Source organism: Carcharhinus amblyrhynchos, chromosome 8 (genome assembly GCF_965287045.1).
Source record: "Carcharhinus amblyrhynchos chromosome 8, sCarAmb.v2.hapA, whole genome shotgun sequence".
In the NCBI taxonomy this organism is placed as follows: domain Eukaryota; kingdom Metazoa; phylum Chordata; class Chondrichthyes; order Carcharhiniformes; family Carcharhinidae; genus Carcharhinus; species Carcharhinus amblyrhynchos.
In genome coordinates this window covers 88,430,778-88,534,771 of record NC_137331.1, presented here as the reverse complement: position 1 = coordinate 88,534,771, position 103,994 = coordinate 88,430,778, and the positions used below count along the sequence as shown (strand labels likewise).

General features: G+C 41.7%; 2 protein-coding genes across 5 annotated transcripts; one reads left to right on the top strand and one right to left on the bottom strand.

Annotated features, from left to right (window-relative positions):
* Positions 1-1,528: 1,528 nt before the first annotated feature.
* On the bottom strand, positions 1,529-92,699 carry LOC145346747 (putative C-mannosyltransferase DPY19L4). Of its 4 annotated transcripts, none has more exons than XM_080194431.1 (19): positions 92,655-92,699; positions 84,782-85,021; positions 79,915-80,036; positions 67,672-67,762; positions 67,021-67,142; positions 65,112-65,257; positions 59,355-59,478; positions 47,179-47,313; positions 45,479-45,610; positions 43,037-43,138; positions 34,272-34,345; positions 30,557-30,715; positions 24,360-24,479; positions 21,993-22,113; positions 21,840-21,896; positions 18,871-18,953; positions 15,118-15,250; positions 14,247-14,405; positions 1,529-10,398 (listed from the first exon to the last, which is right to left on the bottom strand). In XM_080194431.1, exons 2-19 carry the CDS (start codon positions 85,014-85,016, stop codon positions 10,225-10,227), a joined length of 2,289 nt encoding a protein of 762 aa, XP_080050557.1. In that variant the 5' UTR covers positions 85,017-85,021; positions 92,655-92,699; the 3' UTR covers positions 1,529-10,224. The 4 variants fall into 4 exon arrangements, with proteins under 4 accessions (XP_080050557.1, XP_080050556.1, XP_080050558.1 ...); XM_080194430.1 differs by lacking the exon at positions 92,655-92,699 and adding an exon at positions 92,458-92,539; XM_080194432.1 differs by lacking the exon at positions 92,655-92,699 and adding an exon at positions 91,976-92,050.
* Positions 92,700-100,973: 8,274 nt separating this feature from the next.
* Positions 100,974-102,695, top strand: gbp (glycogen synthase kinase binding protein). The gene has a single exon (XM_080194965.1). It carries the CDS (start codon positions 101,324-101,326, stop codon positions 101,828-101,830), a length of 507 nt encoding a protein of 168 aa, XP_080051091.1. The 5' UTR covers positions 100,974-101,323; the 3' UTR covers positions 101,831-102,695.
* The last annotated feature ends 1,299 nt before the right edge of the window (positions 102,696-103,994 follow it).

Sequence of the window (103,994 nt, the reverse complement as noted above, 5' to 3'; positions counted from 1 at the left end):
TGGTTGAAGCAGATACAATAGCAACGTTGAAGAAGCACCTTGACAGACACATGAATGGGCAAGGAATAGCTGGATATGGACCACTTAGAGGCAAAAGGTCTCTAGTTTAGAAAGGCGTCATGTGAAAGCACAGGCCATATCCCTCTCTTTACAACAATCTGAGGTCCCTGTCTGCTTCAAGACAACGATCATCCTCCCAGTACCAAAGAAAAGCCAAGTAGCATGCCTTAATGACGATTGTCCGGTGATTCTTACATCCAGCATTATGAAGTGCTTCAAAAGGTTAGTCATGGCACAAATCAATTCCAGCCTCCCAGATTGCCTGGATCCATTACAATACGCCTATTGCCGCAATAGGCTCATGATAGATGCCATTTCCCTGGGCCTACCTTCAACCCTGGAACACCAAGATAACAACGATACCTATGTCAGACTCCTATTTATTGACTACAGCTCAGCCTTCAATACCATTATTCCTATGAAACTAATCTCCAAACTTCATGGCCTGGGCCTCTGCGGCTGGATCCTGAACTTCCCTAACCCCCTGATCACAATCAGTAAGGATAGGCAACAACACCTTCTCCACAATCATCCTCAACACTGGTGCCCCACAAGGCTGTGTCCTCAGTCTTCTACTATGCTCCTTATACATCTACGACTGTGTGGTCAAATTCCTCTCCAACTCGATTTTCAAGTTTGCTGATGACACCACCATAGTGGTCAGATCTCAAACAATAACGAGACAGAGTAGAGGAATGTGATGGAGAATCTGGTGCGACGACAATAATCTCTCCCTCAATGTCAACAAAATGAATGAGATTATCATCAACTTCAGGAAGCGTAGTGGAGGACAAGCCCCTGTCTACATCAATGGGATGAAGTAGAAATGGTTGAGAGCTTCAAGTTTTTAGGTGTCCAGATCACCAATAACCTGTCCTGGTCTCCCATGCCGACACTATAGTTAAGAAAGCCCACCAACACCTCTACAGAAGACTAAGGGAATTTGGTATGGAGATGGGAACACAGATGCTTTGGAAATGTAATGAAGAGCCTGCAGCCATTGTGACTTCAGTACATTGATGTTCTTAAATTTATCTGTACAAAAACAAATGCCTTTACTTCTTTCATCTTTTACTTTTTTATAAAGTTACAAATCTTGCCCTTAAGACAGTTTGCTATGGAATGCATGTGTGCACATAAATTCTTATACAGCTAGGCATGAAGTAACACCAACTAAGCCTGCATGAAGATTCAATATATTACTTTAGATCACAGGAATGACAAATCTTATATCCAGCAATATGTTTAGTTATGGTTTTAATTATCAACTTGTTAGATTATCTGCTGAACTATCTCAAAAGATTACATCCATGACATCTTGCCAAATTTAACATGTTTTATCAGATTCTTTCAATCATAAATTTTATTAGCAATATCTTGAGAAAAATTGCATTACTTGGGAGAATCTTACAATTTCATTTTTTCCAGAAATCACAAATAAATCTCAATACAAAGTTAATTTGCTGTAACTTTTATTTGCAACAGCACTTGTGTGAAGATTATATCCAACATTTCCAAAGCAAAACACCATTTAAAATAAAACTACAGAAACATACATATGGATAATGAACCATCACATTAGGGTTATTCAGCAATACATAGTAACTTGAATTATATTTTGTGGTTAAAAAGTACCAAGTCCTGTGGGGTGCTGACAGAATATAATCCTAAAGGTCTCTGGAGTTGATGATACAAGAACTGCAAGGAGAGCCTTTATCACTAATATGAGTTTGATATTTACCCACTACTTAATTTTAGAAAATAAATCTTTTAATTTTCTCCCCTTTACCCTTCATCTCCTGAATACATCAACTCTCACTGGAGTCCTGTTCCTGGGTCATGACTGTTTGCTACAATATCGAAGCAATTATTTGATATGAAAGATCTAGTGAATGAGCACTGAGAGATTATTTAAGCATGAGGATCACCATGGCTGAATCCTCACCTTGTTCTGATCTATACATTTTCAACACAGATCAATGGACAGCAGTCAAGAGCAAGAACCTTGGAAGTTCCTTTCCAATACAGGTTTGCTGGAACTAATGGAGTACGCACTCCAAGTACTCAACATTAAATATATATTCCTTATATGTGATAAAGAATATTAAACCAGGAGTGGTGACCAACTGAGCTATCTTGAGGGTGAAGAACCTTCTTTCTTATTTTTAGCACCGTAATTTCATTCACTCAACATTTTAATGGTAATGTTTCAACAAGCTCTGTGCAAATTGAGAGAGGGTTAGCAAGAGAAAACACATTCAATGAAGTACCAAGATTAAAATTTCCCTTTGGTATTTTAATAATACAAAATGTGCAATAGTACAAGTTAGAGAAATACAGCAAATCACAAAATAAAAGATTTTTTCCCACTATAAAAACATAGCTGACACTCTGAATAGTATTCATTGAGTAGCTCCTCTCTCGGAGCTACTGAAGCTTTGCAACAGAAGATTACAACAATTCATGCTTGATCATTCCACTGGACATTTTGGAGTATTTCAACAGAAGTGAGTAGCAATGCTAAAAATAAAAATTTATTAAGCGAAGAAAAGTAGAACTTGGTATCTATCTGATGTGTGTGAACTTACGCAATTGCTGAAATGTTCTTTGTTATCTGAAGATATCACAAAGCACAAAAAATAAAATGGTGCAAATGCCACAGTTTGTCATATCTCCATTTGTGCAGAAGATAAGCAAATAAAGGGAGAAGAAAATGTCAAAATAATGTGGAAACGGCATTTTTAAAAACACAAAATACTGAACTACAACAGAAACAAGTTAACTTCTGGAGGTTGTGCTTTAGTTAAGTATGGTCTGACTTATGCACTATGCAATGTTTAATTAAACAATGACAGAATAGAAAAATGACTGATCCAAATGTAAAAAACATTAAAAGGAAAGACTGGAAAACCTGCAGTTCTACAGTTTTGAAAGAAAAAAGTGATAATGAGGTCTTCAGGTTCGAAAAGCAATAAGGATGATAATTCTAAATTAATAATACAAATTGAGATAATGAAAATGAGAGTTCATAAACTGAACATTGTGAAAATCTGAAATGAATATTAGTAAGAATTTAAGGAGTGCAATCTTTGGGATAATGTGACAGATCAGAAGTTGAGGGAACAGGGTGGGGAGAATGAAGATTAAGAGCATTTAAAATGTGGGTGGATGATATTGTGGAAAAAAATGTAAAGTACCGAAGAATAATAGGCTAAGTAGCTATTCCTTGTTCTTGGTTTTCCCTTTTGTTTTAAAAAAAGCCATTCTCTTCACACAGACATTTTTCAATGAGCATTTAGAGATGACATGGTTATGAACTCTCAATTTATTCCATTTCCTCATAAAGGTGAATTTTCTGGTATGTCCCCTTCAATCCCAAAAATAATCCAACTGGCCCACACCACATCAAACATTACATTAGTGGCAAGATATATAGCAGATGCACCTAAAGTTGGCAATGGAATCACCACTGTACCTATCATTTCAGTATTGGTACTGAGGTTATTCAAAGTACTCAGGGTACTGTCTTTGAAAGATGCACATCAAGCTCATGTAAGTCTTTATCTTTCATCCAGACAGTACTGTAAATGCATCTTGCTGTCATAGCTTATAGTTATGCACGGCTTATGGCTAATAGCACTTCTAAACATGGGAAATAGGTTTTCAATCTAACAACAGACACTGCATTATACTGTATGGTTTTAAACAGTGGGTGTCCAGATTTTATAAAGTTTAAAATTTGACTATTTATTCCTTCAAACTGAGTGCAAACATTTTATTTGAATGTCTAAGTTTCTGAGATATACACGACCCAAATGTATTAAAGCAGAGCAACTAATTTCAAAAATATTCCTTCAACATGTGAGATTAACAGGAATGAGGAAACAGTCATAGCATTTGATAGCTCATTTGAACAATTGTCTGCAAATATCTTTTACGATTTCACAGGGTAGCAGATGGACTTTCATTCATATGTGTCCGATGCTTCAATTACAAAGATTCATAATTATTTTTCTTAAATATGACAACTATTAGACAGGGTGCTGACTTTTGGGAATGTTTATATAGAGAAAAATAAAAATATGAATAAATAGGTATAACAAATGGATAGAGAAACTAGTGAAAATGCTTCAATAGTCAATTAGTTTTTACAGATAGTGGTCCCACTGAGATTCAGGTATAATGAATAAGTGGGTCAGATTGGCATTGATAGTATAAAGTAAGATAGGTGATCTCTTAATTTCATATAGGTTTCATTGTATATCAACATCTTGCTACCAAAATCATGCTACTTGTGTCGGAATTATTGCTCTGAAAGAATTCTAAACTCTTCAGACAATTCAGCAGTTGCAGGGACACAATGTTAGGTATCTGTATGCAGCAGAAAGGGTAGAATTCTAGTGACATATAATATTTGAACGCAACTAATGCCCAGGTCACTAGACATGACAGAAGACTATCAAATGAAACAATAAAAGCACTGATGGTGGTCATGAAAATATAACAGGCTACATCATTCCATGGAAGGTTCAAAGTTCCAGACTAACAGAAAGAATATAACACTGGGGAGGAAAAGAATATAATACTGAGAGGAAAAAGAAAGCAATGGTGCTATATAACATTTATAAAGTACTAAAAGGAAACAGAAGTTTCATGCTGGGGTCTATACTTCGAGTCAAAATGATTGTAACCCTAGCAATGTACTTCAATTAGAATGGGATTTTATCTACAATAAATCCTAAAACTACAATCCTACAGGAACCATGTACCTATTGCAAGGCATAACATCTAAAAGAGAGTTAGCAATATATAACTAATGCATATAGTCATGAAGCACACAAATCATCCCAATGCCTGTTTTGTTCTTTTCAACCACTCCCATCCAAATCCAACACTTGCTGAGCTGGATTATGCTGTTTCATTTTCCCTAAATATGGACCAGCACAAGACAGGCAAACTTCTAGGAACCGATGCTTCCCATCCTGGGGAATTGTAGAAAATAAGTGAGGAAATTGCAGATACAGGAGTTATAATTTTACAAGGATCACAAAACTGCAAAAGTCACTTCATTAATTAAAGAAGGGAGAAACCAGACAACTAGAGATCCATCATTTTAACATCACTTGTGTGGAATTTACTGAAATCTATCAAAGACAGGGTGACTGAGTAGTTGGATAAGGGAAGGCTGATCCAAGGGAGTGAGTATGGATTTATGAAGGATATGCCAAATCTGATTAATCCAGCTGCATATTTTGAGGAGGCACTGGCATGGTGGGCAAGGGGACATCTACAGATATTGCCTACATGGACTTCTTGAAATCTTTTGTAAAGAGCCCCAAAAGAGATTATTGGTAAATATGAAAATGCATGGAATTGGAAGTAACCTTTGACACATGTCAGTAACTGAATGGTGAGTAGGACACAAAGGGTGAGAGTAAGGAGAGTATTCTCTGACTGGTCTGAAATGACTAGTAATTTTGTCACAGGGATCTGCATTTTTCCAGATCACATTCTCCAAGGAGGCAGAAACATTCTTGTGGATCTTCAATTAAAGCAAATTTAAAAATTTGAAAACCTGCAAACTAATGTTATCAAGAAGGCAACTGATCCTTGGCTGCCAGGCTCCTGGTCCAAGCAATAAATACACACTGAAAAATGGAGTGTCTCAGGGACAACAATGGACAGGCAAGAAGAATACACTATCTCAATGTTGAACACCAATCATGGGCAAAACATGAGCTACTTGTAAAAGAACTCTCTGACAGGAATATGGACATGATCACATTGCGAGAAGCCCACCTCGCAAACATGCCACCTGTTGGGCCCACATTCTAGGTTGCCAACTCACTGTAAGCAGGGATAATAAGACAAACCCACCCAAAACAAGGAAAGCTTCACCGAAGATAAAATCAGATTATTCCCTACTCCATCCAAATAGCTAAGCTGAGCATCACAAATGTCTATAAGCCACCAAATGGCCTGTGAGCTAACACATCCAGCACATCCAACCATCCACATTGACAACTTCAACTTCCAACATCAGAAGTGGGGATACCTCAACAATACTATAGGAGAAAAAGTGTCACACAAAGCCCCTTCCGTGCATAACAGAAAGCTTGTGCACAATGTAAAGCAGCCTGGTATATCCATTCTGCTCAGTGGAAGAACGATCACTCATCTGATTTTGATTCATGACCCATGAAGGGCAAAGGCTGAATGCCAATGTGCTCAAGACAAGTGCTGCCCATCTTTTCCTATGCCCAACATTGCTGCAAGGTTTGGGTAATCAGCCTTCAACTATTAACCATTGACTAAGCCAAACCCAAGCTGGAACCTGTGGAAGGGCAACACGGATGCCTACGGCAGATACTTAAAAACCAGTGTTAACTGGATCCCACCCACTCAACCCCCTTATCCCATCCACCCACAAAACAAAAACCCCTTCACTTGACTTCTCAAATTGGCAGCCACTAAATTTGTTCAGTAGGGCCTTCAGAAAAACTTCCAGCCCCTACTGGAATTCGTAAAGTGAATGATTCCTGAAAGAATGCAGGAAAAGTGAAGACCCCAATTGAGGAACACCATTCCTCCAGTCCCTTCCTGAAGGATGCTTCATAAGTGGGCAGGAAACAGTGTAAAAGGCTGACTTTGTGCAAGCCAAATGGAAATTCCTATGCCACCTAGGAGCTCCTAAACAGCTCCCACATCAGTGACCCTGAACCAACACTAATGCTGTTGCTTCACAATTCCTAGTAAACTTAAAGTTACTGACCAGCAGGGAAGATAAGTGAGCAGTAAAAACAGCCCTGATGCAATCTCTCAAGAGTGCCCCAGAGCAGACAGACTTTTCAACTCTTTACACAAAAGAGAAAGTGGACAATGCTGAATTGGAGTTTTTTTTTTAAACACCTGTTTCTTGCCGTTTTACACATAAGCGGAAGTGAAGAACACTCTGATGGCAAACAAGTCAGACAAAGCAGCAAGAGTTGATGGGATTTACCCAGAATTCCTGAAAAACAGGAAAAGAATACGGCTCTTCACATTTGCTGACGGCTTGGCCAAGGCTTTCCAGGCTAAAGAACTTTGTGACATTGAGGAAACATTCGCTAAAGCTCTTTGGTCCCTAGAAACTTACTTCAGAAAATGTAGACTTTGACTAAACATTGTCATGACTGTCATTTCAGTCTGAATGAGTGAGAGGCCAGGAAAAAAACCTCAAGGGCAATAAATATTGTCCCAGCCAGCAACACCCACATTTCATAGAAAATAAAACATATTGGGAGTCTTAGTTTTTCATCATAGAAATTAATGTATTAGATGAAGGAGTTATATATCTAAAGTTTGCACATAACGCTAAGCTGGAGGTACAGCTGTATAGATGGGAGTAGGAAGTTACAAAGACTAAAAGAGTGGGCTAAACTGCAGTGAAGTATGAGGTTATTCAGTAATGAAAGGTAATTTGGGATATTTTCAAAGTTGAGAGAGTCTTAGAGCTATGGAGAAACAAATAGATTGAACTATTCACATACACAAATCATTCATAGATAGTGCACAGATAAAAAACCTCAAAAAGGTTAATGGAATGTTATTTTGTCTTAAAGAGATACAAAGGTAAGGAAGTGATGCTTCAGTTGTGCAGAGATTTGGGCAGACTCCATTTGGAGAACTGCATTCAGTTTTGGGCATTGCACCTCAGAAAAGATAAACTGGTCTTGGAGAGGGTACACTGGAGATTCAGCAGAATTATACCAGAGATTAAAAAGGGTTAAATTGTGAAGCAAGGTTGCGTAAAGTACGTTTGGATTTCATTGAATTTAAAAGGTTGAACAGGTGATCTGATTGAGATACTTAAGCATTAAAGATGTACAAAGGCAGATTTCCTCTGGTATGAGAATCCAGAACAAGTGGACATAATCTCTAATTTGCTCACTATTTAGGAGCAAAATCATGAAACACTCTCTGCATTCTCTCCCACCACCACCACCAAAAGATGGTGTGAATATCAGAACTCCATTTTCAAAATACTATGGATGTTGGGTCAAGCCAAATTTTCAGGATGATTGATAAGTAAGTGGGTCAAACGAAACCATGATCTATTTGTAATTGAATGGCACAACAGGCTTGAGGGGACAATTAGCCTACCCCACCGCAGAAACTATCCCCTTCACCTTACTACTTTTTCAATGTATCAGGATTAACTTTCTCACTTTCAACAGTCAATTCCCTCTTAAATGCCTCATCACTATATTCATTTATTTTAATCCACACCATGTAGAATGCTCTCTGACAAACACGCCAATTGAAATAAAAATGTATTTTACAATCTAACAAATGTAATACAACTTGTAAAAGACATTTTCTAAACTCTTCAATACCCAGGCATCTTTTTACAAAGCATTTTAAGTGGATTCTGTGCTTTCATTTCCCTACTATTTCCCACACCTAACGAGACACCAATTTGCAGTTCTCGAATATCATTTAGAAAAGCACAAAATCAGAAGGATAACCTCAGTTTCTTTTCCAGCTCATTAAAGGTGAGGAATGCTGTGCTTAGGATTGGAACACTTTCTACTTGAGACAGTTGGTGATAGCATCAAGTATTCGCGGGCAAGGCATAGAACCGCCAAACGGAGTCGATATATTGGACTCAAAATATTAATTCAGCTTTTCTCTCTCCACTGATGCTGTCAGACCTGCTGAGTATCTCTAACATTTTATTTTTTATATATTGCAGAGTAAAGCCATCCCTACTCTTCCACCTGTGAAAGATTACTCCCTGCTGCCCCAGTGTGACTCGCCTCCTCTGTTCTCCACACTCAGCATCTTGTGGCTTTTCTGGGTAAGATTAGATTTGTGTTGCAGGCCATGCACACATGGAACTGGATTTTGAGACTGTATTCAAATTCATTTATAGAGGTCATTTCAGCCACTAAGCAGAGGTCTAGATTGCAAAATAGATTCTCAAGTTAAGTGCTTCACATATAACAAACAGCTCTTTCCACTTGAAATTTTTGTTTTAAAAAAAGATGAATTTGGTGTTTTCTTTCTCTATTTTCCTCTTTTTTTTTTTTATTCTCAATAAAGGTGCTAAAATGGAAAAGCCAAATCACGTGCTTCCCACCTTTGGGACTATGGTGGTATCCTTCCTAATACCAGTCTGAGAAATATGCCCTAAAAAAGGACATTATTGAGCAGCAAAATACATCACCAGCGTTGCCTCGATAATCTGGAGGTGCCTCCTTCCAGTTCCTCCTCATTTTTCCCCTCGTATGATGTTTTGGAAAGTGGCTCATGGTACCAGAAGCGAGAGGCTCAAAGTATAGTTCTTCCAAGACAAAACAAGTAAAAGAACAATCTTCTTCCTTGTTAAATCACTCCTTCTTGCAACTCAAAATTAAAAATATGTGGTGCCTAATAATTAGATACAAAATGCACTTCATTCGTAATGTACAAGATGAAAGAACAGATAATTTACTGTACACGTGCACTGCATGGATGCTAAACAAGGCTGTTCTAAAAGATGTTCCACTTTCAATGTACCAAACTAGCAATTTAATAAAACAGCATTAACTTGGTCATTTGCAATAACAATTTTTAGTAAGGCCTCAAAGATTCAATGCAAAGGAGCTGTTTTTCAGGTGTCTGAAACCAAAAACAGTGAATGAAGTACATTACCCACTTCTGTAACACTTCATAAAAAAAAGTTTACAGCTGACATAAAAGTTGCTAAACTTTGGGCAGAGCTTAGGCATGTAGACTAAGTGCACACAATGACCACGCATGCTTAAGCTCTGCCTAGAGTGCTGTGGTTTTTTTTGAAGACCATGTATAGCTTAGTAGGTCTGTTCTGTATCCAAAGAAGTAAATACAATACTGTTCTCTAGCTGAATTAATAGATACGGATCCACTTATTTCAATCTGATGCGAGATTTTGTTTTAGACCTCCATTCTGAACAACATGAGGGTGATTCCAAAAAGCAAGATTTTCCCTCTTTTCACTCCAGACTAATTTGTAAAAAATAACTTAAAAAAAACAATGTTATTTATATGTTTTTCAAAGTTCCATTTTAAAAGTCCATCTGTAAAATGCGACATTACTTAAACACAAAAATTAAATATATGCAACACTAATGAGGATGACGACTGGGAAGGTTTCAATCTTCACTAGTATTGAAATGATATCAGTGTATTGACTCTGTACACACGATAGGACCTATTCCAGTAAACACGAGTGAAGTAGTTGACATATGGAGAATAGTCCAGCTTAATCTCATGGCAAAATCGTCCATACAGGGAAAATGCATAGTTTGCATCGCTGTCTCCTTCACCATAAAGTATCTGGTAAAGGAAAAGAAAAATAAATAAAATTGCAGTTGCCAACACAGAGTGAGTATTCACATCAAAAACAGTCAGAAACAGCGGCCTTCACATGCTAAAGCATAGGGATTTATTCAAGAGTTTCACTTTCAAATTATTTATAGTACAGGAAAATTAAGCTCATTTAAGTTTGCACTTATGTTTTTGTGCATGAGCCAAGAATAACACCAATCCTCTACTCACTTCCCTTATCATTTAGATACACAAGAAGGACAATTTCATTTATTTCCCTTAAAGAGTGCTATGAAATCTATTCTGGCAATTTGTGGCAGAGTTTCACACTCTAATCAGCCTCTGTGTAAATATTTTGCTTCTAACCCCTTTGGTTTGCAATTATCATAACTTTCTGCCCTTTCGTTGCTCTCTGAACTACTACAGGAAACAATCCATCATTACTTATCTTATTGTCACTCCATCATTTTGAAGGACACTTTTCAGGATAACATTTATCCTCAACAAAAGCAAAAATTGCCAATTTTCAAATTTTTTTCATAACTGTAACCTATCATCCCAGATAATAGTTCTGTGAATACATGTATGTGTTTCACTATTCCTTCTAATTCCCAAATGTACACAATAATCTAAATGAAGTCCAACTAAGTTCTTGTACAAATTCAACATTACCTCCTTGCTTATTCAATGGCCAGAAATTTCTAACCTTAATCCCTGCTGGAATGGTGGGACTATTTTTGGGTTGGGAACTTGACAGACTGACTTGGGTGCCTAGCCATTTCTCTTTCTCAAAGCAATCTAATTTTCATCCTACAACGTTTCTTTGCCATCTTTCGATCAACCACAATGTGTATTACTCATCAATTTAGCATCACCAGAAAATGTTGACATTGATCATTCAATTCTTTCCACTGCGTCTAACCATTTACGCACTAGTAGTGACGGAGACCACTGTGCAATGCCGCTCATCGCATTCTTCCAGTGCAAGAATTTTCCCATATCTTTCCCTTTCTGCCCTCCAACTAACTGCTGCCTTTAGACAAAATTCTCTGATATATAGAGAAGAACTACTTTTGCAACTGCTGATTAAACTCACTTCAAAATGATTAGCTCCAGATGCACAATTCTCTTCATGTGATAAAAGGCTTACATTATGGGCAGGATTCTCATTCACCCCGCCAATATTGCCAGCGAGAATGGAGAATTTGGCACTCAGCCAAAACTCCATTCACTGCAGCAGCATCAGGAAAGCATTCCAGCATATATTTATCAGAAATACTGCACAAAAATGCAATGCTACTTTGATAGCAGGATTGGTGATTTACTTTCTCTTCCAGTTCTAAAAAAGGACATATATTCAATGCTAAAAAGGACATAAGTTTAATTTTTAAACTGGTATTTAAAACACAGTACCTTAAAAATAGCAAATAAATTAAAATATTAACAAAGCATTAGCATTTATTTCTAGTAGTACAGGATTTAAAAACAGAGAAATTACGTCAAACTTGTACAGGTTCTGCTCAGGTTTAGACTATTGTGTAGGAGTCCTAGCCTCTGTACCATAAAAAGGACAGAGAAATTCTGGAGAAAGTTCAGAAAACATTTACAATGATGATACCAGAACTGATAGATTACAGCTATGAAGCAATATTGAACAGCGTGGGGTTCTTGTAAAAGTAGAAGACTCAGAGGTGAAGAGAATGTTTCCATTTGTGGGGGGATCCTCAACTAGGGGGCATTAAAATGAGACGAATACTAATAAACCAATAGGGAAATAAGGAGAAAAGTCTTTACTCAGAGAATGGTTAGAATGTGGAATGTGCTACCATTAAAAAATGTTCAAGACAAATGGTTTAGATGCTTTCAGCAGGAAACAGACAACTACAGGGTGAAAAGGGATAGAAAGGTCTGCTGATAAGCTGAGATAAGGCAGATGGAATGGGAGGAGGCTGACTGAGCATTAAAACACATAGACTAGTTTGCCAAGTGGCCTGTTTCTGCACTGTATATTCTATGTACACATTAATAATGCAGATACATAAAAGACATGTGAATGAAGTGCCTCAAGGCAACATAGAAAAGCTTTTAATATCCATTATATAATTACAGAATTATAGTATTTGCTTAACCTACAAAAGTCTATGAAAATCTTTGATGTGATGTGATCTGCCATGTGAACTGTGAACTGTCACTTAATTTTTTTAACCACGATATTGGTGTAAAAACCCATCTGGTTCACTAATGAGCTTTAGGGGAAGGAAGTTACTGCTCTTACTCAGTCTGGATTTTGTGAATCCAGATCCATAGCAATGTGGTTGACTCTTATCTATCCTCTGAAATGGTTTGGTAATCTGCACAGTTAAGGGTAATTGAGGATGTGCAATAAATGCTGGCCTTGCCAGAGATGCCCATATGCCATAAATTAATAAATTTTAAAAAGCTATAGAATGTTGTAAAACAAGAAGTATATCTTGTGGGATATATCCTTAGGCAGTGGAAGTTGAAATCAGAACTGAAACTATTTTCCACCATTGAAAGTAAAAAGTGCTGGAAATATTTCAGATTTCCAGCCTCTTAAACCTGCTCCGCCACTCAATGAGATCATGGCTAACCTGATTGTGACTTCAATCCCAGATTCCCGCATATCCCCAATAACCTTTCACCCCCTTGTTAATCAAGAACCTATCTAGCTCTGCCTTAAAAATATCCAAATATTCTGCTTCCACTGTCTTTTGAGGAACAGACTCCAGAAACTCACAACTTTTGAGTTTTTGACTCTTTGTCAGAACTGTAAGGAGTGAGAATGTGTTAGAACTCTATGAAATCGCAACAAAAAGTAGCAACTTTAAAATCAAAAGACTGATGGCCTAGGCTTGGGGTTGGGGTGTTTGCATTGAGGTAATAAACTATACAAATCACTTCTCCAGGTAAAGAGAAATCTAAAAGACATTTACCACACAAAATGTATCATCTAATATGTCTAAAGCCAAATGAGGGAAACTTGGGCTGAAACTTCCTCCCAATTACTGAGGTAAATTTTGATAAAAATATTAATTCCTACAATATAACCACAGGACTTAGCGTTGGGCAGATGGAAACTGAGCAGAAAATAGAAGCCAAGAATGTCTCAGAAAACATAAGAACATAAGAAATAGGAGCAGGAGTAGGCCATCCAGCCCTTCGAGCCTGCCCCGCCATTCAATAAGATCATGGCTGATCTGTCGTGGCTCAGTTCCACATTCCTGCCCTCTCCCCATAACCCTTAATCCCCTCGCTTATCAAAAACCCATCAACCCGCGTCTTAAAAATATTTAGCGAGGCAGCCTCCACCACCTCAACGGGCAGAGAATTCCAGAGATTCACCACCCTTTGAGTGAAGAGGTTCCTCCTCAACTCCGTTCTAAACCGCCCCCCCTTTATCTTGAGGCTGTGCCCCCTAGTCCTACTGTCCTTTCTGAGCGGGAAGAGTCTCTCCACCTCTATCCTATCCATCCCATTCATCATCTTATATGTCTCAATGAGATCTCCCCTCATTCTTCTAAACTCTAACGAGTACAAGCCTAGTTTATTCAGCCTCTCATAGCTCAACCCCCTCAACTCCAGTATCAGCCTAGTAAACCTCCTCTGCACTCCTTCCAGGGCCAAAATATCCTTGTGTAAGTACGGCGACCAAAACTGCACACAGTACTCCAGCTGCCCTATACAGCCGCAGCAAGACCTCCCTACTTTTATATTCAAAGGGAACAATTAGGGGCTTTTCATTACCATATTATGCTTCATCATAACCAAATACCATTTCACTCTTCCTGCCAAACAAATGCACGAATACTGGAAAATAGATCTTTAATGAAACTTACATGGCCGTTTGCAGCATCCAGCAAGTCCTTTACACGGCAGCCTTTCACTGGTCCCATGTCATTACAAATTCCTTCTTCAATTATGAAATAATCAGTTTTATACGACATGAGAATCATATAAATATCTTCAGCAGATCTTCTAGAATACACCTGGTAGATCTAGTGACAAAACAATAGAACTCTGAAACCAAATCAGCAAAGTGGCATCAAAAGCCCCAAACCATGGATGTGCCACTCTAATGAAATGTTCCTGCTTTAACCCGTCGCACTAAAAATTAATGTATTTAAATTTAAACTTGTAGTAACATTAACCTCGAGAACAAAAACATAATCTTTTTGCCTTCTATGGAGACAGTGCTAATTCATGAGAGAAGAGGACTCCAAAGGCATTAGCCCCTCAGTATTTTAGTCAAATGGTCATTCTTCATGGATGAACATAGAAAGAGTGCAGGGATAAAGTGGAAATGTGTGAGCATCATAGTGGGTCAGTATCATCATCTAATAACCAGCTATCCAGCCAGACACTGTTCAACACGATTCAGTAGAACGTAATAATCAGGAGCAGTCAGTGGCCTACCCTCCACTTCCTGGACTATGGTGCAAAGACCAATCATAAGAGCCCTACATCTGGATCCCTGTTAAGGGGATAACTGAGCATGCAATCAAACTTCCTCTCCCCCCTCCCCCTATCAGTACCACAATGAATGTCGCATCTTTCAATTGAATCATTGGGTGGGTCCATACAGAGACAAGCATCTAAAATGCACAACTGATTCAGTTGCGTTTCAATGCCAAACTAATACAATGCCTCACCAGTATAACTAGTATATAACACAGAATGATTTTTGTCAAGCCAATAAGAGGTACTTACCTCCTCTGTCCGTTTTCGTAGGTCCCTATCTGAATAGAGTGGATGGGTGGTCACTGTTCGGCCAGTACAGAGTTTCACAGTTCCCATAAGTTGCATACTTCCAGCAAACACAGCAGCAGCTGGGGTTTGTCTTCTAAGCGACAAGAGCAATAAAAATTAAAATAGCTTTTTTCAAACAACTTGCAAACTTTAAAGTACAGAAATGACAAATGTGAAGGTAAAGGCACCAATAATCTGGCTCACTGATATACAAAAGGAGGTTTACACAAAACTGTAAGCTTCTGAAATGAGACAGACGTTTTTGGAGAGTAGAAAAACCTCATATCTTTAGGCAGAGAATGAGCGAACAAATTTGCATCGAGAAAGCTCCTTATCACTTCAGTCAGGGCATCCTCAAGCACTTCACACACAATGAAGTGCAAAGTCACAAAGCACTCAATCCCTTGCCCATTTTCTGAAGCAGGAAAATTATACATGTGGCATATGTGAAGGAGGGAGAGACGGCACTGCATTCATTTCCAAAAATGGTAAGATGTGTCTTTTATTGGTATAAAGATCAAAATTATAGAGTCATAAGGGGCGATTCTCCCACTCCAATCCGCTAAGTTTTTGGTGGATCAGAACAGGAGATACGCACGTGCACCGATTCGCGGGATTCGCACGTGCGTTCCCTATGCATGCTTGTCTCCCACTGCCGGAGAGCAGGCGCGGTTGGGACCACACTGGAAACTGGCAGAAAGACCAGGTAAGTCATTTTAATCTATTTTTAATGTAATTTGAATATGATTATCAGGCCCAGGGCTGAATTCTCCAGGCCTGATAGCATCTCCCACTCTGCCAGTACAATTTAATTCCACTTGCAGGGAACTAGTGGGAAATTCCACTAGAGCGAAGGGGGCAAATTGGGGCCCCACAGGGGGTCAGGCAGCGGGGGAGTGTGGTGGTGCTCTGGGGGCATGGGCACCCTGCCTGTGCCCCCAGTACTGCCCAAGGAGTAAAGTGCTCATGTCCAGGGGGCACCTTGGCACTGCTCACCGGGAAATCTGTAGGGTAGGGTCCCGCTGCTACTCTGCATTGGGGTCGATCGGAACAGGAAGGAGACCAGCTATCAGGGCACTGGATCAGGGATGGCGACCAAGGGATGTGGACTGGGCGGGGGGGGGGGTGGTCATCGAGACTGGCCCTTTGCTGGCCAGCAAATTGCGAGCTGACAGTTTGGGGTCACTGCTCATGCTCAGAGTTCCCAAACTGTCAGAGTCTGGTGTGAATAGGCCCCACCCGCCAAGTTTTTAATAATATTCATGATTGTGACCTCTGCATTGCACAGAGTGTTGGAGGTTCGAGTCTGAACTCCCACTGAAAAAACAATCGTGAATTACACCATTTTTCCCACCAATTCAGCACTTAGAATTTATTTGGGAGAATCGCTTCCATGGCGTTTTACAGCACAGAAAGAGGCCCATCAGCCCACTGTGTCTGAATTGGCCACCAAACACCAATCTATTCTTATTCCATTTTCCAGCACTTTGTCCATAGCCTTGTATTCTATGTAGGCACCAATCCCACTACCTCTCCAAGTTCTTTAAATTTTAAGTTTAAGTTTATTTATTGGTGTCACAAATAAGTTTACATTAACACTGCAATGAAGTTATTGTGAAATTCCCCTAGTTTGGGTACAGTGTGGGAAAATTTAGCATAGCCAATGCATCTAACCAGCACATCTTTCAGACTGTGGAAGGAAACCGGAGCACCCGGAGGAGAATGTGCAGGCTCCACACAGTGACCCAAATTAAACCTGAGTTCCTGGTGCTGTGAGGTTGCAGTGCTAACCATTGTGCCACCCGAGCGAGCACTCTACCATTTGAGCTAATTCCCTCAGCTTGAAAATAAATGTTAGTTAAAAAGCTGAATCTACTGACAGATCCCAATTTTTTTTTAATAAGTATTATGGCAAAGGACATGCTCCTTAAAAGAGGCTTTAAATACCAGCACCAGGAAAGACGGTAGCAGAGTGGTAACTTCACTCACAATCCAGAGGACAGCATGGCAGTTAATAGAATTTAAATTCAACTAATAAAGTCTGGAATTGAAAGCCAGTCTCAGTAATTGTGACCATGAAACTATTTTTTTTTTGTTTTAAAAACCCACTTGGTTCAGTTGTGTCTTTTAGGGAAGGAAACACTACATTTGGCCTATATGTGATTCCACATCCATAATGTGGTTGACACTTAACTGACCTCTGAAATGGCCTAGAAAGCCACTCAGTTTAAAGGATCATTAGGGAAGGGAATAAATGCTAGCCTTTGCAGTAACACCTACATCCCATCAAATAATTTTTAAAAATCCCTTACTACATGAGAAAAATGGGTCTGTGCTTGACAATCGCACTATAAAAGCAGAAAAACCAAAGTAAAGAATAAGTATTTGAAATCAAATCAGAAACATGATAGAAAAAAATCCTGAGGTTTATAAATAGCTTTCAATAGTGCCTGCAAATTACTTTAGCTATCTCCATCACCAGACAAAAGAAAATAGTCATATTGTGAACAAGAAAAACTACAGTGAATGGAGTTGAATACTGTTTTAATGGGCTGCACTTGACCTGTCCAGCTGTTACTGGCTTTAGCGTATGAACATGCAATTATTTTGCCTCTTAGATACAGTTTGAGGTGAGGTAATGTATTTGGAAGGTTCACGGATGTGTAGCTTCCGTAACAAAGTAGAATGTCAGGCAGCAAATTAAAATGCTATTATGCATGAAGCTGGAGTATTCAACTAAAGTTGTCTGGCTCAGCTGTATGCAGAGTAGGATCTGCTGAAGAGGTTCAATTGTGCAGATTGATGAAACAGCTTCTAGCATGACACGTGCCACAGTGTACAGATAGATAATCTGGTTTCTGTCTCAACCAACTGTTGTCGCTTTATCCAACCATGTTCAGCTTTCCATCTATATTTGATAACAAATGGGAGGTTATGATCTGCCTTGAGAGAATTAGGTTAAAATTGAGAGTCCCCAGTTACATTCAAAAGCTGGTAATTAAATGCACATTAGTAGTAAAGCTAGATCAAAATAGCATTTCGATTGAGTTGAATTGACTGCATTTGGTTCACATGCAATGTAAATATTTATATGCACATATATTTTATATATATATATCTCATACTGCAGTGGTAAAATACTATTGCATTACAAAAATTATTCCTTATAAGTGTGGTTGGGAGATTTCTTTCTCCCTCAAGATGAGGGGCATTAACATTGTAAAATGAAGCACTTTCCTTGCTTTCCATTTAAACACTTGATAGGCCATCCAACTCCCTCTCTCCTACAGCTGTACACATCTTTCTCACTGTCATTTTCTTTGTCCTGCTCCTGTTTAAACATTGTCTCTCTCTATCTTTTTTCTGCTTTAATTAGAGTGTTCCCCTTCTGCTACCAGAATAATTAATACCTCCAGCCTCACTTCACCGCTGCCACCACCACTACCCCCCCCCACAGAAAGTACCATTGGGCTGCTCTCTGTGTTGATGTTGGCTGAATTGTCTTGGGATCATCTGACGCTGTGCATCAAGTTGCCTAGCTGGCACCGAAGCTTGCCTGTGGGATCCTGTAGATGAGACCTCAGGCTAAATTCCCAGTGAGCGTCACGTCTTCATTATCAGCTGCACCAACCCATTTTCATTGATGATGAAACCAATTTCCCAGCTACTGCTTACATAAATACATGGACACACACGCACAAAGGTACAACTTACTTGATCCAGCTCATCAGCTCTACAGTATCAGAATCATAAAATTCCTGAAGTTCAGAGAGTTCGGCCATTACATCTGGAAAGAACTGATGTGCAAGTACTTTAAGTCAAATACATCATGATCAGCAAAACTAACACAAACAAGTAAAATATCTCATTATAAATAATTTTGCCTTGTCCCTTCTTCCTGGATGCAGTGACATCCCATAATACAGTCACAAGCTACCCTTCAGCACCTCACTGAAGTGGCCATTTTTCAAGTATAATCCAGTTTATTGGTAATTCAACTATGGAAGGCATTACAGTTGAGCAGCAGGACATTTTGAGATTGGGCTGGAGGTACATTTGAGGGACAGGTCAGAGATGCCTCTTTGTAATCAACTTGATTGCTGCTGACTTAGGAATATTCAGTCAGAAATGATAAACATTTTCATTTAATTTTCCGCATTCTTCCTGACAGTTTCCCAGCCTCTCTTAGTTTCAACTAACTTCAATATGATTCTCTTTGTTCTAGGCAAATGAGACCTTCCCCATCACTGATCCCTAGAGCACACTGTAAGCCTATCATATTAATCTCAGAAACAATCAATTAATTCTTGCTCTTTGCTTTGAGCCTCAGCCCATCACTTTATCTGTGTTGCTTTGATACCATGTTCATTAATTTATAAGAATTCTCTTATGCAGCACCTTATCAAACACTTCTGAATATCCAGATACAAAAAAAACATTCACCACATTCCCATTAGATAGATCCCCTATGATTTCCTCAAAATAAATCAATTAGGTTTGTCAAGCATGACCTGCTTTTTGCAAACTGATGATCAGCCCGTGCTTTGCAATATATGCACTCATTTCTTCCAAACTTATGGGCCTTAGAAACGTTCTTGTAACCAAGACTATTTAGTGGCCCAAAGTTTCCTGGCTAATCTAGTTCCCCTTTATTAAACAGGATAACATAGAACACCTTTCAGTCTTTTCATGTTACATGAGTACATTTGAATATATTTGAAAATAATGGTGAGTGCCTCTGTTAGCTTTTCCCTAATCTGCTTATGAAATCTAGGCGTGTACCATCTAAACCTTGCGATTTCTGTTTTACTTTTAGGCTCATTACCACTATTAAAACTTATTTTAAAAAATAGATTTCTTTTCAATGTTTATCTTTGGGTGTTGTTCTTCTACAGCTTCTTCAGACAGTCACTCTAAAAACATGTGCAGAATATCTTGTTCATGATTCATAAGCTTAGAATATAACTTTTAGGTTGTAAATTGAATGTTAAGCGTATGCTAAATGAAAAAGCCTGGTTGAGAATCTGATACACAGCCTAATGTAAAGGCAAATCAAACAAGCCTAAGTTTAATTAACTTGTGTTTATCTTATAAGGGCAACGTTGATCGTGAAAAAATATTTAAACAACAACTGGGCCTCTTAGCCTGGAGAGAGGGAAAATATATCCTAAGATATAAATTATTCAAATGGGTTGCAAGATCAAAGAGTAATGTTGAGGGTAAAACATAGTTGGTTTGTATTTCTGTTTTGGATCATCCCAAAGTCTGCCACATTGTCATATAAGCTAGAGGGGTTAGAAGGTTTCTTTGTTTAATTTATCTGTGTATTTGCTGACAAAAGTAGCAGTTCAATTTGAGAACAGACAGAGGCAGCTGCTGACTTGATTTTTGGTTGGCTGCAAATCACTGAGACGGGAAAGCAAACAAAATTGAATGCTAGCCCAGCCTGCACCTTAAGCAGAGAAAATGCTAACTTAATCATTCACTGTGCAAAATGGCGGCTTGAGCTCAGTTTGAAGTTTGTAAGGGGGAAAGATTTGTGTGGTTTGGAGTTAGAGGAATAAATCTACAGCAGTCATAATAGATCCTTGTGGCAGGAAGCAGTCAGCAGAGATAACCATGAAGGCTGAGAGGAGGCAGTTTTATATCTGCTGGCAGCTAGGACAAGGATCTGAGGAATCCTCAGGTATGTGATCCTTAAGTAAAAATGGGAAAGTTGCTTAGCCAAAAGCTAATGGAAGGATTGTCATAAACCTTGTACATTGGAGAAATCTGGAATACTGAGGAGAATTGCAGTAAATTCTAGAGGGCTGTGGCATACTTTGGGTTGGTCCCTAAGGAGGCGAGTGACCCTTCAAGATTGTTGTAATGTATGAGTGAACTCTTGACGGTGAAGTAGGAAATTGAACTGAGTTCATAACATAAGTGATAAAGTTATTAGTGCTTGTTTTGCTTAATTCTTTATATATGCAATAAAATTTGTTTTTGGCTAAAAATGTGAAATCTTGTTATGTGGCTCTGTCAACTAATTACTGGGTATTCAGATTTCTATTTCAATTTCAACAGTTTCTAACATGATCATAATAAACATAATCCAAATACTTAAACATTTCCACATTCCTTGCACACTAGATATCTTTCGTCTTTTAGTCCCACTCCTTTGACAATTCTTTTACCTAATTCATGCTTACAAAAACTCTGGCTTTTCCTCTGTATGTTGACAGCCCTCTTTCATTCTCCTTGGTCTTCCTAATCTCCGAATTACTTCCTTTCTATATCTTTTATATTTCTTACTGTTCTGAAACCATAGACCATTGGGTTTATTCATGACCTTCAATGATCCTACTTTAAAGCAAGCAAGAAGTAGTCATATTTAGGTGAATTAAGGCAGATTATACCATCAGTATTGCTGTAAAAAAGAGACATCCTGTGAAAGGTGAAAAGCTTTGACTGCATATCTTTTTCTAGCAACATTCAAGTCCTGAGCTACCATGTAAACTATATCATCAGCTTGGCCAGAAAGAGAAAATGGTCATCAGCTGCCCAGAAATGTCTTTCTCACATTTTCCCACTGTCTGAACTGCCCAACCACTTTTCATAAATGATTTCAAAACACATCTGATTAATGAAGATGTTTGTTAATATATCACAACACTGAAAAAGAAATTTGCAAAAGTACTCACATCCTTCCACATGCTAAACCCTATTATTGTTGGAACTGCAGTACTCAACATAAGTGCCTAAATTAAAAAGAAATACAACGAATATTATTCCTGTAGAAAAAAAAATTAAAAATCTTATGGTCTTCAAGATCTAAAGGAATATATTGAATTCACCAGTAGCACTGGAGGCACTGCTCTTAGTCGCAACCACTTAAATACAGTCATCCAGATCTCAGGAGAGCAAACACCAAAGGCAGTGAACATACAGGCATAAGGAGTCCATAAATACTTCAGGCTGTGAAGACAATGTATGATAAGAGTTATTGCAAGTAATCATTTAAGTTTTTGTAATAAGCATCACAAATAGAAATTACACAGGTTAATTTTGGCTGGGAATTTCCACTAATGTCAACAAAAGCTGTGTAATTACACATAGGAAGTTCAACAGCACCACCACCTGGGCACTGACTGAAATAACTTTCCACACACCTGACAAAGGAACAGCGTTTCCTAAAGCTTGTGGGTTTACTATCAAATAAACCTGTTGGACTTTAACCTGGTGTTGTGAGACTTCTTACTGAAATAATTCCAGCATAGAAGGGTAAATAATGGCAAAACTCTAACAGCATTAGATACATATATCTCTGCCCTAACTCCCCCCCTCACTTTTAGTGAGTTAATTAAAAAAAATTAAAAACCTCTTAGAAAGTTTTTGGAATAAGTAAAAGTTGTTTCTACACTGATTGACTTTAGAATTATGGGACCTTAATTTTGTGGTATATGGAAAGGACAGCAGAATTTTGTGTGTGCAAGTAATCCTACCATAAATTGTACCACCTAACCTCTCAGACAGCACCATCTCTTATAAAGTGATGACTCTTCAGGACAATCATTGTTCAGTGTCAGTTTACGAAGATCCCAGCTTCAATCCATGGCAGTGCTAAGTTAATGTATAGCAGATCTACAGATCCAGGGTAGAAGTGGGAGTGCTACAACTGGCTGTTAGTGGTCTGGGCAAAGAGAGAAAGACCGTTATCCAGGGATACTGGAAAGTATCCATGTCAGGGGGACTGAAGTAACTCCATTTTTACATATGTCACAAAATTAAGGTCCTGTAATTTTAAAGTCAGTGTGGAAACAACTTTTATTCCTTTTAAAAACTTTCTAATAGGTTTCACAAAAAAGTGAAAATTAATTAATTCCCTCACCTTACTCGTCACTCAGTATCGAACTGAGACAGGAGGAAAAAGCTGCTGAATTATATTAACATGTGCAGCCCTCATTAGCTGTGATTCTTTTTATAAAACGGCATGGTGAGGCCAGCGATGGATTACTAGAATTCTTCCATCCGTTTCATAACACCGTGGAGATTGCCAGAACTTGTTATTATTGCCAAGCATCACCCTACAAGGTGCCCACAGGATCTCCATTGGAAACTAGAAGCAGGAGTAGGCCTTTCGGCCCTCTAAGCCTGCTCTGCCATTCATTTTAATCCTGGCTGATCATCGAATTCAGTATCCCGATCCCCCCTTCTCCCCCATATCCCTTGATCCCTTTAGCTCCTACTGCTATATCTAATTTCTTCTTGAAATCAGACAACGTTTTGGCCTCAATTATATTCTGTGATAGTGAATTCCACACATTCACTATCCTCTGGATGAAGAAATTTCTCCCCACCTCAGTTTTAAAAGATTTACCCCTTATGCTCAAACTATGAACCCAAGTTCTGAACTCCCCTACCATTGGGAATATTCTTTCTGAATCTACTCTGTCAAATCTTGTTAGAATTTTATAAGTTTCTATGAGATCCCCTCTCACTCTTCTAAACTCCAGTGAATACAATCCTTACGGACTTAGTCTCTCCTCGTATGACAGACCTGCCATCCTCGGAATCAACCTGGTAAACCCTTGCTGTACTCCCTCTGTACAGCAAGGACATCCTTCCTCTGTTGAGAACACCAAAACTGCACACAATACTCCAGGTGTGGCCTGTAGATTTGCAGGAAAACATCCCTATCCCTATTCTCAAATCCTCTCACTATGAAGGCCAACATTCCATTTGCTATCTTTACTACCTGCTGTAACTGTGCGCTCACTTTCAGCGACTGATGCACGAGGACACCGAGGTCTTGCTGAGTATCCACCCCTCTCAATTTACACCCATTCAAGTAAGAATATTTTCCTATTTTTGCTACCAAAGTGTATAACCTCACGTTTATCCACATTATACTGCATCTGCTATGCATACACTCAGCCTGTCCTAATCACGCTGAATCATCTCTGCATCCTCCTCACAGCTCACCCTCCCACCCAACTTTGTATCATCTGTAAATCTGAAGATAATACATTCAGTTCCCTTTTCTAAATCATTAATATGTAACATCAACAGTTGGGGTCCTAGCACAGATTCCTGTGGAACCCCTCTAGTCACTGACTGCCAATCAGAAAAAGACCCGTTTTGGCCAACTCTTTGCTTCCTATCTGCTAACCAGCTTTCTATCTATATCAAGACACCACCTGCAATCCAATTGACACACTTACCCTTGGAACATCAGTGCCAATGAACCAAACAGCACTATGTGGAACATGTGGTAAACCACCTCTGGCCTCTCACCAATCACCATATTCTCCAGCGAGCCATCACTTTTTTGAGGCACATCACTAAAGCAAAACAAACAGACTCAGAAGACAAATTACCGCAGTGAAATCTACACAACTTCAATAAAAAGGAATGAAAAATCATTTTAGGGCATTGAGGATAGATACAATGAAACAAATTTGTAACATTGGATAATAAGGCCCTCGTTGACTTATTTTAGATGTAGTAGAGAATTCTTCACCTGCTTTCCTGAAAGTGCAATGTCTATACCACAGGAGAGAAACACAAATGCAACTTTCACATTGTAGACACAGGCTACAATATAGGATCTGGCTATATATTCTTGAAGTTTAAAAATAAATTTAAACAAATTAGAATACAACGTTAAATTCCACTCATCTTTTGACATCATTCAATATCTAACAATACCCTACAGGTACTCACTGAAATTTTGATTAATTGTGATAGAGATAAGCTTTTTGTCATATTAGAGGTCACACACACACACACACACACACACACACACACACACACACACACACACACACACACACACACACACACACACACACGTGCATGCATACAAGCCAGCCCAAGATATTTTTACCTCCATTCCTGACCCACAAATTCACTCCCATGGAGCTAATGGATTATCTTAAAAACCCAACTAGTTTATTCCTGTCCTCGAGGGAAAGAAAACCTGTCATCCTTAACTAACAGGACCTAGAACTGACTCCATTCCAACACCAATATGGTTGACTCTTATATGCCCTCTGAGGTGGCCACGGAAATCATTTAGTTAAATTAAACGGACCAGAAAGAATAACAAGAACAGCACTGCGATGGTTGTGGCTCATGTGGCAGCACTCTCAGAAGTTTAAGTTTTACTACAGGAGGAGCACAACAATTACTCGACATTCCAGTGCAGCACCAAGGGACAGCTGCACTGCTGGAGGTGCTGTCTTTCACATGCGATACTAAATTGAACCCCTTAACTGGACACAAAAGGTCCCATGGTGCTGTTTTGATGAAGAGCATAGGAGCTATCCCTGGTGTCTTGGCCACTAGTTATCCCCCTACCAACATCCCAAAACAAAAAATCATCACATTTCTGGTTGATGGAGTTCATTGTGTGCAATTACTGAAGGCACTGGATACAGCAAACCATCCAGGCATTAGTACTGATGCCAGCTGTACTTCTAGCCAAGCTACTCCAGTACAACTACAACACTGCCATCTACCTGACCAAGTGGAAAATTACCCACGTACATCCTCTCTACATAAAGTAGGACAAATCTAATGCGTCGAATTACCGAGTCACCAGACTACTCCTGATCATCAGCAAAGTGACGGAGTCTTGTCGACAGTGCTATCAAGCAGTATTTAGTAATAACCTGCATGCCAATGCTCAGTTTGGGTTTCACCAAGGCCACTGACCTCATTATGATTTTAGTCCAAACATGGACAATAGAGCTGAACTCAAGAAGTGAGGTGGAAGTGATTGCCCTTGGTTTCAAGGCAGCATTCGACCAAGTGTGGCATCAAGGAAACTAAGCAAAATTGGGGGAAAACTCTCCAGTGGGTGGAGCCAAACTTAGCACATAGGAAGGTGTTGGATTGTTGGAGTCCAATTATCTTATTCTCAGGACATCACTGGTGGAGTTCCTCAGTGTAGTAATGTCCTAGGTCCAATCATCTTCATCAATAACCTTCCCTCCATTAAAAGGTCAAAAGTGGATATGTTCATTGACGATTGCACAGTATTAAATACCATTTGCAACTCCTCAAAAGCTGAACTGTTCATGCCCATATGCAGCAAGACCCAAACAACATTCAGGCTTTGGCTGATAGGTGGCAAGTAAAATTTGTGTTGCCACAAGTGTCAAGCAATGATCATCTCCAATAAAGAGAGCGTCTAACTATCTCCCTAATGACATTCAATGGCATTACCATCACGGGCACCCCACTATCAACATCTCAAGGGTTACTACTGACCAGAAACTTAACTTAATAACTATAAAAATACTGTGACTACAAGAATAGATTGGAGGTTGGGAATTTTGCAACAAGTTACTCACCTCCTGACTCCCAAAGCCTGCCTACGAGGTACAAGTCAGGAATGTTTATCTATTTATTATTATTAGTCACAAGTAAGGTTTACATTAACACTGCAACGAAGATACTGCGATATTCCCACTCTCCAATCACCTCGGTGAGTGTGGTCCAACGACACTCAAAACGTGTTTGTCAACAGTCTGCTTTATTTGCAGCCCATCCATCAATGAGATGTTTAATCTCTTCATTGCTGAAGTTCAGTAGCAGCAGTGTGTGCTTCTTACTACATGCACTGCAACAACTCAGCAAGGTTTCTTCGACAGAAACTTCAAAACTCATGATCTTTATTATCTGGAAAAACAACGACAGCAGGTGCATGGGAATGCTACCACCTGCAAGTTGTGCTCCAGGTCACACTTCAGCTGGACTTGTACCCATTTTGCTGTTCCTTCACTGCTGCTGGATCAAAATCCTGAAACTCCCTTTTAAACATCGCTATGCATGTACCTAAACCACCTGGATTGCAGAGATTGAAGGCAGCAGCTCACCACTACCTTTTCAAGGGCAATTAAGCATAGACAACAAATACAAGCCTAGCCAGCGACTGCCATATCCTGTGAAAGCATAAATAAAATGTGGCATTTCCTACATTATGACACTTGTTGAAAGTGTTTTTGAGATGTCTGGTGGCTGTGAAAGTTCTTTTTTCCCTTTTGCATTGTGGAACAATGGTTCAAGACAGCTCTCACCTACTTTGTCAATGCAATTTGAGATGCGCATTACATGCGGTCCTGTCAGTGATACTTATTCTTTTCGAAAACCACAGACTGTCAATCAGATTGTGGTTATCATTGAATCCCTACAGTGCAGAAAGAGGCCATTTGGCCCATCGAGCCTGCACCGACGACAATCCCACTCAGGCCCTATCCCTGCAACCCCATGTATTTTACCCTTCAAATCCCCCAATTCTAAGGGGCAATTTAGCATGGCCAATCCACCTAACCCACACATCTTTGGACTGTGGGAGGAAACTGGAGCACCCAGAGGAAACCCATGCAGACATGGGGAGAACATGCAAACTCCACATAGACAGTGACCCAAGGCCGGAATTAAATCGGGTCCCTGGTGCTGTGAGGCAGCAGTGCTAACCACTGAGACACCGTGTGATGTCTACACCCAGAGAATGAATTATAACATATGATGAGTGTGCAGAAATATTCTCACACTTAGTTGTATTAGAAAAGCTTGAGTTTTTTAAAAAAATTTACTATTTAGTCATCTAGTTAATCAGACTGGGTATAAACACAGCACAATTTATATGATTTACAGAAGCTCGAAGCTACCAATTTTGGTCATCAGCAGGTTATGGTATTCTTGATGAACGTAAAGAGTATAGATACTGTGAAGTATTTGTACTGCAATGATTTCATCTTATTTCAATTTGATTAATAATAGATTGGCTTCACTAGAACTTATTGCCTCAAGCTGAAACAGATATCGCATGGTAGAATTTCACAGCATCAGAAGCCTCTCAAATACTAAGTTATCTTCATGCAGAATAAATGCTCTATTCTTACAAAAGGTTACAATTGTAGATTAAATCTAAAATTTAATTCAAAGATGAATACAGTGCTCTAACAAGCCATTCAGAGCTGGTGATGTTAGTAACGGCAAGTTGCTAACATCGTTAAGCCCTGCCCCAACTGACTGGTTTGCTATGTTGCCAATTGATTGAATGCTTCAATTCATCATTGAAAGTATAGCTACAACCATCTGAAGTGAAATGAAACACTCGTACAACATGTAGTTCTCGCAAATGCAAAGCTCCCAAAGTTGTTGAGCTCTGTCACAATTTCTACGTGTCAATGGATGATGGCAGAGTTTCATCCTGCAACTAGTCAGTGAAACAAGACATTACTGGACCTTTACTTTTCCATTAAAGAAATACACCAGACTAAGGCTGTGTAACTGCCTTGGGCATTATTTGTTAGAATATCTTGCAGGAAGGTTGAGGGAGCTAGGTCTCTTCTCCCTGGAGAGACGAAGATTGAGAGGCGACCTGATAAGAGTTTATAAAATGTTGAGAGGTATAGATAGGGTGTATTCTCGGAGGCTATTTCCCAGGGCTGAAGCGGTCACTACGAGAGGACACAGGTTTAAGGTGCTGGGGAGCAGGTACAGAGGAGATGTTAGGGGTAAGTTTTTCACTCAGAGGGTGGTGAGTGAGTGGAATCAGCTGCCATCGGTGGTGGTAGAAGCGAACTCGCTGGGGTCTTTTAAGAGACTTCTGGATGAGTACATAGGATTTAATGGGATTGAGAGTTATAGATAGGCCCAGTAGGTACAGATATGATTGGCGCAACTTGTGGGCCGAAGGGCCTGTTTGTGCTGTAGTGTTCAATGTTCTACAACATTTCCAGAAACAAAACAATATTTAGGAATACTTACCACTAAAACAAAATGTCCAAAATACTAAAGTTCGTCTGTTCAACACCAGCATCTCTCAAATTAATGGGCATAGCATGCATCAAACAAATGATGAGGCACATTGTCTTAGCATCCAGTTAAATGTTTCCAGTATTAGTCACTCTTTCCCATTCACTGCTTATTCTAGTCAATAAATTAATCCTGCAGTTGCATGAAATATTTTCTAAAAGGATTTCATACATATAAAACTTAATGCAAGTGCACTATTATATATTCATAGAATCCTACAGTGCAGCAGGAGGCCATTCGGTTGTACTGACCACAATCCCACCCAGGCCCCATCCCCATAACCTACACATTTACTTGACACCACGGGGTAATTCAGCATGGTAAAAAGTCTGACAACACCAGGTTTAAGTCCAACCGATTTATTTGATAGTAAACTCACTAGCTTTTGAGGGGTTTCCCTCTTCTTCAGGTGAATGGAGAGTTCTGGCCTCAGACAGAGCATATAAAGCACAGACAGCTTACAGATTACTGATTAGAATGCGAATCTTTACACCTAACCTGCTGTTCAAGTCCTAAAGTGGCCGACAGTGTGAGTGGAAGGAGCACCGATCACAGGTTAAAGAGATGTGTGTATTAGAACAAAGAACAAAGAACAACCCAGCATGGGAAACAGGCCCTTCGGCCCAACGAGCCCACGCCGCCCCATCTTCCTACACCTACCATGCCCTGTGTGTATGTGAATGGAATCCCTAATGTTGCCAGATTCAGGGGAGAATAGTGTCGATTTGGTACACCAATCAGCCTAAGAGCACATCTTTGGGGTGTGGGAGGAAACCGGAGCACCCAGAGGAAACTCACTGTATTGTCTCCAGACAGTACAGTAAGTGAGGCTTTGCAAACCCAGGGAAGTCATGGGGGTTACAGATAGTGCGACATGAACCCAAGATCCCTGTTGAGTCCTCATGTGTGCGGAACTTGGCTATCAGTCTCTGCTCAGCGACTCTGCGCTGTCGTGCGTCGTGAAGGCCGCCTTGGAGAATGCTTACCCGAAGGTCAGAGGCTGAATGCCTGTGACCACTGAAGTGTTCGCCAACAGGAAGGGAACAGTCTTCCACTCACATTGTCGGCCACTTTAGGGCTTGAACAGCAGGTTAGGTGTAAAGATTCGCATTCTAATCAGTAATCTGTAAACTGTATGTGCTTTATATGCTCTGTCTGAGGCCAGAACTCTCCACTCACCTGAAGGAGAGGGAAACCCCTCGAAAGCTAGTGAGTTTACTATCAAATAAATCGGTTGGACTTAAACCTGGTGTTGTCAGACTTTTTACTGTGTTTACCCCAGTCCAACGCCGGCATATCCACATCATAATTCAGAATGGCCAGTGCACCTAACCAGCACATCTTTGGACTGTGGGAGGAAACTGGAGAACCCGGAGGAAACGCACACAGACACAGAGAATGTACAAACTCCACACAGACAGTGACGCCAAGCCAGGAACTGAACCCAGGTCCCTGGTGCTGTGAGGCAGCAGAGCTAACCACTATGCCATCTCAAATGAATTGTAGAGTATTTCTTTAGAATTCAGACTAAATCTTTTGGATGCACACAGTAATATGCTTTGACAACAACCCTTAATTCCCACCTTACCGAAACTTCCTGGAAGCTACTTCCAAGGTTGAGAAAAGGCAGATAACCAACACAGACATACAGAATGGGAGCAGACAGGTCTGAGTCAGTCGGATAAAGAATTCTTGTGATGGAGTTTGGAAGGTTTCCTGACAGAGCAGCAAATTTGTGTTGAAGTCTCTAAGTTAAAAAAGAAATAAATGCAAATTACTAGAACAGTAAGGAACACAACAGCAGTAAACCATACTCCCGATCATACCTTCTCATTTTAGTGATCTAAAATTCTCAACTTCAGAAAGGGTTTAATACTATACTGCACTATTCATGTAGTCCAACAAAAATAGAATTTAAACAAAAAATCAATTTTAAAATTCATTAAAGAAACAAACTAACACTACAATAAAAAAAATGTACAAGTCTAGATTTCTATCCAAAACACTCATCACAATACAATTGTACAATACAATTAATATAGTCACTGCACAACATGTATGTCAAGTTACACAAGAGGCCAGAGTTCTGCTAAAAGGGGACAGTAGGTCTCATTATTATATAAGGGAATACACATACACCAACTCCAAATATCTGTAATACTTTAGCACTGTTAACCTCCAAAAGTAACACTTATTTCAATAACTGTTTCTGCTTCAAGAAATGGAACAGGTATTTTGGGGGACCATTTCTGTTCTGTTCATGTGTCAAATATGCCCAATCCCTGTATGAAGCTCATTGCAGAAGTCTTCAGCACAGAAGATTTCATTAGGTGCCCAATGGCATTTCAAATGTCAATATTCGTATTACTTCCCATGTTCACAACTTCTAGGCTTCCTAAAATCTATTACATTGTTAGCCATTGCCCTTCAAAAGATTACACCTTTGTTAAGCATCTTGGGACATTTTTCTACATTAAAGAATGCTATTTAGTATGAAAGTCTTATTTTGCTCTTTTGTATCTTCTAGGTACTGCAGATGTTTCTTAAAGTTCTCATCAAATACATCTGCGCTTTTATTCCTGAATAGAATGTGAAGCATCATATGATCCATAACAGAGTGAAAGTGCACAGATTTTATTCTCTCTGTTCTATTGAGTTTGCATTTCGAATGATATCTGTGTAAATCTAACAGTACCCTATAAGTTTTCCCAGTGATTATGACGGGATTAGTTTGCAGGCGTGCCTCAGGCAGGACTCAAAGTAACACACCTGCTGTTACCTGCGAGCTCCTGGGTGAAAACCATGGGCTGGATTTCACTCTCCTCTGCACGTGAGTTTGAAGGTGACTGCAGCTACATAAAATCCACCTCTGATCTGCCTTAAAATCTAGGGAGGGTGGAGAGAAAGTGAGGCCCATTCCAGACAGGAAGCTTGCCGGCTCCAGCTGGACAAGGGGGGAAAGATCACCTATATGTGCTCTCTTGATCCAGAGGGACCATTCCCACCCTCACCCAAGTCTGGTTATCTGACAGGCTCTCAGCTGTCTCAGGTGGAGCTTCATCCAGGGATTGGGGCAAAATTTTAGCTCAGAGGCATTTAACATGGCTCCCAGTATCAAACTGCTGCAGTGATGTGGAGATGCCAGCACTGGACTGGCGCAAGCACAGTAAGAAGTCTCACAACACCAGGTTAAAGTCCAACAGGTTTATTTGGTAGCACAAGCTTTCAGAGTGTCACTCCTTCTTCAAGTGAGTGAGGAGTTGTGTTCACAAAGAGGGCATATATAGATACAAACACAATTACAAGATAATGGTTGGAATGCAAGTCTTTACAGGTAATCAAATCTTAAAGGTACAGGCAATGTGAGTGGAGAGAGGGTTAAGCACAGGTTAAAGAGATGTGTATTGTCTCCAGACAGGACAGTTAGTGAGATTTTGTGCCTTATTGACTTTATTTTGTAGATAATCCAGGGAAATTGTAAAAACAAATTATCAAAAATCAAACAAGACAACATTATACTGAATAAATTTAGTTTTATGAGATCTTTTCTCAGATTACAGATAATCCACCCTCCAAGTCACTTCAGGTGTTACTGAACTACAAAAACAAGACTAAAGATAACAAGCAATGCAAAATAAGGAAATGCATCAACATTCGCCTCAATACAGTAAAATAGGCACTGTTTTATTTAATTTCGGTAGTGGGGAATGGGAAGGACCCTCGTTGGTATCCAGGTCCAGGACCACTTATCCAGCTTCTGAAAATCTGGAAGGACCAGAAAACTATGCCGTGCCGTGGAAACTATCCTACCCATCAGGCATTACTTGCCATCATATCTGGGATGCAACGCGCTGATCCCCTGGACTCTAACGGTGGAAGCTGGCCTGACTCACATTCCTTCCTTTTCCCATCCCAGCTGGGTGCATGGGTGCAGCTCAGTGGGGAAACCCACCCGGCTTTAAGTTATCCCATTCTCTCTACCACCATCCACAGCCCTGGATTCAAAACCCAGAAAATCCCTGTATGTGATACACGCCCCATTGCAATACGGGGTCTGGTATCTGTATTTGTGTTGGGAGATGTGTTGTGAAAACACATGCGCAGTGGGTGAGGGTGGGGGTGGTGGAGGTTCATTAAGAACCAGTAGTGAACGTATAATTAAAAATATTGTCTCAGGCATTGGGGTTAGGGTGCTTGCCGATGTTTATTCCTTTCTAAACAGCAGCATTCCCTGATTTTATCTCATTGGTAGGTGGAAGGCGAGGAAAGGATGAAGTGAGAATTTTCTGTAGTGAAGAGCACAGGGAGGATATAGGGTTCAGTTGCAGAGTTTCGCAAAACAGGGAGGGGTAGTCACTGACTGGGACAGGGACAAGTGGTGATGGAGTAGGAGGAGCACCTGAGATTTTCTCTTTTTAAAGCTTAAAAAACAGAAAGATCTTGCAGTGTGCAGTACATTTATTTTAGATTCTTCTGGGGGCTGATAGATCTTCAGTTCACTGGTTGGGAGCTGCAAAATAATGTAAAGTAATAGATGCCATTTTTTGGCAGGTGATGTTAAGCCATAAAAATTACCCATTTGAGTTGGCCTTTTAACTGACCCCATTGATTTTTTTTTGTAAGAACATCCTTTAAAAACATTTGATTTCTTTTTGGGGATTTCCGAAGATGGGTTATGCATTCTGGCTTTATGTAGTCCTGTTACAGAAGGCATAACCATTATACCAAGAGCACGATCTATTTTGGGATGGTCAACCACACACCATTAACAATATAGATTCTTTGCTCTGCCTATTTTTACTTCGTGTATGTGTTAAGTTGCTGTTTTGGAACTGGCTAGATGTTCTAATCAAAAAGGCCGTTTGCTGTCCTCTATAATCCTTTTTTTCTGGTATTATTTTAATAGGTGTTTTTTCCAGGTCCTACAAAGCTGACTCATTACCATTGTCAACTATGGCAATGAACATTAGCAGGCTACTCAACTGTAGGGGCATTGTGGCCAAGCAACGGTGCATCTTTGTACAACATGGACATCCAAATGTTCACAGCAGTGATGCCAGACAGAGTCCTAACCAATTTTATCCCTTGAACAGAACAGTGAAGCCAACTGTAGCATCTCTACCAGAGCACTGACTAACAGCAACTAATTTAAGTATTCTCTTTCTTACTTTGAAATGCAACAAGATAGATTAGCATTAGTACTCAAACAGTTAAAGCTCAATTTGAAACTTACTGAATCTATTCTGCAGCACCCATATATTGTTCCAAAAGAAACTTTAAAAAGTAAAAAAGCTCAAACATACCTTGTAGTATTCAAGTCAAATTTTGCTTCAAAAAACTTTATTATGTGTTCATTTTCCTCTTGGGGGACCATTTTCTGTGCATATTTCAATAAAAAGAAATCGTGAATTCCAGGGTTGAAGTCACAGTCATAGTGACAAACAAACAACTATGAAAAACAGGCCAAGACAGACATATGCCGAAATTCTACTGCCCCATGCGTCACAGAATCGGAGCGGGCGAGGGATGAACAACAGATGCATCTGTTGAACTCAGGCTGGTATTCTGGTCTCGCTCGAGCGAGGTTGTAAAATCCTGCCCATGGTATCTACTTTGCATCAGATGAGCAATTACCTACCACCTCACCTCAACTGACTTTAATTATCTTTAATTTTCTAACATTGATCTGCTCTTGCAGAGAGTATGGTTCCCACTCAGATAACTGCTATGAACAGTACTGCAGTGTAAAAGGATAAGTGTACAGCCAAATGTAATGTTTACTTCAGTTTCATAAAGTCACTGGGATGGCGCCTGCAAAATGCTGCCATTTGGATTGAATACTATAAAATACAATATTAATTTATTGTGCTTCAGTTTTCATTCATATGTTTTGGGTTCAAAGAAGTATACTAGTGTTCTTGCCTCAGCCACTTTCAGCTGCTTTGTCAATGACCTTTCTACCGTCATAAGGTCAGAAGAGGGGATGTACGCTGATGATTTCACAATGTTCAGCACCATTTGTGAATCCTCAGGTACTAAAGCAGTCCATGTTCAAATACAGAAAGACCTGGACAATATCCAGGCTTGGGCTGACAAATGGCAAGGAACACTCACACTAAACAAGTGCCAAGCAATTATTATCTCCAACAAGAGACAATCTAATCATTGCCCTTTGACATTCAATGGCATTACCATCATTGAATCCCCTACTATCAACGTTCTGGAGGTAATCACTGACCAGAAAGTTAACTGGACTTACCATATACATACTGTGGTTGCAGGAGCAGGTCAGAGGTTACAAATCCTGTGGTGAACAACTCACTTCCCAACTCCCCAAAGCCTGTCCACAATCTACAAGGCACAAATCAGGAGTGTGATGGAATACTTCCCCCTTGCCTGGATGAGGGCAGCTCCAGTAACACTCAAGAAGCTTGACAGCATCCAGGACAAAGCAGCCAGCTTGGTTGACACTCCTTCCACAAATATCCACTTCCTCCATCACCGATGGACAGTAGCAACAAGCGTGTACCATCTACAAGATGCACTATAGGGACTCACCAAAGTTCCTCATATAGCACCTTCCAAACCCATGGCGTGTACCATCTAGAAGGATAAGGGCAGCAGATGCATGAGAACACAACTGCAAGTTCGCCTTCAAGTCACTCACCATCCTGATTGGAAATATATTGCTGTTCCTAAATCGTGGAACACTCTACCTAACACAACTATGGGTGTATCTACGCCACTTGGAGTGCAGTGGCTCAAGAAGGCTGCTCACCACCACTTTCACAAGGGCAATTATAGAACATAGAACACTACAGCACAAACAGGTCCTTCGGCCCACAAGTTGCACCGATCACATCAATACCTACCAATCCATAGACCTTTCTATAACCCCCAATCCCATTAAATCCCATATACTCATCCAGAAGTCTTTTAAAAGACCCCAGCGAGTTCGCCTCCACCACCACTGACGGCAGCCAATTCCATTCACTCACCACCCTCTGAGTGAAAAACCTACCCCTAACATCATTATGGATGGGCACTGAATGCTGGACTAGTTAGCAAAGTCCACATCGCTTAATTGAATTGTTCCTCTGTTCAAGAAGGGCAGAAGAGACAATCCAGGAAATTGCAGGCCTGTGAGCCTTACATCAGTGGTGGGGAAATTATTGGAGAAGATTCTTAGGATAGGATGCACTCACATCTGGAAAAGAATAGGCTTATTGATGATAGGCAGCATGGATTTGTGAAGGGGAGGTCGTGTCTCACAAACTTGATTGAGTCCTTTGAAGAAGTGACAAGAAAAATTGACCAGGACAGAGCAGTGGATGCTGTATACATGGACTTTAGTAAAGCTTTTGATAAGGTTCCTCAAGACAGGCTGATGCAGAAGATAAAGTCATATGGAATCTGAAGTGAGCTGATAAAACAGATATAAAAGGAGTAGAGCATTAGTCACTGGGGACCCCATAGTTAGGGGGACAGATAGGAGATTCTGTGGGAACAAGGGAGACTTGCGGTTGGTGTGTTGCCTCCCAGGTGCCAGGATCCGTGATGTCTCAGATCATGTTTTCGGGATCTTTAAGGGGAGGGGGACCATCCACAAGTCGTGGTCCATAAAGGCACCAACGACATAAGTAGAAAAAGGGATGGGGATGTAAGGCAGAAATTAAAGGAGTTAGGGTGGAAGCTTAGAGCTAGAACAAACAGAGTTGTTATCTCTGGTTTGTTGCCCATGCCATGTGCTAGCAAGCCGAGGAATAGGGAGAGAGAGAGCAGTTGAACATGTGGCTACAGGGATGGTACAGGATGGAGCGATTCAGATACCTGGATAATTGGGTCTCATTCTGGGGTAAGTGGGGCCTCTACAAATGGGATGGTCTACACCTGAACGATAGTAGTCATGATGTGGGTATGCCGGCGTTGGACTGGCGTAAACACAGTAAAAAGTCTGACAACACCAGGTTTTAGTCCAACCTATTTATTTGATAATATTCTCACTAGCTTTCGAGGGGACAGCCTCTTCGTCAGGTGAATGGAGAGTTCTGGCCTCAGACAGAGCATATAAAGCACAGACAGTTTAGAGATTACTGATTAAAATGCGAATCCTTACACCTAACCTGCTGTTCAAGACCTGAAGTGGCTGACAATGTGAGTGGTAGGAGCACTGATCACAGTTTAAAGAGATGTGTATTGTCTCCAGACAGTACAGTAAGTGAGGTTTTGCAAACCCAGGCAAGTCACGGGGGTTACAGATAGTGCGACATGAACCCAAGATCCCTGTTGAGACCGTCCTCATGTGTGCGGAACTTGGCTATCAGTCTCTGCTCAGCGACTCTGCGCTGTCGTGTGTCGTGAAGGCCGCCTTGGAGAATGCTTACCCGAAGGTCAGAGGCTGAATGCCCGTGACCACTGAAGTGTTCGCCAACAGGAAGGGAACAGTCTTGCCTGGTGACTGTCGAGCGATGTTCATTCATCCGTTGTCGTAGCGTCTGCATGGTCTCCCCAATGTACCATGCTTCGGGACATCCTTTCTTGCAACGTATCAGGTAGACAATGTTGGCCGAGTTGCAAGAGTATTCACCATGTACCTGGTGGATGGTATTCTCACGTGTGATGATGGTGTCCATGTCGATGATCCGGCATGTCTTGCAGAGGTTGCTGTGACAGGGTTGTGTGGTATTGTGGTCACTGTTCTCCTGAAGGCTGGGTAGTTTGCTGCGAACAATGGTCTGTTTGAGGTTGTGTGGTTGTCTGAAAGCAAGAAGTGGGGGTGTGGGGATGGCCCTGGCGCCAGGGCCATCCCCACACCCCCACTTCTTGCTTTCAGACAACCACACAACCTCAAACAGACCATTGTTCGCAGCAAACTACCCAGCCTTCAGGAGAACAGTGACCACAATACCACACAACCCTGTCACAGCAACCTCTGCAAGACATGCCGGATCATCGACATGGACACCATCATCACACGTGAGAATACCATCCACCAGGTACATGGTAAATACTCTTGCAACTCGGCCAACATTGTCTACCTGATACGTTGCAAGAAAGGATGTCCCGAAGCATGGTACATTGGGGAGACCATGCAGACGCTACGACAACGGATGAATGAACATCGCTCGACAGTCACCAGGCAAGACTGTTCCCTTCCTGTTGGCGAACACTTCAGTGGTCACGGGCATTCAGCCTCTGACCTTCGGGTAAGCATTCTCCAAGGCGGCCTTCACGACACACGACAGCGCAGAGTCGCTGAGCAGAGACTGATAGCCAAGTTCCGCACACATGAGGACGGTCTCAACAGGGATCTTGGGTTCATGTCGCACTATCTGTAACCCCCGTGACTTGCCTGGGTTTGCAAAACCTCACTTACTGTACTGTCTGGAGACAATACACATCTCTTTAAACTGTGATCAGTGCTCCTACCACTCACATTGTCAGCCACTTCAGGTCTTGAACAGCAGGTTAGGTGTAAGGATTCGCATTTTAATCAGTAATCTCTAAACTGTCTGTGCTTTATATGCTCTGTCTGAGGCCAGAACTCTCCATTCACCTGACGAAGAGGCTGTCCCCTCGAAAGCTAGTGAGAATATTATCAAATAAATAGGTTGGACTAAAACCTGGTGTTGTCAGACTTTTTACTGTGTCTACACCTGAACCACAGGGGTACCAATACCCTGGGAAAGAAATTTGCTAATGCTCTTCGGGAGGGTTTAATTCAGCAGGAGGATGGGAACCTGAATTGTAGCTCCAGTGTATAGGAGGTTGAGAGTAGAGAAGTCATGAATATGGTTTCAAGGTCACAGGAGTGTACCGACAGGCAGGAAGGTGGCTCGGAGTGTGTCTACTTCAACGCCAGGAGCATCCAGGATAAGGTGGGTGAACTTGCAGCACGGATTGGTACCTGGGACTTTGATGTTGTGGCCATTTCAGAGACATGGCCACAACAGAGCAGGGTCAGGAATGGTTGTTGCAGGTTCCAGGGTTTAGATGTTTCAGTAAGATCAGGGAAGGTAGTAAAAGAGGGGAGGTATGGATTGTTAGTCAAGGACAGTATTATGGTGGCAGAAAGGATGTTTGATGAGGGCTCGTCTACTGAGGTAGTATGGGCTGAGGTTAGAAACAGGAAAGGAGAGGTCACCCTGTTGGGAGTTTTCAGTTCCAGCAGATGTAGAGGAAAGGATTGCAAAGATGATTCTGGATAGGAATGAAAGTAACAGGGTAGTTGTTATGAGGGACTTTAACTTTACAAATATTGACAGGAAATGCTATGGTTCGAGTATGTTAGAGGGGTCAGTTTTTGTCCAATGTGTGCAGGGGGGTTTCCTGACACAGTATATAGATAGGCCAATAAGAGGCAAGGCCACATTGGATTTGGTACTGGGTAATGAACCAAGCCAGGTGTTAGATTTGAAGGTAGGAGAGCACTTTGGTGATAGTGACCACAATTCGGTTACATTTACTTTAGCGATGGAAAGATTAGGTATACACCGCAGAGTTATAGCTGGGGGAAAGGAAATTATGATGTGATTAGGTGAGATTTAGGATGCATAGGATGTGGAAGAAAACTGCAGGGGATGGGCACAATTGAAATGTGGAGCTTGTTCATGGAACAGCTACTGCATGTCCTTGATAAGTATGTACCTGCCAGGCAGACAGGAAGATGGTCGAGCGAGAGAACCGTGGTTTACTAAAGAAGTTGAATCTCTTGTGAAGAGGAAGAAAGAAAATTATGTAAAGATGAGACATGAAGGCTCAGTTAGGGCGCTTGAGAGTTACAAGTTAGCCAGGAAGGACCTAAAGAGAGAGCTAAGAACAGCCAGGAGGGGACATGAGAAGTCTTTGGCAGGTAGGATCAAGGAAAACCCTAAAGCTTTCTATAGATATGTCAGGAATAAAAGAATGACTAGGGTAAGATTAGGGCCAGTGAAGGATAGTAGTGGGAAGTTGTGCGTGGAGTCTGAAGAGGTAGGAGAGGGGCTAAGTGAATATTTTTCATCAGTATTCACACAGGAAAAAGGCGATGTTGTCAAGGAGAATATTGAAATACAGGCTATTAGATGAGTCGGGATGGAGATTCATAAGGAGGAGGTGTTAGCAATTCTGAAGGTGTGAAAATAGATAAGTCCCCTCAGCCACATGGGATTTATCCTGGGATTCTCTGGGAAGCTAGGGAGGAGATTACAGAGCCTTTGGCTTTGATCTTTATGTCATCATTGTCTACAGGAATAGTGCCAGAAGACTGGAGGATAGCAAATGTTGTCCCCCTGTTCAAGAAGGGGAGTACAGACAACTCTGGTAATTATAGACCAGTGAGCCTTACTTCTGTTGTGGGCAAAGTTTTGGAAAATATTGTAAGAGACAGGATTTATAATCATCTAGAAAGGAATAAGTTGATTAGGGATAGTCAACACGGTTTTGTGAAGGGTAGGTCGTGCCTCACAAACCTTATTGAATTCTTTGAGAAAGTGACCAAAGAGGTGGATGAGGGTAAAGCCATTACTTGTGTCTTCCACTATGAAGACCGACACAAAATACCTATTCAATGCCTCAGCTATTTTTTCATTTCCAGTTATTACATCTCCCCGTGCATCCTGTACAGTTCTGGGCACCACATTACTGGAAGGATACTGGTGCATTGGAAAGTGTGCAGAAGAGATTTACCAGGATGTTGCCTGGTTTGGAGGATATGGGCTATGAAGAAAGGTAGAGTGGATAGTCAAAATCTTTTTCCCAGGGTCGAAGAGTTAATGACTCGAGGGTGTAGGTTGAAAGTGAGAAGGGGGAAGTTTAAAAGAGATGCAAGGGGCAGGTTTTTTACAAAGAGGATGGTGAATGCCTGGAACGCACTGCCAGAGGAGGTGGTGGAAGCAGATTGTACAGCAATGTTCAAGAGGCATCTGGATAGATACATGAATAGGTGGGGAATAGAGGGATATAGACTAAGTGGAGGCAAGAATATATTAGATTAGAGAGGCATCTGTGTGGGCCCAGACTTGGTGGGCCAAAGAGCCTTTTCCTGTGCTGTACTGTTATTTGTTCTTTGAACAAAAAATGGTATTTGTCTTCTAAAAAGAGATTCAGTTAACTGGGAAGAATATACAATCCAATCAAAGAAGAGATTCATATGATGATTTTTTGCTTCGCCATTCTGAAATAGATTTTTTTCCTTATGTTTCACTATTTCACTATTCTAATTTTTGTCAGAAATTACGCTGAGAAATATTCACATTTCTTCAGTACTTAGCTTTCTGGCAAATGAGACAATCTCTTTGTACATAATCATCTCCCTTTTGTGTTATATTTTCTGTCATCAATACACATGGGGATCAATCCATTGTTTTAAAATCAAAAGAATCACGGTGCTGCAAATACAAAATGAAAATATTCAGGGATGAAAAATAGTTCAAGTAGAATTTTGCCTATTAATCAGCAAAATACTGAACCATTCAGACCAGAAATCCAGGATTTAATTTCTTATTTGTGTTCAGTTAGCTGATCTTGGCTGGAGATCATTTAGGTTGTTGTAACTGGTTCTTGGGCTACAGAAACTAAAATTAGACAAGGTTTCTATTCACGATTATGGTCCATTGTAAAGTACGTAAATTTAAACATTGGATTAGGATGGGACTGGGTTTGGCTGGGGTGCCCTCCACAGTTGAAATAGCCTATAAGTGCTTACCCTCTATGGCTAGGACCAGCCAGAAATAATGGGCACTGTATACAATTACACAAAACCTTACTCCAGCAATAAGCGGAAAAGATACAACGCAAGATCTCAATCAGGATAGGAGCGGCAGGGTTATCAGTTGGCCGAAGTATAGGGAGTGCAAAAAAAGTCAACCATTATTCCCAGCACAATGTCAAGGTGATGCTTGTGTGAAGGATCTTCACACAAAACCGATCTTCTACTTAACCCACACAGTTTACAAAGTAAACTTTTTGCATGCATTCAAGTCCAGTGAATGCAAGCAACTTTTTTTCAGGAAAGAATGTCTAAATAGGGAATAAAACTGCACTCAGGTTTTTGCAAACATTTGTTTACAAGATGTGGGCATCACTGGCTAGGCCAGCATTTATTGTCCATCCCAAGTTGCTCTTGAAAAGAGGGAGGTGAGCTGCTTTTTTGAACTGCTGCAGTCCCTATGGTGTAGGTACATCCACAGTGCTGGTAGGGAGGGAGTTCCTGGATTTTAACCCAGCAACAGTGATGGAGTTCCAAGTCAGGACGGCAAGCGGCTTGGAGGAAAACCTCGGGTATCTGCTGCCCTTGTCTTCTTGGATGGTCGTAGTCATGGGTTTGGATGGTGCTGCCTAAGGAGCTTGCTGAGTTCCTCTCAAACTCGAGAATCAGAAACATACTGACATGCCACAAAACAGGGCAACTTTCTACTCTAAGATCCAACCATGAAGCTTCAAGAAATGAATGGTGTTGCTGTTAAAATGAGAATGACAGAACAAAAACAGAGAGATATGAAGTGAGCCAGGATAAGATTGGCGATGACACAATTGACCTCAATGTAGTGAATTAGAGGGGGTAAAAAGAGAAACAATCCTGACTGCTATCCAGCCATACTCACTGGAAGGCACTTTGAATGAGCATAGCATTAGGCTTAGCTGTGCTGCTACCCAAGAAGACCTGAATATCAATACTCATTGTCTTATTTTTCGTCACAAATAAAGAATGGCTCCTTCAATGAAGGTAAATGTCATGACAAGTAGACCTCTTCTCAGGAGAGGAATGTGGCAAATTCAAAATTTTAAATATCTAGAAATATTCAATACAGGGTAAACATAATATTGTGCAATAATTATGTAAGGTTTCATCCTTACATAAAGCTTATTCCAGATATTTGTGACAAGGTTACTCAATGTTTGCCATGCAAACAAACAGAAAGTCTTTATCTGCATGAGGGACATGCCATGAAGAACAAAGCCTTCGGGGCAAGAGTAGGCTATTTAGCTCTGTGTGTTACTGAAATAAAGAATAATCTGGTCTTCAGCAAATGAAGTGCAAAATAATAATGACAAAACTACATACCCGACTGCAAGAGATCATACTTACCTTTATTACAAGATTTAAAGTGACTGAAACTGTGAACACCAAGTAGAAATGAAGCAACAATTTCATCAGCCTGGCTGCAAAGTGACCTTTTTTCAGGTTTTGCTGTTAAATAAAAGGGGAAATTAGTTAGTTTTAAACACCTCTAGTAGTTGTATCACAGCTCATGACATTTTCAACTAATTCTCCTTCATAAAGCAAATTTGACTGCTTCTATGATCAATGCTACTCAAAATACAGGGTTGGACTTTCATGCCCCTGCCACATCAGAACAGAGTTGGGCCGGATATAAAAATGGCAGGCCCTAGTTGCAAGGTTCCTTTCCCCATTCCTGCCGTTTAGCGTTTTTAAGGGTGTAGGATAAGAATGCGGGTCATAATGCAACAATCTCAAAGGCAGATTACTGCCTGAATGGCTGTAAATTGGAAGAGGGGAGTGTGCAGCAGAACCTGGGTGTCCTTGTGCACCAGTCACTGAAGGTAAGCACGCAGATGCAGCAGACAGTAAAAAAGGCAAATGGCATGTTGGCCTTCATTGTGAGGGGTTTTGAATACGGGAACAGCGATGTGTTGTTGCAATTATATAGGGCCTTGGTGAGGCCAAACCTAGAGCATTGTGTGCAGTTTTGGTCTCCTTTTCTGAAGAAGGATGTTCCTGCACTTGAGGGAATGCAGTGAAGGTTTATCAGGCTGATTCCGGGGTTGGCGGGACTGACGTATGAGGAGATTGACTAGGTTAGGGTTGTTTTTGCTGGAGTTCAGACAAATGAGGGGAGATCTTAGAGACTTATAAAATTCTAACAAGACTAGGTAGGGGGGATGCAGGGAGGATATTCCCAATGATGGATGAGTCCAGAATCAGGGGTCCCAGCCTGAGGATTCAGGGTAGACCATTTAGGATGGAGGTGAGGAGACATTCTTTCACCCAAAGAGTGGTGAGCCTGTGGAATTCATTATCGCAGGAAGTAGTCAATGCCAAAACACTGAATGCATTCAAGAGGCGGCTGGATATAGCATTTGGGGCGAATGGGATCAAAGGTAAGGGGAGAAAGCAGAATTAGGCTCAGAAGTGAGTTGGATGATCAGCTATGATCGTAATAAATGGCAGAATAAGCTCAAAGGGCCTCCTCCTATCTTCTATGTTGTTTTATAATCTCGTCTTTGCCTATTCTATTGCAGGGGTGGGCATTTAGACCCCCCACTATTTTCATAGAGCCAGGCTTTCGATGATAGCACGGTTCATGACACCTCAGAGGTGTCATTGGGAATCCTAGTCTGGAGTTGGAACCTTGTGACTGGGAAGTTCAAAAGGTGTTGACAACTTCATATATCATTACTAGATGTTGTATGATAAATTAGGTATGTTTTAAATGCAGTGATTGATGATAGGGATTGGTTTAGAGAAGGTAAGTGACCATTATTAGATTGACAAACAATGTGAAAGCAGAAAGTCTTCAGATGCATTAATTTATTTAGTGGATAAAGTGCTTCTCTACATTAATGAGTATCAAGATCCAAGATTTCAATGTGTCAGCTGCGCCCTGTGACTAGATTTTTACATTGATTGACCAAGAAGCCATTGTTCAGCCTTTGAAATACTTGGACAGATGGTGGACTTACCTGATTGACAGCCCAGACACCTGCTCAACCTTTGAAGCTGTGGAACAGCTGGTTCAGTTCTTTGATTGACAGCCCAACTGTTCCATTATTTTTAATGCATTCTGGAGGTATTGTTGCCACAGTTCTGCAACGGAATTGCATTATGAACACTTGGCTGTGCTCTAAACCCCACAAAAGGGTTCAGCTAATTAGGGTTGTTGATGGAACCGTCAAAGTTACAGTGATCTTTGTTTTGAGCTTCGTGAGCTCCTAAAAGTGTTATGTTTTTGAAGAATCTTTTGAATGGAAATTTGTTTATTCTGACAGTTTCATGAGCATTGCAAGGTCTTCCCAATGTTACTAGAGAGATCATGAATTCTGTCTATGTTACGTGTATGGGACAGGAAATAAGTGGGAGAATGAACGTGTATGTACAGGGCATGGGAATGGGTGGAGGCTGAGCAAGGAGAGGTGAGATCTAAGGTGTCTAACACATGGACAGAACTGGGCCGAGGACACTGTGAATGGAGGCAGACCTTCTACCCTGCCTGCCTCAACATTGTCCACCTCTATTCCTACCTCAAGCCTGCTTCCGGAGGCATGGCCTCAACTCCAGCCCATCCACATCCGGTTGCCATGAAAATAGCAGAGATGGGCACTGCCGGGCAGGTGTTAGGATAGCAACATTGGAAAATAGTCCAACTTGAGATTCTAACCTTTACACTGAAAATCTGGGCCAAAGCATCACAACCAACAAAGCTGGCTTTTATTAAATTGTCAAATATGAAATCAGCACTAATCAAAATGTTAAAACTAAATGAAGGAGTTTCAAAGCCAAAACTATTACCTGAATGTACTTTGCAAGGTGAGAGCCACCAATGAAGCTTAACAATGGGGAAGCCAACAAGGCAGAGTTCCTGAACTGGATAAAATATCCCAGTGCAAGGCACACTAAATACATCCTGTAGACATCAGTCACCTACAACAGAAAACCAAGAATCATCCTTAACCATTTCACAACTACAACTGCATCCCTACACTAACATAAAAGATTAAAAAAACTACACAAGCACACGCACGCACTCGCACACAGACACAGCGAAAGACTCTGTGTTCAGTATATTTTATTATTTCTACTCAGGCAGGTGACAAAAATAATTATCATGCATTGTGTTGGTTTTTAGAATTTTTTATAAAATATGTATTTTGCTTTCTGCAACCCACTTTATAAAGATAAACAGAATCAGAAAAAAAAACCTCACAAATATGGTGTATTGGATTTGGAAGATTTCAGCTTGTAAATGAATACGGAAAACTCTCCAAAACTTGCATTAATAATCCAGACCGATTGAGGACAATCATGAAGTCCATCATTTTAGCTTTCTGTTTCACAGGGCAGAATATTACAGCCCTGCCACAGTGTAGCTGGGGCTGAAAAATGTGGAGAGGCATTCAGAACCAGAAAATTCTGTTGGCGGAAGCGGCTGTAAAATTTCATTCAAAACTGTTTAACAATCCTGCAGTCCTACCTACTGCACTATAGAAAATAATGCAGTACCCAACTAAATGTTCCAAGTTATTGGTAATGCCCAGGAATGCAATTACTGAATTCATTCACTCTTTTGTTGATATTGTATCTTCCCAACCAACCAGCACAAAAGAATCTCTAATCAAGTGCTATCTTCTACAAGTCAGTACACACAATTGCATATAGACAAATATGTATTATTGTTATGTGCCTGTTTTGCACAACCCAAGAGTCTCAGATGAAGCCAGAGAGTCTGATTTTTTTTTAAGTTTATTTATCAGCGTCACAAGTAGACTTACATAACACCGCAATGAAGTTACTGTGAAAATCCCCCCTGTCACCACATTCCGGCACCTGTTCGGGTACACTGGGGGACAATTTAGCATGGCCAATGCACCTAATCTGTGGGACAGTGGGAGGAAACTGGAGCACCCAGAGGAAACCTATGCAGACACAAGGAGAACGTGCAGACTCTGCACAGATAGTGATCCAAGCTGGAAATCGAACCCTGGCCCCTGGCGCTGTGAGGCAGCAGTAATAACCACTGTGCCACGGTGCCACCCCGCGTGCAGTCCATTTCACAGTGATACAAGCATTAAACCCATTTGCTTGCAAAAGATTCCAGCTAGGGTCAATCAACATGCTTTGGGTTTTGGAGCAATCATGCTAGACCCAGCAACATTAACACTTCTTGGGCTGGGAAGTACAGTTCTGAGTCAGTGTCACACAATCCATCTGATTCAGTTGCTTTTACAGCCAGTTTCTACATCAACTAGAGGAACATGGTGACAAAAGTTCAGACTGCCAAGCCTTGACATCACCAAGCACATTCCACAATTACAAGATTTTCCTTCAGTACATTTGTAACAATTTGCAAATTAATTAACCTTGACCACCACCGTTACCAAAATGCAACATGGTCAATATGTACTGATCAGTTCTGATTAACTTAATCTGATCTAAGGGGGAGCTTTTTCAGCCCCTCTTTCTTCCCCAAGAAGAATTTATTTCCCACATACCTTGCGGCTTTGAATTAGATCCAGGCAATCCAACAGGAAAACACTGAGGGCTTGTACAAATAATACATAATGGCTAATCTCCCACATCATTATAAAGGCAAAAGTAGATGCAGACATCAGAAGATATGAAAACATCTAGGACAGGAGGAAACAGCAACATTAGCTTTGTTACCCAAGATCCTAGACACAATTCTCAGTATAAGCATGTACAAAATTAGATAATTTACTATATACTACACAGTTCTTTAGGAAAATACTATACAGTACAATGTTTTTATGGGAAGAAAATATATAGTTATCAGTTGTGAGGGAAATATTGCTAGATTGCTAGGGAATGAGGCTGTAAGAGTGGATGAAAAAAGTTTAAGAAACCATTTGAAAATAAGAATTAAGAGTTTAAAATGGAAGTGATTTAGGAAGAGAGTTTCAAAAGGGGAAGGATGGGTGGCAGAGGTAGAGCAGAGATGAGGAACTGTTTCTAGTTAGCAAAAGGAGTGAAGAATGTGCTAGACATCAGAATTAAAGGAATGGTGAGCTTTCAGAGGGCTGTAGGGGATTATCAAGATAGAGTGGGGTGAGGACATGGAAGGATTCGAACATAAGGATGAGAAATTTCAATTGGAGGCACAGCTGGACCGAATGTCATAGAATCATAGAACCCTACAGTGCAGAAAGAGGCCATTCGGCCCATTCAGTCTGCATTGACCACAATCCCACCCAGGTCTTACCCCCATATCCCTACATATTTTACCCGCTATTTCCTCTAACCTGCGCACCTCAGGACACTAAGGGGCAATTTTAGCATGGCCAATCAACCTAACCCGCATATGTTTGGACTGTGGGAAGAAACCGGAGCACCCAGAGGAAACCCACACAGACACGAGGAGAATGTGCAATCTCCACAGTGACCCAAGCCAGGAATCGAACCCAGGTCCCTGGAGCTGTGAAGCAGCAGTGCTAACCACTGTGATACCATGCTGTCAAATTAGGTCAGCATGCACAGGGGTGATGGGTAACCAGGGTTGGTCTGAGTTGGGTAATGGGCAACAGAGTTTTACATCAGCTCAATCAAAGTGGACGATGGTATGTGTCAAGTGATATCTCCTGAATTCTGCCTGAATTGGTTGGCTTGATTATTAAAAGGTTAAAGTGGAGACTCAAGTTGTGTAACTTGGAAGAAGGCATGATCTATTTATACTTACAAACAATGACCAGGGCAACTGTGCTGACGGCCAATAGACTGTAGTGTTCTATGTTCTATGTTCTAAGTCACAGGGAGGTATTAAGAATGTCAGCTTTCATAAATGGTTATAAATTAAACTGTCTATTCCTTTCCAAGATGAAATGAGTTGGGAGTCAAAAGGACAGCTAATTAGCATTTCTACCTACTCACTAGGCCCATAGCATTAGAGATGGGCTAAGACTGGAAGTGTCCATTGCAAGCCAGTACACTATCAACTTACAAGTTTTTTAAGCTACCACTGAACCTCAGAGGTCAGTCTGCAAGAACCTGTGTAAAGAAACAGCCGAGAAAAATAGAAGCGGCTAGCCCTGCAGCTTAAGTAGAGAGAATGCCCAGTCAGTCGTTAGATAGGAGGGAGTTCATGATCAGATTAAGAAGACCGACTTTGTGAGGATTTAAACAAGACTAGAAGATTTGCCTAGCTTGGTTAGAGGTAAGAAGGTCCAATTCAACCCTCATCGTGAAAATCAGTTTGGGGGTTAGAAGTTATCCAGCTGAAAAAGGAAAATAGAAACATGTCATCAGGAGTTAAGAATATCTTTGCACTGGTTTCTGTAGAATAAAGTGTACACTTAAAGGACAGAGTCATAGAATCTGAATCATAGAATCTCTACAGTGCAGAAGGCGGCCACTCGGCCTATTGAGTCTGCACTGACTACCATCCTACACAGGCTCTGTTCCACACAAATTTACCCTGTGAATCTCCTGACATTTAGTCGCAATTTAGCATGGCCAATCAACCTAACCTGCATTTCTTTGGACTATGGAAAGAAACCAGCATCACCCAGAGGAAACCCACACAGATACAGGGAGAACATGCAAACTCCACACAGACAGTGATCCAAGCTGGAATTGAACCTGGATCCTTGCGTTGTGAGGCAGCAGTGCTAACTACTGTGCCACTGTGCCATCTTAAAGTGAAGTATAACTAAGGAGGAGGGATTTCTGTGGTTTTAAAAGTTAAATGGGGGATATTTCTTCTATAGTTTTGAGTAAATGTTGCCTATTAGATAACATTTATATAAGATTGCTTTTAGTTTGTTTATTACGGCAAAAGTCTTAAAACTTGAAATCTTGTCATGTGATCCTTCTAGTCAGACACTAAAAATTTTAATATGATTCTAAATGTTGTCAGTCTCTCCAGGGATCTCAACAACCGCATATAATTTACAAGACAGCTTAGAGATAGGATCTACATGAGTGGTTGGTAGCCAAAGCAAGGTTAGCACAAGTGCTAGTCTATCTGAGGGTACATTCACATACAGGTTCTGCTGCAGAGGACTCAGATGAGCGCTGCTATGGAGTGGACTAATGTAATAATCGTACCAAGGCCAGTCTTCCATCACGAATCACCATTTTATTCACAGTGAGACGTGAGCACCATTCAATGCAGAATCGGTCCAAGTCTATTGACTATCAGCGTGAGTGAAGCCAGCTGATTTTAAACCCCCCACTGCTCCTTCCTTATTGGATGAGCTTTCACTCCCCTAATAGGGGAGCTCATATTCAAAGAGGCCTATAGGGAGACAAAAAACAAAGAACAAAGAACAACCCAGCACGGGAAACAGGCCCTTCGGCCCATCGAGCCCGCACCGCCATTTTAACATTGTGAGTTCCCTCTTCCACCCGTGACCCTTGTCTACGCTTATGGCACTCCACATTGGAAACCAGATTGAGGGGAGACTAATTTAGGGACAATTTGTTACACCAATTAGCCTAAGACCTACTGAAGATCCCTCATGGCCATTACAACATCACTCCCCCCTCAAGTCTGTTTCTTCCCCTGCACCCCCGCCATGGGAGAGTCTTTTGCATCTTAGTGATTGGTCTGGTATTGCTGGAGGCAGGACCGGACCGGGGTATGATGCAGATGGGAGACCTTTGCTCCTGAGGAGAAAGCTGCAAATTCACACACTCTCACTCTTCCTAAGGTCTCATTTCAGTAAGGATGCCAGTCTCTTCCCCTTCCATATTGGAATCCATATCCTCATCACACGGAGGGGCCGGTGTGGGGTCAACCTTCATTAGTGGCTCAATGCTGGCAGTGGCCATCCCCATGGCTGGTAATGATGCTTGTACCAGCGTGGACTCCCTATTCCGGGAATGGTCCAGGTGTTTTCTGAAAATCTTGCCCTGTATTTGGACTTCATAGGACAGGGAGCTCCCATTTTCGCTGTTACAATCCTGGGGACCCAACTGAGGCCTGTCCCCAAAGTTCCTCATGTGCACTGGGTGGCCAATTTTGAATGTTCTGTCTGTCCTTACAGAATCATGATTCTTCTTCTACTTCTCTTCTTGGAACTCCACGCTCCCCGCCAGGTTTGGTGATAGTAAGCTTAATCTTGTCCAAAGCCTCCATTTCATTAACAATTCTGCTGGGGTGATTCCTATCGTTGTGTGAGGGGGAGTCCTATAGTCGAATAAAGAATACACCAGTTTGGTCTCTACGGATGCTACAGGGTGCCGAGCTTAAAAGTTTGCACCATTCATTTAGCCAACCCATTCGATGGCGGGTGATAAGGTGCTGTTCTAATGTGTTTGATTCCATTGGAATGCGTGAAGGTCTGAAACTTGGTACAAGTAAAGGCAGTGCCAATGTCAGAAACCCAGATTTCAGATGTCCCATCCGTGGAGAAACCTTGTCATAGTTTCTCAATGGCATCATGGGAAGTGATGGAATTCATCCTATGCATCTCCAACCATTTGGAATGCACGTCAACTATAATCAGTAACATGGAACCCATAAAACACCCAATGGAGTCTACACACACTCACACACTCTGACTGTATCACAACTTGGTATGGTTCCTGCTCTGCCCAAGACCACAAGAAACTAGAAATGGTCATGAATAAAGCCCAGTCCATCACGCAAACCAGCCTCCTATCTATTGACTCTGTCTACACTTTCTGCTGTCTCGGCAAAGCAGCCAGCATAATTATGATCCCACGCACCCCGGATATACTCTCTCACACCTTCTTCCGTCAGGAAAAGATACAAAAGTCTGAGGTCATGTACCAACTGACTCAAGAACTGCTTCTTCCCTGCTACCAATTTCAACCCAGTCTTTGATTGTAGCCACGCAGCAGTAACCTATGATGTCCTCCCCCACATAACATATCTCTACGGGTCATTTGGCAGTATCTGAATGCATGCACATTCTACAGCTTCACCGTTTTTTGTTGGGAAAGAACAATACCGAAAGGGCAATAAGAAGCAATGAGAAACTCGAATACACAGAACAGGGACTTGAGCTAAAAATTGGTACACAGCAATAAACCACTAATGTGTATTAATTTAAGTCATAACATGGTCTTTAAATTTGGTTTTGGTCTACTTAGCTGCCCTGAGCACATATTCATAAATGTTGGCTGTGCCTGGGAGGCAGCAGGATTATTGTTCACATGACAGCACCAAATATGTATACATGTTTGGAGCTGTAGTCGGTGGTGGTAGAGGCGGACTCGCTGGGGTATTTTAAAAGACTTCTGGATGAGTATATGGGATCTAATGGCATTGGAAGTTACAGATAGTTCTGTGGCTTGGTAGGTATAGATGTGATCGGCGCAACTTGTGGGCCAAAGGGCCTGTTTGTGCTGTAGTGTTCTATGTTCTATGTTCTATGTACCATCAGACTTTTGAATGGACCTACCTCACATTAAGCTGATCTTTCTCTACACTCTAGCTATGACTGCAACACTACATTCTGTACTCTCTTGATTTCTTCTCAATGAACAGTATGCTTTATTTGTATAGAAGGCAAGAAACAATACTTTGCACTGTACACTAATACATATGGCAATAATAAATCAAATCCAAAAAAAAACACCCCGGGACTACAAGGCCATTCCCATACAGTGGCTGAAGGGGGAGGAGTGGGTTTGATTCTCTTGACATGACTCACACTGTCTAACCAAATCAGTAATGTCTGAATCAAGGCCGGGCCACCATACATAACTCCTGGCTAGCATTTTCATCTTTGAAATCCCGGGATGGCTATGGTATAATGCTATAAGTATCCAACATCACCCTGTGCGAGGGATAGCTATGCAGGAACCCTAGAGGATAAGGCCATCCTCAATACCAAGCTCATCTTTCTTTGTTCAGTAATGCTTCATTTCATCTGAAGGCTGTCCTCTGAATCCCCCATATAGTATTATGTTTTTTTAATTCACTTGGGACTGGGTCCTTTCCAGCCTTGATTTGCCCCGCAGTATCAGCAAGATGTCCAAAACATTGAGGCTCATCATGACCTCTTCCATAGCTTGTTGTGAAGTTGGGCTTATGGGCAATGGCAAATGACTCAATGCATTAGCGTTAGCTACCCAACTCTGGGGGGTTGGGGGGGGGCGGTTTCTAGGAGGTATTCATAAGCCGCCAATAACAAGACCCAATATTGTATCCAGGCAGAGGCAATGTGTGCGTGGGGGGCATTGCTTTGCCTTCTTTAAAATATCCCAGCAGTGGTTTATGATCAGTCACTATGAAAAAATGTCTACCACAGACATACTGATGGAAGTTTTTAAATGCTGAAAACAACTGCCAGTCCCTTTTCTTGATCTGGGAATACCTCTGCTTAGCCTCTGAGGGGGTCCTAGATGTGCACGCAATAGGCTTCTCTGTCCCAGTTCTCCAGCATTGTGCCAGTACTGCGCCAATCCCATAAGGGAGAGGGGGCAATCGCATGTCAAGATAGGGTCGATTTTGGGGTCAAAGTGTGTTATTAAATTAGAGGACAAAAGTTCCTGATTAATTCTGTTATGATTCAGGCCAAAAACTCTGAAGTGTTTTATGGAGCCCTCCTGGATCATAAGTTTTGTCTCTTGAACTTGTCTAGGATAAGTATGATATGTTTTACTTTAGGTTTGATTCAAGTGACCTGCTAGGGAGATTTTATCAAACAAAGTTTATTTAAGAATATAGTTAACGCGTATAGTAAGAAAATTAGCAAGAACTTTTATCAATTACAAATAAGAAACAGAACAACCACTATAATGTATAATCCTCAACAAATTTATCTAATGTGTTCCAATCAAACCAATCCCATAGACAAAGCCCTTTTCACAAGTTTAACACAGCAAAGATGTGATACTGGACTTGAGATCTTTGGATGAAATCTGCAGTTCTCTGAATAGACTCAGAACAGTTTGAAGTCAGGATAGCTTCCCAGAACAGGGGCTGCAGGTAATCCACCAACAGCAGATTTTCTACTCCAGGAAGGCTTTCAACTAAACAGCAGAATTTCCCAAAACCAAGGAGAGAGAGAGAGAGATACTGCTTTCAGTCTGAAGTCCACTCCCTTCTAAACTAAAACACTGTTGTCAGCCAAAAACAAAAAATTAAACCTTGAATACTCCGGAAAGGAAAAAAAAACTTACCAGAACCCATGACCTTCCTCCTAACAGTGCTGAGCCATGAAGCCAATCCCAGGATAAACATGAACAACCCCCATTTCAGCTATTGAAGTCACAATAAAAGGATATCCCCAGTCAAGCCAGTAACAAATAACTTCAGCTGAGGCTGTGAGCTGAGAAACACTGAAGCTAAGAGAGCAGCAGAGATCATGACTTTTAAATACCTTTCTTAAAGATACACTAACGTCACAATTCTGTTGAAAGTCTCTAGCTGCAGCAGCCCCCTCCGCCCCCACTCTCCCAGGCCACCTTTGATATTTCCATAGTAGGGCATGCAGGGAGGCCAGCAAAGAAGCAATAAACTTCCCCTAATAATTCAATAATCCCAAGAAGGATTTCAATTCCATGGGATTCTTTGGAATTGGCTCCTCCTTAAGGCCCTCACCTCATCTTCCAGATGAAGGTCCTTGCCATCTGCCCAATAGCCCAAATAGATCACAGCACTAACTCGGGAGACACATTTTCCCCTTTTCAGGTGTACCCTGACCTCTGAAAATCGCCGTAAGACCTCTTCCCGGTTAGCTAGATGTTTGCATTTCAAAATTCCTATGACTAAGACATTGTTCAAATATAACACTTTCTGAAGTAACCCTTGGAGTATATTCTCTACGACTCATTGAAAAATGGTGCATGCAGGTGAGAGCCCAAAAGGCAGGTGAATGTTCTCGTATAGGCCTTTGTGTGTATAAATTGTTACGTACTTTCGGGAAGGCTCGTCTGATTCAAGTTGGAGGTACACATGGCTGATGTCCCCCCCCCCGCCAAAATTAAGTGGATGTACAGGTCTTCAATCTGGGGCATGGGATAAATGTCAAGTTAAAATCTTTATTGAGTGTAAGCTTATAGTCTCCACAAAGTCAGACTGACTTATCTGACTTAAGGACAGGAGCAACAGGTGTGGCCCACTCTGCAAACTGAATGAGTCTTATAATGCCCAGTTTTCCAGGCATTCCAGTTCTGACATGACCTTTTCCAATAGGGAGTATGGAACCGATCTCACTCCAAAATACTTTGGCGTAGCATCAGGGTCAATGTAAATCTTAGCTTTGGCACCTTTTATTTTGTAAAAATTCTGACAACACCAGGTTTAAGTCCAACCGATTTATTTGATGGTAAACTCACAAGCTTTTGAGGTTAAGCTCTTCTTCAGGTGAATGGAGAGTTCTGGCCTCAGACAGAGCACATGAAGCACAGACAGTTTACAAACTACTGATTAGAATGCAAATCTTTACACCTAACCTGCTGTTCAAGTCTTAAAGTGGCCGACAATATGAGTGGAAGGAGCACTGATCACAGGTTAAAGAGATGTGTATTGTCTCCAGACAGTACAGTAAGTGAGGTTCTGCAAACCCAGGCAGGTCATGGGGGTTACAGATAGTGCGACATGAACCCAAGATCCCTGTTGAGACCGTCCTCATGTGTGCGGAACTTGGCTATCAGTCTCTGCTCAGCGACCCTGTGCTGTCGTGTGTCGTGAAGGCCGCCTTGGAGAATGGTTACCCAAAGGTCATTCTCCAAGGCGGCCTTCACAACACACGACAGCGCAGAGTCACTGAGCAGAGACTGATAGCCAAGTTCCGCACATATGAGGACGGTCTCAACAAGGGTCTTGGGTTCATGTCGCACTATCTGTAACCCCTGTGACTTGCCTGGGTTTGCAAAACCACACTTACTGTACTGTCTGGAGACAATACACATCTCTTTAACCTGTGATCAGTGCTCCTTCCACTCACACTGTCGGCCACTTTAAGACTTGAACAGCAGGTTAGGTGTAAAGATTCGCATCCTAATCAGTAATCTGTAAGCTGTCTGTGCTTTATATGCTCTGTCTGAGGCCAGAACTCTTCATTCACCTGAAGAAGAGCTTAACCTCGGAAGCTTGTGAGTTTACAATCAAATAAATCGGTTGGACTTAAACCTGGTGTTGTCAGACTTCTTACTGTGTTTACCCCAGTCCAACGCCGGCATATCCACATCATGTCCTTTTATTTTCCTAAGCTCTTCTTGGAAGACTTCAGAGTACTTACTGGTGACTTTGTACAGTCCTGCAGTGCCTAACCTAATGATCGCCGGCCGATTCAGTCTGATGTGTTGGAACCAATCTCTCCCTGTTAGGCTAGGTCCTTATCCCCATACAATGATGAGTGCAAGTTGAGCAGGCTGCTGCTTATAAGTCACTAGGCTCACCATGGCGCCCTTTATTTGCCACAGCTCCCCTGTGTTGTGGCCAGCCTGGCCTTGTGCTTTCTAAGTTCAGGAGCTGAATATCAACCCAGAGTTGATCATAAGTCTCCTCCCCGATAACAGAGATTGCAGTCCTCATATCCACTCCTATTTTAATGGGTGGCCATTTACTAACAACTCCACCATTATGGGGGCAACTTTTGTCCTGGAGATGCCATTTAATTGCATTGCCCTCATTGTGGGCCTTTCTGCCAGCTACAGTCTGGTATTGGCCTTGGCCTTTTCTCAAAATAGCATGTGTTATGACTATCCCCATCACTTACCCTTGATTGTGGTCTTCTTCAGTGCTTGCAATAGTCTGCCATTTGGCACCCACAATCTTCTGGAATATGCTTCCGAGGAGTCTGAAGGCTGTCCCTGACTTCCCTTGATTGCCTGGTGATGCAACTCATGTACCATTGCTGCCAGGGACACAGATATTTTACCGATACCATCGTTCTCGGTTGAGGGATGTACAGTGCATGAGACGCATTCCCTCCAATTTGAGGACATGGCTATCTGACGTTTCCTATAATTCCTCAGCTCCTTTCTCTGCAATCTCCAATGATAGAGCTATCACAATGGTGTACAAGTTGAGTTCCACCAATAATTATTTTTTAGACTGTCACTTCGTTAATTCCACAGACCAGTCTATCTCGCAGCATTTGTTTAGGGGTGGCCTGAATTCCGTGCACTTTGCTAATTTTTGCAGCCTGTTCAACTCGGTCACAGATTTCCCCAGGGGTTCACCTTGCCATGTTAAAACAGTATTGCTAAAGTATTATGGAAGATTTAGGGTCATTATAGCTTTTAACCAAGACCACAAATTCATTAAAGGTTTTGGAGTCTGGGCATCCCGGTAGGTCAGAATTACACTGAAGTTGGAACCCACATACTGTCAACAGGATCACTTTCTACTTCTCATCCCTCTCAATGTTGTTGGCCCAAAAAAAGTAATGTGTGCGGTCTGAGTATTGGACCCAGTCTTCTGTGCTTACATCAAGTTTTCCTGAAAGGGGCATGTTTCTTACTGGAGGATTGTTTGTCTCAATAGTGAAGACAATCCAGAGGGAAGTAAAAGTACTTGCTTTATTCCTCATCGCCAGTGTAATAATTTTACTGAGGCCAGTCTTCTGTCATCAATCACCCCTTCATTTACAGTGATAGTGGAACGCCCCTCAACAGCTACAGAGTGCAGATCAGTCGTGAGTCAAAGAAACTGCTGGCCTCAGTGGAGCCAGCTGATTTCAAACCCCCTACTACTCCTTCACTACATAAGAAGTCTGATGGGTTTGCACAATGAAAAACTCAGTGCATTGACAAGTCTTCAACAAAACCTAAGATGAATTTAAGTAAACTGGCAGAGGTAGCTCCAACAGCAGGCCAGAAAGAGAGGGGCAACCCCACTGTGGCCATTTAGGGAGCCACAGCTGCATTTTAAGTCTAACTGGCAACTAATTGGCTGCCGGTGGGATGCCAAACCTTTTAAAAGAGGGGAGCCCACCTCTAAGAGCTGCCAGCCAATCGGACAGTCAGCAGCTCTTCAGTTTCAGCTGTGGTCACTGGGAGCTGTGGTCACTGCTGAGACTGCACAAGCTGAGAGGGCATGGCGCTGGACGCTGTTTTGCAATGAGATGAAAGGGGTCTCAGTTTATCAGAGCCAGTTAAGCAGGCCCCAACAAGAGAAGGAGAATGGGAGGGTACTTGTGAGGGTGGATGCTGCAAGGTGACCGTTGCCACAGGAGATTACCTCTTTGGGCCACGAAGTGCCTGATTAAGAAAATACTCCACCCCCCAGAATAGTCACTAGCATTTACCAAGATTTGTTCTAACATTTGGCCGAAAACACCAGCTACTCTGCTAAAGCCCACGTTTTTTCCCATCCACCAGCCAACCTGGACTGATATGGTCCATGCCATTCACACTACACATATCATGCTTCAGAAAGTGTAGATGTGCAGAGAGTTTGATGTTCTTATACACAAATCCTTAAATGGTCACAGAACAAGTTAATAAGGGTTTAAGAAAAGTACAATGGTTGCTCATGTTTATAAACTTTGGATTGGAATATGAGAGCCAACTGAGCAAGCTATAATTTTATTAATCACCGGTTAGGCTTCAACTAGAGTGCTATGACAATTATGGGCACCATATTTCAGGAGAAGTGTGACAGTAGAGAGGTTTAACAGGATATTACCAGGGATGAGGGACTTCAGTTATCAATGGAGGTTAGAAAAATTAGGACAGTTCCTCTTGGAAGAGGAAAGCTTAACAGAGTACTTAACAGAGGCTTTCAAGATGATGAGAGGTTTTGATGGAATTAAAGGGAAAAATATTCCCTTTAGCAAGTAGGTCAACAACTAGAGGTCTTGGATTCATTTCTATTTATTTATTAGAGTCCCAAGTAGGCTTACATTAACACTGCAATGAAGTTACTGTGAAAGTTCCCTAGTCACAACAATCCAGCACCTGTTCGGGTACACTGAAGGAGAATTTACCATGGCCACTGCACCTGACCAGCACATCTTTCAGACTGTGGGAGGAAACTGGAGCACCCGGAGGAAACCCGGGGAGAACATGCAGACTACGCACAGGCAGTGACCCAAGCTGGGAATCAAACCCAGGTCCTGGGTGCTGTGAGGCACCAGTGCGAACAACTGTGTCACTATGCTGCTCCTGCTAAATTCATCAGCAGAAGACCTGGAGTGGAGGTGATGAGAATTTTTACTATTCAGAGTTGTCAGGATCAGGAATTCTTGACTTGAAATGGTGGTGGCAGCTGATTCTAGGAACAATTTTTAAAAAGAAGTTGAGGAACTTAGCGCCATGAATAAAAAACAGCGATGCAAAGTTAAGCAAGACTGCTGTTTAAAAGAGCCTGTGCAAAATGTAATTTTCTATAGCTCCATATGAATTGGTAATCTGGTCATTGTTTTCATTTGTCCTATGCTGTCTATGCAAAAAGTAGCATTTAAAAGAAAGTTAATAAGTGCATGAGGGGAAAAGGGAAAGGAAGAATATTTGATAGGGTGAGATGAAATAAGATTGGAGAAGGCAGATGTGGAGTGTAAACACCAGCACAGCCCTGCTGGGTCAAACAGCTTGTTGCAATGCTGGAAAATTCTATATATATATAGTAGTCAACATCAATGTTGTATTTGGTGCTACTCGGAGCTGAAAGTCAAAGACAGAAGTTGAAAACACAGACAGCAAGAGTATGCAGGCTTTCCATTTAGATATTGAGCATCACACTAAACATTTAATCTAAATTTGGATTACTGTATTTCACCACACTCACTTCCATAGTAGAATTAATGTTGGTCTTCAGATAGCCTGTGAGTGCTCCAACTTGTAATGCAAAATATGGTAATGCCCAATTTTCCCTTAAAGGAATGGTATGTTCCACTCTGGTTGTATCGATCCTAAAATAGATAATTAAATAAGAAGTGCATTAGATAGGGCACATGCAATTCTGAAATCTAAATGTAGGTGTCAGGCTTGGCTCAGTTGCAGTCAGAAGGTTGGATTCCGGGCCCACTCGAAAAACTGGAGCACCTAATCTAGACAGATGCACAGGTGCAGCACCAAGGGAGTCTTACATTATTGCAAGCTCCAACTTCTAGATAAAAGGTTAAACTGAACCAAAATTTTTAAGAAGTCGATGGCAAGGCAGGCTCAAGGGGCCGAGTAATCTACACCTATTATGATTGATAGTAAAGCAAAGAACTTCAAGACTGTTTTGGTTAATGTTTACTTCTAAATCAACATCAACAAAAACAGTTCATCCATCATTTACCTCGTGTGCAAATTGGCTGCAGTGTATCGCTACATTACACCAGTGACTTCAAAAGCACAACTATTAAACGTTAGGCCATCCCATTCTTATGAAAGTTTGCAGGTGAAAGATCTTGCAATAAAATAGTCACAATAAATCAACATCTGTAACGATAATCTTAGAATCCTGCAGTGCAGTAGGAGGCCAGTCGGCCCATTGAGTCTGCACCGACCACAAGCCCACCCAGGCCTATCCTCACAACCCCATGTACTTACCCTAGCTTGTCCCCCTGACACTAAGGGACAATTTGGCATGGCCAATCCGCCTAACCCGCACATCTTTGGATGTGTAGGAGGAAACAGGAGCACCCAAAGGAAACCCACACAGACACGGGGAGAACGTGCAAACACCACACAGTGACCCAAACCAGGAATCGAACCCTGGTCCCTGGGGCTGTAAGGCAATAGTGCTAACCATTGTGCCACCATGCTGCCCGTTGATACATGTTCAAATAGTTAAAGAAAAATAATTTATGAAAGTATTAAAACCATGAATTCCTGTACCATTTATATTATGAAAGAAATCCTCACCATCTCAAAGAAGCTGTTTGGTCATGACAAATGGAGTGAAGTATCTACATTGACACCTGGATTCTAAAGCAGTTTCAGTAGGTTAGAAGTTAGCAAATGTAACACTATTCAAAAAAGACGAGGGTGGGGCAAAAAGGGAACTACAGGACAATCAGCCTGACCACACGTCATTGGGAAAGTGCTGGAATCTGTTATTAAAGCGATCTTAACAATGCACTTAAACAAATATAGTATGATCAGACAAAGTCAATGTGGTTTTACTGAAGGTTTATTTCACCGACTAGTCACATCCTCAAAAAAGGTGCCACATAATAGGCAAGATAAGGACTCAGAGTTGGAGGAGGCAATATATTACATGGGTAGAGAGTTAGCTAAGGACAGGATGCAGAGAATAGGGACATTTCCAAGTTGACAGGGGGAGCAGATTTAGGACTGAGTTGAGGAGGGGTTTCTTCACCCAAAGGGTTCTGAGTCTGTGGAATTCCCTACCCAGTGAAGCAGTTGAAGCTACCTCATTGAATGTTTTTAAGGCAAAGATAGATAGATTTTTGAACAGTAAAGGAATTGAGCAAGTGGGTAAGTGGAGCTGAGTCCACGAGAAGGTCAGCCATGGTCTTATTGAATGGCGGAGCAGGCTGGAGGAGGACATTATTGTTACTAGAGCGGCGGTGCTCGACAGACTGGAGGGACTGATTGTGGACAAGTCCCCAGGACCGGATGGAATGCATCCAAGGGTTCTGAAAGAAATGGCGGAGGTGATAGTGGATGCCTTGGTGATTATTTTCCAAATGTTGCTGGATTCCGGGGAGGTGCCGGAAGATTGGAAAACGACTAATGTTACGCCGTTGTTTAAGAAGGGTGGCAGGCAAAAGGCAGGGAATTATAGGCCGGTTAGTTTAACGTCTGTTGTAGGTAAAATGTTAGAATCCGTGATCAAGGAGAAAACAGCGAGGCATCTTGAGGAGAATTGTTTGATAGAGCAGACGCAGCACAGTTTCGTTAAGGGGAAGTTGTGTCTGACGAATTTATTGGAGTTCTATGAGGATGTATCTAGGGCGGTGGATAGAGGAGAGCTGGTGGATGTGGTCTTTCTTGATTTTCAGAAGGCGTTTGACAAGGTGCCTCACAAGAGGTTATTACAGAAGGTCAGGGGGCATGGAGTTGGGGGTAGGGTGTTAGCGTGGATAGAGGATTGGCTGTCAAATAGCAGGCAGAGAGTGGGGGTCAATGGGTGCTATTCGGATTGGCGGTTGGTGACTAGTGGAGTGCCCCAGGGGTCGGTGCTGGGGCCTCAGCTATTTACCATTTATATAGATGATCTGGAGGAGGGAACCGAGTGTATGGTGTCAAAATTTGCTGATGACACCAAGATTGGTGGAACGGCAAATTGTGCGGAGGGTGTGGAGAGTCTGCAGAAGGATCTAGATAGGCTGGGCGAATGGGCCAGGAACTGGCAAATGGAATTTAATGTTGGCAAATGTGAGGTTGTCCACTTTGGGAGGAATAATGGTAGGAAGGACAATTACTTATGTGGCAAAAAACTGCAGCATGCGACGGTGCAGAGGCACCTCGGGGTCCTTGTGCATGAGTTGCAAAAACCCAGCCTGCAGGTGCAGCAGGTGGTCAGGAAGGCGAATGGGATGCTGGCCTTCATAGCGAGGGGGATTGAATATAAAAGTAGGGAGGTCTTGCTGCAGCTGTACAGGGCACTAGTGAGGCCGCAGCTGGAGTACTGTGTGCAGTTTTGGTCGCTGCACTTACGCAAGGATATTTTGGCCTTGGAAGGAGTGCAGAGGAGGTTTACTAGGCTGATAGCGGAGTTGAGGGGGTTGAACTACGAGGAGAGGCTGAATAAACTAGGCTTGTACTCGTTAGAGTTTAGAAGAATGTGGGGAGATCTCATTGAAACATATAAGATGATGAATGGGATGGATAGGATAGAGGTGGAGAGGCTCTTCCCGCTCAGAAAGGACAGTAGGACTAGAGGGCACAGCCTCAAGATAAAGGCGGGGCGGTTTAGAACGGAGTTGAGGAGGAACTTCTTCACTCGAAGGGTGGTGAATCTCTGGAATTCTCTGCCCGTTGAAGTGGTGGAGGCTGCCTCGCTAAATACTTTTAAGACGCGGGTTGATAGGCAAGGGGATTAAGGGTTATGGGGACAGGGCGGGAATGTGGAACTGAGACACGACAGATCAGCCATGATCTTATTGAATGGCGGGGCAGGCTCGAGGGGCTAGATGGCCTACTCCTGCTCCTATTTCTTATGTTCTTATGGAGGGGTCAGTTGGCCTACACCTGTTCCTAGTTCTTATGGGCTTTGTGGAGTGCTGCAAGATCAGAGCTGGAGTCTCAGCTGTTTACAATTTACATTAATGACTTAGACAAAGGTGCAGAGAGAAACATATCAAGGTTTTTTGATAATACAGATGGTAGGTGAGAATGCAAACTGTGAGGAGCACATAAAAAAGCTGCAAGTGATATAGACAGTTTTTTTTACTGGTTAAGCGAGTAGGCAACAAGATGGCAGAGCTTTCTTTTCTAAATGATATGGCAGGCAGGCAGGAAAGTGGAGCTGAGGCCGAAGGTCCTTATCAATATGGAATGGGGGATGCCAGCTCGATGAGCTGTATGATTTTCTCCTGCTCATGTTTCTTACATTCTTATCTCTTAGGAATTTGGTTTCACAATATTTATACATACAGACAAATCGGATTAACTTTTTAAAAAGGCTGATTTTGCCATTAGGGATGAGTGGGCAGCTACTTTTGCTGGAGGCGAAAGAACAAAAAAAAAGTGACATATTTGAGATATTGAAACAAAAAGGCTTGCATTTATATAGGCCGAGGTTATCCAGCTATAGCTGCCGGTAGGATGCTCTGGTCCTGCCAATGATGACCCCGCCATAGCAGTGCGTGTGAACAACAGAAAAACCCTTTGACACTGGTGGGACCAAAGATCCCGTTATTGGCAGGCCACCTCCGCCGCTGCAAAACATGTCCCTGGCGGGAGAAGGGTGGGAGAGATTATAGTTTCCTTAGAGAACAGGTTAAGGAATATTTAATAGATTCATTCAAAATTATGAAGGACTTTTAGAAAATAGGTCAGATCAAAGTATTTCCAGGAGATGAATCAGTAACCACAGTTTAAGACAACTGACAATTAAAACAGAGGGGTGATTAGGAGAATTTTCGTTGTTTTAAATATGCAGCGAGTTGTTATGGTATGGATTGAACTACCCTGAAAAGGAGGTGGAGACAGGATTACTGGTAACTTTCAACGGGGAATTAGATACATTCATGAAAAGGTGACATTTGGGGGACTGTGTGGAAAAAGCAGGGAAGTATGTCAAATTGAATAGGTCTTCAAACCAACACTGAAATGAAATGAAGGGCTGACTGGCTTGCATGAAACTATGAAATACAGTACAGATTCGCCTTGGAATATTGGGCTGAGAGCTGGATGATAAGCTCAGAAACAGGTATAATGAGCTGTTCCTATATTGTACATTAAGATGATGGCAATTACTCCAAGTAACATGTTAGCAGAAGCAAAATGATAACTTGGCTGCAGTGAGAATGACAGTTGAGGATTCTGCCTCAAGCAGTGTCAGCCAGGCATCAAGCAATGTCTGGTGGTGATGCTGAAGTGGGTGCTGTAAAACTATGCATTCATTTTTGAATCCAGTAGATACCCTGCTAAGTAATCTGAAATTTGGACTCCAAAGAAAGATGCAACCAGACAAATGAATACTATGCTGCACTTGAGGAAGTTATCAGCATAGGAGAGATTTTAAAAATGATCATGGTGTGAAGGTTTATCAACCATATCTTGCAAGTTGCATTACCTTGAAGAGAACAAAGCCCTTTCCTGCTGCCGGTCACATTTCTTCAGGCGAGTGAGAGTCATTCACTGTGGTAAGTAAAGCATTAGTAACCTGATGCATGTGGTTTGATCTGCTGGTGCCACCTGCCACAGCTTCAAAAAAAATATATTCCGGTTGCATTCAAATTTAAAAAGCACTAGTTACTTTCAGCACCAATGATCCTAGTTGCGGATGGAGTTTGAAGGTCAAACTTGGAGAAGGCAAAGTTTTGAGGCTGCTTCTCTGATGAGGTGCATCATTTTTCTTGTTTGGACATGCCCAAGCACTCTGACAGGGTCCATAGACACCTGTGCGGGCAAGAGTGGGGATAAATCAGGTTTGGGCACCTCTCATGCATTTCTCCACAACTCATCGTCCAGCTCCCCAAAGGTAAGAAGAATTTCCAGACAAATGTGTATCCAATGAAAGTAAAGGTTTCAAATGAATTAACGGGAGAATGCATGTTGAGCCAAGATTCAGTACAAAATGGGCAGTGGAATAACATGCACGCAATAAAAAGCAACAAAACAAAATGAAAAGCACCAGCTTATCATCACTCCCAAAGCAGTTATGTAGCTTGAGAAGAATGATGCTCAGTAGTTGGAAATAAATGAGCAAATGAGCCTGTTTAAAACAGGCCACATCATGTCACATTTCAGCAGGAAGTGGTTGAGTAATTCTATCCTAATTAGCATTTTGTACCCCTGTGGATATTCACGGAAATGCCCTGTCATACAGTTAAAGAACACTCTTCTAGGTGCAGTTACACACCTTGTTTGTGAAGGTATAACGGAAGAAAATCTGATTTCTATGCTAAGCCAGGCTTACCGGTTGATAATGTACCACACTACTGTAAGCATGCCTGCCATCCACGTTCCACTCAGCATCCAGCTTGTGACATAGAGTGCAGTCACATAAACTGCTTGCAATCCAAATATTATACCAATGTAAAAATACACTGGCTCAATTGCTTCCTACAGAAAAGAAAAAGGAAGGAAATAATACTTAATTATGCCAGTTCCTGCCAAATAGGTCTATACAGAATTGAAAGGTGTACGAAGCAGAGTCTCTAGAATATACCCCATTAGATAATTACATGACCTTGTTGCAGCCCTAGCTTTGACTAATGCTCCCTGAAAGCTAAGCTTCCTTCCGGATGCCAAGGGACCAGACTTTACAAAGGGATTTATTTTACATTAATTAGGAAGTTACAAAGAATGGTGGTGTTAATGTCACAGCATTGACACAAACAAGCATAATACAGGTCAGAAAAAATACTCCAGAATGATTATACAATAACCTTGTTAAATATTCTTTAATTCCTCCATAAGTCACATCGCAACAGGCATCTATTATTGTTAGGGACTCAGTACTAAAGTCAATGTTTCTTTCCTTACCCATTGCAGTGTGCAGAGGTGACTGGTACTGCAATTAGAAAACAGCAGAGCAGCATGTACATTATGGGTTTAAAGGATATTAAGTTCTGCATTTGATGTGAAGAGCATGGTTTTCTGTAGGTTTAAGTGAATCTGTTGTCTTGTGTACCAGTGCTGCTTTTTCCAGCCCTCATGGTTAACCTTACTTGCCCTGATTCAAAGATAGAACTTGCTGAAAATCCATGAAAATGTCTGTGTATTTATTCTTTAAGAAAAACATAAAAGGTGAGTTATTTTTTCTGATCAGTATTTTGGTAGCAAGGCCGTGGTTAGATTCTCAACATGTACTCATGAGAAGCACGTTTAAATAGCCAAATTCAACACTGATTTTCAAGTCAGCAACTTCACGGAGTTCAGTGCTTTCATCAGAGGTTGTTATAGGAGCAGTGGAGGCAAACACTTACGACCCCTAGCCCTCTTTATCTGGGGGCTGATGTTGGTGCAATGGCAGTGTTTTTGACAGTGTCACATGGATTAAGGAAGGAACTGGAGTCATGGGCAGGTATGCAGGACAGCTACAAGCCAACAGATATAGTCAACAGGAACACTGGAGGTGCAGTATTGGACAGATACAGCTGTGAGAGTACAGGCAGACCAAACAGTAATGAGGAAATTATCCACAAGGGCTATGACTCCGCTATGGAAGATTATCAAGGTTCTACAGAAGAACATAAGAAATAGGAGCAGGTGTAGGCCATCTAGCCCTTTGAGCCTGCCCTGCCATTCAATAAGATCATGGCTGATCTGAAGTGGATCAGTTCCACTTTCCCGCTTTCTCCCCATAACCCTTAATTCCCTTGTCTATCAAAAACCTATCTACCCGTGACTTAAATATATTTAGCGAGGTAGCCTCCACCACTTCAATGGGCAGAGAATTCCAGAGATTCACCACCCTTTGAGTGAAGAAGTTCCTCCTCAACTCTGATCTAAACTGCCCCCCCCCCCCTTATTTTGAGGTTGTGCCCTCTAGTCCTGCTATCCTTTCTAAGCAGGAAGAATCTCTCTACCTCTACCCTATCCATCCCCTTCATTATCTTATACGTCTCTATAAGATCCCCCCCTCATCCTTCTAAACTCCAACGAGTACAGACCCAGTCTATTTAGTCTCTCTTCATAGTCCAACCCCGTCATCTCCGGATGTTATGTCAAGCACCTAATAATTTAGTGTTTTATTGCTTTTAAAGGTTTACTCTTCTAGCTCTCTTACTGCCTTTATTTTCAGAATAAGAATGCTAAAATAAATTGCGTTCAAAGGCAGTGTCTATAAATACACTATACTTGGTCTATCGGTACATACATACTTGACTACCAGTAATGCGGTATAGTATGCCAGCGAAGACTTCTGGATACAGGTTGATCTGTTGCACAGAATTAAGGGTCCTTAACGATAAAGTCTTGTTATCATGTGTCAATTCAAAAAGACCTAATGGTAACAAAATACTTTGCATTAAAGAATATTGAAATAAATATATAAATATATAGCCAGTAACACACACACGCATATATATTATATACACTACAATGTTGTAACAAAGTTTCTTGCATAACAGGCTTTTCTCCAAGAAAGGTAGCTTGATTATACCTGAAAATAATCCACCAGTGAGGTGGTCATCAGCAGTGAAGTATGACAAGAGTGAAATATCAGTAATTCAACAGTGCAATGAGTTGCAAGCATACAATAAAGCAATCTACCTGTCTCAAAGTAAGCCAATGCAGGCTACGTTACAGAACACACAAGTCAAACGCTTAGACTTCAGGTACAAGCTTTAAAACATTGGGACAATAGTGAAGCAAAAGTCTGGTCATGCTGCACATCAAAAGAGAAAAGACAAAATGGCATCTATCAATAATAAAATAAAAAGAACTACTGAAGGTTATGAGGGGCTTCAAGTCATTTCAGCTTGTGAAGGGGAGAAAAACTAACAAAAATGCAAGGAAGCTTTTTAAAATACCTTCTTGGATTGACGTTGCCTGCAACATCTTTTTATAATAATAGTAGTACAAGCCACTGTCCTCTTGAAAAGAGATTTCTCGTTCAAGGTCCTAAAGGGCACAGAGTTAAGCAAAGTTATGAAGGGCATTTCATCTGTTCCTACGCAGCAACAAATCTAACAGTAAAAAACCCAAAGTGTATGTTTCAGCGGAACTCGTACACACATATGCAAATCTAATCGAGGATGTACAAACATTAGCAACAGGTAGGATGCAGACATCATATGTGTGTATTTTATATTATATACTACTGAGCAATGGTTCCATTCATTCAGCAGTATACAAGGGAAGATATATCTAGGTGTGCATCCAGATGCACTGATCATCTGAGTGTCGTGAATACTAGGATATCAAGGAGTTTCAAGCACACACCTGATTTCCTTCAATTTCCCACAGGGTCATTTACAGGCGTGTGCTCTTATCCACCTGATGTTTCAATGTTCACTGCACATAGGCACAGACTCAGGAAAATGTCCCCTACATTCTCATATTTCTCCACCTTAGGGAAAGTGGCAAGTTACTCATGTAATTTTAGTAATGACAAACAATTGAAACCTGGAACCAGTGATAATGTTTCCTGCGGCTGGGGAGTCTAGAACAAGGAGTCACAGTCTTAGAATACAGGGTAGGTCATTCAGGATGGAGATAAGGAGAAATTTTCTTCTCTTCAGAGTATGGCATACCTGTGGAATTCTCTACCATTGAAAGCTGTGGAGGTCAAGTTGCTGAATGTATTTAAAAAGGAAATTGATTGAGACTCTGAAGGTGTCAATGGGTATGGGGAGCCCACAGGAGTATGGCATTGATGTAGAGGATCAGCTGCGATTATATGAAAGCGTGGAACAGGAGTGATGGACTGAATGGCCTATCTTGCTCCTACTTTCTATGTTTCTATGGAACAGTAGTAAATAATGTTAGGAATACATGGATTACTCAACGTGTCAGCAGAGGAGGTTAAAACCTTTGTTATAAGTGAATTTTAGTAGGGTTGAGTAAAAAACCTGCAGATGCATGTAAATGAAAACATGTAAAATGAAAACAAGTCATAGGAAATGTATATTAGATCCACTCTTACCAGTAAAGAGGCAAAAAATGTTTTGGACACAAAACCCTGCTGGAGCTTTAAACTACACTAAAATAACAATTTAAAAACTTTAATCTGTAACCTCACGGATTGGCATATCTCTCACTCAATCATTATCATCAAGTCAGGAGACCAACTGTGATGTAAAGAAGAATGTAGGGGAATGTGCCAGATGTAGCACCAGACATATCTAAAATGTGGTGCCAATTTGGTGAAACTACAACAAAGCACCACATGCTAAACAAAAAGCTGAACTAAGTGATCCCAAAACCAACAGAGCAGCTCAAAGCTCTACAGTCCTGCCACATCCCACCATGAATAGCGGTGGACAATTAAGCAATGAGCTGGAGCAGGAAACTTCACAAACATTTTCATCTTCAATGATGAGTGAGCCAAGCACAGCAGTGCAAAAGGCAAAGCTGGAGCATTTGCAACCACCTAAAGCCAGGAGCAAGTGAATAATCCATCTTGTGGTCCTTCGGAGGTCTGCAGTATCACAGATGCCAGTCTGATTCAATCTACATCAAATCAAGAAATGACTGATGGCACTGGGTACAGCATAGGTCATAAAACTCGTGAGAATCAGGGCAAAAACCCTCCACAGGTTGGAGTCATACCTGGCACAAAGGAAGATGTTTGGAGGTCAATCATCTCAGCATACGAGATCACTGCACAAGTTCCTCAGATTAGTGTCCTAGGCCCAACCACTTCATCAATGACCTCTTCCAACATTTTGGCTAAGTGGAGGTGTTTCCTGATGATTAGTTAATTTTAGTAACGTTCATAACTCCTCAGATACTACTGCCTGCATGCAGCAAGACATGGACAGAAAAATGGCAAGTAACACAAGTGCCAGGTAATGACCATTTTCAACAAGAAAGAATTTAACTATGCTCTCGTGCTGAAATTCCCACCATCAAAACCTCAGTGTCGCCACTGACCATGCATTAAATGTCCTATGTGGCTACAAGAGCAGATCAGGGGCTAGGAATTTTCTGGGGCAGAACTAACCTCCAGATTCATAGAAACACAGAATACCTACACTGCAGAAGAGGCCATTTGGTCCAGAGTCTGCACGGACTCTCCAAAAGAGCACTCTACATCTGTCCAATACCCATAACCCCACACATTGATCATGGCCAATCCTCATAACCTGTACATCTTTGGTCTGCGGGAGGAAATCGGAGCACCCGAAGGAAACACGTGCAGAAACTGGGAGAATGTGCAAACTCCACGCAGATAGTGACCCAAGGCTGGAATAGCTCCTGGGTCCCTGACGCTGTAAGGCAGCAGTGCTAATATTACTGTGCCACCCCTTTTAAATTCCGCCAGTTGCTAAGGTGGGATTTGAAATCATATCTCCAGAGCATTAGCTCAAGCTATTAGATAACCAGTAACAATGCCAACATGTTACCTTCTCCAAAATCTGTCCCATCATACAATACAATACCTACAGTGCAGAAGGAGGCCATTTGGCCTATTGAGTCTGTACCGACCACAATGCCACCCAGGCCCTATTCCCGTAACCCCACATACTTACCCTGCTAACTCCCCTGATACTAGGGTCAATTTAGCATGGCCAGTCAACCTAACCCGCACATCTTTGGACTGTGGGAGGAAACTGAAGCATCCAGAGGAAACGCATACAGACACAAGGAGAATGTGCAAACTCCACATAGACAGTGGTCCGACGCCAGAATTGAATCCTTATCCCTGGTGCTGTGAAGCAGAAGTGCTAACCACTGTGCCACCGTGCTGCCCACAAGGCTAAAAGTCAAAAGTCAGGAGTGTGATGAAATACTTTTCACTTGCCTGGATGAGTGTAGGTTCAACACATGCAGCTTAAAACTATCCAGGACAAAATAGCCTGTTTAATTGGCACCACCTTAAATATTCACTCCATTCACCACCAATACACAGTGCCATCAGTGTGTACCATCTATGCCCCAAGCTACTACTCAGCACCTTCCAAATCTGTGACCTCTACCATCTAGTAGAATAAGAGCTACAGACACATGGAACACATTACCTGCAAATTCCCTTCCAAGTCACACACTATCCTGACTTGGAACTAGATCACTGCCATGGTTGAAGATAGTAAGAAGTCTCACAACACCAGGTTAAAGTCCAACAGGTTTATTTGGTAGCAAAAGCCACTAGCTTTCGGAGCGCTGCTCCTTCATCAGGTAAGTGGGAGTTCTGTTCACAAACAGGGCAGATAAAGACACAAACTCAATTTATAATTAATGATTGGAATGCAAGTCTTTACAGCTAATCAAGCCTTAAAAGTACATACAATCTGAGTGGAGAAAGCATCAAGCACAGATTAGAGATGTGTATTGTCTCCAGACAGGGCAGTTAGTGAGATTTTGCAAGCCCAGACACGTCATTGGGGTTACAGATAGTGTGACATGAATCCAAGATCCCGGTTGAGGCTGTCCTCATGTGTGCAGATCTTGGCTATCAGTCTCTGCTCAGCGACTCTGCATTGTTGTGTGTACACTTGCAACTCTGCCAACATTGTCTACATGATATACTGCAGAAAAGGATGTCCCGAGGCATGGTGCATTGGGGAGATCTTGCCAATGCTATGACAACGGATGAATGATCACCGCTCGACCATCACCGGGGTCTTGGGTTCACGTCACACTAACCCGTGGAGGTTACAGATAGTGTGACATAAACCCAAGATCCTGGTTGAGGCCGTCCTTGTGTATGCGGAACTTGGCTATCAATCTCTGCTCAGCAGCTCTGCACAGTTGTGTCATGAAGGCCGCCTTGAAGAACGCTTACCCGAAGATCAGAGGCTGAATGCCCATGATCGCTAAAATGTTCCCCAACAGGAAGAGAACAGTATTGCCTGGTGATTGTCGAGCGGTGTTCATTCATTCGTTGTCATAGCTTCTGCATGGTCTCCCCAATGTACCATGCCTCAGGACATCCTTTCCTGCGGCGTATCAGATAGACAACATTGGCCAAGTTGCAAGGATATGTACTGTGTTCCTGGTAGATGGTGTTCCCACGTGAGATGATGGCATCTGTGGTCGATGATCCGGCATGTCTTGCAGAGGTTGCTGTGATGTCGTGGTCACTGTTCTCCTGAAGGCTGGGTAGTTTGCTGCAGTCAACGGTCTGTTTGAGGTTGTGCGGTTGTTTGAAGGCAAAAAATGGGGGTGTGGGATGGCCTTGGCGAGATGTTCATCTTCAACAATGACATGTTGAAAGCTCCGGAGGAGATGTTGTAGCTTCTCTGCTCCGGGGAAGTACTGGACGACGAAGGGTACTCTGTCCACTGTGTCCCATGTTTGTCTTCTGAGGAGGTGTGGTTTTTCACTCTGATGCATTGGAACCGTCGATTGATGTCAACTCATCAACTCCCACACAACCCTGCCACAGCAATCTCTGCAAGACGTGCCGGATCATCAACACAAATGCCATCAGCTCACGTGGGAACACCATCCACCAGGTACACAGTACACATTCTTGCAACTCGGCCAACGTTGTCTATCTGATATACTGCAGGAAAGGATGCCCTGAGGCATTGTACATTGGAGAGACCATGCAGACGCTTAGACAACAGATGAATGAAAACTGCTCGACAATCACCAGGCAAGACTGTTCTCTTTCTGTTGGGGAACACTTCAGCAGTGTGGGCGTTCCGCCTCTGATCTTTGGGTAAGTGTTCTCTAAGGCGGCCTTCATGACACATGACAACGCAGAGTTGCTGAGCAGACTGATAGCCAAGTTCGGCACACATGAGGATGGCTTCCACCGGGATCTTGGATTCATGTCACACTATCTGTAACCCCCACGACTTGCCTGGGCTTGCAAAATCTCATTAACTGACCTGTCTGGAGACAATACACATCTCTTTAACTTGTGCTTGATGCTCTCTCCACTCCCATTGTCTGTACCTTTAAGACTTGATTAGCTGTAAAGACTCGCATTCTAATCATAATTCAGTAAACTGAGTTTGTGTCTTCATATGCCCTGTTTGTGAACAGATCTCCCACTCACCTGACGAAAGAACAGCACTCCGAAAGCTAATAGCATTTGCTACCAAATAAATGTGTTGGACTTTAACCTGGTGTGGTGAGACTTCTTACTGTGTTTACCCCAGTCCAACATCGGTATCTCCACATCATGGTTGAAGATGGCAGCTCAAGGGAACTGGGAATGGACAATCAATTTTGGCCCTCCCAAAAATGCTCATGAATGAATCAGAGAAAGAAAACTTGCCTCTTCTCTAAAGATGCTGACAGACTCACTGCTACATTAACAGCAACCCTTGTTGGAAAGAAAATGAAAATATAGTTCAGCTTTGAATTTAATAGTTTAAATCTTTCTTGTGGATTGCTCAGTAACCAGGACAAAGACATTTAAAATGTACGTTGAACTTGAGTTGAAATGATATACAAGGGAAAAGATGGAGAGATCAACATGCACGTGGAAGGGGGAGTTATGTGACAAGCTCCAAGGAGATCAGAGTTAAATTTACAGGCAGGACCAAGATGTCATTGATTTCCAATGTTGAAAAGTCCACACCATGAGCAACAAAATACAGTCCAGTGGATTACAGAAAATAAATTGCTGCCACGCACAGGAGGATTGTTAAATGCTCCAGGCAATGCCTCTGAGAAATAGAGGGAAACTGGGGATCTGCTGTGTGGCAGGATCTTGCAGTAGGTGACTGAAATAGCAGATAATGTTGTTAAGCGCAAAAATGATGGGGAAATGCAGACAAGGGGACTCCGTCATTGCTGCAAAAGAGGTGGGCATGACAAAAGCAGATGTACAAGAAAAGGGGCAAACACTGTTCAAAAGTTCTGCCGGTCATCATTTCAATGAAGTGGGAGTTTGGATGAAGCTCTGCTGTGGAGATTGGAATAATTACAATAATTGTGACAGAGGCAGAAAATCTGGGAGAACGCCTTCGAGATGTAACAAGGCATTGAGGCAAGAGATTATCACCAGAGGTAGTAATTGATTTCTACAGAAAACTAATCACAACAGATGAGGAAGTAGAAGTCCAGAAAGAAAAGGGACAAGTCTGAGATGGATAATGTAAAAATAAGGAATTAAAAGCGTAGTTAATGCATTTTCAAGATCAGAGCAAATCAGGTTCACTGGGGTAACGGATTCACATAATGCACCAGGGACCTCAGGGTCCTTGTGCATGAGTCGCAAAAACCCAGCTTGCAGGTGCAGCAGGTGGTCAGGAAGGCGAATGGGATGCTGGCCTTCATAGCGAGGGGGATTGAATATAAAAGTAGGGAGGTCTTGCTGCAGCTGTATAGGGCATTGGTGAGGCCGCAGCTGGAGTACTGTGTGCAGTTTTGGGCGCCGCACCTGCGCAAAGATATTTTGGCCTTGGAGGGAGTGCAGAGGAGGTTTACTAGGCTGATACCGGAGTTGAGGGGGTTGAGCTATGAGGAGAGGCTGAATAAACTAGGCTTGTACTCGTTGAAGTTTCGAAGAATGAGGGGAGATCTCATTGAGACGTATAAGATGATGAATGGGATGGATAGGATAGAGGTGGAGAGACTCTTCCCGCTCAAAAAAGACAGTAGGACTAGGGGGCACAGCCTCAAGATAAAGGGGGGGCGGTTTAGAACGGAGTTGAGGAGGAACTTCTTCACTCAAAGGGTGGTGAATCTCTGGAGTTCTCTGCCCGTTGAAGTGGTGAAGGCTGCCTTGCTAAATATTTTTAAGGCGCGGGTTGATGGGTTTTTGATAAGAGAGGGGATTAAGGGTTATGGGGAGAGGGCGGGAAGGTGGAACTGAGCCACGACAAATCAGCCATGATCTTATTGAATGGCGGGGCAGGCTCGAAGGGCTGGATGGCCTACTCCTGCTCCTATTTCTTATGTTCTTATGTTCTTATGTTTAACTTCATTAAATCTGCCACTGATTCCCTAGCACTACCATCTTGCACTAAACTGGCAAGAATAGCTGCATTAATAAGGTCCAGCATAAGTATTTGATCTCTATTTCACTTCTGGGGGGGACAAACATAATAGCAAATTTTTTACAAGAATGCAAGCAGTTTTAAAGAACAGTTTCTGTAAACTAGCAGGTGCCTTCAAATGCATTGTTGCACGAGAACTGTGAACATCATCTTACACATCTGTCGGGTCCTTTATTAATACTGTGAAAAAGATACTCAAATACTTTACTCAGAAATACAATGTTTGGAACAGTGTCAAAATAATGCTTTGTTACAAGAAACATGAGAACACAGATAACCTTACATCTCTTCTGCATCTTAATCACTTAACAGTTGGAATGACTAGATTTCTGCTACAAAGCCAAATATGGTTTAAAAATGCTTTGTGCTGATATGCTAATAACATACTAGGTTGTTATTTGCCTTGAAGCCCACATATTAAAAATTGTACAAATACGTACTTCATTTGTGTGCAGGTTCTGTGATGGAAATTAAGAATGAGTCTAAAAGTGATTCATCAAAAATATGGTTTCATTATCTGCCTCTGAACACTTAGACTGCAGAGTGCAGGGGGCGGGGATAAGTAAAAATAAATATCGCACTGGATGAGTCATGCTAAGTCTTGGAGATGAAGAATGATAGTCTTGTCTGTGCTCCTTATCAGCCATTAGATATTGAAGTTACCTTCGATTTGCAGTTACCTAAGCAACATAACAAAGGTTCTATGTAAATCCAGTAACTCTTCCAATTCAATCATTAACATCTGTTTGGAAACTGCCATTACATAGTCCAGTACAAACTAATGGCTGACAGGTTTTCAAAAGGATGTTCCTCGAGTTGCATTAAAGTGTCCGGGAGTGCTGATGCTTGTGGCAGTTTCACTGGTCCCAGTCCCCTCCAAACTTTACACAATCTGCATGAGTGTGTTTGGGTATGCTTTCAGCAAAGGTGTTGGACATTGGACCTATGTGTAATCGGATCCTGGAGATATACACTTTCTATCATAGGGATCAGAAGTTGGAATCTGGCTGATATGTCCCCTCCTCCTTTCTCAGGGTTACTAAGGCCAGATGTAGCATCCTGGTTGCAGTTGTTCCAATTTTATTCATTGCTGTATTTATAGTGCAGTCTCTGAAAATCAATCATTAACAAAAAGAAATCCACAATCCTGACCACCGCAGATCTGCAAAGGACGTTGTGAGACAGGTTCAGAGCTGATGAAGTTGAATATATTGACTAAACATTTCCTGCTATACTAGAAAGTGGGAAATATTTCACACCAGCAGCAGCAAAATACTTTTTGATGTCTCAGCTCAACCTGCATCAGACCATCCTGACATATACCTTTGCACCTGAAACCATCATATGTTAGGCGGTTTGTAAACATGTCAGCAAGTTACAAGATTTTCAGAAGTCCAGGTTTCATAACTGCTAAAGCAAAATATTGTTAAAATGCATCGGTATAGGCTCTAGAGGGTCTTGTGGCTCAGTGGGTAATGCCCTGCCTCTGAGCCAGAAGCTTGAGGTTTAAGTCCCACTCAGGACTTGATGACCAAGGAAGGTGTATTTATAACATGGTAACAGGTTCCATATCAAAATCCTTCCACCACACGCCAATGGCAGACATTTAGAGGGGAAGCGATTGCTGCTGAGCCATCTGATGGAAGAAATGTTGGGAGTCCCTACCACCCTTATGTATAGTTCCAGACTGCAACATGCACGTCAGAGTGCATGTTGCCACAACAACTCAGTGAGTGAATGGTGGTGACACACACAGATGTGCACACACACAGCCATTACACATCCTGGAAGGGTTCTGAGCCCTACACTCAATGATTAATTGGGTTACTGAAGGGGCTTTCCTCGACTGTTTCATTGTCAGTTGCTGAGATGTAATATAAAACACACAAAATTAATTAGCAAATGTAAATCAAAATATTTCAACAGCGTGTATGCCTCTTTAAAAAAAAAATCTGTTGTTTGAAAATGGCACTCTTTGAAGAGGAAAAGGGGTGAGTTAGAAAAGCTTTATGGCTGTTACTTATTCCAAGTCAACAATGGTTTCAAAGCACAATCGTTTTGAAAAAGCAACTCAAAACCTTGGATAAAGTTCTGCATTGTAAACAAATTTTATGCCCACTTCTAAATGTGACAGGAACCAAAAGGAGCGAAAAATGTTCATAAAATGCAAAATTTAGTTTGTAATTCCAAACTATGTTGACATTAGGTGAAGTCAGGTCTTCAGACAGTTTCAAGCAGCTGTTTGCACCATGTTAAAGTAATTTTTCATGATTGATAAGACTCTAGATGCGACTGCTAACAGTTAAGGCTTTATTTTTTATGCTGGCAATTTATCTTTTCACTTTGCACTGCATTTATCTTTTCAACTGTGCCAGTCACTGCCGGTAACAGAAAAACATAAATGCGAGTAATGAGCATCGCTCTTCTTTTGCCTTTCATTCTTCCTATCATTCCTCTGTACCTTCGTTGAAGTCAATGCCTATCACAACAGACTGAGTTGTTGAGGGTGGACCCCCCCATATCTCAGGGTCATTTCAGGGACCCCAGCTCCATTCAGGCGATTCATCCTGTTTACATTTTTTGGGTGATGGTTCTTTAATTAGAATGAGATGGGACATCAGAGGGGCAGCACAAACATGGTGCGCCAAATGGCCTCCTACTATGCAGTAAGCATTCAATGATTCTATGATAATTGAATAGCCTGATCAGAGTAATCAAACATCCCAGATTTTCTGATGCTGTTCCAGGATTTCCTTTCAGTTCCTACACCATTTACTTTCTCCATTTATGGGCTCTTACACGCACTTGATTTTCAGCGGGGTGAGGGAGGAGAAGAGGGGGCGGGGGTTACTGTCAGTCCCCTTTTCCTGCCAGAACCCTTCCCCGTCAACAGTCTGACCAGCAGCCTGCCCCCGCCCCCCAAGTCAAAGTCTCTCTTATTGTTTTCCCCCACAGCTGGTCACCTTGAGCCTGACAAAAATGTGGCAGATTGACATTTGGATAAAGTGACTGTGTGAGTATCTGAAATGTACACTAAATTAAAGAGCAAAGTTGCATTTATATAGCACTTTCATAATCTCAGGACAAACCAAGTTGCTTCATGGCCAATTAGGTACTTTTGAAGTGTAGTCATTGTTGCAATAACCGCAACTTTCAAAAGAGGAACAGAGGAATGATGTGGAGAGTCAAAGGGGAAAAAAGTATGGTGCACACCACCCGTAACGGCTGCATTGGTGTTAATGTCATTTTTCTGTGACACACAGCAGCTGGTAATACTGAAAACTACCGACAAACTGCAGTGCCGACATATTTTTTTAAAAACAGAAAATCATAACAGTTAACAATTGCATCCAGAATTTCATCACAAATAAAATTACACTTTAATATGGTGTGAATGGCCCATTGAAATTCCCTGGAAACCTGTCCATTGAAATCAACACAGTCCATTAACTCAATAGAATAACAAGGTGTGAGCAGTGGATTGAAAACGCTTGTAAATCTGAAGGTGGCTAGAACATTGCACGCTTTCAATATGGTAATTACTTGTTGAACTGTCTGGAAATATTCAGTATGCTACATTATAAGTGGCTCCTCTGCAATAGACTCCAAATGATGAAGCACCATTTGCAAGATATATGCAGCTACCCATGTGAAAGACAGTGTTTCTTAGGAGACAGTTACTGACCCTATGCAGTTTCAGAAAGATCCATATTAAATCATTGAAAAAAAAACTCAAATTTCTGCTGGTAATCATTATACTGGAACTTTTGATCATATGTTCAAAGCAAAACTCAACATTAGAGTGCCATTGTTGGAGAATTTTCTAGGCAAGGATTTTTTTAATGCTCCTTTCTGTCTCAATCATGCATGTCTGATCGTTCCCCTCCTAACATCCATGCCCCCCCACCACAAAATCGCCTCCACCACTGCATGTATCCACATGTTAGTGCCATTTCTTGGATACCAGGCACAGACCTGAGAATTCAATCTTCTAAATATTAACAAATGAACAATCTGTACTTGCAAAGTGCTTTTAAACAGGACTTGCAATCATCCGGTTCAAAGATCATTCACAGACCTGGACACTTGCCGTTATTTGCATTTAAAGTATAGCCATTGATCAAGGTACCAGAGAACCACAACACTAAAATAGGTGGGTAAGCAGGCAGTGAAGAGGATATAAAGATTCTGCAGATGGATATAAATAGGCTAGGAGATTGGGCTAAAATTTGGCAGATGGAGGTTAATGTGGATAAGTGTGGGGTTATCAATTTTGGCAGAAAAAGTTAAAAGACTATTATCTAAATGGAAAGCAGATTTGAAATGCATCCTGGCTGAGGTGTCCAACTTCACGAATCACAGAAAGTCAGTATGTAGGTGCAGTACATAATAGAAAAGGCAAAGGGGAAGTTGGCATTTATTGCAAAAGGACTGGAGTATAAAAGTAGAGAAGTATTGTTGCAATTGTAAATGGCATTGGTGTGACCACATCTAGCGTATTGTGTCCAATTTTGATCTCCTTATTTGAGGAAGGATGTGGTGACATTGGAGGCAGTTCAGAGGTTTACCAGATTGATTCTGGGGATGAAGGGAATGACGTATAAAGAGAGATTAAATAGTTTGGGCTTGTATCCGCTGGAATTTAGAAGGATAAGAGGAGATCTGACGAGGTATATAAAATTTTAAAAGGGATTGATAAAGTAGATGTAGACCAAATGTTTCCTCTTATGGAGCAATCTAGAACAAGATATCACAGGAATCGGTTGAGAGGCGGTAGATTTAAAAATGAGAAGGGGAGGAACTACTTCTCGCAGAGGGCGGTGAACTTGTGGAACTCGCTGACTCGTTCAATGGTTCAAGAGGCAGATAGATATATTTCTGATTTAAAAAGAAGTAAAGAGGAACAGGTGGGGAGGTAAACTTGAGACTAGGAAGAGACCAGCCATGGTCTGATTGAATGGCGGAGCAGGCTCGAAGGGCTGAATTTACCTATTTCTGCTCCCAATTCCTATGTTCCTATAATAGCATGTGAACTGTATTTACAAAAAAGGTGGATTTGGGAGTTGGGAGGGGAAGGAGGAAAACAAAATACCTTTGGCATTATCATAAACAACAAATTAGGCAAAACTCAAAATATACTAACAATCTCACCTGCTTGCTAGAAAACCAGAATTTTCTTTCATGAAAGGTAGAGAGGTACACAGCATATAACATTCCACTTGCAATTGCTGCCCAGCTGCCAAAGAAAATCTTTACCCATTGATGAAATGCAGCTGCAAAACATATTTTTTTAAAAAATGGTCAGCTCACGAACAAATACGAAACACAGAAACTTTCCATACAAACTTTTACAGTTTAAATACAAACTACAAAATACAATAATTTGAGAGTGTACTATTAATAAATATACCCAATTGGAATTGCTGAAAACAACAGTATCAATCAATATGGTGAATACTTCCAATTAGTTGTGCCTCTTTCCCTCTTAGAGTTAAGTTGAAAGTGGGTATAATTTCATTCATTCATCATTCAGCAATCTACTTTAATTTTAACCTGATGCTAAACAAAAGGATCTCCAGTCCTGGTTGACTGTTTATTTATAAAACCATGGTCCATCTTGGTGGGGCAGCATGGTGGCACAATGGTTAGCACTGTTGCTTCATAGTGCCAGGGTCTCGGGTTCAATTCCAGCCTCGGGTCACATTCTCCCCACGTCTGCGTGGGTTTCCTCCAGGTGCTCCAGTTCCCTCCCACAGTTCAAAGATGTGTGGGTTAGGTTGATTGACCAGGCTAAATTGCCCCTCAGTGTCAGGGAGATTTCCAGGGTAAATACATGGGGTTACAGGATGAGGTTGTTGACATTGGTACAGGCTTGATGGCCCAAATGGCCTCCTTCTGCACTGTGTGAATTCTATCTTTACAAGTAGTTATGGAGTTTTAATTCTGTGATGCAGACATTTCTGTGAAACTCTGAATATAGTGGCATTGATTCACAACTGAGAGATTCATGAATAATAGTACATTACATCAGAGAATACCATTCCTGTATTTGGCCAAGGTTGTCTCATTGCTGTAATCTGTACTGAAACTAGCAAGTTAAACAGAGAAAAGCATGGGACTGGAAAATGTCAACATATTTAATTTGGCAAAATAATTGAAACTAATGTAGGAAATGGCATTGTTTTGAGTGTTTCTGGAAATCACAAGTATCCCGGACAGACAAAAGCTTAAGATGTGACTCCATGTTCAGGCTCCTCCTGCTGAGAAACAGTGGAGACAATCCACACTCTACAAGAAAAAGAACAAGAACAACTTATATTTATATAGCATCTTTAATGTAACAAAACATTCGAAGGTGCTTCACAGAGACATTATAAAACCAACTATGACACCAATAAGAGATATTACAGCAGACAGCTAAATGTTTGGTAAAAGAGGGAGGTTTAAGGAGTGGCTTAAAGGAGGAAAGTGAGATGACACAGCAGAGAGGTAAAGGTACAGAATTGCAAAGCTTAAGGTCCAACGGCTGAAGGCACAACAATCAAAGGTGGAATGATTAAACTCAGGGATTCTCGGGAGCCCAGAATTAGAGGAGTACAGAGATCATGGAGATCATTGGGCTAAAGGAGATTATAGAGATAGGAACAGGAAATGCCATGAGAGGAATTTAAAATAAGGACATTTAAAATAAGGATGGTTAAAAAGGACAGTAGGAAGAGAGGTAATAAGCCGTGGATAACGAAGGAGGTGAAGGAAAGTGTTAAATTAAAAGCGGAGGAATTTAGAGTAGCTAAGAGTAGTGGGCGAGAAGAGGATTGGGAAAGGTTTAAATGTCAACAAAGATTGACAAAGAAGTTGATAAAGGAGGGTAGGAGAAGCTATGAGGCTGGGCTAGCACTTAATATAAAAAAGGATAGCAAGAGTTTTTATAAATATATAAAAAGGAAGAGGCTGGCTAGGGTGAACGTTGGTCCTTTAGAGGATGAGAAAGGGGAGCTAGTGGTAGGGGATGGGGATATGGCTAAGGTCTTGAATAACTTTTTTGTTTCTGTCTTCACGGAGGAGGACGTGAATAATTTGCCGGGTGTTAGCGATGGAAAGGTGGTAGGAATGGAGGGTCTTAATGACATTACTGTTACTAGAGAGGTGGTGCTCGACAGACTGGAGGGGCTGATTGTGGACAAGTCCCCAGGACCGGATGGAATGCATCCGAGGGTTCTGAAAGAAATGGCGGAGGTTATAGTGGATGCCTTGGTGGTTATTTTCCAGACGTCGCTGGATTCCGGGGAAGTGCCGGAAGATTGGAAAACGGCTAATGTTACGCCGTTGTTTAAGAAGGGTGCCAGGCAAAAGGCGGGGAATTATAGGCCGGTTAGTTTAACGTCTGTGGTAGGTAAAATGTTAGAATCCGTCATTAAGGAGGAAATTGCGAGGCATCTTGAAGGGAATTGCTTGATAGGGCGGACGCAACACGGTTTCATTAAAGGGAAGTCGTGTCTGACAAATTTACTGGAGTTCTATGAGGATGTGTCTAGGGCAGTGGATAGAGGAGAGCCGGTGGATGTGGTCTTTCTGGATTTTCAGAAGGCGTTTGACAAGGTACCTCACAAGAGGTTATTGCAGAAGGTCAGGGGACATGGAGTTGGGGGTAGGGTGTTAGCGTGGATAGAGGATTGGTTGTCAAATAGGAGGCAGAGAGTGGGGGTCAATGGGTGCTATTCGGATTGGCGGTTGGTGACTAGTGGGGTGCCCCAGGGGTCGGTGCTGGGGCCTCAGCTATTTACCATTTATATAGATGATCTGGAGGAGGGAACCGAGTGCAGGGTGTCGAAATTTGCTGATGACACCAAGATTGGGGGAAAGGCAAATTGTGCGGAGGGTGTGGAGAGTCTGCAGAAGGATCTAGATAGGCTGGGCGAATGGGCCAGGAAATGGCAAATGGAATTTAATGTTGGCAAGTGTGAGGTGGTCCACTTTGGTAGGAAGAATGGTAGGAAGGACTATTACTTACGTGGCGAAAAACTGCAGCAGGCGACGGTGCAGAGGGACCTCGGGGTCCTTGTGCATGAGTCGCAAAAACCCAGCTTGCAGGTGCAGCAGGTGGTCAGGAAGGCAAATGGGATGCTGGCCTTCATAGCGAGGGGGACTGAATATAAAAGTAGGGAGGTCTTGCTGCAGCTGTATAGGGCATTGGTGAGGCCGCAGCTGGAGTACTGTGTGCAGTTTTGGGCGCCGCACCTGCGTAAGGATATTTTGGCCCTGGAGGGAGTGCAGAGGAGGTTTACTAGGCTGATACCGGAGTTGAGGGGATTGAGCTATGAGGAGAGGCTGAATAAACTAGGCTTGTACTCGTTAGAGTTTAGAAGAATGAGGGGAGATCTCATTGAGACGTATAAGATGATGAATGGGATGGATAGGATAGAGGTGGAGAGACTCTTCCCGCTCAAAAAAGACAGTAGGACTAGGGGGCACAGCCTCAAGATAAAGGGGAGGCGGTTTAGAACGGAGTTGAGGAGGAACTTCTTCACTCAAAGGGTGGTGAATCTCTGGAATTCTCTGCCCGTTGAAGTGGTGGAGGCTGCCTCGCTAAATATTTTTAAGAAGCGGGTTGATGGGTTCTTGATAAGAGAGGGGATTAAGGGTTATGGGGAGAGGGCGGGAAAGTGGAACTGAGCCACAACAGATCAGCCATGATCTTATTGAATGGCGGGGCAGGCTCGAAGGGCTAGATGGCCTACTCCTGCTCCTATTTCTTATGTTCTTATGACATCTCCGGGAATCGGTGTAGATCAGCGAGCACAAGGATGATGAGAGAACAGGATTTATTGCAAGTAAGGACACAGACAATAGAGTTTTGAAATGATCTCCAGTTTACGGAGGACAGAATATGGGAGGCCAGCCTGGAGTGCATTAGACATATTTGAAGTAGCAGAAGGCATAGATGAAGGTTTCAGCAATAGACCAACTGAGAAGGGATGGACTCAGGTACTGTCATGGAGGTGGAAATAGGAGGTCTTACTGATAGCACAGATTTGTGGTTGAAAACTCATCCCGCTGTGAAATGTCATACAAAGACTGTGGACAATCTGGTTCAGAATCAGACAGAAGGTGCAGTTAACGGAGAGGAAGGCTTCCTTTAGTGTATAACTCATGCCACCAAAAGCTAAAGGAGAATAATAAAAGCAAGTGGGTAACCATCAGCTGGTAAAGGAAACAGAGAAGAAATGGAAAGAGCATCTCAGGATAGTGATATTATGGGAAACACCTTGACGTTCTGAAGTTATTAGACACACTTACTATGTTGGATGACTGTGATCAGGAGGAGGATTGGCTGTGAGAAGCCTTTATTTAAACAAAATAAATTGGTTTGTGATGACAGGCTAATGGAATTTCAAATTCAGTTCTTCCCAAATGCTTGTCAATCCATGGAATAATTGCTGCATTGTTTGCAGTAGCATCTGCTTGGAATAAATCTGGTACATGTCTTGTGTAAAAAAAAATACTTACAGCAATTGTGCTGTTACTGTAGCAGTCTTAAAGCAGCATACTTTTAAATGTCATTTCAGGTAAAAGAAAGAAAAGGGGATCAGGAAGTATAGTGGTTATGTTACTGAACTAGTAATCCAGATAGCTGGGTTATTTATCTGGAGACAAATTCAAATTCCACCATGAAAGCTTAACAACGTAATTCATTTAATTTTTAAAAAGTTAAATTCTACTGGTATCAGTGATAGTGACCATGAAACTACCAGACTGCCATAAGAACATATCTGGTTCGCTAACATGTTTTAGGAAAGCTGTCCTTACCAAGTCTAGCCTGTATGTTTCTCAGACCCAGAGCAAAGTGGTTGACTCTAAACTGCTCTTCGAAATGCCCTAACAGGTCACTCAATTCTATTTGTGAAAGCAGTGCTCCACTATTTTCCCAAGAACAATCAGGGATGAGGAATAAATTCTGGCCTTGCCAACAACACCCACATGTCATGATTGAATACAAGAGGAAAATACAGGTGCTCACACTTAGTCTTTGTATCCTTGCTTCCTGTGTTGACCATTTTGTCTTTTAGCATCAGCTTTTCCTGGTGCGCCTCCTCATTTCCTTCCTCCTCCTTTGAGGCAATTTCCTCTGCACAGACTTGCTCGCCCTCATCCTTCGAAACAGTCTCTGCACCTGCTTCCACTGATGCCATCAACTCTTCCTGAACGGCGGGCTCTTCTAGACATTTCTGTGTCCTCTTTCTCAGTTCTGTCATTTCACCTATTGTGTAAAAGTTATAACATTAATAAAAAAGTTAAATTGCTTGTTCACTTTCAGAAAAATTAAAAATTACCATTATTCTCCATTGGCATCTCAGACATAAAAATAACGTTGACAAAGTGATTACTATTCAACAGGTACACAGTAAATGTTATTTATGAAAATATCATACATTACATGTTTAGTAAATGCCACCTTTCGATTTTAAATTTCAGGAACGAATTTACACAAAATCTGGCAGAGTAAAAGCCCCAAAGGAAACTTGGTCCAAGTGGAGCTATCAAGAGAAGTGAAAGGTAGTACACCATTACCTCTCCAGTCTGGAATGCTTGGAACAAAGTCATTTCTGAATTTTCTGGATTATAGAATGATACCAGAATGCCTAGCCACAAGCATTAATCAGGAAATACCATAGAATTTATACTTTTGCAGAAATAGGAAATAGCATGCACTGTGGTCATGAGCTTGTTCAACAATTACTACAAGTATTTAATAAGTTTTCAAAATAACCAAGCTGGAAAGCTGGAGACCATAAATCCCAGTACCCAAGTATCAGCTCTGTGTTCTTTATCACTTTGCATTCTTTCATCATCCTTCAAAAGCTGCTGGTTTTGGTGGTTATTAGTAGGTAGAAGCTTCACTTGGCCATGTTCTATTTCAACTGAAATTTGGCATTCTCTGACCTGTTTTGGGATGTTGCTTACGTCCTCAACATTGTGTTTGGACCCAGATCATAACAGAAACCCTGCTGCAGTGACTGTTCCACAAGGGCACCATGTTTGCAGCACTGACAGCATCAAAGAACAAAGAACAAAGAAAATTACAGCACAGGAACAGGCCCTTCGGCTCTCCAAGCCTGCACTGACCATGCTGCTCGACTAAACTAAAACTCCCTACCCTTCCAGGGACCATATCCCTCTATTCCCATCCTTTCATGTATTTGTCCAGACGCCCCTTAAAACTCACTATCATATCAGATTCCAACACCTCCCCTGGCAGCAAGTTCCAGGCACCCACCACCCTCCGTATAAAAGACTTGCTTCATACACTTCCTTCAAACCTTGCCCCTCACACCTTAAACCTAAGCCTCCTAGCAATTGACTTTTCCATCTGGGAAAAACTTCTGATTATCCACTCTATCCATACCCCTGATAATCTTGTAGATTTCTATCAGATTACCCCTCAACCTCCGTCGTTCCTGTGAGAACAAACCAAGTTTCTCCAACCTCTCCTCTTGGCTAATGCCCTCCATACCAGGCAACATTCTGATACATCTTTTCTGTACCCTCTCCAAAGTCTCCACATCCTTCTGATACTGTGACAACCAGAATTGAACACTATATTCCAAGTGCGGCCTAACTAAAGTTCTATAAAGCTGCAACATAACTTGCCAATTTTTAAACTCAATGCCCTGGCCGATGAAGGCAAGCATGTCTTCATTAGTTCTCAGTCTGGTGGTTACCACCATGAAGAGACATGTTGCCATAGTGAAAGTCAAACCCTACAGCAGTGACAAGTTTGGTTGGATGTGCTTGCTAATTGGAAACTCTCGGATTGCCTCTGTGCTCTTAGGTAGGCTGCACATCATGGGCTGGAACTGTTTGTGCCATGTGAATAGTCGAGTGGCGAGTCAATTGGTCTGCTCAAAACACTTCCAGACAAGTGGCGTTTCCTGACTCAAGAGGTGATTAGATTAAAGAAAGAAACTTATAACATTGCCAAAGAGAATGGTAAACCTGAGAATTGGGAGAATTTTTGGATTAACCAAAGAATAACAAAGAATTTGTTAAAGAAATTAGAATGAGAGAATGAATGAACAAGTGGTACAAGACAGATTGTAAAAGCACATTTGCACTCACAAAAAACATTTGATAAAGTGCTACATGGAAGACCATCCCACAAAATTAAGACTCACGAGATTGAGTATAATATTAGTATGGATTCAGGATTGGCTAATGGACAGAAGAGAGAGTAGGAATAAAGAGGTGATTTTCGGGTTGCAGACAATAACTAGTGCGATGCCGTGAAGATCAGAGCTTGAATCCCAGTCACTTATAATCTATATCAATGACTTGAATGAAGGGATCCAGCATAATGTATCCACATTTGATAAAGATAAAAGGTAACAAAGTAAGCTGTGAGGAAATGGGGAAAAAAGTTTGCATTTATCACCTTTCATAATCACAGCTATCCCAAAGCATTTTACAGCCAATGAAGTACTTTTGGAATGTAATCACTGTTGTAATGTAAGAGGATAGAAAGACAATAAGAACATAAGAACATAAGAAATAGGAGCAGGAGTAGGCCATCCAGCCCTTCGAGCCTGCCCCGCCATTCAATAAGATCACGGCTGATCTGTCGTGTCTCAGTTCCACATTCCCGCCCTCTCCCCATAACCCTTAATCCCCTCTCTTATCAAAAACCCATCAACCCGCGTCTTAAAAATATTTAGCGAGGCAGCCTCCACCACCTCAACGGGCAGAGAATTCCAGAGATTCACCACCCTTTGAGTGAAGAAGTTCCTCCTCAACTCTGTTCTAAACCGCCCCCCCTTTATCTTGAGGCTGTGCCCCCTTGTCCTACTGTCCTTTCTGAGCGGGAAGATTCTCTCCACCTCTATCCTATCCATCCCATTCATCATCTTATACGTCTCAATGAGATCTCCCCTCATTCTTCTAAACTTCAACGAGTACAAGTCTAGTTTATTCAGCCTCTCCTCATAGCTCAACCCCCTCAACTCCGGTATCAGCCTAGTAAACCTCCTCTGCAGTCCCTCCAAGGCCAAAATATCCTTGCGTAAGTATGGCGACCAAAACTGCACACAGTACTCCAGCTGCGGCCTCACCAATGCCCTATACAGCCGCAGCAAGACCTCCCTACTTTTATATTCAATCCCCCTCGCTATGAAGGCCAGCATCCCATTCGCCTTCCTGACCACCTGCTGCACCTGCAGGCTGGGTTTTTGCGACTCATGCACAAGGACCCTGAGGTCCCTCTGCACCGTCGCCTGCTGCAGTTTTTCGCCCCATAAGTAATAGTCCTTCCTACCATTATTCCTACCAAAGTGGACCACCTCGCACTTGCCAACATTAAATTCCATTTGATATAGACAGACCGAGCGGGCAAGAACAAGGAAGTTGGAATATAATGTGCAGAAAGTGAAGTGATTCATTTTGTTTGGAAAATAGAAAAACAATTTTTTTTGAAAAAGTTAAGAGACAAGGAAAATTTGGTATTTTGGGCATCTAGGCACCCTTGTACAGCAGTCATGAAAAGATAACATGCAGGTACATCAAGAAAAATATATATCAGCCTTTATCACAAAGGGATTAGAGTGATAGACTTATGCTGCAATTGCACAGGGCTTTATTGAAACCACACCTGGCATAGTGTGCACAGTTTTAGTCTCCTTACCTAAGGAATGATATATTTGGCTTCTAGGGGGAGCAACAAAATGTTCATTCAAAAGCTTAAAGGTCCTGCCTACCTCCTATTTCTTATATTGCCCACCAGTGTCATTAATCAAGGACGAATAGCAGACCTCATATCAGAAGATTTAGTTCCGGCTAAAGATTCAAATACTGGATGAATTGAGTTTTACAATTTTGCAAGTACAACATTGGACCTGGAAAATGTCCAAAGAGACAAAAACATTTCACACATGCCTAGCAGTCCTCATAAAATGCAACCCTTTTTCCAGGGTTTCTACAGCTTTCCACTAAAAGTTATAATTGGGTGAGCAGGAAACTCTGCGGGAATATTGTCCCTACAATATACGACAGCACAAGTGTTCAGGTCATGAAAGACCTAATGAATCCCCCACTGTCAACATCCTTGGTGTTACCATTGACCAGAAACTCAACTAGATTCACCACATAAACACAGTGGCTACAAAAGCAGGTCAGAAGCTAGGAATACAGTGGCAAGTAACTCACTTCCTGACTCCCCAAAGCCTATCCACCATCTACAAGGCACAAGTCAGGACTGTGATGGAATACTCCCCACTTGCCTGGATGGTGCAGCTCCAACAACACTCAAGAAGCTTGACACTATCTAGCCCACTTGATTGGCACCACATCTACAAACATCACTCCCTCCACCACTGATGCTCAATAGCAGCAGTGTGCATTATCTATAAGATACACTGCAGCAATTCACCAAAGATTATTAGACAGCACCTTACGAACCCACGACCAGTTCCATCTGGAAGGACAAGGGCAACAACTACACGGTGAACACCACCACCTACAAAGTTTTCCTCCAAGCCACTCACCATGCTGACTTGGAAATATATCTCCATTCCTTCACAGTTGCTGGGTCAAAATCCTGGATTCCCTCCCTAACAGCATTGTAAGTCAACCACAAACATGGACTGCAGTGATTCAAGATAACGTATCCATACCATGTATACATCACCACCACCTTGTCAAGGGCAACAAGGATATGCAATAAATGCTGGCCAGCCAGCAACACCCATGGCTCATAATTGAATTTTTAAAAAACTTACGCCAAAAACCTCCATCCTCATTTGCTGCTGGGATTCACTGGTGCCACTAGAAGTGAATGGAGTTTTGGCTGGAACACCAAATTCTCTGTTCTCACTTGCAGTGGGATGGGCACAGAAAAGATTGGAGAATCCCGCCTTTAGTCTACTTACTGAATCAGTCATGCTGGTCGGAGTGGAAGACCAAAATGTCTTCATGTGGAGTGTGATTTCAGCAGAGTATAAATGGCTCATACTTTGGGAGTGATAATCAAGGGAGAGATTTAACTGTAGTTCGTATGGGGCTGGTAGGAAATTAATTACAGATATATTTACTTATTAAACAACAATGCACAAGAGAAACACTTATTAACTGCACTGCATTAAATACAAATATTTATTGATCCATCTGATATGCAGGAGATAAAAATATATCCATTTCCCTATGTGCAGTGATAAAAAGCACATTTACGCACTTGAAAAATATTGGTGAAATTGACAAATTAGCTGAGATAAGCAGGTTTGAAGAAAGTGTGACTCAAGGAGATTGTTTGAGCTCATGATTTCATAACTGAGATGACAAAAAGACAATGTGACAGATCAGGGAGCAAGTGAGGATTTTGGATCAAGTGTTTCAGACGGCAGTCAACTAACTGAATGGTAGGAAACAGACAATGGTAGAGGAAGGACAGATGATTAATGATAGCTCAGGGAAAGCAACGAAGGATGCACAGAGAAAATTATTCTCTCTGGCAAGTTTAAAGCACTGGCCTGCGAAAGGGAAGATTATTTTCATGAAGATGAAAGAGAGGTAATTTAAACTAAATGTTATAATTCTAAAGGAGCTGCCAAAAAAAGGAAGCTGTACAGAACTCTTGAAAGGTGGCTGGGCAAGTCAATAGCCAGTGAAAGCAGATTTAATTGGCAAAAAAAACCAGCAAGCAAATTAATTTTTTTAAATCATAGCAAGTTGTTATGACCTGGAATGCAGTGCCTGGAAGATTGACTTTCAAAAGGAATTAAAATCATAGAAATGTTCATAGAATCCCTACAGTACAGAAAGAGGCCCTTCGGCCCATCGAGTCTGCACCAACCACAATCCCATCCAGGCTCTACCCCCATATCCCTACATATTTTACCCACTAATCCCTCTAACATAAGCATCGCAGGACACTAAGGGGCAATTTTAGCATGGCCAATCAACCTAACCCGCACATCTTTGGGCTCTGGGAGGAAACCAGAGCACCCAGAGGAAACCCATGCAGACATAAAGAGAATGTGCAAACTCCACACAGACAGTGACCCAAGCCAGGAATCGAACCCAGATCCCTGGAGCTGTGAAGCAGCACTGCTAACACTGTGCTACCGTGCCGCCCCAAATTGGGAGTAAAACCTGAAGGGTAGAAATTTCAAGGTTCTGGAAGAATAATAGTTCAAGGTGACACTGCTGCCTCACAGAACCAAGGATCAAAGTTTGATTTCTGGTTTGTGTCACTGTCTGTGTGGAGTTTGCACATTCTCCCCACGTCTGCGTGAGTTTCCTCCGGATGTTCTGGTTTCTTCCCACAGTCCAAAGATGTGTGGGTTAGGTTGATTGGCTGTGCTAAATTAACTCTAGTGTCAGGGAGATTAGTGGCGTAAATATGAGGGGTTATGGGAATAGGGCCTGGAACGGTGGTCAGTGCAGTCTCGATGGGCAAACGGCCTCCTTCTGCATTGTTTCACAGAATCCCTGCACTTTCTCAAAGGCAATAAACGCTAATCAAATCAGCAACACCCACATCCTCTGACCAAATAAAATGCAGTTTTCGAAACCAAACTCAGAGTTAAATATGATGGTGTGCTGTAAAGACACTGGTTCAGCCTTAAGCAGTGGCCAAGAGGTTTGCAGTCAGTGGAAACTGAAGACAATGACTACTGTCTTCCTAATTTTTAACGAGGTAAGTCAGAAACCTAACTGTGGAAGACATCACAACTTGGCCGAGTAATGGTACCATCTGCAATCCAAATCATGTACCATAAAACATAAACTGCCACACCAACCAGGCTGTATCCCATAACCTCTCATATTTACACCACTAATCTCCCTGACATTAAGGCTAAATTAGCACGGCCAATCAACCTAGCCCACACATCTTTAGACTGTGGGAGGAAACCGGAGCACCAGAGGAAACCCATGCAGACACAGGGAGAATGTGCAAACTCCACACAGACAGTAACTCAAGTCGGAAATCAAGGGTCACTTAAAACTAAGCGGAAACCATTGCAGGTTTCCTCTCTCTAGCTCAGTGGTGCTGAGGCCAATTACAAGACCCTAAATGAGATCAGATAACTCTGTACAGATTTGTACTGAAAAGCAGGAAGTTTTGTTCTGCAGAGTTTAGTATTATTTTGCCACATTCCTCTCCACCTTGCTCAAAATTATCCCAACCAAAACGTGAAAGTATCTTTTGTTTCAAGTGCTGACTGACCTTTTGAACATTTTAATTCCACACTCCTAGTATTTGCAGTTGTTCCAATACTGTGCTTCTATTGTTGTTACACAATTCAGCAAAGGATACATTGATCCAACTTAATCATGCCAATCGTACATAGGTGAACTAGAAGCATTGTCAATCTTGATCTAGAGAGTGTCTCTCTTTTAAACAACCCATCTGATCTCACGCAATGCCTTTAAATACTCAGTCACAACGCGCACTCCTACATTCCATGCCTTTGAATCTAGATCTATATGCAGGAAGGAACATGGTATGAGGACCAGTCTTGTCTTCCTGTTTAAAACATCCCCTGATTTCATCTGCAACTATGGAAACGCGACAACGATTCAAGCGCGGGTGCAACCAATCCGACTAAAAATAAAGAAAAGTAAATGCAACCCAAGTATTATTGCAGTTCAGGTTTTTTTTGGAGGGGGGCGGGGGGGGAAGATACATTCATGAAAACAGATACAAACCTGATACATTCACAGCGCGGGCCAGGGAGCATGCGCACAGCCAGCTCGGGGCAGCGCGAGCAGCCAGTGTGTGTGTGCACGCGCTGCATGGACAATTGAAGCTGTACAGAGAAAGCAGCCACAGCTGGACAGAGATCACCAACTGTGTATTGTATAGTCGCACACAAAAAAAAATGTAATTGTAATGTTAACATTACCGATCAACAAATTGCCAGCCAGCCCCGCTCACCAGCCACAATTCCTCGCGCGGGTGCTGCAAATAATTGTGTCCGACTCGTTTTAAAACATGGTTCCCAGGCATCCACACAGCGCCTATAATTTTCTTAAAAAGTTTCGGTCCTGTAATGATCTTTCATTTCCTGTTTTGGGGTAAGCACACAGTTCTTTAATCTACCATTGTAAGCCAACAGTCATTAAAAGGGCCAGAGTATATAGGTTGTCATTTATTTCGAGGAATGTTCAAAGTTTTATAAGTTCAGTGAAAACATGCAGAACTTCAGTCTGATTTCAGCTGGAGTGATGAGTTCTGTTTTGTGTACCAATCCTCAGGAAGGCTATATTGCCCATTGAGAGGGAGGTGGGACATAATACGTTCACTAGATTGATACCAGGGCATGAAGGGTTAAATTGAGAGAGCAAATGAGATAAACTTGCTTTATAATTCTCTTCAGTTTAGAAGAGTGAAGGCTGATATTGAGATCCTTAAAATTATAATGTTATTTAGTAGGATAGACACAGAAATTAATTACTCGGGTGGAGGAACCAAAATAAGAAGGCAAAATAAAAATGGTTGCTGGATTATTTAGGGGTGAAATCTGGAAGCATTTTTTCACACCAAGGTAGCAGAAGTCACAAACTCCTGTCCTCAAAAGGTGGTGAATGCTGAGCCATTTGATATTTCCATGACTGAGATTACATCAGAGCTCCAGATAAACATTCCTTGAAAATCTGCCACCACCCTTCGGTACTTTTCCCCAAGAATACCTCCTTCCAATTTACTCGTCTAATTTCCTGCCTGATGGCTTCATATTTCCCCTTACTCCAGATAAACACTTTCCTAGCCTGCCTGATCCTATCTCTTTCCAATGCTATCGTGAAGGAGATAGAATTATGATCGCTATCCCCAAGATGCTCTCCCACTGAGGGATCCAACACCTGTCCTGGTTCTTTAGCCAGTACCAGATCAAGTACAGCCTCTCCTCTCACAGGCTTAACCACATGCTGTGTCAGGAAACCCTCCTGAACACACCTAACAAACTCCTCCCCATCCAAACCCCTTAACCCTAGGGATATTCCAATCGATGTTTGGAAAATTAAAGTCTCCCATCACGACAACTCTGTTATTACTACATCTCTCCAGAATCTGTTTCCCTATCCGCACCTCAACATTCCTGTTACTATTGGGTGGCCTATAGAAAACACCCAGCAAAGTTACCGACCCCTTCCTGTTCCTAACTTCCACCCACAGAGACTCTGTAGACAATCTCTCCACGGCGTCCACCTTCTCTACAGCCGTGACACTATCCCTAATCAACAGTGCAATTCCGCCCCGCTGTTTTGCCTCCCTCCCTGTCCTTCCTGAAACATCTGAATCCCGGCAATTGAAGTACCCAGTCCTGTCCCTGAGACATCCAAGTCTCTGTAATGGCCACCACGTCACATTCCCAAGCAGCAATCCACGCTGTAAACTCATCCACTTTATTCACTACACTCCTGGCATTAAAATATTCACATCTCAGAAGCTAATCTTGAGTCGGTTGGTACATGTTCTTAGACTTTCGTATCTTTTTCCTGATTGAAGAACGTGGAAGGGAGTATGCATGGGGTCCTTGATTTTGCTGGCTGCTTTCCCAAGGCAGTGAGAAGTACAGACGGAGTCAGTGGATGGGAGGCTGGTGCATTGTTTAACTGGGTGCTAATGAAGGTCAACAAACATAGGCGTGCATGGTGAAAAGGACTGAGTGCAAGTTAGGATAAAATCAGCAGAGTTTTGAACGAGGTTAAGGAGACAGGTGAAGAGTTGGTTGGAATAATCAACACTAGAAACAACAGATAGTCAGAAGCTTTTTCCCCGGGGGACAAATGAATTACTAGGGGGTATAGGTTTAAGTTGAAAGGGACAAGGTGTAAAGGAGATGTAGGAAGCAAGTTTTCTTTTTGCAGAGAGTGGTGGGTGGCTCGAACTTGCTATTGGGACAGTTGTGGAAGCAGATACGATAGTGACTTTTAAGGGGTGTCTGGACAAATACATGAATAGGATGAGAATAGAGGGATATGGCCTCTGGAAGAGGGGTTTCAGTTCAGTTGGACAGCGGTCGGTGCAGGGTTGGAGGGCCAAAGGACCTGTTCCTGTGCTGTAATTTTCTTTGTTCTTTTATGGATGAGTGTCACAGCAATAGGTGAGCTGAGGCAAGGGTAGAGTCAAGTGATATTAGGAAAGTTGACAGTCTAAAAAACTTCAGAAGTTCATTCGGAAATTTGGTAACCAGTAGTAAACTTGTTATGGAAATCATTTGGAGAGGGTTGGATTTGTATGTGTGAAATGAATTACTCAGCAACAATTTCCTAACTTGATTCTCCAAAACTGCTTTTAAACTTTTTTTTCATAAACTTCTCTGTGTATCTAACAATAGTATTTCAGTCAAAATAAATCCACATGACTCATATTTAATTAAAAATGTCTAAAACCAATTATCAGACTTTTTTTTCCCTAAAATCGCTACAACTCTCCTGTATCCTGGTGCCACAATCCTAAATTGAAATGAATATTCAACAACCATTCATATTTTCACACACATCAAAAAATAATATTTCCTGCTTCTTTAGCAGTCCCTCAGGATCAAGTACGACTTGCTTCCACTTCACAGAGTTGGGTTCTGCGGTGGCTGAATAGTCAAATCCTGGAGCCACAGACTCTACTTAGGCTTGGCAGGTGGTGTTTGAAGAGGGGGGATGGGACGCGCTGGATTCTGTGCTCTTTTTATGCTTGGTATCTGCATCCTCTAATTGGTGATGCTCAAGGTGATTAGCGTCTTTGCAAATGCTTCTTCTCCAGTACATGTATTCTGAGGCAAGCGATTCCCATGAGGTTGTTGCATTTAGGGAGGCTTTCACAGTGTCCTTGTAGCATTTCCTCTGCCCTCCTAGTAATGACTTGCCATTGCAGAGCACAGAATAGAGCAGTTGTTTCAGGAGTCTTGCATCAGGTATGTGGACAATGTGGCCTGTCCATTGCAGCTGGCCAAGTGTGACCTGTGCCTTAGTATTGGTGATGTTGGCCTGAGAGAGGATACGCACATTGGTATGCCTTTCCTGACAGTGGATTTGCAGGATTTTGCAGAGGCAACGTTGGTGATACCTTTCCAGGGATTTGACATGTCTACTGTACACTGTCCATGTTTCTGATGCATGCAGAAGGGCAGGGACCATGGCTGCTCTGTAGACCATGAGCCAACTGCTGGATTTGCGATCCTGATCTTCAAACACCTTGTTCCTCAGGCATCTGAAGACTGCACTGGTGCATTGAAGTCGATGTTGGGTTCCATCATTGATGTCTGCCTGCGCTGAGAGGAGGCTGCTGTGGTATGGGAAATGATCCACATTGTCCAGGGGCTCACCACAGATCTTGATGGTCGGGGTAGTTCTGTGTGGCAGCAGTGGGCTGGTAGAGAATCTTTATTTTCTGGATGTTTAACATGAGGCCCATACTCTGATATGCCTTGGTGAACGCATTGACAGTGGTTTGTATCTTGGCCTCTGAGTGTCGTCTGCATACCGCAGCTTGATGACAGAAGTTGGTGTTGTCTTGGTTCTGGCCTTCAAAGAGTTAAGAACTCTCAAATGCTGGATTTTTCATGATGGTCCCAAGTTGTATGCCCAGATTTTATTCATAAACTTTGCAATACTAACTGCCTGTAGTAGCTATCCACAGGAAACCAGTTTCAGAATTCAATCATTTAATCATACACTTGTCAATTGCTCCCAATAATTTCAAAACCAGTACTTGCCAAACAAGTTATCAATTGATAACTTTCAAGATCATGTAGCCAGCAGCAAACCTGAACACATTCACACATGTTTGACTGAAAACAAATATCAGTCTTTTCAAATGAATGCTGAAGAAGCTGTTCCATTCCTTTCTCACTGTGATTTCAATTTTTCAATGGAACCTTTAACTTTTCTCTTTGCTCACCCTGCACTTCAAGTATCCAATTAAGCCAGAGATTTTTTTTTAAATACATCTCTTTCACAACATGTGTGTTTCGGAAAACTTGTTATTAACTCGGCTGATCTGAAATTTCCTTGTGTAAAATCCATTTGTTTTAATCCTCATTGGCAGTATCAGCCATGACTTCACGTGACCCACTGCGTTCCAACACAATTTTATCTATATCCAGACTAATCCATTTCCCATTTGGAATTTTCCAATATGTAACCACACCTTGGTTACATCATTTGTGGTTCTCTCTGCAAAGATGTGAGCAGCATGGCACAACAGATCCACCCTTTCCCAACAGAGAACTTTTTATTTGTCATTGTTATAAACAATTCTCCACCCTCCATAACAAACAGGAGATCCCCAACACTTTTAATCATATAGAAATATTTCTGGATTTCCTTTTTTTCCATATGACTCCACACTCACTTTATTCATCTTTGCAGCAACATTGAGTCAGATTGCCTTGAGCATTTTTCTACATTAAAAGTCCTGTATAAATTGCATGTTGTTGTTAATGTTTATAAAAGAATTAAGAAGCCCGTGATTGCTTCTACTTTGAACATTGGAATTTTCTGATTTAGTAGTGTTTATTTCCTTTAATCTTTACCTGCTGTACATATAATTAAACAGCATGACTCAATCTGTGTTGCAACATTTTTGTCAACTTCAAATAAACTTTCCGAAGACGCTATCTCTTGTCTTATTCAAAATTCACTTCTTTTGCTGGTTTCCACTGTCTTTGTCTCTCTTGGTCTCAGACCTTTGCTGTTCTATGGCATGAGTTAGCATAAGCACCTTTGCTGATCCTGTTCTTTGTACTTAATATTTTCCTTGTCACAGAACCAGACTTCATTTGAATCCTTTACATTTTGAGGGGAATTGATCAGGCGCCAGTCCCGGAGAACTTCTTACCAGACACTATGCAGCAAGAAGAAGCACTACCTGTCAGGGACCTCCAACAAACCATATGAGCTTCCTTTTTTTTAATGAGGCTATAAATCTCAATACTTCTGCATTTTCGTGTCTCTGGAAATCCCCAAATTATGAGTAAAATCTTCTTTAGTTCCAAATCCATCATGAGGTTAGTCGTTCAGTCTCACTACTAGAACCTAGGATCTTTTATACCCCAGTTTTCACTATTTCCTAAATGTATCCCCAGTCAGGTTCCAATTCACAATCTCCAGCCCCCTATATATGCAGAAAACAAGTTAGAAAAATTGCAATGCTTATTTGCTGTTCTGAAGAAAGATCCCTTACCTGTCAATTCTATCTCCCTTTCTACAGATGCTGCCAGACTTGCTGAGTATTTCCAGCATTTTCTGTTTTTACATCAGATTTCAAGCATCTGCTGTATTTTGATTTTGTGTCAACTATTTGCTGTCTGACTTTCATTTCGTGAACTTTTTGTTTAAATCTTGAGTCAGAGGGAAACAAAGACTCAAAACTACAATGGAAACTATTAGAAAACAGTGATGATGATTTCAAAAGAACAGACACTTGGCAGATGACATTTAATACAGTGAAGTGTGAAGTTTTGCTTTTTGGAAGGGCAAATTAGGAGAGGCAGCATAAACCAAATTATGAAAGTATAAAGGGTGCAAGCAGAATCTGAGGATACATTCACATTTTTATGATAATAGTGGGACAAGTTCATAATTCTATTTAAGAAAAATATATGGCATCCTTGGCTTTATAATTAAGAGGCTTTGAGTACAAAAGCAAATAAGTTATGCTAAAACTGTATGTGTACAATGAGCACCACACTTTTAGGAATTATGTCAAGATTTGGGGAGAGTATATGCAAGGTTCACCAGAATGGGACAAGGGATGAGAAAATTTGGTTATAAAAACTGGAGAAGCTGGGATTGATCTCCTTAAAGAATGGTCAGAGGAAATTCAATAAATGTATGATGGGTTTTGATAGAGTACATAAGGAGAAACTATTTTCATTGACTGGAAGGTTTGTAACCAGGAGACAGTGTGTTAAGATCATTGGCAAAAACCCAAAGGAAGATGAAAATGCAACAGAGAATTTGGATAGATGCTTTAAAAAGAAAATAAATAGCAAACAAAAAGGGAAGTGAGATTAATTAGACAGTTATTTCATTCAGAAAAGCTTCCTCTTGCTGTATGATTGATTTTTAGACAAAGAAATGAAACAAAAAAACACTTTGCACACATACGGTGTTTCCATGTAGTAAAATATCCAAAGATGTTTCACAAAGCAATTATCAAACAAAATTTGACACCAAGCCACATAATAGAATAAGTGACAATAAAGGATTTGTCAAGGAGCTGGGTTTTAAAGAGCATTTTAAAAGAGGAGAGGGGAATTTTGGAGAGGTTTAGGGATGGAAATTCTGTTTGGGGCCCACATTAAAGTGTGGCCACCAATGGCTGTGCAAAGAAAATTAGGAATGCACATGAAGCCAGAATTGGCAGAGATCATGAAGGTTTAGGACTGGAGGAGATTATGCTTCGATCACAAGGGATAAGGTGGAGAGAGATTTGAAAAGAAAGATCAGAGTTTTAAAATTGAGGTATTGTTTGGTCGCAAATCATTGTGAGTCAGCAAGCAGGGAGGCAAGGGTGAATGGAGTTTCAGAATGCAACCAGTAAAATTATGAAATCTATGAAGCTTATATGGTGAGAGTCTGGCAGGTAGAACATGATTACTACATTACAGGAAGGATGTAATTGCTCTGAAGAGTGTGGAGGAGGTTTACAAGAATGTTGCCAAAGCTAGAAAGCATAGCTATAAGATGAGGTTGGATAGGTTGGGGTTATTTTCCTTGGAACAAAGAAGGCTGAGGGGTGACTTGTAAAAATTATGAAGGGAAGAGACAGAGTGGGCAGGATAAATTTTTTTCCCTTGGTAGTGAATGCTTGAGATATGGATTCAAGATAAGTGGTAGTAGGTGTAGAGGGAACATATGAAGAAAACCTTTTTTATATATAGGGTGGTGGACGTCTGTAATTCTCTGCCTGAGTTGGTGGGCAGGCAGTGGGGGGGGGGGAGGGGGAGCAGAGATGCTAAACTCTTTCCAAAAAAAACTTGGATCTGCACCTTAAGTGCTGTAAATGACTACAATGGGCCTGGTGCAGGGAGGTGGGATTAGAAACCTGGGATTCCTCTGGCTGGCATGGACAAGGTAGGCTGAATGGCCTCCTTCTGTGCTACAACTTTCCTCTGGTTCTAAGTCTCAAGGTAACAAAAGCAAGGGACAGCAAGACCACTGAAAAGTGGAGGATAATCGTTTGTTGATATTTCATAAAATAACATTCATTTCCAAACATAGGACAAATAACAAACACTGAAAATGCTGGAAAATCTCAGCAGGTCTGATAACATCTGTGGGGAAAGAATAGAGCTAATATTTTGAACCTTCGTCAGTGCTGAAAGGACAAACAAAATAGCAGTTGAGACTTGATGGGCCGATTGGCCACCTTCTGTACTATAGGAATTGTACATTGTTTTGTTATTCATTCGAAAAGTAGGAGTCATAGGCAGAAATTCTTTGTGACTAAGAAGGAGCTCTGATCTGTTTATTTAGGTCGGTTATTTTATTGATAATTAGCGGTGCCTAGTTTCAATTTGAGTTATTTATTGAACCACCAAGGCCAATTACGGGAAGGAGTAAGAAAAGAAACCTTTAACCGATCGCTATCTGTTTTCTGACTAAGCCACAGTTCCGGCTACCGACCACAAATATCGCGTAAACTACTGGACCAACTTGCAGCTAATCACAATATTTATTTCTTGTGTGTCTTTCAAAATTATATTTTAGTTCACATTTATATACACGTGCGTGCGTGAGAGAGAAGAGAATAAACGCTTCTTCTGCGCCGAAATGCGTACATTGGTGTTTTGTGGCTGGAACACGCCATGTGGACCCCAACGGTCCAAGTCTTCAAATGAATACAATCGCAGCCCATTCGTTGTAATTTCCCAGTGATGCTGTGTGTGCGTTACTGAGGAAGCCCGGCGCCTCCCCATGCTCTACTCCACTCTAACATGTGGCACATTATTGTTTCAAAACCACTGACGTAGGCTGCCATTCATTCTCTTCCACTGAAGCCGAATCCACTGCCCTCTCTACGGAGAGGGAGAAACCGGGGGTGGAAATCCCTTCAATCGGAAATAAGACGAGAGCAGCAGCCCCCCTTAATTAAATGTCAAGTCGAACAAGTCGCAGATTCAATTGTAACAGTTAATTGGCAACCAACTGTATCGAATTGACTTTTGACAAAGCCGGTGGCAGTTTGTTTTCTAGCCCCCCCCCCCCCGGTGCTGAGGAATGGGTGTTCCTGAGTTGATGTCAGCCTTTGTTTACACCTGAAAGGCAGGGTGTGTGTTTGTGGGTTCGGGACTCGGAGTGGAGTTTGTCCTGCTGCTTTAACACAAACACCTTACTGCCCGTAGCCTCAGTGCCTTCCTCCACAATCCACTTTCTTTCAGATTGACACTTTTGTTTACCGATCCCACTCTCCCCTTCCAAAAAAATACAATGTTTTCAGATATGAGCTAATGTGTCCGACTAGCTTCCCCAAGAGAAACGACAGGGTGAGTGAGAGTGAGCGAGGCGGAATTACACACCACCGCCGGCAGCAGCATCAGCCGAAGGAAAACAAAAGCGGGGGATAAAGATGCCGAGGCGGAGGGAGAGCTTCCTTCTGCTAGAACAGGCCGTCACCGTCGACTCCAAGGAAATAGACGCTCTGGTGGCTAAAATTGGGGAGACTTTGCAGTTCCAGCGGATCCCCGGCGGCAGCAGCGGAGCAGGAGGAGACACAAAACAACAACAACAACAGCAGCAACATCACAACCAGCTGCAATATCAGCTCCAGCAGCAATATCCACAGCAACAACAACAGCAGCAACAGGAACCGCGAGTATCGGCCAAATATGGAATGTGTTGTATCGAGCGCTGGAAGGTGCCCAGCCGCAACAAGCCCTACAGCGTCCCGAGCCGCGGCCGGGAGCCGGGCAACCTGAGCAAGAACAAGCCGCTGCTGATGAGGCCGTCCCCGGAGTGCGCCCACCAGAAACTCGAGCAGCTCCTGTCCTCCGGCAACCTGATCAAAGAGGCAGTGAGGCGCCTCCACAGCCGCCACCACTATGCACACATCTACTCCGAGAAGCTGACTGTGTAAAAGCGGCGAGACATTGAGTTTGTTCAGCAGGGAGGGAGAGAGAGAGAGACACAAGAATGAAGACAAAAAGACAACTCCACTAATATCTTTAATTATATATAGGTGGCCGATTGTGTGTGTGTGTATGTGTGGGGCGGGAGGGGAATCATCGAAACATCACCACTCGGGCTACCGTGTGAAATGTAAAATCTTATTTTTTTTAAAGAGATTATTTGTCTTAACGCACTGTTGTACAATATTCTTAGGGAGGTTAATAAAACCGTAGGGATCCACTTTTGCACCAGTCCTCCGACTGCAGTTATTTTTTTCAGACAAACGAGAGAAGCAAAAACAAAAGGTAATCTTTTGGACTTTTTATTTTTTTTCTCTGAACGGGTAATGGTGAGGTTACACAACAACAACAACCATGTTTACAGCAGTGAATCAAACCGCCTGGTGCTTGTTTTCTTTTGAAGTCGGGACACCACAAGGTCGTTATCACGTCGACCTTGATTTTTTTTGTTGTTTTTTTTTGTTTCTCATTGGACTCCGTGTTTTGACTGACTGTTTCCACAAATGTTTGAATTCCCCAAACCGTTTTATCAGCGGTGAAACTGAGTAACACATGGCAGCTGAGCCGATACAAGCCCGCATTCCAACTCTTAGACCAGGAATTCCGCGAACTGTTTACAGTACATGTCGTTACCTCCACTGGCTTTTGGGACCTGGTTTCATGGAGAAGTAGGGTTAAGTTCGCTGTTATTTAATAGCCACTTAATTTTAGCTACAAATAAATAAAAATGTATACTTCGTAACGGAGGACTTTTTGTTGTTCCTGTTTTACAGGAATTGATGTGTTTGAATAAAATAATGCAGTTAAACCGCAGTTTTTATTAGTTTTCTTTTGAATGTGTTTTTTTTGCATTGGTTATCATTTGCATGGATTCGTTCAGTTAGAAAGAAACTGTGGTTTGGTGCATGATCTCACAGGGATTTAACTTCCTGATGCTTTCTGTACTAATTAGAAAATCGGTGAAAGAGTTGTGAATGTGTAGTATGTGTATCCCGACGTGTGAACCACTCTTTTTACCTATTTGTATTTGGGTCAGATCCTCAAGGCAATGTTAGCTGTGATGAACATTCGCATGAAGAGGGGTCATGTCCTGGCAAATCGAGGAAAGCCTCAGGCTTAAAAAAACTACTGGCTGTTTTAATGGACCACATGCGTCGCCTTAAATATTGAAATTTTTTTTCATTTCTTGAAGCTTTTGCTGGATGTTATGCGAGCATAATTTGACGCAAATTTGAATAGTAGAATTCATGCTGGACTGGTTGAAACATGTATGTTTTTGTTGTTGCACTCTAGGTAGATAAATCTGCAATTTAGTGTACATTAATGGATTAGGAATTTACTAAAACATTATATTACAATTCTGTTGGTGTACTTCAAACATTAAAATTCATAGAATTTTTTAACATTAATTTTCAAGCTATGTGCTGCAATTAAAGTCCAAATGATCTATTGGAAATTCCCCCCCACCCCCCAAATGTTCAAATTTCTTAGGCAGATGGGCTATATTGGCATTTTGTTTGAATCATAAACCAATGATCAGATTATCCTGAATAAGTTGTATAAATTAATAACTTGTATTGAAGAAAAATTGTGCATTTGATGAATAAGTTCCTTTTTGTTTCAAAGATTTGTCAAAAAAGCTCAAAAGAAGCATTATTGAATGTAACCATTAGTGGGGAAACAATAGTCCAATTTTACATTGCCTCCAGACTTTCTGTGGCCTTTTGTTTTGCTGTTTCAAAGGTTGAAGTAGCTTATGAGTCTGGCTCTGCCATTTCAATGCAATAGTACATATCACTACTTTTTAAACATTTGAAATTGGTAAATTTCAATTGAAACTGGTAAATTTTAATTAACGAGATATGTATGGGGAGAATGGTTTTGTCCTTTGTCCAATTCCCTGAAGTTAAACCGTCAGTATCAGGAAAAAGGAAGGAACTGAATTTGCAACGAGACCATGAAAACATAGCCGGTTCCAGGATGACCATGTAGCTATTCTTAGCTATTGAAAAACAGAAATGACTAATGGGTCGCAGGAAGACAGAAGAAAAATAGAAAGCATGTATGAGTGAAGATTAGACAAATTGGGTAAACCAGAAACAGAAAATGCTG

What these genes read in the sequence shown, in the direction of transcription:
- LOC145346747 (XM_080194431.1), bottom strand. Translation starts at nt 85,016, where the DNA reads ATGACAGAACTGAGAAAGAGGACACAGAAATGTCTAGAAGAGCCCGCC. An exon ending in ACCTTGCAAAGTACATTCAG is followed by an intron (nt 43,139 to 45,478) that starts GTAATAGTTTTG and finishes TTTATTTAACAG; the next exon opens with CAAAACCTGAAAAAAGGTCA. An exon ending in TGGATGCTGCAAACGGCCAT is followed by an intron (nt 10,399 to 14,246) that starts GTAAGTTTCATT and finishes TTCCTTTACCAG; the next exon opens with ATACTTTATGGTGAAGGAGA.
- gbp (XM_080194965.1), top strand. Translation starts at nt 101,324, where the DNA reads ATGCCGAGGCGGAGGGAGAGCTTCCTTCTGCTAGAACAGGCCGTCACC.